A 121,896-nucleotide genomic window follows, 5' to 3' on the forward strand; every position below is an offset into this window, starting at 1 on the left:
TTAAACACTTTGTCCAACTTTATCTGCCGGGCTTCTTGAACCCAGACCAAGCCAGCCTCTGCCAGCCCCACGGGTGCCACGTCGGCCACCTGGGTGCCCCATCTGGTCTGCTGCAGTAAGTATCCCCTACTGCTGTTGGCTCCTGCTGATTCACCCACCCCAGCAAGTCACTGCCTTGCTTTGTCTCCTTCAAAAAAAAAAAAAAAAATTAACCCTTTCAGACCCAGCAGGTAATATGGTGAGAGGGGAAACTGAGTCACATCTGGTCAGTCATACAAAAAAAATGAGAATGAGATATTTCCCAGTTCAGCACAACCGCTGTTCAGAAAAACTGGGGGCTGACAAACATGGGCTCATGCCTTCCCCCCCCCCCCAACCAGGATCCACAGTGCCCACACCATCTCAGAGAGCCACTGTTGCTGAAGAGTCAATGACTGAACTTTTCCTGCTGGGGTTATACTGGACAGCTGAAAAATGCCACTCCTGTCTTCCCTCACCCTGCCCCCGGCCTCAGGGCAGCAGGACAGCCCCCCCCCCCCCCATGTTCGTAACCATCCTCCCAGCTCCTCCTCCCTTCTCACCCCCTTTCTTAAGCTCCTGCCAGCAGGTCTCCTGCTTCAGTCCTTGCACTGTTATTTCCTTGCGGGCTGCAGGAGCTGAGCCCCTGGGTGGCTGGGCAGCTGGAGCGGGAGGCAGAAAGTTAACTCTTCGCCCTTTACCAAGCCCGGTCCAACCAGCTGTTCTGCTACCTGGTGCCCTGTTAGTAGGCCCACAGCCACCAGGCCTGGCACCTGCTGAGACACTTTAGGAACCCGGCCTGCGGCCCAGGCCATCGCTCCCCAAGCAGCAACTAGGAAGCTGGGCTCAGTTAGGATGAAGCAGGCCCCGAGGCGGGTTTATTGGCAGCCCTGGCACAGACACACAGAACCCAGCCGGCATTGACAGCTTTCACCGCAGTGACCAGTGTCACTTTACAAATCAGACACCACAGGCAGCGCCGGGGCAGAGGCAGGGAAGGGACCACAGATCCCCAGTGAGCCTCCAGGAGCAAGCAGAGGTGCTGGCCAGGGCCTGCTGGGATGAGCTGGCGGCCAGGGGCTACCATCACGTCCAGGGGGTCCCAGCGGGTCCAATGGCTCTCGCCCCCCCTCCCCCGCCCATAACGCTGTTCCACAGCCTGAGACTGATTTCCAAAGCCAGGACTGCACGGCTCGGCCTGCTGCAGCGGGCAGGTCCATGCGCGGCGCCTCCACGCGGAGCTGCCCCCCGGGGCCAGGGAGCACAGCACGGCCTGGGCAGCAGCGTTTCCCTGCGGAGCTCTCGGGACCAGGCTCCCGTCCCCGTCAGTCTGCGCCCGTCCAGCCGCTCACGGCCATGGAGAGCTGGCAGGGCCCCGCACCCGCCTCCCGGACCCCGGGCCGCTGCTCGGCCCCCTCCGCCGCTTCCCGCCCGCCCCGTCCCCGCAGAGCAGGGGACCCGCCAGCAGCAGGGAGCGTCTCATCCCCTCCAGGGGCCACTGCACGTCCCCCGCCAGCCGGGCCAGGAGGCGGGGCGCGGGGCCGCAGTCCCGGGCCGGCCGCACTCGGAGCGGGAGCAACAAGGCAGCGGGCTCCCCAGCGGCAGGAGACACCCCGGGGCGCCCGCTGCTCCGGGCGGGGTGCGGTGCAGGGCCGGGCTCGGCAGCGCACACACGTGCGGGGAGATCAGCGAGTCCCGCCGACAGGCCCCGCCACAGCGCCGGGCTTTGTCCGTGCCCCCGGGCAACCAGTCCCTGGCCTGCCGTCCCGACCGCGTTCACACCAGCAGCCGCGCCGGAGTCACTCCGATCTCTGCCGTGAGTGCGGGGAGCAGGATCGGGCCCCTCCACACAGTGTCTCGTGCGGCGCTCAGAGCCCCCCCTTCCCCCCCCGTCTCTCCAAAACCCCAGCCCTGCAGCAGGCCGAGCCATCCCCATCCGCGTGCGCCAGGGGCCGGCGGCCCGAGAGGGGCCCGTGGGGCAGGAGCCGGGGTGCTGCGCGATGGAGCCGGAGGACGAGAGCGAGGGGCCCGGCCCCAGAGTGTCCTGACCCCGGCCACAGACTCCAGGACCGTGGGACTCGGCTCCCTCGATTCCCCTCCGCCCAGCTGGGGCAGCCCTTGCTCCGGGTGTGAAGGGGCCTGAGCGTGTTTCAGGGCTGTCAGCGCCACGGGGGGATGGTCCGCGAATCCGCCTCGCTCTTGTGCGGTCTTTGTACACGAGTGTCCGTGTTCCTGTGTGATGTGACCGTCTGGCACGAAACCTGCCTGAGGCCGCTGTGGCGGGTCAGCGCTGTCGTTTGCAGGGTGTGGGTGTGAGAGACCCTCGACCGACCCTTTGTGCGCTTGTGTTGGGGGGCGGGGGGCTGGGTGGAGCGCCAGGCTGGGCCAGGACCCAGAGTCCTACGGAAGCGCTGGGATCCGGGCGAATCCCTCTGCTCTGGTCTCTCGGCTGCTGCTCCTGTGCTGGGCTGATGGCTCGAGTCTGGCCCAGAACGATCCAAACCTTCTTTCTTCCTTAAGGGGCTGGGAGGGTGTTGGCGGGGGGGGGGGGGGCGTTGTAGGCTCTTACAAAGAGTTTGGTTGGAGGGGGGCTGGTTGCGGGGTGTGGGTGGAGGCTCGGGAAGGCACGTGAATGGGGGGGGGGGCTTTGAGAGAGTGCGGGACACGTTCCACCTCCTGGAGAAGTGGCTCCTATGTGCGTGGGATGAGGGAGCTGCACCCCCTGCACCTGATTGGCTCGTGCCCGGCTGCACCTGCCCCTGCCGCCCCGCATCCCGCGCGGGGACCCGGGCGCCTCGCGAACCTTCCCACGGGGCTGGGCTTGATCCTTCCCGAGCGCGCGGGGGATTTGGAGAGACGCGGGGGGGGGGGGGGGGAGGGCGCAGGGGCCGGGATTTGCTGTTCCGCGGGGCCGGGCCAGTCATGGGCGGCCCGCCCTGATCTCGCTGCTCCGTCTGCGGGGCCCGGGCTGCGGGTTCCTACAGCTCCTGGAGCCCCGCGTGGTCCGCTCCAGCCCCTGCTGCCAGCGCGTGTCCCGGGCCGAGCTGGGTGCGGGGTGGCGGCTGCTCACCCAGCGCAGGTGCGGAGCGGACACGGGTTAGACCGCCCCCCCCCCGCCAGCCCAGCCCGTGTCATTGTCCCTCGCCCTGACCTCGGCCGCTCCCCCCGGTGTCCGGGTAATGGGGGGGGGGGCTGAGTCCCAGGCGAACAGCCTGTGCCGCGGCTCGTCCCTTGCCCCCGCCTCGGGCCATTCCCAAGCCACAGCCCAGAGCTGGGCACCCGGGACACCCCCAGTGTCTCCAGGGGCCGAAAGTTGGCAACGCCTCGACCGCCAGCTCCGGGCGGGGTGCGGTGCAGGGCCGGGCTCGGCAGCGCACACACGTGCGGGGAGATCCGCGAGTCCCGCCGACAGGCCCCGCCACAGCGCGGTGCTTTGTCCGTGCCCCCGGGCCACCAGTCCCTGGCCTGCCGCCCCGACCGCGTTCACACTGGCCCGGCTGGCGGGGGACGTGCAGTGGCCCCTGGAGGGGATGGAGCGGATGAGACGCTCCCTGCTGCTGGCGGGTCCCCTGCTCTGCGGGGACGGGGCGGGAGGCGGCGGCGGCGGAGCGGGGCCGAGCAGCGGCCCGGGAGGCGGGTGCGGAGCCCAAGCAGTTGGGAGGGAATCCTCATGTGGATCCCTCCAGGGGTCATCAGGGTTGGTCTCCCCTCGGGGGGGGGGGGGTGGAGGCCTCCCCGGTCTCGGGGTTCCCAGGGTTGCGGTGGCGCAGGCTCTCCCCTGCCCACTCCTTTTGCCCCCCCTGCCTCTCTCTGAAGCAAAACTCCTGTCCCCCCCCCCCCTCAAGGAGCGGTAGCAGACCTAGGACATTTGACATTTTTACGGAAGGGACCAGGTGGTGTGGGGGGCTAGTTAAAAAGACCCCTCTCCTGGCTGAATGGGCAGAGTAAGCCTGTGTCCATGGCACGGGCCCCTGCCCCCTTTTCCCCTCTAACTCAGCACAAGGACAGGGTCAAAGGCGGGTGCAGGCACAGACCTCCCCTCAGGGCTGGTCAGTGGCATTGCCACTGCTGCTGGGGAATGAGCTGCTGCTGCACCTGGGGAATGCAGCCACTTTTCTGTAGGTCCTACAGAAAGAGAACTGTTGAATGGCACAGAAATAAACCCCTGCAAAGCCCGGTGTTTGAAATGCACAGGGCAGCCCGCCCAGGCAGGACCCTGTGGGGCAGACGGCCGGGCCCAGAGGACACTGAGCCCCATGGGCAGAGGATGCCAGGCACAAGGCCTACATCCGGAGGGCAGGGCTGGAGGGACTGGGCGGCTGGTTGGAGTTACAAGTGGAACCTTTCCGTTCTGACCCACTGCCCGCTCTAGTGGCAAGGGCTGCTTCCTGTGCCAGGCAGGATGTGGGCCCCGATTTCCATTCGGCACAAATCGTATCCGATGGTGCAGACTCTCTAGCTCAGCTCTGCCGTCTGGAGGAGCGCCTAGAAACGGGCGTCGCCATCCCAGAAACCAGGCTCCAATTCTCATTCTGAAGCTACAAAGGGAGATGGGTCCTGCCCGAGCTGTTCTGCCCATAACTCTGCTCACCGAGGGGTGTAATTTGTGCCAGCACTCTCAACCCCCCTGGGAGCTGCTATTCAAGAGGGAGGCCCATAGGCCAGTCTGCAGCGTTGGTCCCTCTCCATGGATCTGTTCGGTCATCCTCGGTGGAATGGGGGGTGTGACGTAGTGGGGGATACCTGGCTGGTTTCTATGCTGCTGGCTCTGGGGTAACCCCCACTGGCTGCCGTGGGTACCACGACCCAGCAAAACAGGATGAGTCACTATGCAAACCAGTGGCCAGACATCCCCCCATGGAGAGGAACAAAGGAAGGTGGAATGCTGCCCTGGCTTGGGGGGCAGGGCTGGAAGAGAGTTCGTTAGTTCCTGTCTGGAAAGCAGGGGAGAAGGAGCTGGGGAGGGGGGGGGGGTGTGACGTAGTGGGGGTACCTGGCTGGTTTCTATGCTGCTGGCTCTGGGGTAACCCCCACTGGCTGCCGTGGGTACCACGACCCAGCAAAACAGGATGAGTCACTATGCAAACCAGTGGCCAGACACCCCCCATGGAGAGGAACAAAGGAAGGTGGAATGCTGCCCTGGCTGGGGGGCAGGGCTGGAAGAGAGTTCGTTAGTTCCTGTCTGGAAAGCAGGGGAGAAGGAGCTGGGGAGGGGGGCTGGGACTCCCCTATCTCAAGGGGAGCACTGAGGCCTCTTAGCCCCACTTCCTGTAACCAGATTACATCTGTGCTGTGCTGTATCCTGGAGGAGCAATAAACCACCCTCAATTCCACTGGCTGGTGGAGTCTGTTTGTGCCATTTCGGGGTGCAGGAGACAGGGGACCCCCAACGTGCCGTCACAGGGGGGACTTGAACCCCATGGGGGGAACTTATAACAGTGGGCAATAAAGCAGTTCCGTTTACCCCATCCACTTCTGAGTCGCTGGATTCTTCTCTAACACAGAGGAGGAGCTAGGCTCGTATTGGGCCAATAGCCATGCCAAGATCCCTGTAGGGGATGGGCCTCATAGGCCCTGGTGGACCCAGCAGCAGGGCTGAAGACCCACCAAGACAGCTTCTGGAAGGGAGCTAGGGGAAAGCTGGAGGCAAGACAAGGGTTCCAGCAGGGGCTGTGTGAACGCTGTGGGTAGGGTGGCATGAAAGAGGCCCCAGAGGCTGCTGCAGCATGAGATCCAGGCTCAGACTGTAACGTATGAGAGAAGCAGCAACCAAGTCCAGTGCCATCCTAGCACTAACCACTGCTGGAGCCCACCTGCCTGGGATTGGACCGCCCTGCAGAGGGAGCGAGGGGTCTGAGAAGCAAAGGCACTACCCTCCCTGCAGAGCAGGAACCTGAACTATCAAGGGAATCTTCCTACCCCCAGAGACTCACCGGCCAGCGCTCTCCGGGCTGTTCAAGCACCAGGTGCATGACCGTGCATGTGGCTCTGCACATGGGGGGAGAGCTCAGCCTTTTGAGAACGGGTTCTCCACCCTGCCCCCTCAGTCTCCTGCCTGCTCACATTCTCATCTCTTACCCAGCCCATCAGTCTCCTACTCCCTCTCAGCCCTCCTGCCCTGCCCATCCATCTCCTGCTTCCCAATCCCTGACCCCGCCAAACCCTTAATGCAGCCGGCTCGCTAAAGGGTTATTCAGAGGCCAGGGTGGCCGTTAGCTGGGGGAGTCTGACACACGTGCTCCTGGCCTCAGCTGCATGCACTTAGTTTGAGTCTGATTTCCTGAATCCCCCAAATGCACTAGGAGGGGGTGAGGGACAAAGTTCCAAAGCTGTGCTCTCACCACTAGGGGAGAAAGCTGCCTTAGGAAAACAGCTCAATGACACAGACACCCCAGCCCTCAGGCCAACTGCTCTATTTGTAGACATACTCAAATTGAACCGGTATAACTCACTGCACTGCCTGAAGAATCAGACCAAGAATTCTCTTCCCCAAATCAATTTAAGGCAAAGCTGCAGAAACCAATACAACGAGACAAAGGCATCAATCATGAACAGCAACAAGCCTGTAAAACAGAGGTTCAAACAGGACAGAAAACATGACCCACACTACAATCTCCGGCACAGAATTCCTTACTGGCTCAGCAATCACTACTGAGTGACTGCTGTTAGCACCAGGTGAGGTCTGTCTGACCCAGGAGTCTGGCTGCATTTTCCATGTTATAAGCCAGCAGCACCTTTAGGCAAAAATGAATGGCTGGCACTTAATCTGGCTTTGAAACCTTTCCACCTTGAGATGTGAGGATACTGCACTGTAGTGCTGGGTGCTCTAATGCAAGATGGATGCAGGGACATCTGACTGGATTTGTGCACCCCACTTACTGTCCTGATCAGACCTTCCTTTCGAAAGTGCTGAAAGTTGCTTTGGTGTTTTTGCGGTGTGCATAACCAGCAGAAACTACAGAGCTGCAGGAGGCGGCCTGCACCGGCTTAGAAAGCATGGCTCGTTCTGTGTGCCGTGCAGAGCGAGGTCATGTCAATAAGGCACTTTTTAAACATTTTTTTCCTATGAGAAGTGTCTTGTGCTTAGAAATACAAAGAGAAACAAATCCTATACACATGGACAGTAAAAGCCATCAATGTGAGAGTCAATGTTTACATTGCAAAGCCCAGAAAAACTGACACACCCCTTCCGGAGCCCCAGGATGGGCCTTTGAGACACAGAACCCTGGCCCACGATGTACCTGAGAGGAGACCAGAGCTGTCAGGGGGCCTCTTATGGAGAAATCCAACTGAGGCCTGAACAGCCAAGACAACGGAGAAAGAGATTTCTACTGCCCTGTAGCTAACAGGGCATTAGTCAAGGCAAGAGCAGCAGGTCAGTTTCTATTAGAGAAGAACCCCGTTATTGCCAAGGGAGGCCTATGGCCCAAAGTTCTCCTGATTTCCCCAGGCAGAAGCCGTGATGGAGCGGGGGGTGGAAGAATGGAAGAATTTGGGGTTCAGACATGCCCAACGAAGAGGCAAGAGAAGCACAGGGCACCTGGAGAACAGGGACCTGATACGTTAACAGAAGCCAGCTCTAGGGGAGGTAGCTATTTTGGGCTGGTGTCTGCTGGAGGCTTTCAAACCTCCTGCCTTCCTGGCACCCACGGGCCATACACTGCTACTGTGTTACCTTAGAACCTGCAAAAGCTTCACGCCCAGGCCTGGTGCAGACACGGGCGCTAACATATATACAGCAGGGCGATGTCGAGAGGGGCAGTGTGTCCACAAGCCCCTGGGCGATGGGAGTTACCGGTGCTCAGCACCAGTCGGGATCAGTTCCTCAGGGCAAAACCTTCAAAATCCAGGGTGACATCTAAGAAGCGACATTCGCAGCCTGCGTTTCCTGCCTTCTCTCTGCCACCAGCACAGCTGTAACTTTGGTTTCTGTGCCTGTTAACAGTTTTGCTCTTGTCCTCAAGGCCTTTTGGCAAATCTGAAGTTCATTCTGGGGATAATTTGCCCAACAGCTGAAAGGGGCCCTCCTGTGGAAAGAGCGCAATGCATGTCAAACAGTAACAGGCTGTTATGAGCTAACACCGATGTTTAACACTGCACTGGTTAACACAGTGGCCAAACCCCGGGCCCCAAGCAACCAATGGTGCTATGAACCACGACTTCCTTCATCTCTGCTGCAAAGGGGCAGCCCATCACGACAACACAATGTTGTCCCCTGAGCGACAGATTAGTCACAGCAGCGCAGTGTTACATGCTGCGAGTCGCAGCTCCGCATTGCAGGTAAGAAAGAGAGCAGCTGTGATCAGCTACCGGCTCTACGCCCAGCCAGGGCACTGCCTTCAGCTTCTCGACAAGTTGTCCATGTGGACTTCGGTGGGGTGAAGTACGGGCAATCTGCTCCATACTACTGGTTCTCTTAGTGGGCTCCTACCAGCATGAGGAGACCACACACTATGCTGCAGGCTCAGCACTAAATTTGCAAGCATTAGCTTTGCTGTTTTAAAAAAAAGTTAAAAGCCAGTGACTCCCCCGAGATGGACCCTAACCTTTGGTCCAGTGCTGGACGGAAAAGCTGAACATGTTCAAGTTTAAAAAGCATCTTTTCTGGGAGGTTTGCTGGGTAACTGCTGTTCCACAATGTACCTCAGGAAATCAGAACAATGAGTTTTAAAATAACGAGCTACCGTTAAAAGCCGCATGCGCCGAGCAATCACGCAGCCTCTGGGAGAAGACATTCCTATGCTGGTTTCGACTGTTTCTTCCCTAGTTTTGTTCTTAACATTACATTTTTGTTCAAAGTGCAGCTTGAAGCTTTGTGTTGCTGTTTCAAGTCTCGAGCCAAATGTCATGGCTAACCAGAGGGGACTTCCAACAAAACGTGCTACTGAAGTTAAGCAGCGTGTCAGAGACACTGGTGCTGAACTGGGGAAGTAAAGGCACACGAGAGAGTTATAAATGAGGGCAGGTCTGCGTCCAGAGGACTGGGCTGCTCGGTATAGCCCCAGTTACTGAGACTTCAGGATCACAGCCCATACCACAGACTTCAGTGCAGATGTGAACAAAATTTCCTTCCTGAGATGTTTGGCTCCTGATCATCTATGAGGCACTTTTGCGTTTACAGGCAGGAAGCCCGTGAACTGAAATGTCACCCAGAGGGCTAGTGCAGATCGCTTGTGCTTTGTTGAAAACCTGAGCGTCACGGCCCACGCCTTGACTCGGGCTGCTTGATTCCTAACCTTTGGGGAAGCGTTCACTGGGAGAGCAGAAGGCTGGAGGGGTTCTGGTGGGCCTGTAACTGGGACAGGAAGGAAGGACAGAAATCCGGGGTGTGGGCAGAGGAATGAAGTTCCCTCACTCAACATACGTAAAAGTGCGAACAGCAGTTCAGAGTCTGGATTCGCACTGTTGCTCGGGTAAACCCAGCCACCGAAGGCTGCTCTTATCGACAGCCTGATAGCAGACTTTGGAAGAGGTTAGCAGAGGCAAAGCTGAAAGGTCATTTGACCCAGACTCTGGCTGGCTTTTCTCAATTAGCAACAGCTGGCAGCTACCGACTGGTCTGAGCCATGCTCCCATTTCCAGTGAGTCTCAGCTCTGCTTGCGGATAGCAAGGTCTCTCCCTGCCCAGGTTGGTGTCATTTGTAAAGTGACATTTTCTTGCTCTGGTACATGTACATGTAGGCGTCACAGAAGAGGCGTTTGGCCACGCCTTCCATGTCCCGGGGCTGCTCCATTGCCAGCGCTGCCCCTGGCAACTGCAGGTATTTGGCAACTTCAGGGCACAGCTTGACGATGGGAATGTTATAGCCATTCTCATCACCTGAATATGAGAGAGAGAGAGAAGCATGAGCCTAAATTTCAATTCCCAGGAGCCAAGTGTTGCTGGCTGTGACGTAGTGGGGGGTGCTGGCTGTGACGTAGTGGGGGGTGCTGGCTGTGACGTAGCGGGGGGTGCTATCTACTTTTGTAGTCCTGTGCTCACTCTGGTGTTGCACTCGCTATTTGTCTTGTGGGGTTATGTGTGATCCTACTGTCCTGTGCTGCTCTGTAGTGAGGCGCTCACTCTCTGTGTGTGCGCGTGCACCTCAGTCTCCCCAGGCCCTGCAGCACTGTCTGCATGAGGAGGGGGAGGCTGGGCGTGACTCCCTGGGGAAGTATGTTCAGTCTCTGACGCCCTGAGGACCAGGTGACAGCAGATAACACCTTGGGCCTGGAAGCAGGACCATGTAGGAGACGGGGCTGCCTGGGGCCAGTGCCCAGTGGCAGTGAGGGTGAGTCAGTCCCATCTGGGCTAGGATGAGTGCTGAGACTTAGAGCAGGAAAGCGGGGTGAAGGGCCCAGGAGCCCTTCCCCCGAGAGGAGTAACTGTCTGCTCTGGGTACCTGTGCTAACATCGATCCTATACTACGCAGTGTCCCTGTGAACCAATAAACCTTCTAGTCTACCTGCTGGCTGAGTCACACCTGGCTGCGGACAGAGGTGCAGGCTTGGGCCCCCCCAACACGCCATCACAATGGCACAAAAGAACACTAGAGTGAGTGGCATTAACTGGGCCCCGTGTTAGTGTCAGCAGAGAGATCAGGAACTAACCGGGCCCTGCCTGAGCTGGCCTTGCACCCAGAGAAGTCCTTTGAGTTGCGGTTTGAAGCACGCTGGTGGGCAGTGGTGGGGGGCAGCCTGGCTAGTATCTGTTCCCCAGAGCTGCCGAGCCAGCCCGGTTCCCCAGGGCTAAACTCCCTGTAAAACGGCAGGTGCATTTGCACTGCTGTGGAGGGAGCAGTTTTACACACTAACGGAGAGGCACCTTGGCCTGCTTCCCAGCACGCAGACCCAAAGGAGTCCAGACACACAGGCCCCCTGGTTCCAGATCTGTGGAGAATTTACTCCTGTCGGTTCTGCGCTGGGACTGCAATTCCTGCCTGGGGTTGTCTGGGTGGAAAGGGCCGGCCGGCCAGCCTCCCCCCGAGCAGCGCCCCCCCTCACCGTGCCTGTCAGCCATGCTGTCGAAGAACATCCAGTTCTCTTTCTCCGGCCCGTACTTCACGAAGGAGACATAGTGACTGGTCTCTATGCAGAGCACTGCAAAGAGCTCCATCCTCTCCCGCGGGATGCGTGGGCTGCCCATCTGGCTCCTGACCTGAAACGCCTCAGGGACGTGCAGCGTTGTCGGCCTGTGCATTTTGCGCCGGTAGTGAGAATGAACCTGGGGACAGACAACACGGCGTGACAACACAGGGGAAGCGGCAGTGTCTGGGGACAGGCGGGCAGCGAGGTCACCTGCTTTCCACTCAACTCCTCAGCTGGGGCTTTGCCACGGGCCAGGAGACTGCCACCCGGTGCTAGTCTTACCGCTCTCCGGACCCGCAGCAGGCCGTGTTCTCCGGCGGGGAGCAAACACCCCAGGCTTGCCGCTCCTGGGCTGCGCTTGGACGGGGGCCTCCAAGGAGAAGTGAGTGTGCAGCAGGGAGCAGGAGGGCTCTTCCCTCACAGCCTGCAGAGACTCAGTGGCCCAGCCTGGTGAAGCAGAGCGGCCCATATGCAAGAGGGGCCGCGTGTGTGCAAGCACATCACCACGCCGTAACTACCCTGAGCGCTGATCTGGTCTGGCCTCCCACCTGACCAGCTGCAGGGGAAGCTCAGAGGTTTCAGTCTGACAGCTGCTGTCGAGGAGCGGGGGGCGATCCGTCAGCTGGCTACCTGTCTGCAGCAGGAGTTGCAGTACTGCTTCATCCCCATGTCGGCAAACACCGCGTCTCTGAAGCACTCGGAGCACTCCTGGGTGGCGACGTCCCCGCACACAAAGCACTCCCGGGGGCCTGAAGGGGGAACACACGCTTTTATCCCAGGGCCTCAGTGCGCACTGGCCCCTGCGCCGGCCATGCCAGGGAGCAGCAATCACACCCCAGTCCCACCCCTACCACGCCACCGACAATCTAGCTAGGCCAGCCTTCCCCCCCGTGTCAGCGCTCCTGTGCAAGGCAGCCATGCGCTCACCACCGCCCAGGAACTTACTGTCGAGCAGCAGGTCCGTGATGTCCAGCTCCAAGGAGGGAATGATTTTGCTGAACATTTTATATTCCTTCCCGAACCGGGGCATTTGGATAATGAAACAGGAGGGGATCTGGGAGAAGAGAAGCAAGTCACCAAACAAGGGAGCAAACTCCTTGCCCTGCCCACACAATCTCCTCCCGCGGGAGGGCACGTTCTCCATAGCGTGCCCCGGGATCCGCAGTGTTCTGGGGGGCTCTGCCGCACCGGGAGCCTAGGCTCACATCCACTAGGCAGCCTTGGAGTGGAGAGGGGAGTAAACGGTTCTAACAAGTCGTGTGCACGCGGCCGAGGGGGGCAGGGAACCAAGGCAGGCCTGGACGACGGGCACTCACCTCCACTAGCTTGAGACTGGAAGACAGGAAGGAATGTTCCACTAACTGCTGCACGTTGGGCACCACCAGATCCTCTTGCTTGTCTATGAATATCTGGTAATAGTAACACTCCTGCTCCTTCTGGCCTCCAGACCTGGGAGCAACAGTCCAGAGTCAGGGCACTGGGGCTGCCTCTCTGCACTATCCATGAACCCCCTGGTGCCATGGTCATGGTGTGCTCACGGGACACAGTGCGCGTGTTCTAGGACAGCCTCCAACCTGGCACACAGGGGTCCCTGCTCTATCTTCCACGGAGAAATACCCAGCATGGACGGGTGACAGATACCGGCAGTTTCATTCCCAGTCGCATTCTGCTGCTCTGGGAGGAGTGGGCCAGACACGCTTTCCCCTTGATTTTAAAAATGAAGACACGCGGATCGTCTCTTCGGCCTGTCGTGTCGTAGCGTGACTGCAGAATCCCTGTCGCTGAGTTCTGAGCGCCTGTTCTGTGATCCAGCAACCCGGGACACTGCACAGCAAAGCTTGCTGCATTCACAAGGCAACTTATACGTGAAAGATCCTCTAGGGTCCTTGTGTTGCCCTGTGCTGTCCCAGCATGGCTGCTTCAGAAGGGCCTCCTAGCTGGAGGGTTGGAGTGGAGCGAGAGAGGTTTCTCTGTATCTCTGCTTTTCCAAGTTGCCCCATGATACAAGCCACTCCACATCCCTCCACGGGGTGCCCAGAAAGCCGGCGACCCCAGTCTATTCTCCTGAAAAGTGCAGCTAGTTCTGGTTTCCTTCAGAGTCCTCACACTAAGCGAGTCGCCTGTCCCCCCAAAACAGGGCTTCTGGGAGCAAACTCCATCGATTTCCTGCTTGGGAGCTGTAGGCCCTCAGCTAGCTTAGCTGTGTGGAAACAACAGACTCTTCAGATCTCTGAGATACCATTTCCCAGACCAACCTACTGCAGACTAGGATGACCAGGCCTGCATCTCCCGTGCCATCACTGTCCTATCCAGGGACGACACTATGCACTTCCCTACCCTCTGAAGACGGCACACCTGGGAGTGGGGTTATAAACATCTGCCAAGTACAATCCCTCCTGGGATAGGACCACAACATGGTGGGCAGGCTGGGATTCAGGAGCACAGCAGGGAATAGCTGGGCACAAAGCAGACACACGTCTCCATCTCCTTCACGCACAAGGGAAATTCACTGCTCCTCTCCAGCCAGGCGTCATCTAACGACCCAAGTCAGCTCCTTCCCGCCCCAATCTCAAGTGCAGGCAACACTGTCCCTGCGTTAGCAAGAACCCCCAGAGACAGCAACTCACTGCAGTTTCAGTAGTGGCTCTATTCCCAGGATGTGATGCATGATGAGGTTGAGAAACTCCTCAGGGTCTGTAAGTGCAAGGAAATCACACCTCAGATCCGGCCCCCCCATACCCAGCACACTTTGTCCCATCTCAGCCAGAAGGGGTAAAGCACTGTCAGCTACGGGCTGACACACCGAGCTTCTCCAGGCAGGGCACAGATCCAATTAGGAGCTGAACACATTTGGTTATTTCCATAGCTCAAAAGTCCTACGATCATTGGCCACTGAAACACGGACAACTTTTCACAGAGAGAGGGGAAAGGAGAAGCTTGGTACAAGGACAGGCTCTTAACCCCTACTGTGCTGAATGATTTTTTTAGCTATATGGAGAGGAAATCATATTTTTGCTTTTCAGGTATGTTTATTCCATTCATCTGGGCTCAAGCAGCCTGGAGAGGAAGATCTCCAGGGTGTTGATTACCAGCACCAAATGCATTAACCGACACTGAAATCAGGGACGAGGCTGGAAACGGCAGGAACAAAGCAAAAGTTTGGGCTCAAGATACAAGAACGTATCAGAAAGAGGAAACAAAAACACTGGTCAGTGAACAACAGGACACGAGGCCAGAAGATTTAGTGTCATTTCTACTTTTTCATATTTATGCAGCCATGATGCTAGCATCTGGGTGTTTCAATAACCCTGTGGCATGCTGCCGTCCCTTTTAGCTGCACTTCTCAAAGCACTTACAAATCTCGCTGTGGCAGGTCGCTGCTCTTCTGCCAACAAAGCACCGGTGCGGACAGTGTTGAGGTGGCTGGAACTCGCGACGCTTGGGGGGTGTGGCTTTTCCCCATCCCTGAGCCATGGCAGTGAGATCAACTTAAGTGGTAGCTGCCTCGTAAGGCAGGTGAAGTATCACTTCTCTAGCCCTGGATGGGAATGTCTCTCTATGTTCAAACGCACGTAACAATTAAGACGAATATATGCAGACTTCAGTATCCATGTGAATCTGCAGAGGAATTTCGGTGAACTAAATGTAATGAGGAGATTGTGGAGTCTGGCAGAGACAACATGGTTAACACCCCTTCTCAGACGAACAATGCTGAACTCGACAGCAAATACAAATGGATGGGTCAGACAGAAACCAGCCTTGGGCAAATTCTGCGTTGGTGGTGGTTTCTTCTGAGGCTGGCAGCCAGGGACCTAGCAATCGCAGTCTTTTTGCCTCATACCCAGGGAGCTGTCCTGCATGGCCAAATCTAAGGCGTGTGAGGAATTCTCCAGGCTGCAGAACGCGTGCTCTGGGGGCAGACAGTAGCGAGCCGGAGGGCTGCCTGGCTGGGGGAAGCAGAAGATAAGCAGACCATATGGAGGCAAGAGGCCAGCAGAGAACACATCACCTTTCTCAGACGTAGTAAAGCTTGAACACTGGCCCTTCTCCGTCAGCTGCTCCCGCAGGTGCATCACACTACTAGCGGCAACAAAGCCATTCCTGGGAATGAGGGGAAGGTGGTGATGAGCAATCTGTGCAGCGGCAGACTTACATCTCAGTGGCAGAAAATACAGCAGGTGATGCCTGGAGCCCACCTTCCAAAATCCTAATCAAAGATGCACCCCCCCGAAGGGCAAGAAGTGAGCACCCAACCACAAGCAGCGCTGAACGAACAACACTCCTCTCCCCAAAGCACTGGGGAGGGAAGGGGGTCGATAAATATCATTGATGAAGGCCAATGGATGCTCAATACCCACTGCAAGGCCCTGGCTCAGTCACCAGTCGTGCAGGCTGGCAGACCACGGGTGACCCGTTGGAGCCAGTATTTCTATGAGGCAGCTGATAAGCAACTTGGATTACTTGCTCCCTGGAGACTTTGCCCCCTTATCAGCAGCACTCCCAGCCTCAGGAGCAAGAAATCAGGGCCACAGATGAAAGCAGAGTCCTTCATGTGACACTGCAGGGCTTGTCCCTAGACCCAGCCTTTTATTATCAATTTCTTCCCCTCTCCTGCAACTTCTCCACTGAGACCTCTGAGCCCCTGGGATCCCTTCTGTAACCCTCTCACCTTCAGCCACGAGTCTTCTGGCCAGGGAGTAGGATCGGCTCGTTAACACTACTCCCAAGTCCTCTGGAAGGACCAACAAAGAACCATAAGCAGCCTTCTCCTGCCAGGGGCTTTGCGGCATTCCCGGGATTGAATTCTAGTGGGAGATTTAGAGCCACCTACTGAGGCCATGAGGCCAGCGGGCTAAAAAACCCATTGTAAAGGCCCGTTCCACCACGCTTCTGAAAGGGGACATTACCATCTCCACCGCTGGCTCCGTTCTGTACATCTGTCCCAGTGCATAGTTAGCAAAGGAAATCTACTCTCGGCGGTCACTGGGCTAATCCGAGTAGGAAGGAAGAGCAAGAAGAACTTTAGAGACGGCCAAGAGATGTGAATCTCCAGGGTACATCTGGTCTCAGTAGCATCTGAGCCGCAAGAGACCCAATTCCCACTGGAAGGAGGTGACAGCAGCATGGAGATTCCAGAAAAGAGACTTGCTGGCTTCCAGTGGTCTTTCCCACGGTACTCACCGTCGGAGGGGATTCACGATCTCATCCCGGAGGATCTTCTGGACGTGCCCACTGGGTGGGAGGGACGGCTTGAAGAGCATGGAGTCCAGCACAGAGGTGCAGGAGAAAAGGCTGTGAGGAGACAGCGCTTGGTAACTCAGCTGGATTTGCAGCAACAACTAACAGCAGACAGTGGAATCCGGTAATAATGCAGTTGGGGTTTGGTTTAAACGATACAAAGCATAATATGGACAGAGAAAGAGAGAGATTTATCAAGTCACAGATCCAAGACCAGAAGGCAACACCTAATCTGTCCTCCTCTATAGTGAAGCTTGGCAGAATTTGGTTTTCATTTTTTTATAATATTGACAAATAAAAATAAAAATTGCTAAATAGATTTTTTATCAACTTTACAGCTGCAGGAAGTAACTAATTACAGACAATTAAGTAGTGACAGTAGAAGTCAAGATTCAAGAAGTTAAAGCTAAAGTTAAAGTTCTAACCATTAAAACATAAATTATCAATATCACATGGCAAAATATACACAGTAAGTAAATCAAACTCCAGTCAATTCTCAAGTGCACTCTTTTCAATTATTAATGAAATGTTTTTTGTTGGGGTGTGCGGTGAAATGGATGTTTACCAACATTCACCGAAAATATCAAGTCCTTCCAAGCCTATCAATAACATAGGTCATAGAACTTCCCCAAAATAATTCCTACAACATATCTTTTGAAAAAAATCCAATTTTGATTTAAAAGCTGCCAGCGATAGAGAATCTGCCATGACCCTTGGAATATTGTTCCAATACAGCGGTTACTTACCCTCGCTGTTAAAAAGTCACACCTCTGATTTGTCTAGTGTCAACTTCCAGCCACTGGTTTCATGTTAAACCGTTTTCTGCTAGACTGAAGAGCCCATTACCAAGTATTTGTTCCTCAGGTATGTGCTTATAGACCGATCAAGTCACCCTCATCATGCTCTTAGTTAAGCTAAATAGATGGAGCTCCAGCCGTCATTCACTATAAGGCATATTTGCCTTTAATCAGTCTCTCGGCTCCTCTCTTTAAGCCATCTCCAATTTAGCAACGTCTTTCTTGAACTTGAACACCAGAACTGGATGCAATATTTCAGCAGCAGCTGCACCAGAGGCAAAATAAATTCCCTGCTCAGGCACCCAGGGATCACAGCCGGTTTGTCCATAGCATCGCACTGGGAGCTCATGTTTGGCTGATTATTTACCACAATCTCAAATCTCTTTCAGAGTCCTGCTCCCCAGGGTACAACCCTCCGTGCTCTGAGTCCAGCCTGCATACTTTGACGTATAGATTTACATCCAGCCTATCACAATGCCTATTGTCTGCTTATGCTCAGTTTACCAAACAATGCCATTCGCTAGCCGTGACCTGCTCTCTGTTATTTACCACTCCCTGCAATTTTTGTGCCATCGGCAAACTTTACCAGGGATGATTCTACATTTTCTTCCAGATTGATAATAATGTTCAATAGTGTAAGGCCAAGAACCGATCCCTCGGGAGCCCACATGAAACATCCACATAGGGATGACTCCCCATTTACAAATACAGTTTCAGACCTATCAGTCAGCTGGATTTTCAGATGTGTGCCACGTTCATTTTATTTTGTTCTAGTTTTTTAATGAAAATGCCTTGCAATACCAATTCAGTTGCCTTAGAGAAGTCTGCTACATCAACATTATTATCTTTATCAACTGAACTTGTTACCTCATCAAAAAAGATACCAAGTTAGTTTGACATCATCTACTTTCTATAAACCCATGTTGATTGACATTAATTATGTTACCCTCCTTTAATTCTTTGTGAATTGAGTCCTGTACGGGCTGCTCTGTTAGTCTGACACTGATCCCAGGCAGGATGAGAGGACTATAATTAACCGAACCATCCTTTACCCTTTTAAAACACCGGCACATTAGCTTTCTTTGTCTCCTGGAACTTCCTCAGTGTTCCAAGACTTATTGAAAATTAACATTAACAGTCCAGCAAGCTCCTCAGCTAGTTCTTTAAAACTCTTGGGTGCAAATTATCTGGACACTCTAATTTAAAAATGTCCAACTTCAGCAGCTGCTGTTTAACACCCTCCCAAAATAATCGTGGAATGGAAAGGGTGTCACATCATCAAGTGATGTGTTTGCATCATTTTTTTTTTACCCCCAAAACATACAGGCTCGTTCCTGTTTCCCGCTTTGTGAAATCTGCCTTTTTAAAGCACCACACAAACAAACACACATATATGTAACTGGCCTGAATATTATTCTGCTTGGACACTAGAAATGGGACCCAGTCGCGATCATTGGTACCTAAGCTACCATTCATTTTTAAAGCAAGGGACCGAGAGACAGAATGCATGAACGTAGGCAGCGTGAAATGAGAAAGTTTTCCATGAATTGTGGCTAAGTGAAATCCTGTGGCTTGACTAATTTAGGAACATTTGTAGCGAGGCAGGGTGTGAATCAAATCTGTCTACAGGGCTAAAACTGACTAGTCTTGGGGGTCACCAAAGGATCTTTTTCTCCCACACACAGCATTCCGCCCTCAGCTAGGTGCATTCCTGAAGGTTTCTCTGACATACCAGTTTCTGGCCGTTACGTGAGATGATATACTGGGCAAGAGACCAGCAATTTAGTCTAGTGGGACGACCTACGGTTGTTCATTGAACACATGGCGCGTGCTTACCATCGAAGAACTCTCTTGTTCAGATTATGCAGGAGGGACCTGTCAACTGTAAGCTGCATCTCTATATTAAAGAGCAATTGCATTCTACTCTCCTTTGTGCACATTACATGTAACCCCTACGCTCCTGGTGAGCTGCCTAGCTTGAGGCTCAATTAGGAACATCACCCCTGAATTATGGCCATCACTTAACAGAGGGAGATGGTGCCTGTGGGTAAAGAGGAGCGAAGTGCCTCCTACCTGAAAAGGGCAGCATCCATGTAGCAGGAGTTGCAGTGGCCTTGAATTCCTCTCATCCGCCCTTGTAAAACTTGCACAGCTGCGCCATTCTCGAGAGGAGAATTAGCCAGAACCTGAGGACCATCTATCTCACCTGCAACAGAAAGAACAGAAGCTGCTTCTAGCCTTCTCTTACACAGTTTTGCCCTCCTGGCCTTTCCTGTAGGCCTAACCCACCTATAAAGGTCACAATGCACTGTTCTATACTACACCCACCCATTCCTTTAGACAGGAACCTCTCTGGGATGGGGACTAGAGAGGATAGATATTGTGTAACTTAATAGTTGTGTAACCGCATGCAATCTTAGCGGTTACACGACTATTCAATAGTCCCCGGAGGTGGGGTGGGCATCCAGGGTGCTCCAACCCCACTCCCGGGGAGTCTCCTGCCACCCTGCACTGCTGCCACTCTATCAGAGGCAGCAGTGCAGGGTGGCAGGTGGAGCCAGTCCACGAGGGAAGCCAGCTTAAAAACCAGCTCCCCACGCAGACCAGCTCCGGCCTGTTGCCCCGCGCTTCTGCCTCTGACACAGAGGCAGCAGTGTGGGATGGCAGCAGCCCCTGTCTGTAGGGGATCTCAGCTTGAAAGCTGGCTCCACGTGCGCATCAGTGCCAGCCTGCCCCCATCACTCTCTGTGCTGCTGCCTCTCTATCAGAAGCAGAAGTGCAAGGGGAGGCAGATCCAGTGCTCATTGAGAGCCTGCTTTTAAGCCAGCTCCTTATGGGCACCGGGGCTCCCACTCCCCCTTGCTGCCTCTGATACAGAGGCAGCAAGGTGGGGGGTGGAATATGTGTAGTCGACAAGATTAACCAATAAGCCCAGGCTTATCGGCTAATTGTGTAGCCATCTACATGCTGACATTCCTAATGGGGACTGGACTGTTTGACATTCTTAACCACTATAATCTGTTGCAAGAGCACAGACCCATAACCTCTGCATGAGAGGGAACCTCTGTACTTCTCCTGATCACTCATTCAGCTGCTAGATTTTTTTAGCCACCACACATTCCCAGCCATCCTCACCCGCCACTGCTATCCTCATGTCAGCTGAAAGGGCTCACCGCGGAGAGCGCTAACTTCCTGACATGGTGTTGACTGTAAGCTTGAGACAATGGGATCTCTATGAAAAGCACTTCTAGAAAATGCGTCTGCATTGGAAGCGTCCAACAGCTTTAACCCATCAAAGAGGGATGGGCAGGGCTGCTCCAGCCAGGCCCTGGCACCCCGAGCTGTGGCAGGCCCAGCAGGGCCGGAGCAACCCCCTGCCTTTTGGTGAGCAGGGGACCGCTCCAGCCTCTGCTGGTTAACTGTAACCAGTAAGTATCACCCAGTAAAGGTGATGTTCACTGGTTAGCCATTCACATTGCTACCAGCCAGCTAGGGATGTATCATCCACTGAGGGATAGCTCAGTGGTTTGAGTATTGGCCTGCTAAACCCAGGGTTGTGAGTTCAATCCTTGCGGAGGCCATTTAGGGATTTGGGGCAAAAATTTGTCAGGGATGGTATTTGGTCCTGCTGTGAAGGCAGGGGACTGGACTCATGACCTTGCAAGGTCCCTTCCAGTTCTGGGGGAATAATCTCCATTATTTAAAAAAAAAAAAAAATCTCCATTATTAAAAAAAAAAAAAGTGTTTAGTTGGGGAAACATGTAACTGCTGAATTTTTCACCAAGGAGAGGTGGGGCTCCAGGAGCTGGTGGGTGTCCAGAGTGGGCTTTTAAGCTGGCTCCCCGCATGTACCGGCTCCCACAGAGCCACCTCCCCTCACTGCCTCTGTAACAGAGACAGCAGCAGAAGTGAGGGGAAGGGGACAGGTGGGAGCTGGCTTAAAAGCCGGATCCCCACAAGCACTGGCTTATACCTACTCCTGCGTGGCTGCCTCTGATACAGAGGCAGCTGCGTGGGGAGCAGGAGGGCCTGGGCACAACCGTGAAGGCTAACTGATGAGCCCAGGCTCATCGGCCAACCATTTACACTTTCACATCCCTACAACCAGCTACAGGGATTCCCAGGGCTGGTGCTGAAAGCCCAAGTTGGTATATGAATGTCCATTTGCCATATTGCTGCCAGCTTGGGCGTGCTATGGAGTAGCTGGTCTGACTACACCAGGGGAGGGAAGGAACAGTGCACTAGCTCAGAAAAGCAGCAAAAATGCCACTGTAGTGGGATCTGTACTTTCCTGCCCTGCCTCCACAGGTACAGGGAAGCTGCAGGAGGCTCAGGGGCAATTATTGTGAGGAGTCTACAGCTCTGTCCTGAAGCTCTACACCCTCTGCTCCATGCCACTGTGGACATCCTACCATTCCAGCTGGCCCGTAACTAGCCCACTATGGCACACGTAACGTCCTGAAGGGCAGAGCTAGCACGTAGTGCAAGTGGCAAGGCGACAATAAAGCTGCAGGATCTCAACTGCGTTAGCCTGAGGACATTCCCGTGTGGTTGGCAAGTAACACGCCCACAATGCAGAACTTTGCACAAGTTCGACAAGAGAGAGAGAGTTTAAGCAACTTGCCTAAAGTCACAGCAAGCCAGTGGCAAATATCAGAGTAGAAGCCAGGAGACCCAACCCTCTGTCCCCTGGCGCTACATGAATAGCTTGGAAATGGACAGTGAAAGGAAGAGGGAGAGATGAGAAACAAGGGGACAGAAAAAAATTAACCCCCGAGTCCGCTCCAATGGGGACAGGCTGGGGAATATAAAGTGCAGTAGATTTAATTATGTTCCAAAGAATTTTTCTTGGCGAAAAAGGGAGGGCAAAATGCTGGTCCACAACACACAGACTGGCCAAGATGACTCCTCACATGTGAACCTCCTGTCCTCGCTTTTTGGCAGCTTTTAAGGGAACTCACCGGAAGTGCTGGCGTCCAGGGGGGTGATGCTCACACTCTGGAAGCGCATGTCAGGCTGGCATGACTGCAGCTTCACAAAAAGGCCACGCTTAGGGGGGCAGTGAAAGTAGCGCATACCTTGCCATTCGCCATCTGTGATCCCCTTCTCTTGATCCTGTGAAAAGGGCAGAAATCCATCCACAAGCAGTTCCAAGTCAGGCCCTCTAGGAGTGGGTTAGATCAGTGGTTTTCAACCTGTGGTCCAGAGACCCTGGGGGTCTACAGACTAGGTCTAAGAGATCAGTGAAAGGTTTTCATTACCATAGACTCTCAACCTTTCCAGATTATTGTCCCCCTTCTGGAGTCTGATTTGTCTTGTGTACACCAACTACTGCTGACAAAATCAGTAACGCACGTCAGAGCACACTAGTACTGAAAGATGGCAGACTCTCTCATTTTTACCATAATTATAAATCAATTGGAATGTAAATATTGTACTTACACTTCAGTGTGTAGTATCTAGAACAGTAAAACAAGTCACTGTCAGTACAAAATTGTAGTTTGTACTGACTTTGCTAGCGCTATTTTATGTAGCTTGTTGTGAAAGTGGGCAAATCTCTAGATGAGTTGGTGTTCTCCGAAAAGATCTCGCACTCCTGGGGGATTCAATGTACTGTTGAGTGAGACCCACTGCCATACAACACTGGTTTTCAACCCACAGCCTGCAGACGCCTGGACAAACTGTATCTAGGATTTCTAAGGGATCTGCGGCTTCATTCAATTGTTTGTAAGGTTCTGCAAATAGATTCAGTTGTGAGCACAGCTGTGGAAAAAGGGTAACAGGAACAATCGCACCATAAGGAGGCACGATCAACTGAAATTCTACATGTGACCAGACACACTAGTGAATAAATCACAGTCAGAACTGCACTTCTGACAGCTGCACCAGGGTGGATGCCAGGATGGGATTTCATGACCTGACCACTACACAGAATTCTGTGCTTATTTTGACCCGCTTGTTCATGTACAGGTTGTACTCTCTGGTCCGGCAACATCTGTGGTCCAGCAGGACCATGGATGTTTCTGAACCACAGAGTCCAGGTATAAGGAGGTCAGGCTACAGGGCAGCAGAGAGGGGCATGACTCAGCCAGGAGCCCTGTGTTGAGGGGGGGCGGGCAGTGCAGCAGGGAGTTCTGGCCCCTGCTTCCGGCTGGTAGCAGGGGCCGGCAGCGGATGCAGAGCCCTGGCAGCCACAGAGCCCTGACAGCCACAGAGCCTCAGCCCTGGCAGCCACGGAGCCCTGGCAGCCACAGAGCCCCTGCTGCCCCAGCAGCTGTGGAGCCATGGAGCTCCAGCCTGGGGAGCCACAGCCAGGCAGGCAGCAGTGGGGCTCGGCTGGAGTCCTAGCCGGGGGAAGCATGGGCCACGTTGGGAAGGACCTCCCCTCGTGTGGCAAATCCCCTTGTTCAGGACCAGTCAGGTCTCAAGGGTGCTGGACAGGGGAGGTCCAACCCGTAGTTTAGTTAGGTTTTAGAACCATTAACCTCTTGCCAGCACTGAATGAACTTCATGAATCCAAATCCCAATAATAACGGCAGCTCCTGTCCAAGGATCCCAAAGCACTTTGCAAACAGGTAATGAAGCCTCATAACACTTCACAGACGGGTGAGAAGGAATCCATTTACCGATGGGGAAAAAGAGAGGAGAGAACACCATGCAGCCGCGGCAGATTACAACACCAATAGAAGGGCTAGGAACAGAACTCAGAAGTTCCATGCTCTCATCTATATACCACTCTCCCTCTGTTAAGGGAAGTTTGTGCACCAGTGTCTATAGAAACCCATCCACGATCCCAGAAAGAGAGGTTAGCTTAGTCAGCCCTAACTCTTATTAAGCAATATGAAGAGTTAGTGCTCCACCTACTGATGTGAGACAGACAGGCCCATGAACACCAAATGACACGCCAGTTCTGATCCTAGTGCCCTTAGAGAACACACACAATTATTTTGCTACTTACTAATTCAACCCCGGCCATTCTGTGCTTAATGTTGGGCAGGTATCCCAACCAGCGGATGATTCCAGTGACCGAATTCCCTTTGTCCAAGGTGATCTGTACCACGGAGTTCACATCCAGGGAATGTTTTCCACTTTCCAAATCCTCACCACTCTCGCTTCTCTCTCGCTTTATTTGTCTCAGAGATCCCGGAGCCATGTCTGGCTCGAATTCTGAAAATGCACACAACACGTAATAATGCGTGGGAAAGAGCTGGGGCAGAAATTCAATCTTTGTTCATTAGAGTAAGTGTTACCAAATATTTGGCAGCATTGTATTCCTAATAACCACACAACCTGACATCTCTGTGCTTCTCAGAGGTGGATTTAAGCTCACAGAATGAATATGATGAGGCTACGGCACATTGAAAGGATACAGTGGAACAGGAAGAGGTGCAGAGAAGGGTAATAAAGATGGTCAAAGCTACGGAATGGCTGCTCTGGGAGGAAATACTAAAGAGATTGGGGCTGCTCAGCTTAGAAAAGAGATGCCTAAGGTGTGTCCCTAGCCAGTTTGCCAGAAGCTGAGGAAGGGATCACTTCAGGATTCCTTTGTTCTCTCCCTCTGGGCCACCTGACATTGGTTACTGTCAGAAAACAGGATAATGGGCTGGAGAGACCTTTGGTCTGTCCCACTATGGCCGTTCCTGTGTACTTATCGGTCCATCAATGGCTGTTAGCTAAATGGACAGGGATGCAACCTCATGCTTAGGGCTACCCTACACCTCTCACTATCAGAAACAGAGAAGAGAAGACAGAGGTGGATCAGTCCAAAATTGTCCTGGTCTGTACACTCCCCTTCAAACTGTGGTACTGATCACCACTTGAGATAGGGTGCTGGCTAGACGCACCATTGGTCTGACCCCATACGGCCATTCTCAGAAGAGTCAGGAAACGTAGGGGACTGATTCTCAGTCAGACTAAAGCCTCTTTATACTGCTCGCTGGGGAATTCACTGCTTCTTTTAGGTGGTTTGTTCTAATGGTTAATCTCCTCACTGTTAATAATCAGTGTCTCATTTCTCATTTGAATTTGTCTGGCTTTAACTTCCAGACACTGGCTCCTGTTCTGCCTCCTTCTAATAGACAAAAAGAATTGCAGTACTCTGTATTTTCTCCCCAGGAAGATTTTTATACCCTGTAATCAGTTCACCTCTCAGACTGCTTTTCAATAAGCTAAATATACTAAGCTCTAAGTCTCTCACTGTAGGGCATTTTCTTTAGCCCTCTAATCCTTTTACAAATGGAACAAACTCTTCTGTTGCGTTTCAGACTTGTCAGCCACACTGCAGAGAACAAGGTGAAAGAAAAAGAAAAACCAAACATGAACATGTCCCAATCACTGGGTTCTAAGTGTGTAGGGTGGCTGTATTTATGTGCTGCTTTACCTGAGGAGAGCAGCCCTTCCTTCACAACAGAATCCATAGGGATTTCTCTGAAAACATCTGTTGTTCCTTCTTCTTCCTATAAGTGACGATGCAATAGAGGGTTATGCCAGCTAAAGGATCTGTAAGTGGTGGGGTGTGGTGGGATGGAATGAGGAACCAATGGTTTTGATTGCCCTAGACACGACATACAATCTTACACCACCACCACCTATGTGGGAACTGATTTTGCACATTGATAAGGCACCTACCACCAAGCAGGCTGCAAGGACAACAAGAAGAAATGAAGGGCAAGCTCCTCTTACCGGACAAACTTTAACAAACCACTGGGTTCCCTCCTTGTGCACATCCATAGCAACTCCTTGCCTGAAGACCTCATCCAGGTAGAAGCCAACTGTGTCCCCCACTTTTACAGGAACAATCTCATCCACATCTGGTTGCGGTTCCTCTTTCATTGAGTCACAGTCCAGCACTGGGATAAACTTGATTTTGTTAACCGGCAGAAAGAGCCCATGGTTCTGCTTACATTTGAAATACTCAGAGCCATTATAGGTGCCATCGCAGTGGCCTCTGCCTTCACCACCACCCTGCAAAACCAACAGAAAAGCACATTACATACTGGCTGCGTCTAGACTGGCATGATTTTGCGGAAATACTGTTAAGGGAAAAGTTTTTCCATTAAAAGTATTTCCGCAAAAGAGCGTCTAGATTGGCAAGGATGCTTTTGCACAAAAGCATCCATGCCAATCTAGATGCGCTTTTGCGCAAGAAAGCTCCGATGGCCATTTTAACCATCGGGCTTTCTTGCGCAAAAAATTAAGGTGCCTGTCTACACTGGTCCTCTTGCGCAAGTATTCTTGTGCAAGAGGGCTTATCCCTGAGCGGGAGCATGAAAGTATTTGCGCAAGAAGCACTGATTTTGTACATTACAAAGTCAGTGCTCTTGCTCAAATTCAAGCGGCCAGTGTAGACAGCTGGCAACTTTTTGCGCAAAAGCACCTGCTTTTGCGCAAAATCTTGCCAGTCTAGATGCACCCTCTGGGTAGGGACAAGTCAGAGGGATGCCACCTGACCCTTGGCACAATGACATGATCTCATGCCCAAAGTGTGGTACCCACCAAACCCAGTAGGAACACCAGAGCTGTTATATAATGGATCAGAACACAGACTGATCCCCATTTTACAATGAAGCTTCCAGGAAACAAGATTTGCCTTCCTCAAACAGAGGTTTGAGTATAAAATGTGAGCCAAGAGGCAATGCAAGTCCACTCCTTTCAACAAGTCCTCTTTCTGTTGGACTGAGATGCTGGGCCTAGTTAAAATTAATAGGGGGCGGCGGGCAGAGAGAGAAATGAGCCTTCCTTCCCTTGAATCACCTTACCTGCAATTCCACCCCGAAGTAGGATGGGCTGTGTGGGGAAGATGAAGAGTTCTTGCTGATCTTCCCAATGTAGCGAATGGTACCAGTGAACAGTTGCTGGTTGAGATCCACTGTCACTTGCTGGCCCACTGTAGCCTTCACTGCTTCTTCAAGGCTATGCCTGTCCAGGAAACAGTTCAAGCGCTCACTGAGGGTGTTAATGGCCAGAAGGAAAACAGCTTCCTCCTCAGGCAGGGGATGAAGAATTTCTGCTTTGATAGTGACTATGGAATTGTCATCCAGCATGGTGACCCTCAAGTACTGAGTGGAAGTCCCGACACAGGCAATGCTGTGCAGGTAAGTCTTCTCTTTGAGGAAGCACATGCTCCCAGCTTGAAAGAGCTTGCTGCCATAGGGAAAATCATCTGTCAAGATGTAATACATGTGTCTGTCCTCTAGTGAAGGCAGAGGGCTGCTTGGCACAACGGCTGTAGTCATCTTCGTTTCCACACTGCCCTGAGAAGTTAGAGAATCACAACAGTTAGCACTAGCACTACAAGTGACAGTTTTCTTTCCTTCCCCTCTCCCTTCTTTTGGTGAGGTTCCCCCTTTCTTCTCCACTCTCATCTGAGGAAGCGGGCTGTGCCCACGAAAGCACATGGTGCGATTTCTATTTCAGTTAGTCTCTAAGGGGCTACAGGCCCACGCGTTGTTTTCTGTACAAAGCAGGTGATTATTATTCATTATGTTTTATGGCAGCATTCACACAAGGAGAGGCCAGGCCTGCCAGGGAGAGATCGCAAACCCAGGGGAGACAGGCAACCGGAAAGGGGAACAACCACCTGGAGTGGGGGGGCACTTGGGGAAGGGGGGGCAGAAGATGACCCTGAGGGGGAAGTGTCTCTGAGGAAAGGGGCAGGGGCTCCCTGAGGGGAAGTGGGGGTCTCTTGTGGGGAGGCCCAGGTGTGAGGGGTCCCTGAGGGGAGGGGAGGGTCCCTTGCGGGGGGGGGCAGGAGGAGGGGGCCCAGGTGGGGGGGGGGTCCCTGAGGGGGAGAGGGGTCTCTTGGGGGGAGGGAGCCCAGGTGGGGGGGTCTCTGAGGGGGATGGGGGGGTCTGGGGGGGAGGGGACCCAGGTGGGGGGGTCCCTGAGGGGGAGGGGGGTCTCTGGGGGGAGGGGAGGTGGGGGGTCCCTGAGGGGGACGGGGGTCTCTTGGGGGGGAGGGGGCCCAGGGGGAGGGGTCCCTCTGAGGGGGCCCAGGTGGGGGGGGGGCCCAGGGGGGGGGCGGGAGGGAAAGGGGGGGGGGGGTCCCTGAGGGGAGCAGGGGGGGGGAGGGGGCCCAGGTGGGGGGGTCCCTGGGGATGGGGGGGTCCCTTGGGGGAGGGCGGGGGGAGGGGGTCCTGGGGGGAGGCGGGTCTCTTGGGGGGAGGGGGCCCAGGTGGGGGGGCCCGGGAGGGAAAGGGGGGTCTCTTGGGGGGGCCCAGGTGGGGGGGTCCCTGCGGGGGAGGGCGGGGGCGAGGGGGCCCGGGGGGGAGGCGGGTCTCTTGGGGGGAGGGGGCCCAGGTGGGGGGGTCCCTTGGGGGGGGGGCCCCGCGGGGGGGGAGCAGGGGCCCTTGGGGGCCAGGCCGGAGCCCCGCCCCCGCCCCTCTCACCTCCCGCCCGGGCGCGGGTCCTTGGCGGAGCGAGCCGGGGCCTCCCTCAGCGGAGGCGCTTCCGGGTCCGGGGGGGGGGGGGACCATAGAGTCCGGGAGCCGCCGGGCAGAGCGGCGGCCGCTCCCTCCCCGCGCAGCGCCCCCTGTGGTGCCGGGCGCACAGAGCGCCGGGCAGAACCGAGCGGCCCAATCGGGTTGAAGGGGCGGGGCGCTGCCAAGCGGCTGTCCTATGAGAAGCGGGCGGGAGGCGAAGGGACGAAGCAGGCGGAGCCGGGGAGCGGGACCTGCTGTGTGTCATAGTCCCTCCACTGCTGCTGCTGCTGAGGAGGAGTCTCCCACCTTCCTGGGAGGGACTAGGTGGGAGCACCCCTCCATGCCTGGCCCATGCTCCAGGGCCATGCAGCCTGGGGGCCCACACTCCAGCCATTCCCCAGCATCCAGGTGCCACAAGAGGATTCCTGCACCTGAGTGGCAGGTGCACACCTTCCCCAGGCCTGGTGGCTGTCCCGCTGCAAAGGGAATAGGTTGTGCGTGGCGCTTCCCTGCCTGGGGGATTCCCAGCTGGGACACTTGTCCTGGTGGAGGGAGGGGTTAGCTTCCGGGGGTGTAGGGCAGCTGGACTGGGTGGGGGGATGAAGAGTTCTGCTCCTTGCTCTCATATTGTCTTTTCTTTTCCCTCTGCCTCCGGCACCAGTTGTTTCTCCCTCTTTCCTCCTTCTTTCACTCTCAGCTTCTCTTTGGCATGTCTGTCCTCGCTCACATTCACTCACTCGTCCCTAGCCCACAGGCCTGCTGACAGCAATTCTAGACCCCAGGGCAGGACAGCCAATGGGCCACCACTCATGCACAAGCCGTACTCGCACAGACACAATCCGCCTGACATTCGGGCAGTGCTACATCTGAGCTGGCTGGTGCCTGGCAAGCTGCTGGCTGTGCTTTTGCAGTCCCTGTCTCACCCCTTCTCTGAGGCCTGTCCCCCCACTTCACCCTCTCTCCCTCTGTTGCTCGTTCTCCTCCACCCTCACTTTCACCAAACTGGGGTAGAGGGTTGGGGTGCAGGAGGGGGCATAGGATGCAGTATCTGGGAGGCAGTTTGAGTGTGGGAGTGGATGCAGGAGGAGATTAGGGGGTCTATGCTTACTTCAAGCAGCTCCTGAAAGCAACCAGCAACCATCCTTCTGGCAGTGGCTCCCAGGTGGTGGTGGTGGGGGGGGGGGGGCAGAGTGGTCTTGCATGCCGCTGCCCACTGGCATCACCCCTGCCGCTCCCAATGGCTGCAGTTCCCAGCCAATGGGAGCGGTGGTGTCAGTGCTCAGAGCCATGGCAGTGTGCAGAGACCCCTGTGGCTGCAGGCGCAGTTCCAGCCCCTTCCAGAAGCAGCATGGAGCAAGGGTGGGCAGGAAGCCTGCCTTAGCTCTGCTGTGCTGCTGGTGGCAGAGGCCAGGGCCCCCAGGCCCTTTTAATTCACCTGGGCCCCAGGCAATTGCCCTCTTTGCCCCCCAGCACTGCTCGCTGCTCAGGGCTGGCCCCAGGTGTGTGCATTCAGCCAGCCCCTTGCCCATGCCACTGGTTCCTTCAGTGGCAGCCCTGCAGCGGCTTATGAAACAAACGCGCAACCCGCCAGCATGGCCCTGCAAACAGAATCCGCCCACCCCAGGTTTGCAGTGTCACATCAGCAGCCTGAGCTTATGCCAGGCCAGGCCAGGGGCTGGCTGAGTGGAGCTGACCAGTGTTTCCTGGAGGGTCTTAGACAAGTGGGCTGGGTCACCCATGGACGATGTAAGTTCCGAGCGGTGAGAGCAGGGGATGGAGCCAGACGGGTGAATCTTTCTCACTGCAGCCCTTTCCTCTCTCCTTCACCTCTGTTCCTCTCCTGTTCCACTTCTCCGGGGCTTGGCCCTGGGGCTTGCTCATTATCGACTTGGAAGAGGAGCCTAAGCAGCTTGCTAATTAAAGCCCCAGAGGGGCCGAGGAACCTTTCAGTCTGCCGGCCTGGGATGAACCTGGAGCCCTGGCATGCGCGAGCTCCGGCAGCTGCCCCTTTTCCTTACAGAGGAGGGAAAGGGTGGGTGATGTCCTGCTTTGAATCCTGAGTGATGAGCTAGCGGACAGAGGCCTCGGGGGTGCCGGGACCAACAGAAAACACGACCTGCGCTTGTGTGTATAAATATTGGCTAAATAGATTTATTTTCATACAAAGATTTCACGGCTCTCCCTGTAGGACACTGGATCCCCCGCAGACGCCCTCTCCCCCTGCACGAGACGTACGAGACATCCTGCCGCCGTGCCTGCTGGAAGCTGCTGCAAGCCCTTTCTTCCGGCTCCCTTGTGCTTCTTTTACTAACCACTCCTGGAAATGCCAGTGCCTGCCCCGAGGCCAGCGTCTCCTGCCACTTTCTGGGGCTGGTGTACAACGGGGACCTCCTATAGAACAGGGATGGGGAACCAGGGCTTCGAACCAGTGCAGCTGCAACAGCCTCCAGCTTTCCCCCTTGGCCACATGGGGCACAGCAAATACCAAGGCAGATTCAATGCTGGTGTAGGTGAACACAACTCCATTGGCTTCAGTGCTTACACCAGGGCTGCTCGGCCCACGGAGACTCCTCCGGCACCCTCCCCCCACACCTCATGATGTTACATGCACAATCCCAGAGTCGGGGGCACACAGGAGCCCTTTGCGGACCCTTTTGGGCACGGTCAGAAGTTCCCTACTTGGATTGTTTGCCATGGGCGGCTGCGGTGCTCAGGTGGGACGCAGGTTTCTCCCCACATCCCACGGGGCCCTGCTTCTACTGGTTGGCCCACCCCAGCACTACAGATGGCCCAGGAGATGTGCACTCTTGGAGTCAAGAGGCTGGACAACCGCTCATACCCCAGCCATGAATCCACGATGGCTTCCTGCTCTCCCTTTATTCATCCCATTGGGCAGGGACGGGCAAGACAGCCTCTGCGGGCTGCATCCGGCCTGCCGAGCTGGTGGGTGTGGCCTACGGCTGCCTTGCCACTCCCCCACCCCCAGGCCAAACAAGACCGAGGGATGGGGAGTGCGCACGAAGCCTCTTCCTCCGCCAGGGGTGCGCGGCGGCTGGAGGGAACCGCCAGCTTTTTAAAAACAGCCGGTGGTTCCCTCTGGTGCCGCACGCCCCTGGCAGGGCGGGGGCGGGGGATGAGGGACTTAGTGTGCTCCCCAGCCCCCAATTGGCCTGGGGGCAGGGGAAACGTGTGAAGTCTCCTGCCGCTGCTGTGCCTAGAGGGAACCGCCAGCTCCTTTAAAACAGCTGGCGATTCGCTCTGGGCGCCGGGGGACAAGACTTCACACGCTCCCTCCGCCATGCTGATCCGGATCTGTGGGCAGGGAAGCATGAGAAGTCTTTTGGCCTCGCCCCTGCTGCCCGAGGCCCCGCCCCTGCTGCCTGAGGCCCCGCCCCTGCTGCCCGAGGCCCCGCCCCTTCCGGGGCAGCTCAGGGCCAATTCAGAAATGTACGAAGTGACCCCCCTTTAAAAATTCTTGCCCACCCCTGCCACTGGGGCTCTGTCAGGGAGGAAAGCTCTGGCTGGGATTCCTTGGAAGTGGTTTCACTGTCCCCACCACTGCTCTGCAATCCAAGGCACAGCTTTTAAAGAGCCGGGATTCAGGCAGGCTGGAATGGCAGGGATCTGTAGCAGCACAGGGATCTCAGCCGGGGGTTGGTCCTTCTCGGCTCCCTTCTGTAGCGTGTGGCAGCGTGGGCTGGACTCAGCAAACTGGCATCTAAGTCCCGCTCCGCCATGGACCTTCTGTGTGACCTTGGGCAAGTCACTTTGCCGCTTTGTGCCTCAGTGTCCCCTCCCACCTTCGGCCTTCTCTGTCTCTTTAGTAAGTTCTTAGAGGCACAGACTGCCCATATTTATGTTTATGCCGCTCCTAGTGCAGTGCAGCCCTGGTATTGGCTATCATCATACAAGTACAAATAAGAACAGTAATAATATAGCACATTTCATCCTGAAGGATCCCAAAGTGCTCTAGAGATGCCTCCCTGAAATGCAGCCCGCTCTGGGGTGGGATGTGGTAGCTGTTTAACAGCATACAGCAACACCACACAAGAGTGTTTAAAGAAGAGCAAAGATAAACTCTGACTAACTGCACGGGCATGTTAGCTTAGCAGAACGTAGTTACCTGAGCTGGAATTTAAGGCCTTCCCTTCTCCTGTCTCTGCCCACCTGTTTCCTTCTTTCTCCCATCCTGCGCCACGTGCCCTCCACAACCTCCCCACAATCATAGGCCGAGCTCCCTTTGCCTGCACCCTCCAGGGACGGGGTCCTGTTTATGGTCTGTCACCTGACTTTGGACTGTGAGCCCTGCGAGGCAGGAGACTGGTGTTGGGTCAACTCTATTTCTGGCACTCTAGCTGGGATTTATAATCACAACAAGGACACGTAGTGACCGGTGCGCTCAGGTCCTTGGTTTTACCTCTCTGAAAGGCAGCTGGGTGGGGCTCTGCCCGGGCCTCTCTCTGGCAGGAGCAGCTGGTTTTTCACAGGACACTGATGCTCTGATACCGAGGCTGGGAACAGGACCCTCTGCAGATTCTACACCCCCCTGCACAGTCCCTGGGCGTAACTCATCTCTGTGCAGCTGGCCGGCCTGGGAACTGCCGCGCTGGCTCAGGCAGCCAGTGGAAATCCCGTGTGTGTGCTGGGCATGGACTCAGGAGAGGCGCAGAGTGAGCCGGGCTCCTGTCTGGGGGCCTAACCCAAGCCGTTGTGCACGCGAGACTGCACCTGCCGACAGGCCTTTCTGGGGCCTCACCAACCCCTAACCCTAAGGGAGGCCGCACGACCTGCTGGACAGCTGAGTCTTCCCTTCTCTGTGCCTCGGTTTCTTCATTGGTCCGGTGAGGAGGACGATGCTGGCTCCCCTGCCTGCGGGGGTTGTGGAGCTGTCTTGCCTGGAGGAGATGGAAAGCCCCAGCTGTGTCCACTGAGTCCTCCGCCCTGTTCCCCGCCTCATTCTGCTCGAGGGGACGGGCAGTAACGCGCAGGCGCCAAGCCCGTCTGGCGGCCACGACGAGAACATCAAGGGGGCTTGGGCACATGCTGGGAAGCCCCCCTCACCCGCGTGGCTCCAGCTTTTGGCCATTCATCCTGAGGCTCCCCACGAAGCGTGTCTGTCCAACTGGGACTTGCCTTTGGCAGCCCTGGGGATGCTTGCAGGGAGCTGTTTCTTTCAGTGCCTGGCAGGAGCTGGGGGGTCACTCCCAGCAGCCCCCCAGGGCCTTGCAGTTCAGTGAGAGCCATCAGCAAGCGTCACCCCAATCCTGAAGGACCACGGAGGAGGGGATCGAGTGCCAGCCACCCAATAAATAAATAAATAGGGGCAGGGTTTCCTTCAACCTCCGTGGAAACCTGCCCTCCTGCTGTCTGGCCGAGGGTCTCCGCTCACAGTTTGGCTAATGCCCCTCCGTGATCACCTGCAGCCCCCGGACCACGCACAGCTCGGCCCATGCCCCTCCATCTGCTCTGCCGTCCCCCCTGACTCCGGGGACGGCCCGGGCCCCTGAGCGTGCGGTGGTTTCGTAAGGCAGAGACGTGTCCTCTCCGGACCCCACCACAAACACAGGAGCTCCGAAGGGTTTGAACCTGCAGCTCCCTCCCCCGGTGGCGAACACTGTTTGAAACACACGTTGAAACTGACGGGAGTGAATGGGGATAAAGCAGCCGGTGGGAGCCTCTGCCCCCGGGGGGCTGCTCAAGGCCTCTGGAGAGGCCCTGGCCCGGGGCGCCGTTTCTAGAGCACTGAGAAGCTTGGTGATTACAACAGGGAAGGGCGGACACAGCTCTGGGAGCCACCTCCAGCGCTCTGCGGGGCCTGCAAGTGCCGCGGGGCCGGCCTCCAGTGTCTCTCCTGCAGGGCAGGTGGCTGGGGCAGGGCAAAGGCAGCGAGCCAGATGGGAAACTGGGCCGTCGGGGGATGGCTGGTGTCAGTGGCCAGATCTCCTGTGGGCAGGACTCTCCGGGCTCGCCAGTACGGGGTGCCAGCTGGAGACCCCGCAGCAGGCTCAGTTGCGCTTGGTGGCCATCTGTCGATCTCGCTTCTTCTTCTCCATCAGCCTGGGGGAAAAGAATGTGGAACACGGCTTTGGACTCCCACGGCCCACGGGGAGGCTGCTAGACTGCCACGGCCCACGGGGAGGCGCTAGACTGCCACGGCCCACGGGGAGGCGGCTAGACTGCCACGGCCCACGGGGAGGCGTTAGACTGCCACGGCCCACGGGGAGGCTGCTAGACTGCCATGGCCCACGGGAGGTGCTAGACTGCTACGGCCCACGGGGAGGCGCTAGACTGCTACGGCCCACGGGGAGGCGCTAGACTGCTACGGCCCACAGGGAGGTGGCTAGACTGCTACGGCCCACGGGGAGGCGCTAGACTGCTACGGCCCACAGGGAGGTGGCTAGACTGCTACGGCCCACGGGGAGGCGCTAGACTGCTACGGCCCACGGAGAGGCGCTAGACTGCCATGGCCCACGGGAGGTGCTAGACTGCCATGGCCCACGGGGAGGTGGCTAGACTGGCATGGCCCACGGGGAGGTGCTAGACTGCCATGGCCTACGGGGAGGTGGCTAGACTGGCATGGCCCACGGGGAGGCGCTAGACTGCCATGGCCCACGGGGAGGTGGCTAGACTGGCATAGCCCACGGGGAGGCGCTAGACTGCTACGGCCCACGGGGAGGTGCTAGACTGCCATGGCCTACGGGGAGGCGGCTAGACTGCCACGGCCCACAGGGAGGCGGCTAGACTGGCACGGCCCACGGGGAGGTGGCTAGACTGGCATGGCCCACGGGGAGGCGCTAGACTGCTACGGCCCACGGGGAGGTGCTAGACTGCCATGGCCTACGGGGAGGCGGCTAGACTGCCACGGCCCACGGGGAGGCGGCTAGACTGCCACGGCCCACGGGGAGGCGGCTAGACTGCCATGGCCCATGGGGAGGTGGCTAGACTGGCATGGCCCACAGGGAGGCGCTAGACTGCCATGGCCCACGGGGAGGTGGCTAGACTGGCATGGCCCACGGGGAGGCGCTAGACTGCTACGGCCCACGGGGAGGTGCTAGACTGCCATGGCCTACGGGGAGGCGGCTAGACTGCCACGGCCCACGGGGAGGCGGCTAGACTGCCACGGCCCATGGGGAGGCGGCTAGACTGCCATGGCCCACGGGGAGGCGGCTAGACTGCCACGGCCCACGGGGAGGCGGCTAGACTGCCACGGCCCACGGGGAGGCGGCTAGACTGCCATGGCCCAGGGGAGGTGGCTAGACTGCCATGGCCCACGGGGAGGTGGCTAGACTGCCATGGCCCAGGGGAGGTGGCTAGACTGCCACGGCCCACGGGGAGGCGGCTAGACTGGCACGGCCCACGGGGAGGTGGCTAGACTGGCATGGCCCACGGGGAGGCTCTAGACTGCTACGGCCCACGGGGAGGTGCTAGACTGCCATGGCCTACGGGGAGGCGGCTAGACTGCCACGGCCCACGGGGAGGCGGCTAGACTGCCACGGCCCACGGGGAGGCGGCTAGACTGCCATGGCCCAGGGGAGGTGGCTAGACTGCCACGGCCCACGGGGAGGCGGCTAGACTGGCACGGCCCATGGGGAGGCTGCTAGACTGCCACGGCCCACGGGGAGGCGGCTAGAATGCCACGGCCCTCGGGATGTGGCTAGACTGGAACGGCCCATGGGGAGGCTGCTAGACTGGCATGGCCCACGGGGAGGCGGCTAGATTGGCACGGCCCACGGAGAGGCGGATAGACTGCCACAGCCCATGGGGAGGTGGCTAGACTGGCATGGCCCACAGGGAGGCGGCTAGACTGTCACAGCCCACGGAGAGGCGGCTAGACTGGCACGGCCCACAGGGAGGCTGCTAGACTGGCATGGCCCAAGGGGAGGCAGCTAGATTGGCACGGCCCACGGAGAGGCGGATAGACTGCCACAGCCCATGGGGAGGTGGCTAGACTGGCATGGCCCACGGGGAGGCGGCTAGACTGGCACAGCCCACGGAGAGGCGGCTAGACTGCCACAGCCCATGGGGAGGCGGCTAGACTGGCATGGCCCTCGGGAGGTGGCTAGATTGCCACGGCCTATGGGGAGTCGGCTAGACTGGCATGGCCCACGGAGAGGCGGCTAGACTGCCACAGCCCATGGGGAGGTGGCTAGACTGGCATGGCCCACGGGGAGGCGGCTAGACTGGCACGGCCCACAGGGAGGCGCTAGACTGGCACGGCCTACGGGGAGCAGACAGCTGATGTCTGACACTCTTTTTAGCTGCTCTCCAATGACAGATCTCGTGACAGCACAGCTGTGCTTGTCTTAGCTGAGGGAGGGTGCACAGGCGAGATCACGTTGTCTCTAGTGGCTGGCCTTGAGAGTGGCTAAAGCAGCGTTTCTTAAACTTTTTAAGACTGAGGAACACCAAGGATTTTTGGTCGAGAAAAAAAAAATTCGGGGGAAAAGGGTAGGCAGGGAGGGAAGTTACTGAAGGGAAAAAAGGATTGAGGCAAAAAAGGGTTGGGGGAAGTTATCGAAGGGAAAAAAAGCTCGCCTGCCTCTTTAAGGGCAGCCATTTTGAATTTTGTTGTTCTCCACGGCACACCAGTTGAAGAAACACTGGGCTAAAGGCCCTACTAAAGCAAAGGGCGCTCCCCGTTAGCAGCCTGTGTTTTTCAGGTGGAGGCAGCTGGCGGGTGGATGGGTTTATCCTCAGGCACATGCAGGCAAGACTCACTTCCTGTTGCGCACTTCGGTCAGCTCCATCAGCCGCTCCTGGGCCGCCCGCAGCTCGTCCAGCCGCTGCTGGTAGCGCAGGTCACAGTTGTTGCTGTGCTCGAAGCTGGATACCTGGTTGGAGAGCTCGCTGGCTCGGTCCCGCAGCTGCTGGATGGAGGAATACAGGTTCTCGTCGTCTTCTTCCTGCAACAAGGAGACCCCCAGGGCGGGGCATGATGGGGGCTGAACGACCAGCCTGCCCCGCCTTGAGAAACACTCTCTGGAGGCAGAGAGCCTATGCCTCTGGGTAGCCCTAGGCCAAAGTCCACATGCCCTCCAGTGCTAGGCAGCTGGCTTCCGAATCTCTTTCGATCACACGTGCCAGGAGCTGGCCAGTCTCAGTATCGTTTCAAACAGGATCTGTGGCCCAAACCGCCCCATCATTTGGTGACATGTGGTCAATTAACCTAATGCTTTAATGAATCCTCACGGGCCTCCCTGTGAGCCCGGCCAGCATGTGAACCATTCTCCCCATTTCACAGGTGGGGGAACTGAGGTGGGGGGAACGGGCTTATCCAAGACCGCAGAGCAGGGTCGGCCCACAACATTTTGGCACCTGAGGCGGGAAGCTCAAATGACGCCCCCGTGCCCATTTCTCCTGCCTGCCTGTTATGTCTCTTGTGCCCTCCTTCCTCCAGCACAGCACTCCCCCATCTCTGTGCACCTAGAATGGTAGTCATGTGCAGTGCACACCGAACACACAACTGCAAGGGTGCAGTCTCAGCCTGACAGCGGTGCAGCCTCTGAAGACTACAGATCCCAGCATGCAGAGCACCTGTGGGAGCGGCGCCTGAGGCTGCACTGCATGCTGGGACTTGTAGTCTCCATGGGCCGCCCCCGCTGCAGGAAATATGAGGCTTCCCTGCTGAAGGCTATAGGCTGTCCTTGCCCTGGCTGTTCCAGCTTCCCTTTCAGTCAGCTGGTGCGGGCCGCTCGGGTGCCCCCGCGCTGTCCTGAGCTCCCAAGGCCTGTCCGCAGGGGAGGGTCCCTGCTTACAGCCCTCCTAGCAGGGCCCCTCTTGCCAAGGCCACTCACCTTGGCGTTGACGATTTCGATGTGGATGAGCAGGGAGGAGAGCTCCAGGTCCTCCGTGTAGCTGTTCTTCAGGGGCACGGACCTGTAGCCTGCAGCAGCAGTGGAGTGTTAACAGACTGGTTAGCCTGGCTCCTTCCCTGCAGCCAGGCCGCGTGCATGCAGGCGTTCTCGCGCTGCTCTGCAAACCCTTGCAGGCGCGCTCCCCCATTGTCCCGTCTGCCGTCCCCCAGCGGCACACGCGTGTGGGACGGAGGCGGCGGGCGGGTTTGGGGCACCGGGGGTTGCCGGTGAGGATGGAGCGGGGAGGGGCGGGCACTGCCTGCTGACCAGGGAGACGCCTGCGGGGTCTGCGGGCGAGGAATTCGCCCTTCTCTGGGGCTCTCCGAAGGCTGGTTTCCAGCCTGGCGCGAGGAGGGGCCGGCAGCAGGCAGCCTGTACCTGTCTTGAGGCCCTTGACGGGGAAGGTGGCCTGGGCCAGGAAGTTGGGGTCGCTGAACATGTCCTCCTCATACACCACGAAGCGCAGGAAGGCAAACTCAGGGTTGTTGATGTCGAAGACGAACTGCTTGAGAAGCCACGTGGGGTTCAGGCCGTTATCAGCTGGGGAAGCAGGGGAGGGGTCAGTGCGCAAGAAACACCAGCCTCTGGGCAGGGAACAAGGGGGAGCGCTGGGTCTGCCCAGGCGAGGCAGCTGGCTGTCCAGGGACTGCGTGACTCACGTCGCTGGCCCCTGCTGGGGAGCTGCTCAGCAGCCTGTGTCTATATGGCCCCACCCTGCTCCCCCGTGGCAGGCGTCAGGCCCATGTTTGGATGCCTGAGTCTGGATGGATACGCCGCCGTGGCCTGCCGGAGCGCGGGGACCTGCCCAAGAGCCAGTCGGGGCCCCTACTGGCCGCTCCAGGGGAGCCCGAGGTTACTACCAGCCCCTGTTCTAGGATCCCTGTGGATCCAGCCACCCCCGCCCACAGGGAGCCGTTCTAGGGCAGGTGCGCTGAAGCCGCCCCGGCTCCTTTTACCGACACACTTTCTAGCTCTGAGGATCCACAGCCCCGAGGATTCCCCGCCCCTTACCAGGGCAATCGATACATGGCATGTCCGGGGTGCACCCAGCCCCCACAGAGGGAAACTGCCCCTCCCTGCCCCAACACAGAGGACTCCAATTCCCCGAGAGCAGCAGGCCGGGAGTTCTGGTCCTGCTGCCTCCTGTACTGAGGCTGCCAAGGGAGGGTCTGTGTACAGGAGCTCATGGCTTTCTGTGATAGAGCAAAGTTGGGCCACTTGTATTCACCCTGCCATTAACACAGCCCAGCCATGCAGGGAGCTGGCTGAATTTCTGCCTGGGCCAGATGGGGGTGAGCCCGTCAGGAGCATTCTGCTCCCGTAGCTGAAAGGGGCCGGTTCTCTGCAATGCCTCTTCCCACCCGCTCCTCACCTACAACGTCCGTCTTGTTCTTGCTGCTGTCAAACTCCGAGCCGCAGACCTCCACCTCCACGAAGGGGCACACGATGCTCCTGCCATTCTTGGGGAGATGCCGGGCCCCTACGATCTGGGCGAGGAGGCAGAGGTGTCAGGAAGAGACAAGCAGACCACAGTGTTAGAACTGCTGCAGACACAGGCCAGCAGCACCGGAATAGCAGGGACAGGCCCCGTCACTTTTTACTGGCCATACAGGGAGGACACAGAGAGGAGTGAGCAGAGGGCAGGGCTCTGGTGCGATGGGGCGGCTTGGGATGGAATCGGAACTTCTAGCTGTGTGTCATAGGCTCTATACTGCTAACACCCAGTGGAGAGTCTTTTCATGCTCAAGAGCTAGGGGCCTCCCATGCTTCTGGAGCAGGCTCTGAGATCCCCGCCTGTGAAGGTGGGAGAGGTCGCTGCACAGTGAAATGTGCATTTCTCATTTATCGCCTGTGTCGTCTCTGCCCTCCAGAGGGGTTCTGGCTGCAGAGGGGTTCTATGGGTGTGATTGGGACGAGGGTTTGGCCCACGGTATTAATCTATGAAAGAGGCAGATATTGAGTGATTGACGGGGCTGAGCTGACTGGTCCCAGGACTCCCCCGAATCCGAGGCTGGTCTTTCACTTGCCTGGAGCTGCACTGTGATGGGTTCCACAATCTTCAGGCTGCTCTTGTCAAAGGGGTCAAACAAGTCGTCCCGCATAATGTCTGGCTGCAGGACGTAGCCACTGCGGCCTCCCAGCATGAACAGCGCCTGGTTCAGCTGCATTGGTTTATCTGAAAGAAGCCCAAGGGCAGACACCAATCAGGACGTAGAGAGAGACAGTGGAACGTTCAAAGGGGCAAACACCAATCAGCACGCAGAGAGAGGCAACGGAACGTTCAAAGGGGCAAACACCAATCAGCACGCAGAGAGAGACAACGGAACGTTCAAAGGGGCAAACCCCATTCAGCACGCAGAGAGAGACAACGGAACGTTCAAAGGGGCAAACACCAATCAGCACGCAGAGAGAGACAACGGAACGTTCAAAGGGGCAAACACCAATCAGCACGCAGAGAGAGACAACGGAACGTTCAAAGGGGCAAACACCAATCAGCACGCAGAGAGAGACAACGGAACGTTCAAAGGGGCAAACACCAATCAGCACGCAGAGAGAGACAACGGAACGTTCAAAGGGGCAAACCCCATTCAGCATGCAGAGAGAGACATTCCTATCCCGCACTCGTGCCAGGGAGCGGGGTCGGGGGCTTACAAGGCCCGTGCACCAATGCTGCTGTCCAGCACATGCGCCGGGCAGGAGCGGGACAAATCCCCGACCAGGCTTCACGACTAAAGCACACTGGCAGGACAGAGCGGGACAAAGCCTGTGCCCCGACCCCAGACCTCGGCAGGAGTGCTGGGCGGGCAGAGCTGAGATGGGGGTGGGCGGGCCTGGATGCTAAGTGGGTGGGGGCTGTAGCTCTGCCCCTGGGCCGGAGGCAGCAGGGAGGCACCCACGAGGTCTCTGCACAGTGTGGAGGCACATGGCTGTGCAGGAGGCTCTGCCCATGGCAGTTCCATTGGCTGGGGGAGCTAAGCCCCCGCCTCTGCCCCACCGGGAGCTCTGCACAGGGGGCGCTGTGCTCTGCATGGGGTGGAGGCATTCGGAGCTGCTGGCAATTGCATCAGGCTGGCTCTTGGTCATGAGATGAAGCCGTGGGACTCTCTTCCCTGGGGCAGAGGGGCCCTGTTGCTCGGGACGTGCAAAGTGTGGCTGGGCAAAGCCCCCCATGTTCTGTGTCTGAAGGGCCCCCTGCCCACGGCTCCAGGGGGAGAGTTACCGGGGGTCTGGAAGTTGAGGGCCACCAGCTGGCTGCCGCAGATCCACATGGGCAGCGGGTCGTAGTTGGAGGAGTCCAGGCGCTGGCCCTTGGGGTAGACGCGGCTGAGCTGGCGCCGGTTGTACTGCAGGAACTTCTTGCCCTTGCTGCGGTTGGCGTACTTCTCAGCCTTGGTCTCGGGGAAGGAGGACATGTCCCGGTAGCAGGCCTTGTCCGTGCCGATCTCTGCAAGGACAACAGGCAAGGTCGGTGGGTGGTCACTGGAGGCCCCGGCTCGAGAGGCATCAGGCTGCTCTGGAGCCCAGCACATGAGCGAGGCCTACCGAGGATGGGAGCTCTCTATGCTGGCAGCCCCCACTGTGAACTTCCTCTGCCCGAACTGGAACCCACGGCCCACCCACCTATGGAGCTGGGCTGCTCTGACCCCGGAGCAGAGAGGGACGACTGCTGGAGGAGTGAGGGGCGGCTGCTGGAGGGGTGAGGGGCGGCTGCTGGAGGGGTGAGGGGCGGCTGCTGGAAAGGGAAGGGGGTGGCTGCTGGAAAGGGAAGGGGGTGGCTGCTGGAGGGGCTGGGCAGCTCCGGTGGGCACCAGAGCTGGCTGGGACGGCTGGAGCTGAGGCAGGGCCTGGATGGGGCGGGGGAGGATTTCCCAGGGTCTGTTTGGTTCCCACCCCGCTGGCCAGACCCCTCGCAGGGCCCAGGGGGTCAGCTGCGGCTGGGCCCTCACTCTCTTCATCGAACGGCACCGGGCGGCAGTAGACGACCAGCTCGGAGAGCTCCAGGGCGATCTTCTTCCTCCGCTCCATGATCTTCCCCTCTTGCATCTGCGCAAGGAAAGGCAGGCGCTGAGCTCGCCGCCGTGCACCGACCCCCCTGTGCAAACGGGCTGGCAGGCCGGGCATCCCTCCTCACCCCCGGCAGGGCCATTTCAGGGGAGCCGCTGAGCCCTAAATGGGCCAAGTCCGGGCATCACCCCTTAGCGCTAGTGCCCCTGCAAGCCCCGCCCCTGCAGGGAGTGGGCAGCGCTCTGCCTTCCTGGGCATGGCCCCCCCAACGTGAGCCCCACCCCCACCTGCGTGTCACTCTCACGGTGACGGCGAGCGCCACTGACACGCGCCGCGCCCGGCGCCGGCCACTCACCCTGGCGTCTGCGTTCTGCGTGGCCTCCCGGATCTTGGCCACCCAGTCGTTAAGCTCCTCCTGTGTGTCGGCAGCCACGTCCAGCGACTGGGCCGGGTGGGACATCTGCTGGGAATGGATGGTGAAGACAAATGGTTTGGAGCTCCTCCCGTCTTTGGAGATAACTACAAGGACATCAGAGGGGGCTTTACTTGGAGAGGTTCCCAACGGACAGGGACCCCGGCGGGGCCCTGCTCTCCAGCCTGCTGCGCACGGGGAGTGGGGGTGAGGGGTCGACTCCTTCCTCTGATGCAGCCTCACCTCCGGCAGCGCGTCAGGACCTGGTGGGAAACCTGCCCCTCTGCCCCCCTGCGCTACCTGGGCCCTGGGCCAGTGGTCGGGGCAGGCGGGGGATTTGCCTGTGATCCGCGTCAAGACAAGAGGGACCCAGGGAGCTCTGCACGCAGGAGGTCCTGAGTTCCCTGGGGCCGAGGGCGCTCAGCCCCCCAGGTCTGTGCCCTACAGCTCTGACAGTTCTCCCTGGAGGGCCACAGCTCAGGGGCACCTTGCCCATAGTTAGCACTTAGGAGAGGGAGGCAGTGATGGCAGCTGCCCAGGGAAGCACAATGCAGAGGTGGCAGCTACTGAGGAAGGCACAATACTGCGATGCAGCTGCCAGGGGAGGCGCAATGCAGTGTTGCATATGCTGGGGGGGCGCACGATGCAGCTACTGGGAAGGGAGGTGCGATGCAGTGATGTAGCTACAGGGAAGGGAGGTGTGATGCAGTGATGTAGCTACAGGGAAGGGAGGTGTGATGCAGTGATGTAGCTACAGGGAAGGGAGGTGTGATGCAGTGATGTAGCTACCGGGAAGGGAGGTGTGATGCAGCAATGCAGCTACCGGGAAGGGAGGTGTGATGCAATGATGCAGCTACAAGGAAGGGAGGTGCGATGCAGCGATGCAGCTACCGGGAAGGGAGGTGCGATGCAGTGATGTAGCTACCGGGAAGGGAGGTGCGATGCAGCGATGTAGCTACAGGGAAGGGAGGTGCGATGCAGCGATGCAGCTACCGGGAAGGGAGGTGTGATGCAATGATGCAGCTACAAGGAAGGGAGGTGCGATGCAGCGATGCAGCTACCGGGAAGGGAGGTGCGATGCAGCGATGTAGCTACAGGGAAGGGAGGTGCGATGCAGCGATGTAGCAACCAGGAAGGGAGGTGCGATGCAGCAATGCAGCTACCGGGAAGGGAGGTGTGATGCAGCAATGCAGCTACCGGGAAGGGAGGTGCGATGCAGCGATGCAGCTACCGGGAAGGGAGGTGCGATGCAGTGATGTAGCTACAGGGAAGGGAGGTGTGATGCAGCGATGCAGCTACTGGGAAGGGAGGTGTGATGCAATGATGCAGCTACAAGGAAGGGAGGTGCGATGCAGCAATGCAGCTACCGGGAAGGGAGGTGCGATGCAGCGATGTAGCTACAGGGAAGGGAGGTGTGATGCAGCGATGCAGCTACTGGGAAGGGAGGTGTGATGCAATGATGCAGCTACAAGGAAGGGAGGTGCGATGCAGCGATGCAGCTACCGGGAAGGGAGGTGCGATGCAGCGATGTAGCTACAGGGAAGGGAGGTGCGATGCAGCGATGTAGCAACCAGGAAGGGAGGTGCGATGCAGCAATGCAGCTACCGGGAAGGGAGGTGTGATGCAGCAATGCAGCTACCGGGAAGGGAGGTGTGATGCAGCGATGTAGCTACCGGGAAGGGAGGTGCGATGCAGCGATGCAGCTACCGGGAAGGGAGGTGTGATGCAGCAATGCAGCTACCGGGAAGGGAGGTGTGATGCAGCGATGTAGCTACCGGGAAGGGAGGTGCGATGCAGCGATGCAGCTACCGGGAAGGGAGGTGTGATGCAGCAATGCAGCTACCGGGAAGGGAGGTGTGATGCAGCGATGTAGCTACCGGGAAGGGAGGTGTGATGCAGCGATGTAGCTACCGGGAAGGGAGGTGCGATGCAGCGATGCAGCTACCGGGAAGGGAGGTGTGATGCAGCAATGCAGCTACCGGGAAGGGAGGTGCGATGCAGCGATGTAGCTACCGGGAAGGGAGGTGCGATGCAGCGATGCAGCTACAGGGAAGGGAGGTGCGATGCAGCGATGCAGCTACCGGGAAGGGAGGTGCGATGCAGCGATGTAGCTACAGGGAAGGGAGGTGCGATGCAGCTACAAGGAAGGGAGGTGCGATGCAGCGATGTAGCTACCGGGAAGGGAGATGCGATGCAGCGATGCAGCTACCGGGAAGCGAGGTGCGATGCAGTGATGTAGCTACAGGGAAGGGAGGTGTGATGCAGCAATGCAGCTGCCGGGAAGGGAGGTGTGATGCAGCAATGCAGCTGCTGTGGGCAGGATGCAGCAATGAGGTGCAATGAGGGTGAGGTGCTGGGTGAGGTGCGATGCAGCTGCCGGGGGAGGCGCTGAGCCAGCAGCTCAGGCTGTTCAGCTGTAGCAAAGGCAGGTGAGAAAATCTGCCAGTGGGGTGGACTCAGCTCCCCCCGGCCTGGCGGCGCTCAGCCCTGACTTTCCGCCTCCCCCTCTCTCTTCCCGCTAATTCCCGTTTTACGTGGGGCCCCTCAGCTTTCTGGGAGCAAGAGGGGCCGGGAGACTGATGCTCATGTGCGGGCCTATGGCAGGGCCAGGGCTTGGTGGGCCCAGTGCTGAGGGCTGGGCCGGCCTCCGCCAGCCGCACTGGAGCCTGGGGGCTTTCCCGGCGGTTCTGAACTCACCGCCGGCCTGGCCAGAGATGCCAGCTGGAAAGCTCTGGAGAGGCAGGGACAGCTGAGCCTGCTCTGTGGGGCGGCCTCCCTTTGGGTCACACAGTGCTCCAGCCCCGTTCACAGGGCACCCACTGCCCCCTACACATAGCGCCCCAAGGGAGGAATCGGGCATGGACCCAGCAGCCCTCCTGTCATGCTAATACCCAGCTCCTATTGAATATCCCCCCAACAGGCCTCTGTGCTTTTTACAAGGGAGGTCAGTATCCCCAGTGTACAGATGGGGAAACTGAGGTACAGAGCAGGTGAACTGCCTGGCCCAGGCCCAGAGCCCGGAATAGAACCCAGTCTGGTGCTCTATGCACTAGGCCACGCTGCCTCCAAACGGGCAGGCTCCGGACTCACCCAGCCAGGTGCTCCAGGCAGGGGCAGCGCCCACGCGCAAGGAAGACTCCGAACTTTCCTCCTGGCAGCCCCGCTCAGCGGAGACGTCTGTCTCCGTTACACGCGCCCCCCATGGCACGTGCCAGAGCCCGACTCCCGGCGGCAGATACAGACACTCACCTACATGGCAGGACGGGACGTCGATGAACCCTTTCAGGAAGTTGCCCAGGGGGCTGTTTTCTGCGGACTGGAAGAAAGGAAGGAAGGCAGAGAAAGGGGAGTTACCACAGACAGACAGACAGACAGACGGACGGACGGACAGACAACTCCTTTCTGCCTTCAGCCAGGGCCGTCCTGAGGGGAGCACAGGGCCTGGGGCAAGCTTCCCCGCAGGCCCCCATCGCATGCCCTGCCCCACCCCTGCCCAGCCCCATGGCTGCTCCACCCTCCCCCGACCAGGGGGTTACTGGGGGTATGGGGCAGGGTGGCAGCAAGGGTCCCCCCGCGCACTCACCATGGTGGTGGGAGCCGGAGTTGGCCAGCAGCCTGCTCCGCTGTGCCCCCCGCCCCCCCCGGACGCTGGATCTCGCTTCTCTGCGGCGCTGGGAAGCAGAGCACCCTGGGGCCGGGGCGCTCGGCTTCTTGCTCCCGCGGAGAAACTGAGTCTGGGCCAGGCGAGGCCAGTGAGGCGGGGCGGAGCAGGCTGCCGGGCCGCTCTGCTCGCTGCCCTGGTGAATGCCAGAGGGGGGCGACCCCTGCTGCTGCCCCACACCAGGCCCGTCCACAGGACAGTTCAGGCGGCTGCCGCAGGGATCCTCAAAGCGCAGGGCTGCGGTGGCCACCCAGAACTGGCCTATGGACAGGATGGCTCGAATCTCGGCCTCCCTCCTCTTGTATTTGTAGCATAAGAACGGCCAGATGGGGTCCGTCCAGCCCCGTGTCCTGCCTGCCCACAGAGGCCAGTGCCAGGTGCCCCAGAGGGAGTGAACAGAATGGAATCATCAAGGGATCCCTCTCCTGTCACTCATTCCCAGCCTCCGACAGACGCTAGGGACACCATTCCTACCCGTCCTGGCTAATAACCATTGCTGGACCTAACCCCCAGGAATTTATCTAGCTCTTTCTTGAACCCTGTTAAAGTCCTGGTCTTCACAGCATCCTCTGGCGAGGAGTTCCACAGGTTGACTGTGCGCTGAGTGAAGAAAAACTTCCTTTTGTTTGTTTAAAACCTGCTACCTATTCATTTCATTTGGTGACCCCTAGTTCTTGTGTTCTTGGAATGAGTAAATGACTTTTCCTTATTCACTTTCTCCACGCCAGTCATGATTTGATGGACCTCTGTCATTCTCCCTCCTTCGTCTCCTCTTTGCTAAAATGAAAAGTTCCAGTCTTTTTAATCTCTGTTCATCTGGGACCCGTTCCAAACCCCTCCTCATTTTTGTTGCCCTTTTCGGAACCTTTCCCAGTGCCAATAGCACTGAGCCGAGGGGATGGGAAGCAGCAGTCACTGGAATTACAGACCCAGGAGAGTTGTCAATCAAACTGTCTCGTCTAGTTGCTCCAAAGTTTCCGGACGGAGGTTTTCCAGGATCGAGCCCTGGCTAAGGTGGGCGTTTCTGCAAAGTCTGAGCAAAGCCTGAGGCTGGTTTGCGTGAGGCAAAGGCAGGCGTCACACTTCTTCCATTTATCAACCGGGTTTTAAACCCCGCCGGAGCGGGAGGGAGAGTGGCCAATCTTCTAATGGCACCAGACTGAACACCCTGCCCTACCCCGCCTTGCCCCTTCTTGTCCCTCCCTCCCTCCGTCACTCTCCCCCCCCACCCTCACTCATTTCACTGGGCTGGGACAGGGGTTTGAAGTGAGGATGTGGGCTCTGGGTGGAGCCAGGGTGCAGGAGAGTGCTCCAGGTTGGGGCAGGGTGCTGCGGTGTTGGGGGTGAGGGCTCTAGCTGCGGGTAGAGCCCTCTGGGGTGGAGCCTGGGATGAGGGGCTTGGGGTACAGGAAGGGGCTCCAGGCTGGGGCAGGGGACTGGGGTTCACAGGGGCTAAGGGCTTTGGCTGGGGGTGCAGATTCTGGGGTGGGGCTGAGGATGAGGGTCTGAGGTGCAGGAAGGGGATCCAGGCTGTGGCAGAGGGTTGGGGTGGGGTGCAGGGTCTGGGTGTGGGAGAGGACACCAGGCTGGGACAGAGGGTCCGTGGGGGTCCTGGCAGCACTTTCTGCGGCTCTCAGGAAGTGGTTGCCAGGTCTGGATGGCAGACAGGCTCTCCACGCTGTCCTCACACACTCAGGCACCGCCCCTGCAGCTCCCATTGGTCACAGCTCCCAGCCAATGGGCACTGTCTCTATAGTAGGGTGAGGGGTGCTGAGAGCCATTGGACCAAACTGTAAGACAAGCCCGTCAGGCCAGGGGCGCACCCCGGCACCCTTCATTCCAGCCCCTAGGTCTGGAGTAGTGAGCTGAACTTCCAAAGGAAAGAAGGCTGCTGGGATGGAGCACTGCATGCTGGGAGCTGTAGTTTCCTCGGGCCCCGCCCGACACTAAAGGTGAGGGTGGTCACGTGGCTGCTGGAGAAGCGGGCAACCTGGTCAGGCTTGGAGCCTGTTGGTTTGACTTGCTCTCCCGGCTCCGGTTAACCCCCGGGGTGTTCAGCCCAGCTGACAGGTCTCTCCAGACTGTGGCGGAAGGTGGGGAAGGGAGCCGAGGGGATGGGTTTGAAACTCACAGCCTCGTCCTGCTCCTGCACCAGCGTGTTCATGATCTCCTCCACGTAGTTGGCTGGGAACCACAGCTGCTTCTTGCCCCCGTAGTCTCCCCGCCACCTAGAAGAGGTGACAGGAACAAGGCAGCCGACTGACTCGGGGGTTCTAGGGAGGGAAGCACTGCAGGCAACGGCAGGGCAACAGCTGGCCCATGGAGACAGAAAAGGAGCCATTAGAACAGGCCTCAGCACCGCGCCCGGGGCAATGCACGACCTGTGATGCCAATGCCGAGGTGATGCTCTGCAGGACGCCAGGGGCTTGGCTCAGGGCACGGAGAACCACTGGTGGGTTTGGTTCCCTGGGAACTGGCAGGCACCTACAGTCCTCCCAAGAGAACAGGGAAGTGAGGCAGGATTCCTGGGATCCGTTGCGGGTCCCACAGGCGTGTCCTGGGCATATCACTTCCCTCAGTTCAGCCATGTGCCTGACTACCCAAGGCCCTGAGCCGTAACGAGCCGTCAGGAGGGGCTGGAGAGAGGCTGGAGAAGGGCAGGGATTTAATGGGAGCACAGGATCTCAGGGCTACCCTGTAGCAATATGGTTTTTCCATAACCATGAGGAAAGGCCTGAAGCCATATCGGCAGCCAAAGCCTTCTTCTGCAGCCAGACTGAAGAGCAGAAGACGGCCTAGACCCTAGGCTGCATCTAGACTGGCAGGATTTTGCGCAAAATCTTTTAACGGAAAAGTTTTTCCATTGAAAGTATTTGCACAAGAGAGCGTCTATACTGGCATGTGCTTTTGCGCCAAAGCATCCGTGCCAGTGTGGACGGTCTCTTGCACAAGAAAGCTCCAATGGGCATTTTAGCCATCGGGGCAGTAAGGGAAGGGGGAGGCACCTGGAGGGTGCAGGGCTAAGGGAAGGTGCAGGTGCCAGGGGATTCTGGGGTGAAGCAGAAGGGCAGACACCTGCAGGGGAGGGACCAGCACCAGAGGAGAGAGGCAGGGCAGGTGTACAGAGGGAGGTGTTAGAAGAGGGGTAGCTCACATGATCAGAGTGGGGCTACCGGAGGAGTGGGCACAGGGGGGAGAGAAGGGCTGGTGGAGGGGGGCAGGTCGCAGGAGGGCTGAGGGCAGTGAGTAGGGCAGGAGTCAGGACAACACAGGAGGGTGAGGACTTGGGGGGCAGCAGGCACCAGGGGAGATGATGGAATAAGGGGAGGAGACATGGCAGCAGAGAGAAAAGGTAACGGTTTAAAAATAATTATTAATAACTTGGTCTGCTGCCCATGGCCAGTTTGTTTGCACCCCGCGGTGCAGTTTGGGTTTATGTGGGGATCAACACGTGGCTGGCGAGTGGGAGCCAAAACAAAAAAGTAGCCAGTGTAATGATCTTCTGTTAGGCTGTGTCTACACTGGCATGCATTTCCGGGATTGCTTAAAATGGAATACTATTCCGTTTTCAGTTTTTCCGGAAAAGGAGCGTCTACATTGGCAGGCTGCTTTTCTGGAAAAGCCCTTTTTCCGGAAAAGCGTCTGTGGCGAATGTAGATGCGATTTTCTGGAAAAGAGCCCCGATCGCCATTTTCGCAATCGGGGCTTTTTTCCGGAAAAGACTACTGGGCTGTCTACACTGGCCCTTTTCCGGAACAGTGTTCCGGAATAAGGACTTATGCCCGAGCGGGAGCAGAATAGTTTTTCCGGAATAGCGGCTGATTTTGTACAGTAGAGTATTGTCGCTTTTCCGGAAATTCAAGGGCCAGTGTAGACAGCTCGCAGCTTATTCCGGAAAAGCAGCTGATTTTCCGGAATAAGTGGCCCAGTGTAGACACAGCCAGCATGTGTTTTAGTAGTTACATTCTTGGACTGTCATTGCTCATGGAAAATGCTGTCAAATGGGTAGAAATGGGGTAAATGTTGCATTTTAGTAATATCAGCAGAACTGACTTAAATGGGTCTGTGTGTTGTGTGTCTTGCCTTAATCTTTGTATTCGTGCCTGTCAGTGTGAGAGAAGCTATTTGTATCTATTTGCTTGCATATGCAACCAGACTTCAGTTGAGGCCCTCAGCATGTTCTGTAAGTATCAGTGTGGCCCCTGGGGCTTCCGAAGTTGAGTTGCCCTAGCTCATCCCTGACAGGCGTCTGTCTAACCTGGTCTTAAATATCTCCAGTGATGGAGATTCCGCAATCTCACTAGGCCAGCGTTTCCCAAACTATGGGCTGCAGCCTGGTACTGGGCCACAGGAAAAAACTACCGGGCCACAGAGTGGTTGCCGGGGTGTTCTGCGCTCCCGGAGTGCCCGTGTGGTGCCGGGTCCCGCAAGCCCTCTGCCGGCCGGGGTGGAGTCTGCAGCCGGATGTTCCGGCTCCTGGCAGAGTCCTAGCTAGGGGAGGTGGGAGGAGGAGGAGGGGAGAGCTGGCCACCGGAAGCAGCACTGGACTGGGGAATCGGGGCGGGCTGGGGAGATTGGGGGGCCGGTGGAAGCAGGGTGCGAGGTGGGGGCACGAGGTTGGGGACAGGGAGCTGGCCGGGGAAGATGGGGGTGGGGAGATGAAAGGAGGGCTGGACGGGGGCAGCGGGGCTGGCCAACGGAGATTGGGAGGAGAAGCGGGGGAGAACTGGCTGCCCGGGAGGGGGTTGGGGGAAGTGGGGCTGGACAGAGGCGCAGCGGGCGGAGCAGGGGGGAGGAACGAATCGGCCTGCGGGGAGTGGGACTGACCCGGCCATATGTAGATCTTGGGGCGCCGCCCCCCTTCCGTCCTCCCCCCCCACAAAGCACGAGTGAGTCCGGCCCGAGGATTCTATTGCCCCCCCCGCACACACCCCTCGCGTAGTTGCGAACTGTCTGGCTGGTAGACACACTCATGCAGCCTGAGCATATTGACCAGCCAGGCAGCTCGAAACTACAAACGGAGACAGCTAGTAATAATACAACTTACCTAATGAGAAAATACCAGACATCTTATATGTCTGGTATTTTCTCAGTTTGTTTTTTATGTGTTTATATTTTTGGGCTGCAAAAAAGAATACTAAAAAAAAAGGGTTCAAACTAAAATAAAAAGTTTGGGAAACCCTGGTTTAACCAGCTTTCTGTCTGTCTTACACTCCATGTATCCAATCCATATTCCTTAACTTGCTGGCAAGAATATTGTGGGTGACTGTATCAAAAGCTCTGCTAAAGCTGGCACTGGGGGTTTTGAGAGGACCAGAAACAACTTATTTGAATATTCATCATTTGATTAATGAATATGCAAACAAACATTCCCAGTCCTCCAAAAGTTCATGAATGGATTTACTGTTCCCCGTGTCAAAAAGTTTGGGAATCCCTGCTTTAGAGTATTTGCCAGTCTAGACGTAGCCAAATTGTTTAGCCTTGCAAAATAAATAACTGTTGATATGTAAATACAGCTCATGCTGAGCGAGAGAAGGAATCTGGGGTGTGGTTATGTAAATCCAATTCAGGCAGGGCTGATGGAGGATGGGTTGTTAGAATGGAATGTGATGTACTGTAACTAATTTGGGCTGTTGTGGAGTCACAAATCCTGCTACCCCTAAATGTAGGAACTGTAAAATATGACACCAGTGCTTTCAGGAGAGACATCATCACTGTAAGAGATCTCAGATGAAGCAAAATGCAGGACAATGTAGCACTTTAAAGACTAACAAGATGGTTTATTAGATGATGAGCTTTCGTGGGCCAGACCCACTTCCTCAGATCAAATAGTGGAAGAAAGTAGTCACAACCATATATACCAAAGGATACAATTTAAAAAAATGAACAAATATGAAAAGGACAAATCACATTGCAGAACAGAAGGGGGACGCGGGGGGGTGGGAAGGGGGAGGAAGGAAGGTAAGTGTCTGTGAATTGCTGATATTAAAGGTAGGGAGAGTGGGATGTTTGTGAGTTAATGGTATTACAGGTGATAATTGGCGAAACTGTCTTGGTAATGGGTGAGAAAGTTCAAAGACTTGTTAAGTCCTTGTTGGTAAGTGTCGAATTTTAACATGAATGACAGTTCAGAGGATTCCCTTTCAAGTGCAGATGTAAAAGGTCTCAGATGAACAAGCCTTCCCCTTCCAGAGTTGAGTGAGCTCAGTTGGAGGGAAAAGGCTTGAACCAGCCTGCTTCATGCTTGCCAGGCATGAACTGTAAGACTAGCTCAACCTGCCTTGTTCCCCCTTGTTTTAAGGATAGACCTGCAGCAGACTCCATCAGGGCTATGTCTACATTTGTGGCTTCTTGTGCAAGAATCTGCAGAGTGTCTACAGTGCCTGCCTGCTCTTGTGCAAGGAAATTGACAGGACGGTGTGGTAAGAGAGGGCTCCTGTGCAAGAGCTATGCTCTTTTTTAACAGGTGTAAGCTCTCTTGCACAAGAGGGCAGTGTGGACGCTCAGCAGGGATTTCTTGCGCAAGAAAGCCCCGTGGCTAAAATGGCCATCGGAGCTTTCTTGTGCAAGAAAGCGTCCACACTGCCATGGATGCTCTTGTGAAAAAGCACATCTCCCACATGGCAGTGTGGACGTTTTCTTGCGCAAGAGTTCTTGCACAAGAACCCTTGCGCAATATTTTCTTGCACAAGAAGCCGCCAGTGTAGACATAGCCAGGAATCTTTTTGTTAGTGTAGTAGCAGCTGGAATCTTTTGCCAGCCTAGATGGTGGCTAAAGAGTTGAAATCACTAAACCTATGTCTACACGCGCAGCTTCTTGTGCAAGAAATATGCAAATGAGGCTAAGCATAGAATATTGCTGAGCCTCATTTGCATACCTAATAAGCCACCATTTTTGCAGAAGAGGCTCTTGCACCACAAGGAGCTGTCTACACTGCCCCTTCTTGAGCAAGAAAACGCCTCTTGTGCAATGCTGTTATTCCTGAAAATAATCAGCGTAGTGGCATTGCACAAGAGGGTTTTTCTTGCGCAAGAAGGGGCAGTGTAAACAGCTCCTTTTGGTGCAAGAGCCTTTTCTGCAAAATGGTGGCTCACTGGGTATGCAAATGAGGCTCAGTGATATTCCACACTTAGCCTCATTTGCATATTTCTCGCGCAAGAAGCCGCAAGTGTAGACATAGCCTAAGAGCTGAAGTCACTGGTTTGGCCCGGAGCCAGACCCATTGCAGCCAGCAAGATTGCTGGCAGGAGCGACCGGCCGGTAGGAGTGGCGGCAGGCAGCTGGTGGGAGCAACCAGCGGGCGGTGCAAGAAGACCACAGGAGCAGCATAAAGGTGGCATAGCCTCAGGCTCAATGAGTGGAGACATCAGGGTGCTGTGTCAGGGGCCGCACCGAGGCTATGTCTACAATGGAAGGTTCTTGCGCAAGAACCCGCCCGCTGGCTGCATCTAGACCGGCATGATTTTGCGCAAAATCAAAATCTTGCCACCTGTTTACACTGGCCGTGAGTATTTGACTTTGTAATGTACAAAATCAGTGGTTCTTGCGCAAATACTCCGACGCTCTCGCTCAGGGATAAGCCAGTGTAGACAGGCAACATCAATTTCTAGCGCAAGAAAGCCCTATGGCTAAAATGGCCATCGGAGCTTTCTTGCGCAAGAGGGCATCTACACGGGCACAAATGCTTTTGTGCAAAAGCACATCTCTTGCGCAAAAGCACATGCCAGTGTAGACGCTCTCTTGTGCAAATGCTTTAATGCAAAAACTCTTGTGTTAAAAGTATTTGCGCAAAATCATGCCAGTGTAGACGTAGCCGCAGAGTGTCCACACGGCCCGTTCACCCTTGCGCAAGAAGATTTACAGTAAAGCGTGGGAGGAGAGGGCTTCTTGCGCAAGAGTTATACTCTTTTCTAACAAGTGTAAGCTCTCTTGCACAAGAAGGCAGTGTGGACGTGCAGCAGGGGTTTGTTGCACAAGAAAGCCCTATGACTAAAATGGCCATCAGTGCTTTCTTGTGCAAGAGAGAGTCCACACGGCCATGGGTGCTCTTGCACCAAAGCACATGGCCATGTGGACGTGTTCTTGCACAAGAGTTGTTGCACAAGATATTCCTGCGTAAGAACCCGCCAGTGTAGACATAGCGTGACTGGATAGAGCTGTAAGTGGGGCATTTGGAGTGGGGTATGGGGAAAGTTTGGGTAAATGTATGGAACCCTTACGTTGTTGGACTAGTGAGCTTGAGGGACAAAGGATGTTGCTCAATCCATTTGAGCTGGGACGGTTACTTGTGGGGGGTTAGGAACTCTGTTTGGGGTATTTTTCCGAGCTAATGCCATGTCATTTCTCTTCATCTTCCATTAAAAGTTTCTTTTCGACACTCAGACCCTGCGCTTGTGAGGGGGGAAGCATTGCCTTTCAGAGGCGCCCAGGGGTGCATGAATTTCCCAGGCTACTGGGTGGGAGCTTGAGCCGGTTCTGTGTGAGATGGGTGAAAAGGAACCCTTAGATATTGAACCCTGCCCTGGTTGCTGCTGGCACTACCTGGCAGAAGGGTTACATTAATAAATAGAGGATCAGGATATTACTGGGTGAGGCTCTTTCAGTGGCTAAAGATCCTGCAAAACCCGCAGGAAGTTGTGCCCTGAGCCCTAGGAATTGGGCGAGGGTGGGTGTGTAAATTGACAGGGTTGCACCTTGAGCCCTAGGAACTGGGTAAAGGTGTGTGTCCCTACAGTGTGGAAGGGAGAGAGACATGTGTGCGGGTGACAACCCCACGGCATGGGCGGGTTGGTTTACCGACCTCGGTCGGGGCTGTGAGAACGTCACGTCCTGGGCGGTGTAGTTAAGCCGACCTCAGTGCCAGTGCCGACCCCCACCCCCGCCTTGGAGGAATTCTTCTCTGGGCCTGGCTACGGCCTCTCAGAGAGGGAGCGGAAGAGCCCTCCCGGGGCGGCGCCGGAGCTGTGGGGCTGTAGCCCTCCCAGAGCAGAGGCAGTCTCCCGCGGAGTCAGCACCTGGCCTCTCACAGGGGACGGGCCCATAGAGCAGAAGCCCCAGACAGGCCCCCCAGACACCCTCCTCGTGGTGGCTCCGTGGGCTGCTGAGCCTGGAGGGCGGCCAGTTAGCGTTAGAGCCGGGGGGAGCCGGCAAGGGCAGTGGGGCTCTGCCCCAGCAGGCAGGCGGTACAGACAGGCCTGGCATCAGCCACCCCGCTGGATGTCTGGTACGGAGGCGGGCTCCACCCTGTTGCTACGGAGCATCTGAGGCTGCTCGTGGCGCGGGGGGTGTACGACTGGGTCCCTTCAGCTCTGGTGAAAGACCCCTCCTCGGGGCCTAACCCCACAGGCCAAGGAGGCAGCTGGCTCCCAGGAGAAAAAGGGGGTGCTGCCCAGGGTCGGTCATTTGGGCCGAGCCCCCAAGGCAACCCCCAGCGGCTCATGAGCAGGGCAAGGTCCTTGGGAGCGGAGCTTCTCCCCAGAGCCGTCAGACAAAGCGACCTCAGACGCCTCCTCGTATCCTGAGCTGTGACCTGGCTTCTAGACTCCAAGCCCCTCTTTTGCCCCAGCGCCATGTGACAAGGGACCCCTCCGTGGGGCAGCCAGGCTGTGTCAGGAGAGAGCCGACCCTGGGTGGCCATTTTGAAAGTGGGGGGGGGAGAACTCACCAGCCTCCATCCTGCTTGTCCACGTTGTGGATGATGGCCTGTTTGCAGAAGGAGAGCTCGTCTTCCCGCTGGGCTTTGTAATCGTAGAGGGCCTTCACCGTGCACTGGGGAGCAGAGCAGAGACATGCTCGCCTGAGCAGCTGCGAGGCCGGCATTCTGGGGTCCCCCCTCCGCTCTTGGCTCAGAGCTGCGGGGTACCCGCTCTGCCACCGGCAGAGCGAGAGGCTCCGCAGGGGCCGGGCTACAGTTCCCACAGCTGGCAGCCGGGCAGAACACGGAGCACGCAGCTCTCAGGCAGCACGTGAACCCCTCTCCCGCCCTCCCTGTGCCAGTCTGCCGGGGTCCCCCAGCCTTGGGGGGCGTCTCCGGCCTGTGCCCGCTCACCCTGGCCATCGGCATCTTGTTGGCTTCCACGTAGAGGTGAGGAGTCCGCACTTCGTACAGGGCTCCGTAGTCCAGCTCCTGCAAAGGACAAGCGCAGGGTTCCCATGGGAGGCGAGCCCACAGCTTCCCCCTTCCCCGGCTCCTGGGGGGCAGCTCGTGGGGACAGGGGAAGGGACTAGAGAAGAGCTGCCGGCTGGCCAGGAGCCCCTCCTCTGATGGGAAGCGGTGTTATGTCAGGCGACCGGGCGGTATAGAAAGGTCTCTGCTGTGTGCCCCAGGCTTCAAAGGGCAGCGTGGCCCTAGGATCAAGCCAGAGCACTGCATGCTGGGACATGTAGTCTGCACTTGCCACACCTCTGCCTAAAGATGAGCGCACCAGCAATCTGATTGGCCGGTCCCTGGGATTGCCCGCCCCTTGCCAATGCACCCCCTGCGCAAAGCTTCGGGACCCCGGGATGCAGCCGGGTTCGGCCTTTCCAAGATTCTGGGGGGTAGCCAGACAGTCCCCCCATATTCACCCCCGAGCCCAGCTGTAGGGCCCCTCTTCCCCTCTCCGGTGCCCTCTGTGGGGCTCCCCCCAGACTCACAGCCGTGCCCATCTTCTCCAGCGTCTCCTCGTTGATGGGGTAGCGGAGTTTCATCTTGCGGTACAGCGGGTGCTTCTCGTAGTAGCTCACCAGGTCCACCAGGCTCTCGAACTCGGCTGAGCTGCCCAGCATGAAGAGCCGGCCCTCTTGCTGGATGCGGCAATGCTTGATCTTGCCCTCTGCTCTGTGACAACACACCCCGAAGGGCACGTGAGGAGGGGCTGGGGGATGGCAGGTGGGACGTGCCTTGTGTTAGAGGGGAGGCATTTCGCCCACCTGGAAATGCAGCTGCCTCTGGGGTGGACGGCAGCTGCTGGGAAACAGCGCACAGCAACACTGCTCAAAGGAAGCTGGCTTCTGGTGGGAGGCCAGTGGATGGAGTTCCCCCAGCGGGAATGCAGCTGGGACGCTGGAGTAACACCTGACTCATGGTAAATCCAGTGACTACAGCAAGAGCTTATGGCGCAGGCAATGTACAACCCAGCAAGGCCGTCGAGCAGCTCGCCGTGGCATTGCCCAGTGCCGACTCAGAGTGACCAGCAGCCCTAGCATGACAGAGTTACCCCTGGCACAGCGGGTATATGGCAGCTAGACACCTGCAGCTGACCCGAGCCAGCTGACGGACTTGGGGGAGTGCCCTGCGTGGTGGGAGCACCCCAGGACTTGGGCTGTAGCCTGAGCCAGAATGTGTCCACCGCAATCAAACAGCGCTTAGCCTGCAATTCACAGCCCGGCTCGCACGAACCGGCCGTGGGTGTCTAACTGCAGTGCAGGCGTCACCCAAACCAGTCAGCCAGGCCTGAGGGAGGCCAAAAGCATCCCCCGGGGACTCGCAGTACAGATCCCTGCAACAGCCCTCGCTGGGGGTCCACCCTGGCCCCCGTCCACCCCCACTGCACTCAGCTGAGCTGACTGGAGAAACTCATGAGAAGCACAGGGCATGGGCTGCGGGGAGAGATGGCAGCAGCTGGGCGCTGTTACCACGGGCTCCGGCAGCCTGGGTTTGAGATCACAAAGGAAACAAGTCTGCAGCTTCTCAGCTCAGGGATGCAGGCAGGAGTGCTGGCCCCAGACCCACCCCTAGTCCCGCCCCTTCTACTGAGGCCCCGCCCCTACAGGAGCCAAGCCGCCTCCCCACTCCATGCCCCCCCCCACCGCCGGGAGGTGGGACGGTGTGCTGCAGCCTGCCCCGCCCTCAGCCTGGAGAGGGCAGGTGGGCGCGTGGCCCCAGCCTCCTTGGCCTTAGAGCACGGGTAGGGTGGGGGGCATGCGGCTGCAGTCTCCCCAGCTCCGGAGGATGGGGAGGGTGGGCACTCGGGGGCAGCAACGCTCTGCCCCAGTAGGCCTACAGCAGGCGCTCCGGGGGCGGAGTGTGGGCGGGGCCACGCTGGCGGTTTGGGAAGCCAGAGCCCTCCCCCGCCTAGCCTACTGCCGCCCATGGCTCTGGGGCAACTCGTGTAGGGGGGATGCTGAGAGACATTCAGCCAAACTGCAGCGGGTCACCCCTACACGCCAGGGGAGGCCGCAGCACCCCCGGCACCTCTAGCTCCGGCATCTCCGGCCCCGCCTGGCCAGCTCACACTCACCGGAAGGAGATCGCATAGGAGTTGGGCTCGCTGCGTTTGCGCACCAGGAAGGCTCCGTCCCGGGGCACCCTCATCAGCATATGCTCAGCCTGTAGGCGGGTCAGGTTGGCATGGTACCACCTGGGCCGGGAACGAGCACACACAGAGATCAGTTCAGCGCATCGTCCGGACCCCGGGCCACTGAGAGAGGCGCTAACTCCCTTCAAGCTCCTAGGCTGAGCCCATGTGCGGTAAGCGCAGGAATCCAGGTCTGGCTTTCCACCCTGCCGGGCCCTGGAGACGTGTCCGGGCTGTTGCCTGTACGACTGTTTGACTGAGTGTCTAGGTGTGACGCCCGCTCCCCGTGAGTAGCGACGGGGGACAGGTGTGCTCAGGCTGCGGAGGCATCCCCAGGGCGTGTGATTCAGACTGGACCGATGGCGTGGGGCTGTGCTGCCTTGTAGTGGCCACCAGCCGGGAAAGCGGGGGAAAGCGCCATTCTCACAGCCCCCGGCAAGGCCCCCTGGCTGGAGCAGCAGCCGTCTGCGTCCTGGGAGCCTCGTTCCAGTCCCCGTCCTGCACCTGTGCCGTTCTGCCCACAGCCACCGACTCTGGTTCTATCTGGCCTGGGATTATTTCCACATAAACCTCCCTCTGCCCTTTGGTAACCCAGGGAGTGAGCGGGCTGTGGGAACACCTGGATCCTTGGGGCATGCAAGGGTGGCTTCCTCTACAAAAAGAAAATCCATCGTTGTGGCTACAGCCAAGACCCAACCCAGCCAGGCTCCTGCCCCAGAGAGGGATGCGGGGTCTCACTGACACCCCCAGAACAGCTCCAAGGCACAGTCAGAGGAAATGACGGTATAAAACTATGGTACGCCCACATCTGGAATACTGTGTACAGATGTGGTCTCCGCACCTCAAAAAAGATATTTTGGCCTTGGAAAGGGTCCAGAAAAGGGCAACTAAAATGATTAGTTGTTTGGAACGGGTCCCATATGAAGAGAGGTTAAAGCGATTGGGGCTTTTCAGTTTAGAAAAGAGGAGACTGAGGGGGGATATGATAGAGGTCTATAAAATCATGAGTGGTGTGGAGAGGGTGAATAAAGAAAAGTTATTTATTAGTTCCCATAATAGAAGAACTAGAGGACACCAAATGAAATTAATGGGGAGCAGGTTTAAAACTAATAAAAGAAAGTTCTTCTTCACACAGCGTGTAGTCAACCTGTGGAACTCCTTGCCAGAGGAGGCTGTGAAGGCTAGGACGATAACAGAGTTTAAAGAGAAGCTAGATAATTTCATGGAGGTTAGGTCTATAAAAGGCTATTAGCCAGGGGATAAAATGGTGTCCTTGGCCTCTGTTTGTCAGAGGCTGTAGAGGGATGGCAGGAGACAAATCGCTTGATCATTGTCTTCGGTCCAGCCTCTCTGGGGCACCTGGTGCTGGCCACTGTCGGCAGACAGGATACTGGGCTAGATGGACCTTTGGTCTGACCCAGTCCGGCTGTTCTTATGTTCTAAATGACACCCCCAGAACAGTCAGAGGAAGTGGAGCCCTTGTGACACCCCATATCCTGTAGGGGGCGCCGAATCCCGGCCGCAGGGCCCAGCAGAGGGGAGGGCAGGAGGCAGACAGGATACTGGGCTAGATGGACCTTTGGTCTGACCCAGTCCGGCCGTTCTTATGTTCTAAATGACACCCCCAGAACAGTCAGAGGAAGTGGAGCCCTTGTGACACCCCATCTCCTGTAGGGGGCGCCGAATCCCGGCCGCAGGGCCCAGCAGCGGGGAGGGCAGGAGGCAGACAGGAGCGCAGGGCTGCGCGGGCGGACGGGCGGGGAGCTCTCACTCTTTGCTCTCGTGGGCGTTGGGCTGCGGCACGGGGTCCGTGAGCCTCATCTCGAACTCGTTGCAGCGCAGCGGCACCTCGCGGTAGTGGCAGATCAGGCTGTAGAGGCTGTCGAACACCAGGTTGTCCGTCAGGTAGAACTTGGTGGTGCCGGCTTCCTGCCGGGAGTGGATGCGGCAGTGCTGGACTCGGCTGGACCGCCTGCAGCGGGGACCAGAAAGGGTCGGCGGGGGCGGGAGCGACCCACGTCCCCCGGCTCTGCCCAAAGCGAGTGGGGTGTGGGGGGAGGTCAGCTCTCTGCAGCAGTCGAGGGGGGGGGCAGGAGAATAGCCCAAGTCACAAGGATAATCGAGGCCCCCCGCGTTCAGGGCTGGTTGGCTCTGGCCCGGTCCAGCCCTCAGCTGCCAGCTGTGAGCCATGCAGGGGTGCTGCGGCAATACACTGGCTGACAGTGCGACCGCCAGCAATGATCCCAGCCTGCCGCTCCCGGCTAGCGGGGGTGGGGGTGGTCTGGCCCTTTGCCGCTGGCACTTGAATGTGGGAGCTCTGGGTTCGGGTCAGGCCGCCTCCCCTTCCCTGGGGCTCTCCCATGTGGACTCCCCTGGCTCCTAGGACAGGCCTGGGAGCCACAGAGCTGGGTAGAGCCACGAACCTGGGCTAGCAGCCGGGCAAGCGACCCCTCCCCGAGCCGCACCCTGGGGAGCGTCTCTCCAGGAGCCGGTGGGTTCTGGGCCGGGCGGCTGAGGCTGCCAAGGCGGGAGAGGAGCGGCGCTCTAAGGGCCCCCAGGCCGGAGAGACAGAGGGTCCCGGCGGGAGGGGCTGGCGCAGGGGGTGGCCGCCGCGGGAGGCGCCTACCAGAAGGAGAGGGTGTAGTCTCCCACGAAGGTCTCGCTCTCCCGCACCAGGAAGGTGCCGTCCTTCCCGCCCGTCTCGGTGCAGTACTCGTGCAGCAGCTTCTCGGCGATCTGGCGCCCGTCGCGGCCCCCGCCCAGCTTCCCGTGAAACCACTTCTCGCTGAAGTGCAGCTCGTTGTTGTTAAACTCCTGCAGGCGCAGAGCCCCGGGCGAGACGGGCGGGTGGCAGGGAGGGGAGGCGGGAGACACCAGAGAAATCCAGGGGAGAGAGACAATGGGCTTCGTGCCGTGGCTCTCCCAGTGTGCTCCATGGACCACTGCTGGCCCGGGACCATCTTGCAGGTGGGCTGGGGGTTCGGGGCTCGCCCCCCCTGCAGTGGGGAGCCTGTGCTGTTGCTCCAGCCCCACGCCCCCCTCCCCGGGTTGGAGCGCCAGCGCCAGCTTCCCACTGTGGGGCTGGTGGGGGCAGGAAGAGGCTCCGCGCACTAGCTCACCCACTCCCACTAGCTGGGGGACCGGCAGGGCAGGAAACTGCTCGTCTGGAGGCTTCCCCTGCTGCTCCCATTGGCCAGAATCACAGCAAATGGGAGCAGTGGGGTCTGGGTAGGAGGGAGGGTGCAGGAGCAGGCTGGGGTTGGGGTGTCTGGCCGGGGGGGGGGGGGCAGTGCCTGGGAGTGGTGGGAGGCACAGAGCCAGATAAGTGCCTCTGATGCCCAAACCCACAGCCTTATCACTCTCACACAAGCACCCTTCTACAGAGACCCTGCACCCCCAGCCTGCTCCTGCACCTTCCCTCTGGCCAGACCCCGCACCCCCAGCCTGCTCCTGCACCCTCCCTCCTACCCAGACCCCACACCCCCAGCCTGCTCCTGCACCCTCCCTCCTGGCCAGACCCCACATCCCCAGCCTGCTCCTGCACCCTCCCTCCTACCCAGACCCCACACCCCCAGCCTGCTCGTGCACCCTCTCTCCTACCCAGACCCCACACCCGCAGCCTGCTCCTGCACCCTCCCTCCTGGCCAGACCCCGCGCCCCCAGTCTTCTCCTGCACCCTCCCTCCTGGCCAGACCCCGCGCCCCCAGTCTTCTCCTGCACCCTCCCTCCTACCCCGACCCTACACCCCCACCACCTCCTACACCCATTTGTCATTGTGGGTGGTCGGCTGGTGGTCTGCAGAAAGGTCTGCATGGGTCCGCGGGCCTAAAGTTTGAGAACCACTTGGTTTAGCATCACGTCCTTGTCACTTCGGCCACCTCTGGGGCGCAGCACAGCAGCCGTACACCAGCGCACAACCATGCTGCCCCATGGTTTAGGACACAGACTGGAGGTTCCCATGTGCCACTGAACCTTCCTGGAGATCTAGCCAGTAAAAGTTAATGGCCTGGCTGGAATCTGAGCAGGACACCGATTAATACCCCGCCTTGTGAAAAGTACCAAGGGATAGTTAATGGCCAGGACCAAAGAGGTGCTTGGGTAGCTCCGTAGGTGACCCCTGAAGGTCCCTGAGATGCTGCCCTCCCCCCGTCCAGACCTTTCCTCCCCACAGACACACCTCTTTTTGCTCCACCTCTTCCTCGTCCTCGTTGGACTGGTAGTGGGACGTCTCCTCGGAGTAGTAGATCTTGTTGCTTGTCAGAACAAAGTAATGGGGGCTCCAGGTCTGCCAAGGAGAAAGTGGGATCAGAACCAGGCAGCGAGGAAGCCAGGGAGCAGGCACAGGGACCAGGATGTCAGCGCCCGCTGGAGATCACAGCTGCCCTGGTAGCACGCTGGCAGGACATGTGTCATGTTCCCACTCCAGTGCGTCCACAAGTGGATACCAGCCTAGTACTGCTGCTGGAAAATGGAGTCACTCCTCTAGCTCAGGCGGTGGAGGTCTGTGATAAAGGTCCAGGGTTCAAGCCCTTCTGATGACCTCGCGTAGGGGGACGGGACGGCACCACCTCCTTCCCCGCTGCCGGAACCAAGCCGTTCCTGGTTCCACGGGTGGTCGCTAGACCCTCCCCGCTCCCCACGCTGTGCCTTACGTGGTCGATGGGGTCCTCGAGGTACAGGATGCCGTTCTTGATGGAGTTGCTGATGTCATTCTCCGAGTAACTGGCCATGGAGACTTCCTCGTACAGGTTCCCTTCCACCAGCTTCTTGTGCTAGGGAGCGGGAGAGCAAACCAGAGAGAGGCAAACGCCCACGGTTAGCCTGACCCTCGCCCACCCTGCAAGTGCCCCGGACTATGCTCTGTCTGCCACGGTGGAGGTATCCCATCGCTCAGCTGGGGCAGTGAAACAGCTGCTCAGTTTCACTCCGGCTACGTCTACACTGGCATGATTTTCCGGAAATGCACGTCTAGATTGGCAGGATGCTTTTCCGCAAAAAGCACTTATTGTGGAAAAGCGTCCGTGGCCAATCTAGACGCGCTTTGCCGCAAAAAAGCCCCGATGGCCATTTTCGCGATCGGGGCTTTTTGGCGGAAAACAAATCTCTGCTGACTACACTGGCCCTTTTGCGCAAAAGTTTTTCGGAAAAAGACTTTGGCCCGAACGGGAGCAGCATAGTATTTCCACAAAAGCACTGACAATCTTACATGAGATCGTCAGCGCTTTTGCAGAAATTCAAGCGGCCAGTGTAGACAGCTGGCAAGTTTTTCCGCAAAAGCAGATGATTTTGCGGAAAAACTTGCCAGTCTAGACACAGCCTCCCTGTTTGCCATTGGTTTCACTTCCTGGTTCTCCTGCTGTGTGGGCTCACGGGAGCTTGGGCAGAGGAGTCTGCCGTGGGAGCAAAATGACTTTAATGGCTGCGGGTGGCCGGGACTGGTTTCTTCTGGCAAAGAGATTCCCACGCACCTTTGTATCTTAGTACGTCTAGACTGCGTGGCTCCGTTGATGGAGCCATGTAGATTTGTTTGTTCGGCAAAGGGAAATGAAGCCACCATTTAAATAATCGCGGCTTCATTTAAATTTAAATGGCTGCCCCGCTCTGCCGATCAGCTGTTTGTCGGCAGATCGGGGCAGTCTGGACGCTCCCCTGCCAACATGAAAGCCCTTTATCGACCTCCCCGGTAAACCTCATCCTACGAGGCATAACGGGGAGGTCGATAAAGGGCTTTCAGGTCGGCGCGGGAGCGTCCAGATTAGCGCGCTGAGCCGACAAACAGCTGATCAGCTGTTTGTCGGCTCAGCGCAGCAGCCATTTAAATTGAAATGAAGCCGCGATTATTTAAATCGCGGCTTCATTTCCCTTTTCCGATCTGTCTAATCTACATGGCTCCATCGATGGAGCCATGTAGTTTAGACACATCCTTAATGTCGGAGGCAGAGAACATTCACTCCAGCACGTTCCTGTAACCCCGCGCTACAGGGCTCTCCCCCGTCCTAGCTACCCAGCCTTAGGCAGCCATGTGCTGTTCCTGTATCTCCCACTCTGGACTGACTTGGAGAAGGTTGGGGCGGGGGAGGGATGAGGGCACGCCCTAGGTTCCGCACCTTAATGAGGATTTTCTTCTTGAGCTGGGTGGGGGAAGGCAGCTCATCGGCGTTGATGTCCACCGGCTTGGTGAGCAGCATGTCCCCGAAGACCTTCTTGAAATGGGAGGCCATGTTCCTCTGCTGGACGATGCTGCAGTGGTCCTCGATGGAGAGGATGATGGGGAACCTGGGGTAGCCGGGAAGGAAAGGCCGGGTGACTCAGAACAGCCACCGAGAAGAGGTCCCAGGTCGCACGCCTGCTCCTCTGGTAGCCGGGGGCAAAGCTAACAAGGGCGGGACCCCACAGGAGCTAACAGGAACCACAGACCCAGGGGAGAAGCTGGTGGAGCCCATAGAGTGGGGGAAGCTGGAGGCAGAACCCTCGGACACTCACTAAACCAGGATCTGACACACACAACCTAGGAGTGTCGATGCCTTGGAATGGGACTTAGCAACTAGGTCTCAGCCCGGGATAACCAGGGAACATCTGGCCACCACACCTGGTTAAACAGGTGTCACTCTGGTTTCTAGTCATTACGGGCAGGCGTTTCAGACCCTTTCCCCAACCGCTGTTACTATTAAGCATGAGAACTCTGGATACTCTTGTTATCCACTGAAATGCCCAGTCCCCTTTTGAATGCGGCTAAGTTCTTGGCCTCGCGGGCTTCCTGCAGCCATGAGTTCCACTGTCCCTTAGCGAGCGGTCGCTAAGCCGCAAAGGGGTGACAAAGCCCAGGTGGTGCCGTGGGGTGGCCCTTACTCAGAGGTCACGAAGGCGTGCTCCTTGATGGTGTGCAGGACATCCAGGAATTTGATTTTGGAGGTGAGGGTGTGTCCGTGGTAGATGATTGGCAGGTCATCGGGACCATCCCAACAGTCCACTAAGGGCAGAGATGGTTGAGTGGTTAACACCCTCCCCCCACGCGTGGTCACTGATCCCCCTGCCCCACACGAGTGTCGCTGTGGCACTGTGCGCACGTCGTTGGCGTGCCAGGACACGGCACTTCACGGGTGGTCCCGGGGTAGATGCCACACTGGGGCTCATGGCTCAGATGCCAGGTAATATCACAGGCTGCCACCTAAGCAGGGCCACGTGGGACTGTGTGAGTGCGGGAGGCTTTGGGTGGTTTTGCTTGTCATGGATAGGAAGGGCAGGCAAGATCGGGTTCACCGGGGGGCTGAACCATCCAAATCTGAGGGCCCACTGAGTGGCAGATGCTGGAGCGACCGTCTAGGCTGATCTCCTGCACAGCCCAGGCCAGAGAATTCCTGCACTCGGTGGATGTGAAACGTTGGCCCAGCCGCCCCAGAGGACAACGATCCACTCATAACGTGAACGTCTCCTGTTTCCAGGGCACCGGAAGGAGCCTGATACGATTCGCCAACTAGGAATTGTGGCAGCCACCTCTGGGGTGAGACGGGGCGGCTGCCTGGCACCTCCCTGCAGCCCTACACCGACGGGTAAGACATCCCAAGCGGAGGCAATGGAAAGGGCCAACCCACCGCAGGGTGTGGCCAAGGCCCTGGGCTCAGGCCCCTACGTTTGTGCAACGTGGGAGTTGGGAACGTGGTTTTAGGGATCCTCCCAAGGATGCTGACTCCAGTGGTGACCGTGCACCCCTGCTGGCAACCCTAGGACAACTTCCTGCTGCCCCGCCCCACCCGCCATGGAGTGGCACCCGGGCTACTTGGCTCAGGCAGTCTGCGGCGCTCACAGCAGCCGCTCACTCACGCTCTATGCAGCGGCAGCCCATCCGGAGGCAGCGCGCGTAGGCTTCCAGCGAGGACTCGCTGGAGAACTGGTCCCCAGTCAGATACCTGCAACAAGAACAAGAGGGTCCCTGAATCACCAGCAGCGCCCAGAGGGCTCCAGCCTGCAGAACCGGGGGCAGGTCTGGGGAGCCTGGAGGAAGAGGAGCAGCTGCAAAGGCGGCTCCCAGACCATCTCAGGGAGCAACAACTGCAGATGCTGCCCGTCCAGGCAGCGCCCGGCCACAGACCACGTCCCTGGAGCTGCCTGGCAGGCCACGAGCTGCTGTGAGCAGTGGCTCCTTGCTGGGCTCGTGAGCTCTGGGGTCTTCGCTGTCCCGGGGCACCGCCGTCGGGATCCCATCTAATTTCCGTGTCTGCTCTGCCACGGCCGGCTGAGCTCAGGGGCCTCATCAGAGGTCGAAAGCCGCCAGGCCAGGCTAGAGAGAAGCCCTCCCCCCATGTTCGCTATTGCACTGCAGGCCAGAGCTCTGCTAGGGCTCTCAGACCAGACTGGCAGCTCCCCCAAGCTCTGCAGAACGGCTCCTAGGGCTGCCGCAGGAGGCTCCCGATTAGCTCCAACGGGTCGTGTCACTTCCTCTGCGCCCCACCGCCCGGCAGCTCTTACGTGTTGTGGGAGGAGGAGATCCAGTACTGGGAGAGCGGGTAGTTCATCTCCTCTGGGACCACCCGCTCGTACTTGGTATCCATGACCATGTTTTCCCTGGAGAACAGGTACGTCAGAAACTGAGGACAGAAGGGAAGCTGGTGAGAGTGAGGCTCCAGGACCCCGTGGGTCAGCCCAGGCAAAGGGGAGCAGCAGGCATGGGGCAAAGCCCTCGCAGGAATAGGGAAAGGGGGAGAAGTCGGTGGACAAGAGCAGAGGCCAAGCCAGGGCCTGTAACTCCTGCTGGGGCTGGGCTACAGAGGCAGCCTTTGGCACGCACGCTTCCCAACGTGTCGGGGAGCCGGAGGGGTTCGCTCAGGCCTCTCTTCCGTTACAACCGGCCCGTCTGCGTCCACGCAGTGCAATTCCCCGTGGGAGTCACTGCTGCAGCCTCCCACAAGCAGCTGCCAGAGGTGGATTTGGGGGCCAAAATCTGCAGCTGTGCCCGTTAGACGAGGATAATCAAACCCTCTTGCTTCAGGCCACAAGGAGAGCTACAAGTGCCAGGAAGGAATAGCAACCCCCAAGGTGCAGCACCGTACACTAGCCAGATGGGGAGCGTACGGCTTTCTGTGAAGCCTCGGCGCATGGTAACAGATGGAGGCTATGTCAGCGGCCTGTAGGTCCCTGGGTCTGATCTGACACGGCCCATCCTGATCTCCAGGCTGAGGGGCACACTGTCTGTTATAAAGGCACCTACAGCCGTGCACGCCACACGTCACAAGCCCTGTAACTACTCGAGAGACGTCACCTGCCCCAGCTGGGAGTCTGAGCTCAGCTGGCGGGCGCTGAGATGGCAAAGGGGTTGGCTGGGATCAGGGGGGATGGGGTACCGGTTCCTCTACCTCATCCAGCTGGAAGAAGGGCTCTGCCATGTCACTGAAGGGGTCCCTGAGGTAGCTGCACATGTACTCCCGCACCTTGCCGATGTCACTGGCCCAGGGCTCCTAGGGCGAGAGCACAGAGGGCAATGTTAGGGGAGGAGCTGCCCTGAGGGTTTGGATGTGAACCACCACAGGCGGGAACCCGAAGACTCCAGCCTCAGATCTGCAAGATGAAGAACCTCCTGACAGAGAGAACGTGGCTGGACTAAGGGCTCAAGAGACTCATGACCTTCAGCTCGCCACAGGGCAGGTATGGCACATAATCCCCACCACCACCACTGTGCCTCCACCCTGCTGTGCAGGGAACAGAGGGGAGTCCGGTGTTGAAGGCCAGCAGCACTGGCGTGTTGAGCTGGCGAGTCCTACCTTATTGTAATTATTCTCTTGACTAGATTTAAGATCCATGCAAGCCTTGGTAGGGATTTGCTCCTCGTTCTTAAAATGGTTTCATCTGAATTTTCTGTCAGAGATCGACAGGCCACGAGGCCAGGTCTGACCTTCCCTATCACGCAAGTCACAGAATCTCCTCCAGGCATGCACCAAGCCCATCACTTCTGACTGAGCAGGAGCAGGTCTTCTAGAACGACCTGCGATCGGGAGTGAGAGACCCCAAACCGCAGAGTCACCACATTTAAAGGCAGAAGGGACCACGCGATCACCCAGTCTGCCCGGGCCTATGATGGATTCTCCATTGCAGCCCTGCATGAGTTGTTCTGATGGGGAATCTCTAGAGCTATCAATGGATTCAAAAAATTAATCACACAATTAACCACACTGTTAAACAATAACAGAATACCATTTATTTTGATATTTTGGATGTTTTCCACATTTTCAGCTATATGATTTCAGTTACACAGTCTACAAAATGTAGTGCTTGTTTTCTATTTGTTTTTATTACAAGTATTTGCACTGTAAAAAACAAAATAGTATTTTTCACTTCACCTCATACGAGTACTACGGTGCAACCTCTTTATCATCAAAGTTGAACTTGCAAATGTAGATTTACATACAAAAAGAACTGCATTAGAAAACAAACGAATGTAAAACTTTAGCACTTCCAAGTCCACTCAGTCCTACTTCTTGTTCAGCCAATGGCTCAGACAAAATTGGGTTACAATTTGTAGGAGATAACTTTGCCTGCTTCTTGTTTAAAATGTCACCCGAAAGTCAGAACACACGTTTGTATGGCACTGTTGTAGCTAGCATCTTATTTTGGTACCTTCTTTGTGTTTTGTCAGATCTGCAGTGAAAATGTTGTCTGGGTTGATAGCTGAGAGTGCCTTAATACATGGCAGCATGTGAGTAAAACAGAGCAGAAGACGTACAATTCTGCCCCAAGAAGTTCCACCACAAATACAATTAACACAGGTTTTTAATGAGCATCATCAGAAGGGAAGCGTGTCCTCCGGAATGGTGGCCAGAACATGAAGGGGCATACGAATGACTATCACATCTGTCATTAAATACCTTGCAGTACTAGCTACAACAGTGACACGTGAACGCCGGTTCTCACTTTCAGGAGCCATTGTAAATAAGAAGGAGGCAGCATTATCACCCATAAATGTAAGCGAACTTGTGCGTCTGAGCGATTGGCTGCACAAGGAGCACAACTGAGGGGTCTTGTAGGCACTGAAGTTTGACACTGTTTTGTTTCTGAATGCAGTTGAGGCACCAAAAAAAAAATCTGCATTTGTAATTTGCACTTTCACGATAAAGGGATCGCGCTACAGTACTTGTCTGAGGTGAACTGAAATGCTGTCTTTTATCATGTTTACAGTGCAAATATTTGCAATAAAATACTGATATAAAGTGAGCACTGTACACTTTGTAGTCTGCTGTGTGAGTCTGTATGCAAAAAAACCCCTAGGAGCCCTGTGGCACCTTAATACTAACAAATGTATATGGGCATAAGCTTGTGGGGGTAAAAATCACGTCAGCAGATGCTGACGTGGATTTTACCCATGAAAGCTTATGCTCAAATAAATCTGTTAGTCTTTAAGGTGCCCCTGGCTCCTTTTCGATTTTGTATTCTGTGTTATAATTGAAATCAGCATCCTTGAAAATGTGGAGAAGCGTCCCAAAAGGTTGAACACATTTCAGTGGGTACTCAACAGTGGTTCAATTGGTTCAACAGTGTGATTAAAATGCAATTAATTTTTTAAATAACAATTACTTTTGGAGTTAATCACACAAGTTAACTGCAATTAATCGTCGGCCCTATTAATCCGCTGTTAAAAACATGCCTCTTCTTTCCAGTCTGAGTTTGTCTGGTTTTGGCTTCCCCCACCCATCATCACATTCTCTCTGTCCACGGCTGGAATATGGGCAGCGGCACACACGGCCCTTCCTGAGACAGCAGGGCCTCTCTGCTGATACTGCCCCCAGAGGATGCCCACTTGGAGGGCAGTGGGTCTCATGGTATAACAGGAAGTCCTTGGAGGATCATGACTTTAGGTTACCAGAGGCCGGGGCTGGCTTTGGGTAGCCAGAAGCAATCTGATTGCCGAACAGCGGCGCTATGCCGGGGAATGGGACGTGAGCCGTAGCCGATACCTTCTGGTCGTACTGCAGAAACTTCTGGAAGTCGTACAGTGTAATTTGGCACAGCTCTGCCCGGTCGACATTCCTGGGGAGGCGCAGGGAGCCAGTCAGCAGCAGTATGTGCAAGGCAGGGAGCCAGCCTCCCCCCACCAAAAGGAAATTGAGCTCTGCCACTGCCCCTCAGTTCTAACCCAGCCCCCCGGCTACCCCAGCCCTGGGCTCCTCCCCCCACAGCTCTGCCACTTCCCCTCACTTCTAACCCACAGCCCCCCGGCCACCCCAGCCCTGGGCTCCTCCCCCCACAGCTCTGCCACTGCCCCTCACTTCTAACCCACAGCCCCCCGGCCACCCCAGCCCTGGGCTCTGCCCCCCACAGCTCTGCCGCTGCCCCTCACTTCTAACCCACAGCCCCCCGGCTACCCCAGCCCTGGGCTCCGCCCCCCACAGCTCTGCCACTGCTCCTCACTTCTAACCCCCCGCCCCCTGGCTACCCCAGCCCTGGGCTCCTCCCCTGACAGCTCTGCCACTGCCCTTCAGTTCTAACCCACAGTCCCCTGGGTATCCCAGCCCTGGACTCCCCCCATGCTGTGGTGATGATTCAGCTGAGTCCTGACCCACAGCTCCTTCCCCAGTGTGGCTCCTTCTGGACTGAGCTGAGTGACACGTGTTAACCGGAGCAGCCGGCCAATGCCCTGGGGTTCCTCTGGGTTTACGTTCCTGTGTCTGGGGAGCGAACTGGGCGCTGCTGGGGGATGGGGGGGGGGGGGCAGACAGGGCTGGACTTGTGAAGAGACCCCTGGGCTCTGACCTGGCGCACACGCATGCCCACACACTGTGAGCCGGGCTCTGACCTGGCGCACACGCACGCACACACACTGTGAGCCGGGCTCTGACCTGGCGCACACGCACGCACACACACTGTGAGCCGGGCTCTGACCTGGTGCACACGCACGCACACACACTGTGAGCCGGGCTCTGACCTGGCGCACACGCACACACACACACTGTGAGCCGGGCTCTGACCTGGCGCACACGCACGCACACACACTGTGAGCTGGGCCCTGACCTGGCGCACACGCACGCACACACACTGTGAGCCGGGCTCTGACCTGGCGCACCCGCACGCACACACACTGTGAGCCGGGCTCTGACCTGGCGCACACGCACGCACACACACTGTGAGCTGGGCCCTGACCTGGCGCACACGCACGCACACACACTGTGAGCCGGGCTCTGACCTGGCGCACACGCATGCACACACACTGTGAGCCGGGCTCTGACCTGGTGCACACGCACGCACACACGCTGTGAGCTGGGCTCTGACCTGGCGCACACGCACGCACACACGCTGTGAGCCGGGCTCTGACCTGGTGCACACGCACGCACACACACTGTGAGCCGGGCTCTGACCTGGCGCACACGCATGCACACACACTGTGAGCCGGGCTCTGACCTGGTGCACACGCACGCACACACACTGTGAGCCGGGCTCTGACCTGGCGCACACGCACGCACACACACTGTGAGCCGGGCTCTGACCTGGCGCACACGCATGCACACACACTGTGAGCCGGGCTCTGACCTGGTGCACACGCACGCACACACACTGTGAGCCGGGCTCTGACCTGGCGCAAACGCACGCACACACACTGTGAGCCGGGCTCTGACCTGGCGCACACGCACGCACACACACTGTGAGCCGGGCTCTGACCTGGCGCACACGCACGCACACACACTGTGAGCCGGGCTCTGACCTGGCGCACACGCACGCACACACACTGTGAGCCGGGCTCTGACCTGGCGCACACGCACGCACACACGCTGTGAGCCGGGCTCTGACCTGGCGCACACGCACGCACACACGCTGTGAGCCGGGCTCTGACCTGGCGCACACGCACGCACACACGCTGTGAGCCGGGCTCTGACCTGGCGCACACGCACGCACACACGCTGTGAGCCGGGCTCTGACCTGGCGCACACGCACGCACACACGCTGTGAGCCGGGCTCTGACCTGGCGCACACGCACGCACACACGCTGTGAGCCGGGCTCTGACCTGGCGCACACGCACGCACACACGCTGTGAGCCGGGCTCTGACCTGGCGCACACGCACGCACACACGCTGTGAGCCGGGCTCTGACCTGGCGCACACGCACGCACACACGCTGTGAGCCGGGCTCTGACCTGGCGCACACGCACGCACACACGCTGTGAGCCGGGCTCTGACCTGGCGCACACGCATGCACACACGCTGTGAGCCGGGCTCTGACAAGGAGGGCTCCTTGGTACTCACCGCAAGGAGAAGGAGAGTTCCAGCTGTTCAATTATCTGCAATGCAAAGGGACACAAGGGGCGGGTTAGCTGGCCGAGAAGTGTCCCGTGCAAGCTGGATGGGGACTGGAGCAGGAGGCGGAGTTTGTCTAGAGTCTGGGACGGGCGGCTGAATGGCCCTGGGTCTCTGACTCCCTCTAGGGTCTTCCCCATCTCCCGTCCCTACCCCAAAGCCCCCACAAAGCCTGTTCTCTGGGGCTCTCTCTTCTTCATGCCACGGACATTCAAGGTGCTGCAGAAATGCCCATTACTAGTGACGGGCAGCAGCGTGACCTCTCTGGCCCTTCTTAGCCACCCCGGACTCTCCCCCCGCCACATGGTCACCCAGGGCCTGGCCACCCGAAGGCCCCGACTCCATACCGATTTCTGAGCTTCGAACATCAGGTTTTTGTAGAAGTGAGTGAAGTGGGTGAAGGCCATGTCGCTCCTGGCTTCCACTTCCTGTCGGGAGAGAGACAGAACCTTGTGAGGGGGGCTGGGGGGAGCAGAGACTCCCAGGGCTGGAGGATCTCGGGAGACATCAAGCACCTGGGGCAGAAGATGGGGGGAAAGGCCCCCTGGAGGCAGCGAGGCATCGGATTGCCTTGAGTCAAGCCCATAGGCCATGTGGAGCCTGGGGCGTCACAGTCCTGACAAGCAGGGCCCCATTCTGAGCCAATGTCCCAGATGGGCTGGCTGGGTTATTTCCAGGGGAAGTTGGGACCATGGGTGGCGGGAGAAGGCAGCGGAAGCCCCGCCCCTTCTGCCCAAAGCCACACCCCTCGTCCTGAGATCATACCTCTTGACAATCTTGCCCCGCCCACCAAGCCCCGCCCAACTCCTTACACCCTACACAGGGTGAGCGGCCCAGCGAGAAGCAGATCAGAGTGTTGGGCGGGGAAGGAGCAGCAAAGGCGATTGGCCACCTCTAGGAATGGACTAAGAGCCTATTCCCTTGAAAGTGTCCTTCGGAAGGGCAGGAGGAAGGCACAGAAAATCAAATCCCGGGCGGGAACAGAGTCTTCCACTCCTACTCCAGAGGCCTGGCCTCTAAAGGGAGGGGCAGAAAAGCAGAGGGGACGAGAGGGAGGAGACCGTGTTCTCACCACGAGCTTGTCCCGCAGGAACCTCATGTTGGGCACCCGATAGTTCACCTGGGGCAGCCAGGTCTTCAGATCCTTCACCGTGACGCTGCAAGACACACAGAGCAGGAGTCAGCGTCACATGCAGGCTCTGGGCCTCCAGGCAGCCCCATGGCCTCGGGCAATTTCACTCCCGCCCTTCTCACAGATGGGTCTTCTGGGAAGCAAAAAGGCCTGTCCCTGTGAGAAAGAAAAGGGACCAAGAGCGGCAGGAACTCCAGGGCTCCAGAGCTGCCGGGTGCTCGCGGGAACCCCGTACATGATTCACCCAACTTGTGTCTCCCCCAGGGACCTGAACTCTGGGTTCACTGAGCAGTGAGACATGGGGCTGGCCCCCAGGCTGAGGTTGCATGCAGGTGGCTCCTAAGTCGGAATCACTAGTGTGGACACACTAAGGTGTTTTGCAAGGCTGCAATCCATGTCGCTTAGCCTGGCTGCCATGGAACAGGGTTTGCTTCTGAGCTTCTGACCACGTGCAGAGCAAACACAGAATCATAAAACATAGGACTGGAAGGGACCTCAAGAGGTCATCTCACAGCAGGACCCAGGACCGTCTTGACCGTCCTTGACAGGTGTCTGTCTAACCTGCTCTTAAATATCTCCAGTGATAGAGATTCCACAACCGCCCTAGGCAAGGAAATCATCTGTAAACACTTGGGGTATGTCTACACTACCCTCCTAGTTCGAACTAGCGGGGTAATGTAGGCATACCGCACTTGCAAATGAAGCCCGGGATTTGAATTTCCCGGGCTTCATTTGCATAAGCGGGGAGCCGCCATTTTTAAAACCCCGCTGGTTCGAACCCCGTGCAGCGAGGCTACACGGGGCACGAACTAGGTAGTTCGAACTAGGCTTCCTAGTTCGAACTACCATTACTCCTCGTGAAATGGCAAATACAACTTAGATGGGGCTACTATAAGGCAGGTGCATAACTGGCTGGATAACTGTACTCAGAGAGTAGTTATTAATGGTTCACAATCCTGCTGGAAAAGTATAACAAGCAGGGTTCCACAGGGGTCTGTTTTAGGACCGGCTCTGTTCAGGATCTTCATCAACGATTTAGATATTGGCATAGAAAGTACGCTTATTAAATTTGCAGATGATACCAAGCTGGGAGGGGTTGCAAGTGCTTTGGAGGATAGGGTCATAATTCAAACTGGTCTGGACAAATTGGAGAAATGGTCTGAGGTAAACAGGATGAAGTTTAATAAAGACAAATGCAAAGTGCTCCACTTAGGACGGAACAATCCGTTTCACACACACAGAATGGGAAGCAGCTGTCTAGGAAGGAGTCCTGCAGAAAGGGATCTAGGGGTTATAGTGGACCACAAGCTGAATATGAGTCAGCAGTGTGATGCTGTTGCAAAAAAAGCAAACATGAGTCTGGGATGTATTAACAGGTGTGTTGTGAGCAAGACACGAGAAGTCATTCTTCCGCTCTACTCTGTGCTGGTTAGGCCTCAGTTGGAGTATTATGTCCAGTTCTGGGCACCACATTTCAAGAAAGATGTGGAGAAATTGGAGAGGGTCCAGAGAAGAGCATTGAGAATGATTAAAGGTCTAGAGAACATGAGCTATGAGGGAAGGCTGAAGGAATTGGGTTTGTGTTTTCAGGGATCTAAAAGGGTGTCATATGGAGGAGGGAGAAAACTTGTTCATCTTGTCCTCTGAGGCAAGAACAAGAAGCAATGGGCTTAAACTGCAGCAAGGGAGGTTTAGGTTGGACATTAGGAAAAAGTTCCTGTCAGGGTGGTGAAACACTGGAATAAATTGCCCAGGGAGGTTGTGGAATCCCTTTCTCTGGAGATATTTAAGAGCAGGTTAGATCAATGTCTATCAGGGATGGTCTAAACAGTATTTGATCCTGCCATGGGAGCAGGGGACTGGACTCGATGACCTCTCGAGGTCCCTTCCAGTCCTAGTATTCTATGATTCTATGAATTGATTCCAGTGTTTAACCACCCTGACAGTTTTTCCTAACGTCCAACCTAAGCCTCCCTTGCTGCAGTTTAAGCCCATTGCTTCTTGTCCTGTCCTCAGAGGCCAGGAGAACAATTTTTCTCCCTCCTCCTTGTGATACCCTTTTAGATACCTGAAAACTGCTACCATGTCTCCTCTCAGTCTTCTCCTTTCCAAAGTAAACAAGCCCCATTATTGCAGCCTTCCCTCACAGTTCATGTTCTCCTGACCTTTTATCATTTTTGTTGCTCTTCTCTGGACTTTCTCCAATCTCTCCACATCTTTCTTGAAATGTGGTGCCCAGAACTGGATACAATACTCCAACTGAGACCTTTAGTAACATGCCCCGATCCCAAACGAACAAAGGAGAGACACAGAAAGAGGTGAAGTTCCAACTGACAGACTGGTCTGAGAAAACTGGGGGATTTCAAGGGCTTCTTTAAAAATCTGAGTCACTTTGTCTCTTCTGCCTCTGGAGGGACTGCTCAGGGTAGAAAGACACTATCTACCAGGGACAGAAAGGAGGGCAGTTCGGAAACCTGAGAGCTGAGGCCTGGAAAGAAGGTCTGGCGGACAGGTCAGCTGAGAAGACATTCAATCTCTCAGTCTGATTTTGGGCCTCACACTTGTTTTGTATAGTCCTCTTAAAAATACCCACAGCCGAATGGGCCTTGCTGTGTATTTGCTGTGAGGGCTATAGCATCGTGAGGGCTCCTCTCAGAAAGATGAACATGGGTGTGGGATGTCGGCACAAGAACCCAGCCAGCGAACCCGTAGAGATGGCGGAACTGGAGCAGGTGCAAATGGTACCTCAGGGCATTAAACTGACTAAAATCATCATTAACCCTCTGACAGCCACCAAGCTATTTGGGACTCAAACGCACAGCCCTAGTGCTTGGCTTGAATCTGCAGTTACCCAAGTCAGACAGCAGGGGGCAGCATGCTCCATCCTCTCCTGCTCCCCCCTCCCCTGGCACCTCTCCCCTCCCCCATCCCCTTCTGCACTTGCTAACCCAGTCTACAGCTGCTCAGGGTGTTCTCTGGGCTTTGAGCCAAGGCCCCGGAGCAGTTTCGTGGCATGAGCTCTGAGCTGCAGCAGAAGGGCTTTGCTGGTGTCACTATGCCGGGAAACCCTCCTAGTGGAGACCCAGCAGATACGGGCAAAAGACCAGCGGAGATTATCTCAGATTCCCTTTTTGGGGGGTGGAGGGGTAACTGTGTCCACACCCGGGCTGTCGCTGGGGCAGCTCTGTCAGGCAGGGGAGTGAGTTTTCCACAAGGCTCCCCAACAGCGCTAGGCCAGCGAACCGTTGCCGAGGAGACTGGGCCTGAGATGTCAGGAACCACGTGGCTTGATGCTGGATGGACGAGCCGAGATGTCGTGACTTGGCGTAGCCCCGGGAGGGTGGGGACCGGCCCGTGACCCAAGCGAAGGGAAGGCCAGCAGGGAATGCTCAGCCGAGTTGTGGAGTTTGGGTGCTGACACCTGCCTGAGAAGTGCTGAGGGCCGTCCCCACGCAGGGACCCCCGATGGGAGGGGTGAGCGGCCCGAGACCAGTCACTGACAGGGCGAGGGGTGGTCAGCGCCGCTTAGGATCAGACCCCAGGCTTGGCTTTGGCTGGCCTCACTGAATTTAACACGATCAGCTCTGCGGCCAGGCCCTGCTGCTGCACCAGAGCGCGGTGCTCGGGAAAGCAACACCGAGCTGCCTGGGGCGGGCGAGCGCGGGGGGGTCTCCAGCTGCGTCTCAGAGACTCAGCAGCTCACCGTCCCCGCAGCCTCCCGGGATCCCCGCCGTGCTATTAATACTGTGACCTTGTGGTGCCTGGATCACGCTCTGCAACCCCCGGGCCTACAAATCCGACCAGGTGTAGCTGTGTACGCCCCTCACTGGCGCATCGCAGGGCATCCCAGGGGGTAACACAACATGCCAAATCAGCTCAGCTCAGTGGGATTATGCCGAGTGCCTGGTGCAAGGAGACGTCCCCGGAGACTCCAGCCAGGGGGCCGTCCTTGGGGGACAGGCCAGAAGGCCTTTTTCCCCTCACTAGGTTTGTCTCAGACTGGAGCATAACGCACAGACCCCCAGGGGACACACCCATGTTTTTGTAAAGCCGATTGCGCCTTCCACATGAGTCCCATTTCCTGTCCCATCTCCCATCATTTCCTGCCCAGGCCCCCTCCTCTTCCTGGATGGAACCCCTCGTTTCCTGCCCAATGTCCTGTTTACACAGAGCGGGTACGCGGCGGGGCCAAGAGGTCATCCCCGGCGGCTGCTCCTCCTCCCGCCCTGGTATCTGCGCCTCTTTAGCTAGCTGGGCAGGAAGGGACCTAGCTTAATGCTGATTAAACAAAACATTTGAAACCGTTTTCTTGCCTCCTCCCTGCCCCCCTTCTGTGCCCCTGGGCTTCTCAAAGAGGCGCTGACTCATCTCCACCTCCTCGTTCAGTCCGGTTTGGCTCCGGATTCCTGGACAACCTGTCACAGGATGTGAGCGTCCCACTGCGTCCTGGCCCGAGTTGCAGCTCTGACCATGGGCTCCAACTCCCCCCTCCTTAAAGCCACACGCGGAGCCTGGCCAGCAAGCACCGAGCACCCAGGCATGCCAGTGGGCGCTCTGAGTGCACAAGGACTGCAGGATCAGGGCTTCCGCTGCTGATCGGGAGGCCAGCTCCTGGCCACGGAGAACAGGACTCCTGCGGCTTTTTGGCTAGCCTGGGGAGGAGCAGAAGTGGCACGGCTGTGTGGTGGGCAGGGCGTGGCTGAGACCTGGAAGTCCGTGGGAGCTGCCTGAAAGCTCAGCCAGAACTCCTGGTAAGCTGAGAGCTTGGGCAGCCACCCAGGAGAGATTCCAATGCTGCCCAGCTGATTAGCAGAGCCCCCACAGCATGTGTTTTTATTGGTGGTGCACATGTGCACATGCCTAGTGCACATAAAATTTATTCTGCACATGGATGGAAAAGTTTAGAGCAGGGTTTCCCAACCTATGGGTCGGGATGCAAATATGGGTCACCAAGTGTTTCCCCAGGTGGCTCTGCCCTCCCTCCTCCCCCCGTTTTTGGATTGCCTTCGGTCACCAAGTCTTCCTGATTTGTCAAAATGGGTCCCCATCTGGATTGGGAATCGCTGGGTTAGAGGGAATGCTACCCTGACCCAGCGCCCCCATCCTGTGCATGTCGCCCTCTGGTGGCTGTCGCAGGAAGTGTGGACGCGCCGAGCGAGGGGCGTGACGACTTTGTCAGGATGAAAACCCCGAGGGATGTCCCCCTCCATCCGCCTCACTCACCTGCCCTCTCTGGTCCTGTCCATCAAGTCAAACTGTTTCCGCAGCCACCTGCAGGAGGAATGAGAAGACGCGGATCAGCTGGGAGCGCAGTGCAGTTAACGCACCCGCTGAGGTCTTGGCCTCTTCCGAAGGGGATTCCACCTCTGGGAGGTGTCTCCTCCCCTCCTCAGCACCCCGGCCAGCTCGGGGGCCCCCAGACGATCAGTGCTCTCCAGGAGTCCTGGGTGCCCCCAAACAGGGATGAAGGAAAACCAAACGAAAGGCCCTGCCTGCCGCTGGCTTCCCTGCCCCACCTCACTCTGCAGGGCCAGGGGAGGCCTGGGTCTCCTGCCCCACCCGGCCCCGCTCTGGAGTGACGAGGCAGAGGGACCCCAGCCTCCCAAGGGCCCCAGTACCTTTCGGTCTGCAGCGGCGTCTGGGCTTTCTGCGTGTCTGTCACCAGCCAGTTCAGGCCCGTCATCCACAGGTTGACGTCGTCCTCACAGAAGGCTGAGGAGAGGAGAGGGGCTACGGGAAACCGCCTTTCTGTGCGTACCTTAGCGAGGGGGCGGGGGTGCTCCAGGGCCGACCTCTCCCACAGCTCTGGGGTCTGGGAGGGAGGGGGTCTGGCTGCTCAGGGGCCGACCTCTCCCCACAGCTGTGGGGTCTGGGAGGGGGTCTGGCTCCGGGTGGCGCTTACCTCAGATGGCTCCTGGGAAGCGATGGGTATCCGGGCCAATGGGAGCTGCAGAGCTAGCGCTGGGGAAGGGCAGTTTCAGCGCCCGGGTGGCAGCCCCTATGCCTAAGAGCTGGAGGCGTATGCTGGCTGCTTCCCAGGAGCTGCGCGGAGCTGGGTAGAAAACCTGCCAGTTCCACCCCAACCAGACTTTTGTCAGCAGTGCTGACCGGAGTCACCAGGGACTCCGTATGCCGGTCGAAAACTGGACACCTGGAAACCCTACCTCTCCCTTAGGGCAGGAAATAGCTTTAGGGCAGGCGGGGCAGCTGGGGAGGCCGCCTCACGCCCCTGGGAAGAAATGGAGGATGGAAAACCCCCCAAATTAGACTTTCCCCACCCATTGCCACCCGGCACTGACCAGCCACGCTAACTGTCCGCAGCCTGAAGTCCGAGCCGTACAAGATGATGAAACACATGGCGGAGTCCAGTTTCCGAGCGTCTTCTGGGTAGCGTTCAAAATCCCGCGAATTCTTCCCTGGGCGGATCTCTTTTATCTCGCGAATGTCAACTAGAGAAGAAAGAGAAGGCCCCGTGACCCTTTCCCCAAAGTCTGTCTTCCACACCCTCAGCCCCAGCCGCTGTCTGGCAGTGTCGGGATTAAGCACGGCCTCGTCACGTAAAACTCGTATGTGGGTCCTGCAGTTGAGCAGGCCTGGGATGGAAGTTTCCATCCCTGCTGTACCCAGCTAAGCATAGCCAGGGACCCTGCAAGCCCAAACTGCAGCTGGGCTTTATCAGCTTTAAGCCATGCCTTGAGTTGGGAAACTACTGCGCGGTAAACAAGTGTGACCTCGGTCTCAGCTCTTTCTGAAAGTGATAAGAATGGCGTTGAGCCAGGTACGTGCACAGCCGGTAAACAACTTAGTAGAAGATCGCTGGGAGTCCCGCCCTTCTGGGAGTCTCTCCAGGCACCTAGACCTCGGAAGGTGCCCTGGGTCCCCCAGCTGGAGCCACGTCCACTGCTGCCGGGTGCGAGGTGGCCAGAACAGAGGCGGGCCGCTCACGTGCCAGGTGTCCGGGGGCGGGGCCACTCATATGCTGATGCCAACAGGCTGGCCTCAGTCTGAGAGGGAGGGTGTAGTAAAGACTGGGACCCAGGCAGAGAGGGAAACTGAGGCAAAGGAACCCCCAGGTAGAAGAGGGAACCGACCTGGGAGTTGAGAGGGCTACAACAGGGACCCAGCCGGAAAGGGAACTCACCTGGGAGCCGAGAGGGCCATAGAGGGAACTCATCCAGAAGCCAAGAGGGCTATGGTGGGGGCCCAAGCTTTTAAGGAGGGAAACCACACAGAAGCTGAGAGGGCTACCGTGGGAACACAGACTTTTAAAGAAGAGGTCAACCCGGGAGCCAAGAGGGCTACAGTGGGGACCCAGATGGAAAGGGGAGTCCACCCAGGAGCTGGAAGGGCCACAGCAGAGACCCAAACAGGGACTAGGGCTCAGCAGGAGATTGGAGGGATGTGACAGAATCCAGGTCCAGCCGACAGTGGGAACACAGGTGAAAGTAAACAGTGGGCCGATTAGCAAAGAAGCCCGGATGGATCCACCCCAGCAGGAGGAGGTGAAAGAGAAAGGCCAGGGTAGGAAACAGGACCCTAGGTCAAGGCCTTGTGAGCTCCCTCCAAACACAAGATGACTTGCTGAGGCAACTGTGGGCAGTGGAAGGGGACCTCGAGGACCTCAAGTTTGAGAACCATGAATGGCCATAGGAGCTTTCTTGCACAAGAGAGCGTCTACACTGGCACGGATACTTTTGCGCAAAGGCCCACGCCAGTGTAGACACTCTCTTACTCAAATACTCTAACGCAAAAACTCTTGCGTTTAGAGTATTTGCGCTAAATCTTGCCAATGTAGACACAGCCTAAGGGTATTTGCTTTGTCATGACACAGCCAGTTTGTGTGGCAACAATTATAAAACTTGAAATTTTTGAATCTCAGTGTTTACTCTGAACTAATTATTCTCTGACCCAGCCCCTTCTGTCTGACCCATCCTGATAATTTCCCTCATTGTGAAATATTCTATCGCTGCAAATTAAGCCAAAGCTTAAAACTTCATGGCTGTGTCTAGACTGGCCAGTTTTTCCGGGAAAATCAGCCGCTTTTCTGGAAAAACTTGCCAGCTGTCTACATTGGCCGCTTGAATTTCTGCAAAAGCACTGACTTCCTACTGTAAGAAATCAGTGCTTTTTGCGGAAATACTATGCTGCTCCCATTCGGGCAAAAGTCCCTTTTGCGCAAAACTTTTGCTCAAAAGGGCCTGTGTAGACAGCTGAAATTTGTTTTGCTCCCATCCAGAACACACCATACGATCCATCGTCTATAGCCAAGCCCTTCAATACAACCGCATCTGCTCTAATCCCGCTGACAGAGACCAGAAGCTTCAGGATCTCTACCAAGCATTTATAAACCTCAACTACCCACCCGGAGAAATAAAAAAGCAAATTGAAAGAGCCAGATGAATACCTAGAAACCATCTACTTCAAGACAGACCCAAGAAAACCAACAATAGAACACCACTTGTCATCACCTACAACCCCCAACTTAAACCTGTCCAACACATTATCAATAAACTACAGCCTATACTGGAACAGGATACCATACTCCAAGAGGCTCTGGGAGACAGACCCATAGTCTCCTATAGACAACCACCTAACCTCAAGATGATTCTTACCAACAACCACAGGACATACCACACTAATACCAACCCTGGTACCTTCCCTTGCAACAAACCCCGTTGCCAGCTTTGTCCACATATTCATTCTGCTGATACCATTATTGGACCTAACCAAGTGAGTTATAAGATCAAGAACACATATTCCTGCGCATCCAGAAATATAATCTATGCTATCATGTGCCGAAAGTGTCCGTCTGCTATGTACATTGGACAAACATCTCAGACACTTCGCCAAAGGATTAATGCCCACAAAACAGATATCAGACAAGATCACAAAGAAAAAACAGTTTCTTGCCATTTCAACCAGAAAGGACACTCTCTCAATGACTTAACCACCTGCATTCTGCTACAAAGACCTTTTACATCTGCACTTGAAAGGGAATCCTCTGAACTGTCATTCATGTTAAAATTCGACACTCTCCAGGAAGGAATGAACAAAGACTCAAACTATCTTACCCATTACCAAGATAGCTTCCCCAATTATCACCTCTAATACCATTAGCTCACAGACATCTAACTCTCCCCACCTCTAATATAATTAATTCACAGACACTTACCTTCCTTCCTCCCCCCCCCCCGCATCCCCCTCCTGTTCTGAAATGTGATTTGTCCTTTTCATATGTGTTCATTTTTTTAATTGTATCCTTTGGTATATATGGTTGTGACTATTTTCTTCCACTACTTGATCTGATGAAGTGGGTCTGGCCCACGAAAGCTCATCATCTAATAAACCATCTTGTTAGTCTTTAAAGTGCTACACAGTCCTGTATTTTGCTTCAGCTACACCAGACTAACACGGCTACATTTCTATCACTGTGCCAATCTAGACGCTCTTTTCTGCAAATGCTTTTAACGGAAAACATTTCCGGAAAATCATGCCAGTCTAGACACTGCCCATGATTGTGGGCTACTGTGAACATTTAAACTGATAAGCACTTTTAAAAAGGCTTCAGAATGAACATTATCCACCCAGACTTTATATTACAACCGAGCTTTGCTAAGCCCATGTATCATAAATCCCTAGGTAGCCAAAGAACAGAGCAGAGGCGCAGAAGCGCAGAAGCAAACCTCCCATAACAAGCCAGGAGGAGAATGGCTCGTGTTTGCAATGCGGCTGTAATTCAAAGACTAAGAGGTTCCTTGAAAGAGCGCTAGGCCAAGGCCAGTAACTCTACTGAGGCCGGGGGAGATTTGCCTGAGTAAAAGCTGAGGCGGGATTCACTCCTGGGCAGGAACCCAGAACAAAGCCTAGTTTAGTCTTGCCACAACCCTCCTCGGCACGTCGCAGACACAGGCTGTGATCACCTGGGCAGAGCGCCAGGCTGGCTTCTGGGAACCCAAGATACCTCTGCCACAGGTACAGTGACCTGCTAACCCCACCCCCGCCCTGCCAAACAGCCTGGGGGTGGGAAGACACCAGGCGAGGGGCAGGAGCCAGGGGGACAGGCTCATGGGGACACTGAGCAATGGGGGGGGGGGACACTGCACAGGGGACTGGTGGGGCAGGAGTCGCAGAGAGCTGATCCCTTCCTGCCCGGCACCTTGGCTCACCATTCGCACCTGGGCTGAGTGGGGGTCAAATGCTACTGATCCTACAGGCACACATGCTGCCTGGTGTCAATGACCCAGGGTGTGTGGGGCAGAGGGGACTGGAGCCCAGGACCAGGGTGGGGACACAGGAGGGAGGGAACTGGGTCTGGGGGCATTGGACAGCTCTGGTCATAGTTCTGTGTCTCTGATCCCTGATGAACCAAGTGCCCCGGGAGGCTGGTAAGGGGACCCCGTGCCAGGGGATAGGACGAAGGAGGCTGAAAGGAGAATCCCTCTGCCAGAGGAACTGGATGGAGGAGGTGCTCAGGGTGGGGGCACTGGGCCCCCGTGGCAGGGGGCGGGGGAAGAAGGCGGATGGGTGGGGCACTGGGCGCCCGTGCCAGGGGGCGGGGGAAGAAGGCGGATGGGTGGGGCACTGGGCCCCAGTGGCAGGGGGTGGGGGAAGAAGGCGGATGGGTGGGGCACTGGGCGCCCGTGCCAGGGGGCGAGGGAAGAAGGCGGATGGGTGGGGCACTGGGCCCCCGTGCCAGGGGGCGGGGGAAGAAGGCGGATGGGTGGGGCACTGGGCGCCCGTGCCAGGGGGCAGGGGAAGAAGGCGGATGGGTGGGGCACTGGGCGCCCGTGCCAGGGGGCGGGGGAAGAAGGCGGATGGGTGGGGCACTGGGCCCCCGTGCCAGGGGGCGGGGGAAGAAGGCGGATGGGTGGGGCACTGGGCCCCCGTGCCAGGGGGCGGGGGAAGAAGGCGGATGGGTGGGGCACTGGGCGCCCGTGCCAGGGGGCGGGGGAAGAAGGCGGATGGGTGGGGCACTGGGCGCCCGTGCCAGGGGGCGGGGGAAGAAGGCGGATGGGTGGGGCACTGGGCGCCCGTGCCAGGGGGCGGGGGAAGAAGGCGGATGGGTGGGGCTGGGTGCCCGTGCCAGGGGGCGGGGGAAGAAGGCGGATGGGTGGGGCACTGGGCCCCCGTGCCAGGGGGCGGGGGAAGAAGGCGGATGGGTGGGGCTGGGTGCCCGTGCCAGGGGGCGGGGGAAGAAGGCGGATGGGTGGGGCACTGGGCCCCCGTGCCAGGGGGCGGGGGACGAAGGCGGATGGGTGGGGCTGGGTGCCCGTGCCAGGGGGCGGGGGAAGAAGGCGGATGGGTGGGGCGCTGGGCGCCCGTGCCAGGGGGCGGGGGAAGAAGGCGGATGGGTGGGGCACTGGGCGCCCGTGCCAGGGGGCGGGGGAAGAAGGCGGATGGGTGGGGCACTGGGCGCCCGTGCCAGGGGGCGGGGGAAGAAGGCGGATGGGTGGGGCACTGGACCCCCGTGCCAGGGGGCGGGGGAAGAAGGCGGATGGGTGGGGCACTGGGCGCCCGTGCCAGGGGGCGGGGGACGAAGGCGGATGGGTGGGGCACTGGGCCCCCGTGCCAGGGGGCGGGGGAAGAAGGCGGATGGGTGGGTGCACGGGGCACCGTGCCGGGGAATGGGCTGGAGGAGGCGGACAGGGGCTGCGGGCATGGGGCACCCCTGCTGCAGGAAGGGAGACGCCAGGCTCCTCGCAGCTCCCTTGGCACCGGCGTCTCTCTCTCTGGCTGGTAAACAGCTCCCCAAGGTCCGGCCTCCGTCGCTAGCAGTCGGGTTACCCTGGTAACACCAGAATGCTGTCAGGAAACGGACAACGTCACCCGCGCCGGCTGCCAAGGCTGATGCTGACAGCCACGCCACGGCCAGGAGGGGCAGCGGGGTCTGCAGGGGCCAGATGCTGGGCTGGGCAGAGCAGCCCCCAGGCCCTGCCCCTGTGGGCAGTGCGAGGGGTCAGGTCAGCCAGACGCTGGCCGTGGGGTAGAGCCCTGCGTAGCCCTCCTGGAGACATGCCAGGGTGTGAGCAGGGCGGTTCCCTCGGATAAACGCCGCGTCCCCGTCTCTGCAGCCCCGTCTGCCTCCCGCTCCCAGACTGAATGGCTGAGCCGCCCATGAAGTAGCTCCTTCCTCCGGCGCCCACATCCTGCCAGCGAGACCTCGATCTGATGTCCCGCTGCCGTCAGGCTGGATGCCCGAGTGGGGAGAGCAGGAAGCCCGAGGCCCAGGCGGAGCGCAGGGGAAGAGGGAGGGAGAGGGGGCGCTGGCTGGAGTCAGTGCTCGCCATCTCTTGGGGCTCAGGGCCGGTTTGCCTCTCCCACAGGTATCGGTAACTCCCCAGCAAAGGGGGGGTGCTCCTCTGAGCTTCAGCCAATTTCCTGCCCTGCCAGCTCCCCTCCAAGATCTCCAGACGGGCCCCTTCCTACAGAATGCTCCTGGAGGAGGTGGGGGGGGGTGACAGCAGGGGAGCTCTGGGGGGGCTACCCTGGGGCACCCCCTTTCCCCGGATGCCCGAGTGGGGAGAGCAGGAAGCCCGAGGCCCAGGTGGAGCGCGGGGGAAGAGGGAGTGAGAGGGAGCGGTTGCGCTGCACTGCAGCTTTTGCGCTGGCTTAACCCCCAGGGCTCCCCTGAAGCCAAGGCCTGACGCTGATCAGCCCCGCAGAGGAGCCAGCTAGGCCTCTGCAAGGCAACAGGCAAGAAGCCTCTCAAAAGCAGAATGCGCAGCTCTCCAGCCTCCCTTTGCCGGGCTATGCTGAGCTTGTCCGAGCTGGCAGGCCCCCGCGCCCGGGGTCCCTGGCCCAGTTCTAACAACTCCTGGAACCGGGTTTGATCCATGGACTGATGGTTGTAGGCACCCGGTCCCAGCTTGGACTGATCTCTCGCCGGACTGCCCAGTCAAACTGAGCTGGGGGGACGTGGGAATGGGGTGTGATGCCTCCGCGTCTGCAGTTCAGGGAGCCCTGGTGTTAGCCACTTTAAATTGTGCCCCACACGTGCCTGGGAGCCCAGCTCTCCCCTGCCAGGCCCGAGGCCAACAGACCCTTTCTGTAGGTCAGAAGGCAAAACGGTCTTTGTGCCATGGAGACTCGGCAGCGACGGCTACGGATGGACTGCGGTAGCTCTTTAGTGCCCAGGGATCGCCTCACCCACTGCTGAAATGCAGCCAGCTCTGGTGAGGCGCCCACAATGCACGGGGCCGCAGCACGCGCGCAAGGAGAATTCCACACAATGGGACTTGCACCGGCGCCAGCGGACTGTTGATTCCTGAGCTGGCTTGTGCCCGGGACACCCAGGTTACCGCCGCCTGCCGCTTGCAGAAAGGATCTGTGATGGGCACCTCTGCTCTGACAGGCAGCACCTTGCACCAAGGAACTGGGGGCGTCACGGACGCCAAGAGGAGAGCGCCCCCTACTGCGTCACCCCAGGGCCGTGCTGGGTCGCTGGGGTCAGTATGACTCACAGGGAGGGAGCCCCCAATGCATTGCCCCTTCCTGCCACGCGGTGCCCTTGGACACAGCACCGTCTTCTCTGCTGAGAGCGTCACCCGCCCCCTTCCTGCCACACAGGGATTTCACAGAGCGTGGCCCTCCCCTCCCTTCCCTTCCCTCTGCCTCCAGCTGCCCCCTTATCTCCACACAGGCCACCTTTGGACAGGGAAGTCGCTGGCTCTCTGGCGAATCAGGGTCCCTGAAACCTGTGGGAGCAGAGAGCCCTGCGAGTCCGTCCTTGACATGCCCTGCCCGCGCGGAGGGGGTGAGGAGTCTCGTCCACTCGCCCAGCTTCCCCCCTGGCATGTGCTGTCCAGCTCCATAGCTCCAATTTCCTCCCTCTGTTTCCTCTCCTCTGCCTTGCCCAGCCTGGTCCCTCTGTCCCGGACACCCTGCTTCTCCCTCCTTTCCTCTCTCGGCATTTCTCCCTCGGTGCTCTGCCCAGGGCCGGGGGAAATTGCTGCGTTCACATCCGTGGGGCAGGAAGCCTCGTGTTCGTCTGCAGAGCGGGTACAGCACGGCCAGGGGCACAGCAGCTCCGCCCCGCTTCTCCTCCCTGCCTTGATGGACCCCTCCGGGGCTGAGGGGAGAGACCAGTCCCCACGCTCTGGTCAGGTCTTGCCTGTGGACGAGGCTGCTGCGAAAGGGGCCAAGGAGTGTCGGTGGGACAGGGGCTTTGCAGTGTGCTTCGACGGGACTGAGACCAGCCACCCCATTCACACAGGCCAAGGACCAGCCACCACTGCTGGTGACATCTTTCAATCCGAATGGGGTCCTAGCAATGAAAGGTCCTGTGCCCCTTTATCGATCCCCGGGACACCAGGTCCACCCTGGCTTTCCTCACTTGGTTACTCAGACCTGCTGTCCCATAGCCCTCTTCACACTGCTGTCCCACCCACAAGCCATCCCCTTCCACCTCCGGAGGAGTGGGAGGGCTTCCTGGACATCCATGTCGCTCCTGAATTGGCCAGAGGGGTCAACATCTTTCTGAGAGGCTCTGACTGGGCGCGGCCTCCCCACTCGGCCTCAGCCTTCCCCCATCATGGAGACATGGGCACTGGGGCTGTCATTTCCAGTGTGGCTAGACACAGAAATAGACACTTGGGTAGATACCAGAAATAGCAGCGGCACCACAGCTGCAGGGACAGGCTGGCTGTGGTGAGTACAGAGGGTTTCAGGCAGGATTGTACACGCGGGGGCTTGTCCTTCCTGCTGCCCATGCGGCTGCTCTGTTGGTATTTTGTCAGCAACGCTAATGCAGGCCTGTGGACCTGAGCTGGAAATGCCACCTCTACCAACGACGGAGACATATCCCAGGCCACTCCAGGCTCTAGGGGAGTTAGTGATGGAGCTGGGCTCGGAATTGCAGAGCTCGCGGCTGGGGGAATACCAAGCCAGCATGCAGAAATGCAAGGCAGCGTCCCGTCCTGTCCTGCTGGCCTCCAGAGCAGGAGCCAGCAGTGCAGTGAGAAATGAAGTCTGCAGCTTGCTGCCCTCGCTCTGTGCTTTTCCTCTCTGAGGAGACATTCAGACAGCCATTTCCCGGACTCTATTCTGGGACGGTTCAGGAAACGGCCGAACACAAAGAGCAGGGCTTAGGGGAAAGGACAGGCTTGGTGTACAGAGGGCACACGTGGAATACAGGCCGTTATGAAAAGGACTGAAATCAACCCTGCTTCCCCCGATTTCTCCTGGGGGCGGGGAGAGGGAGAGACAAAAGAATCCTGTGGGACAGAGGTTACTCATGTCGGGCAATGCATAGAAGGCCTTCACAGGTTGTGCGATGAAAGAACCAGAGCCGAGAAGGCTGGAAGAGAATAGGCTTGATCAGTGAAGTCGGGAGTGGGAAAAAGACCTTCGATGGGGAGGGGCGAAGACCCTCCACTGCGCTTTTAGCTGTAAGGAAGAGGAAAGGAACCCCTCCCCCAATAATCCTGGCCCAGAAAGAGCAGCAAAGAACATGCAGAAAACGTGCAGCCCGTGAGGAATGACCAGGTCTAACTAGCACACGGGCCAAAGTTAATCTCCGGTGGGTGGGTCAGTGGCTCTTCAAATCACCTCCCACCCCCTTAGTACACCATCCCGAGGCCTATAGGGCCCAGGCCTGTCCCCAAATCCCCTGGCCCTCCCCGTTCTGAGCTCTGTTAATCCTCGGTCCAGCCCGGCCAGAACAACCCCTGCCTGCGGCACACCAGGGCCCACCATGGGCAAGGGCCGAACCGGAGCGCCCCTGTCCGCAGCGGGCCCTGCGAGGCTGGAGCAACCCCCTGCCTGCGGCGAGCAGGGAGCTAATTGCTCCAGCCGCCACCGGTTAACCCGTTAACCTTTCACGTCCCCAGTCCCTGTGCAGGATGCGGCCTCCAACCCGCTTTCTCTGCGCTATGCTCCATGGGAACGGCATATCTCCCGGCTCCTCTCCCTTGCCTGCTCTCTACTGAGGAATGCGCCTATGGGCCAATCTGAGCTCCTCTGGGAATTGATGGCGTCTGTCCAAAGGTGGCAATTTAACCCCCCAAGACCTAACCACAGGGCTGTTCTCTCTCAGTGCCCTCTTATTATCCTCTCTCGCTCCAGGCCCAGCCCATGTGCCGGTAGGGTGGGGCTTCCCAGCTGGGATCTTTCTCAGCCAACGCGCAGGCGCTCACAGAGAGCAGGAATAATGGACGTGGGGTCGGATCTCAGCACTGTCCTCAGGGACTGGCAGCCTGACAGACCAGGTGGCCTTATGGGTGGGCGGCTGCCCCAGGCGCAGTGGTCAGGGGGTGTCAGTGGTTAATTTGTGCTGGGACTTGCCAAGGTTCAGCGTTGGCACCTCTAGGCTTGGCGGTTCAGAGCCCCAACCCCCACTCTCCGGGCTTGTCTAAACTACCGCCCTCTTTCGAAAGAGGGATGTAAATTAGACAGATCGAAATTGCAAATGAGGCCAGGATTTGAATGTCCTGTGCTTCATTTGCATAATGGCAGACGCACGTTCTTCCGGAAAAAAAAAAAACCTTTTTGAAAGATCCTATACTCCTGGGCTATAGATGAATATCGCCGCGCCTCGTTTGCATACCTAATGAACTGCCATTTTTGCGCAAGGGATTTTTGCACAAGAAGGAGCAATCTACACTGCTACTTCTTGCACAAAAACCCCTCTCTTGCGCAAGAGCTGATCTGCCAGAAAATAAGTGGCAGAATGGCTCTTGCAGAAGGAGGTTGTTTTGCGCAAAACGGCGGCTCTTTAGGTATGCAAATGAGATGGGGTGGTATTCATCACCACACCTCATTTGCATATCTTGTGCAAGAATGAGTAGTCTAGACGTACAGGAGTATAGGATCTTTCGAAAAGTGGTTTTTGTTTTTTCGAAAGAACCGCAACTACATGGCGGTTTCACTTTCAAAATACTCGTTTTCGAAAGAACGTACGGCCGCCATTATGCAAATGAAGCGCAGGAAATTGAAATCCTGGCTTCATTTGCAATTTCAATCTGTCTAATTCACATCCCTCTTTCGAAAGAGGGCTGTAGTCTAGACATAGCCTCCGGCCGCCCAGCTCTGAGGTCAGCACCGCCGCCGCCGCCAGCAGCAGTGCAGACATAAGGGCGTCATGGTGGGGTACTGGCACCCTTACTTCTGACCTGCTGCTGGCAGTGGTGCTGCCTTCAGAGCGGGGCACCCGACCAGCAGCCGCTGCTTTCCAGTTGGTCAGCTGGGGTGGGCCTGGGTGCAAGTGTGTGGAAGGGAGCTCAGGGAAATGGGTGGAGGCAGTGGGGCCATGCGGTGATGGGAAGCCCAGGATGGCAGAAGGAGACAGAGCAATGGCTCGGGAGGTAGCAGGGGCCAGGGGCCCCAAAATCCTAGTTTGCTCAGGGCACCATTTTCCCTAAGGCTGGCACTGTGACGTCCATTGACTCTGCCAGCATGGCAACATTCCTCATACCACAGCATATCGACACAGCTCCACCTGCGCTAACTCACCTTTCCGCCACCAACAGGAGATCAGGAGCTTGTTGGGGCTGAGGCCACATCAACCACGGACTTGTAGCACCCTGCTCACCCAGGTGGATAACTACAAGAGTGAGCAAAGAAGACGGGTGGGCTTTCGGTTCAGGCACTGGAACTCTGGCAGTCCAGGCTCAATTCCCTGCCCTGCCACAGAATTACGGTGTGACCATGGGTGTGTCACTTAATCTCTTTGTGCCTCAGTTCCCCGTCTGATGTTCCATAGACAGGAAAACAGTGTTGGGCCAGCAGTGTGATTGCATGTCGGTTTGGTCACTGGGCAGGGGGTTTATAAGGGAAGACTGAAAAATTAAATACACTTGGCTTGGCCAAAGGACCATGAAGGGGGACAGTGTTAATCACCCAGGAGAACAAGGTCATGGACATGAAGCAAGAGCAAGTGTTCAGGATGGACCAAGAACACGAGAAAAATTAACCACAGTATGATTTTATAATTTCACCTAGGTCGCAGAGAATGGTTTTTAACCATGAGATCTATTAACCATGGATCTGTGAACATAAGAACGGCCGTACTGGATCAGACCAAAGGTCCGTCTAGCCCAGTGTCCTGTCTGCTGACAGTGGCCAATGCCAGATGCCCCAGAGGGAGAACAGACCAGGAAATCATCACATGAACCCTCTCCTGTCACCCATTTCCAGACACACAGAGGCTGGGGACACCATTCCTACCCATCGTGGCTTACAGCTATTGATGGACCTAACCTCCATGAATCTATCTAGCTCTTTGTTAAAGTCCTAGTCTTCACAAATTCCTCTGGCAAGGAGTTCCACAGGTTGATTGTGTGCTGAGTGAAGAAACACTTCCTTTGTTTGTTTGTTAAAGTCCTGATCTTCGCAACATCTGTGAGAGTCAGAACATTTGCTGGTGGCCTGTAGAGAGCTGGTCACCTGATGCTGGTCCCTCCTGCTGGTTTCCAGCTGCTACGTTACAGAAAAGAACGCGAAAAATGTTCCTTTCTCATCAGCGTTGGCTGCAGTTGCCACAGGGATGCTGGGCAATTGAGAGTGGGAGGAGAGACGGCTTCCAGGACCATGAATGGTGAGTGAAGTGTCCTCATAATTGTGAACGGAAGGGGGGCTGCCCAGGAGGGAATCCCTCTGTTAAGATGCAGCCTGGGATGTTTGTGGGACAGTGGATTAGGCTGTCGAGGAAGGGGTGAAAGCCCTGTCTTTTGAGGCACCGTGGACTAGACTGGACCGGCCATCTACATACCCAAATGCGTCTCTGCTCTCTCTCTCTCGTCTCTGATTCTGGGCCTGTTGCTGGCATCGTGGGTCCTGTCTCTGCGGGGTATAGGCTGGTGTGGCTCACGGCTTGTAAATTCCACTCTGCCTCGCCCCTCTAGTCTCGTCGCATCCCGGCTCACAGCCTGGCCTTCTAGCAGGGCAGGCGGAGGCAGCCCCAGCGAGCAGGAAGAGAGGTCAGAGGCCATGGGGTGACACTGGGACAAGGGAGAGCAAGAAAGCCCGGGGCAGAAAGCCCCCCATCTCCTGGACCCTGAGCACGTGTCAGGCTGAGAAGGATCTGCCCAGAGGGGCCAGAGTCCCAGTATCACTTCAGAAGAGCCCTCGAGACGCGCAGTCGCTGCGGCTGAAGGAAAACGACGCGGGGGCCTTTGTCTGACAAAGCATGTGAGAAACAACCAGCGCTACGTGGCAAGAGGCAGCCCGCGCCGGGTAAGCAGGAAACGGGTCATTTCCCAGGGAATTTCCAGTCTGCTCCAGCTGGGCTTGTGACACAGCAGCAGGTAGGGGCCTGGCAGGGGTCAGGAATGGGCTTCTCTCCGTGCTGCTGTCTTAGAGCCACGGTCCCGACACACAACGTCCCCGCCTGACGCGGCTCTTGTGTCCTGGGGGGCTTGCACCAGTGTCCGCGCCTTTGTGTGTGTCTCCCTGACTGGGGACCCGCCCGTGTGCACCTGGGGCCTGGGTGTGTACGTGTCTGGAGGGAGGAGAGGAAGTCGGGAGCCTCGTCGTGCTCACTAGCCGTTCAGAGGTCCTGGCTCAGGGCCAGGGGAGGCGTGGCCAACTTCGGCTTGTGAGCCACGTGTAGTGCGGCTGAGGGGGCTAACGTGCTGCCTGGGCCGAAGTGAGGCTCGGGCTAATGTGCAGCGTGGCCTCAAGGGGGGCTATCAGACTGAGGAGGGGAGCTCCGGGCTTTTGCCCTGCAGTGGAGTGGAGGGGTGTGACGGCGCGTTGGGGTTTTCCCGTCTCCTGCATCCCCGGAGTGGCACGAACAGACTCCACCAGCCAGTAGAATAGAGGGAGTTGATTGCTTCTCCAGGATACAGCACAGCACAGATGGAATCTGGTTACAGGAACTGGGGCTAGGATGCCTCAGCCCCCCTTGAGATGGGGGAGACTGGCCCCCTAAATTCCAGCCCCTTCCCTAGGCTGTATCCTCCATGCTCCCAGACAGAAACTAAAACTCTCTTCCAGCCCTGCCCCCCAGCCAGGGCAGCATTCCACCTTCCTTTGTTTCTCTCCCTGCGGGGTAGCTGGTCGGACAGGTTGAGAGACCCTTGCCTAGTGACTCATCCCCTGTCCTGCTGGGCCGTGCTACAGACAGCAGCCAGTGGGGGTCACCCACAGCCCCAGCATAGCAATCAGCAAGATACCAAAACTACGTCACACGGGGCACACACACACACGCACGCCCGTGGGTGCACACACACAGACACCCCCACCCCTCTTACCCTCAGCAGGACCTCCCAAGCCAGCTGCTCCTCTGCATGGAGAGGCAGCGGCCAACAGCTGGGAGCACTGGGTTAGCCCAGGAGGGAGAGGCAACAGTATCCCTACAGTCTCCCTGCAGCTCCCAGCTGTTGGCTGCTGCCACTCCCCATGGCAGCTCCCAGCTTGCCGGCTCCAATGCTGCTGTGCAATGTAACCCCCACACCTAGCGTGGGTCGCTGTCCCATGGAGGGGCACTTAGACTGCCTACAGCAAGAGACGGGGCGGATATAGGGCAGGGCGAGTGGGGCGGCCGCCCCGGGCCCCGCGCTTCAAGAAGCCCCGCGCATGCGCCGTGTCAAAGGGGGGGCCCCGCAAAATCCTCATCTGCCCCGGCAAGAGATAAGAACAAGGGAGCTCGACAGCCTAAGATGGGAGCCAGCTGGCTTTTAGCGTAAGCAGTGGTGGCTCCTGCACTAAGCTCCAGAGCTCTCCGGTTCAAATCCGCCCCATGGTAGTTACACAAGGAGGGGACCTGGTGGCACCATGTAAAAGCACGGGACCAGCACACCCAGGCAAAAATCAGCGTGTATGATCCCTTATGCCCCACCCACATGTCATCCCCAGCTTGCTCCCAGGACGGGGAAGGCACGGCTGCTGGACCTGGGGGCGTCAGCAGGAGCGGGGCTGAAGCCCCACGCCCCAGCAGGCGGCTCCCACAGGCCTGGCTCTGACTTGCTCTATGAGGTTCAGATGGTCAGTATGTTGGCCACACCCGCTCTAGCCAGTGGGGCTGGGTCACTCTGGGCTGTCCCAGCCTGTCTGTTTCCTTGGGAAGGACAACGGCTTCAGCGGGTTCCACCGACATCTGGAGACCCGAGGTGGGAGGAGGAATTGGAGCTGCCCGGAAGGGCGGGAAGAGAGCGTCCCGTCCAGCAGTTTAGTCATCATGCGCCTGGCCTGGTGGGGAGAGGATCGGTGAATCACACGTGGCAGATGTGAGTCATGTTGCTTCACGCACGACTGGAAAGCATCGGATCTGAAGTGACCTCTGCAAACGCAGAAGGAGCTTCTCGGGGACCGTCTTCCCAGGGGGCGAATGGGCAGAGGAGAGGGGAAAGGGAAGCTAGAGAAGGGGGCAAGAGGAATACAAAGGACGAGCACCATGCTGGGCCCCAACCCGGGCTCGGCTGCTCACACCTCTCCCTCCACTGACGCAGAACTCCTCCGGAACGAGCCATTTCAAAGCCTCTTTTGTTCACTCTCAGGCTCCTGCTGAGCCTGGCTCCCGCGGGGTCACTGCTCACGCCGGAGCCCGCAGCAAACTCCCTGACACTAAACACAACCGGGAGTGCTCGAGCGAGACTGGCTGAAAACAAGACACGCTGCTCAGGATGTCGGAAACTCGATGGCCCCTGCCCTCAGCAGACAATGCGGCCCTTCATGCTGCAGGCGCCTCTCTTGTGATCCTATTCCGCACGCCTGCAAGCCCAACGGGCATCTCTTTTGAGCTGCCTCCTCCTAGCAGAGACCACCTGGGAAGTGGGACTCCTCCCACACGCAGGCCAGGCAAGGCGACTTCCCAGCACAGGGCAGCGACGTCCCACGTTCCCTTTCGGTGCCACGCAGCAAAGCTCCAAGCCAGAACTAACACGTGGGAGGGGGTCATGTTAAGGGACAAGCTGCAGAGGCATCTGCCGACGGTGAGGGTACCAGAGATGTGGAAGTCCCTCCCCACGAATGTACGGGCGGGGTTCTGGCAGACGCGCTCCCGACTTTAGAGAGGGGAAGAGGTGGGTGGAGATCGGCGAGAGAGGGAGTGAGCGAGGAGGGCAGGGAACGAGATGGTCTTTCAGCAGTTTAAACCAAACCCCATCTTCCCCGTGGGAAAGTCCTAGGGGATTTCATAGGCCTGGAACCATGGTGGCAGGTTGGTTCAGCTAGCTGTGCCTCCCCAGGCAGCCTGGCATAGCCCGATACACACCCCACCCCAGGGTCCTGTCTGCCTGCTTCATTTCCTCCTTCTTCTTCGGTGGTGAGGAGATTCCAGGGCCCAGGGCGGGGGGCTGCACCTCCTGCCCAGCACTGCCGTTGGGATGGTCCAGCCATGCTGCCCACCCAGGACTCCAGGGCTGGGCACTCTACAGCCACACCGCCTGCCTGGTGTGCTGGTCCTGGAGATGCTCTGGCCATGCTACCCACTGGGTACATTAGGGCTGGGAGCACGTATGTGTGTGTGTGGGGGGGGGGGTCTCTGGGCTCCAAGGGGGAAGGGGAGCATCAGGGCCTCAGGAAGAGGAGGAGAGGCCGGGGAGAGAGCTTCCCCCAATGGCTCAGTCACCCACCACCCATGCATGGAACCAAGCGGGTTCTAAAAATGTAACTGGATACCGTTGACATGAGTCTAAAATGCTACAGGACTGATGATTCTCACTTTTCGATGCATGTTTGGAGCCGTCCTATGACATTCAACTGGAGTAGTGTGTCCGTCCAGTTCTGGGCACCACATTTCAGGAAGGACGTGGAGAAATGGGAGAAGGTCCAGGGAAGAGCAACAAAAATGATGAAAGGTCTAGAGAACATGAGCTATGAGGGAAGGCTGAAAGAATTGGGTTTGTTTAGTTTAGAAAAGAGAAGTCTGGGAGGGGACACAAGAGCAGTTTTCAGGTATCTAAAAGGGTGTCACAAGGAGGAGGGAGAAAAACTGTTCTCCTTGGCCTCTGAGGACAGGACAAGAAGCAATGGGCTTAAACTGCAGCAAGGGAGGTTTAGGTTGGACATTAGGAAAAACTTCCTCGCTGTCAAGGTGGTGACACACTGGAATAAGTTGCCCAGGGAGGTTGTGGAATCCCCATCTCTGGAGATATTTAAGAGCAGGTTAGACAGACATCTGTCAGGGATGATCTAGATGGTGCTTGGTCCTGGGGACTGGACTCAAGGTCCCTTCCAGTTCTAGGATTCTATGGGTGCGTCTAGACTACATGTCTCCGTCGACGGAGCCATGTAGTTGAGTTTACTCAGCAAAGGGAAATGAAGCGGTGATTTAAATAATCGCCGCTTTATTTACATCAAAATGGCCGCCGCGCTGTGCCGATCAGCTGATTTTCGGCACAGTGCGGCAGTCTAGACGGGGATCTGCCGTCATCAGATCCTGTAAGCCTTGTCACAAGGTTTACCGGAGTGGTCGACAAAGGCTTCCCTTGTCGACCGCGCCGCATCTAGACTGCCGCTCTGTGCCGGATCAGCTGATTGTTGGCGCAGTGCGGCGGCCATTTTTATTTTAATGAAGCGGGGATTATTTAAATCCTCGCTTCATAGACTATGCCAAGCAAACTACTTTACATGGCTCTGTTGACGGAGCCATGTAGTCTAGTCGTACCCCTAGGGATGGTGATTTTACCACCTCCCTAGGGACCCATCCCAGTGCTTCCCCACCCTACTAGGGAAATAGTTTTTCCTAATATCCTACCTAGCCCTCCCCCACTGCAACTTCAGACTATTGCTCCTTGTTCTGCCATCTGCCACCACTGAGAACAGCCTCTCTCCATCCTCTTTGGAACCTCCCTTCCGGAAGCTGAAGGCTGCTCTCAAATCCCCCCTCACTTTTCGCTTCTGCAGACTAAATAAGCCCAAATCCTTTAGTCTCTCCTCATAGGTCATGTGCTCCAGCCCCCTCATCATTTTGGTTTCTCTCTGCTGGACCCTCTCCAATGTGTCCACATCCTTTCTGTAGTGGGGGGGCCCAGAACTGGACACAATACTCCAGATGTGGCCTCTCCAGTGCAGAATAAAGGGGAACAATCACTTCTCTAGATCTGTTGGCAATGCTCCTCCTAATGCACCCTAATATGCCATTAGCCTTCTTGGCTACAAGGGCGCCCTGTTGATTCACATCCAGCTTCTCATCCGCTGTAATCCCCAGGTCCTTTTTTGTTGAACTGCTACTTAGCCTGTTAGTCCCCAGCCTGTAACAACGCTTGAGATTCTTCCCATCCCAAGTGCAGGACTCTGCGCTTGTCTTTGTTGAATCCTTGGTTAATTAATAGTGAATGAAAAACAATGAGACTGGGAGAGGCAGGTGGGAAGGACACCACACACCTCAAAAATGTTTCAGTCCCAGTTCTGTGAGGAAGGCTTGGAGTGAGCACGTGTGATATTTTTGCTGCCTGTTCGCACTCCATAAGAGGGCTCTGTTTGAGCACATGGTTGATCAAACTTCTGTCCCGCCCAAGACACGCGCTGGACGTGACAACATGCGGCTAATGCCAGTGCTGAGGTTTACTATTCCAGTGCAGCTAGAATCCAGCCTTTGACTTTTCTACCTCTTGTCTGCTCGTTCTAATCTGTGTGCATGCACTTCCTGCTTTGCTGTGGCGTCTGCTCCTGCGCTTGTCCTTTCCCGCCGGAGTGAAGCACTGATGCAGTTATTTGTAATCTGCCCAAATCCTGCTTTTATTTCTGAATCCCAGATCGTTAGAAAAGAGCACCACGTGCATGAGGCCGAGAGAGGCTTAGAAACATAGAGCACTTGGAGTTGGACTGTTACCAAATGGTCTTGAAGATGTGGGCAAACAGCATGTTGAATTAGTCACATTCACTGATCGCTTCAAAGGCACCTGTGAGGATTAGTCAATGATAAACGGGGACATTCAAGCTTTGCCTTGACGTCAGGATCCAGCCCGTACAGAAGGTTTCTTGGTTTCTACCACTTAGGATTTTATGACTCAGACACCTGGGGACAGTCTACGATTTTTCCTTTAAAATTTGTTGAGTTTTTGTGCCCCGGATACCTGATCCCAGCTCCTTTGGCCTGGGGCTTCCTCTGACACCCAGCCCCACCACTACTAGAGCTTAATTGAAGAGGTCCTTCAAAACGCTAGGAACTGAGTCATCCGGGGTCACCGGCCCTCCACGCTCACAACACATGGTTGCTGAGAGTTTATTTGTTTAGCCCCATCTGAAGATCTTTGTGCTGCTCACACTGAGTCACCGAGTTGCCACGCTATGGAGTCAATGCAGAGGGAGAACGGAGAGGGCATGAAACGGTGGCTTGTTTGCCTTCTGGCTCGGATGAGCTGTCGGTGCGTGGCGTGTGTCCGAGGGAGACAGCCTAACCAATACCCTACGTGAGCTCTCAGTTACACTCAAGGAAACAGGGAGACGTACAAGATGATTTTTCCCGCACGAGACCCTCCAGAGGACTCTGGTGGTTTTGTGCAGCGTTTGTGGCTCAAGCTGTATCTGAAGTCAGACACGACAATCGCTTTAGCGTGAATCAAATGAGCATTTTGTTAATTCGTAACAAGCCCTCAGGGAACACTGGGTTTGCTCTCCCTTTTACTTTCTTTACCTTTAGCTTTTATTGTTGGGAATCCCAAATCTACCAGCTTGGTGCTACTGTCATTGCCCATTGCGTGCTGTACACAAGGGGAGGGCGAAGGGGGCTGTTCCCCAGGGTCCCCAGCACTTCAAAGGGGCAGTGGCTGGAGCCTTAGGCCCTTTCGGTCACCCCTGTGGCGTGCTGCAGAGCCCTGGGCAACACACTCTGGATGGCACTGGATGTGGGGTGGCCCAGGTGGCACTGAGGGACGGCTGCTCTGGCCCTGCCCCTACAGCCTGAGGCCCCTCCCCTACCATGGAGCTGCCCCTTCTACTTTACTCAGGGGGCCGACAAGTCTGTGGGCTTGCCTGGTTGTATATCTCCCACAGTGTCTGATCCAGGGAGGTTATAATTTTGCTACAATCCCTAGGGGTATGTCTACACTACCCTCCTAATTTGAACTAGGAGGGTAATGTAGGCATACCGCACTTGCAAATGAAGCCCGGGATTTGAATTTCCCGGGCTTCATTTGCATAAGCCGGGCGCCGCCATTTTTAAATCCCGGCTCGTTCGAATCTCGTGCCGCGCGGCTACACGCGGCTCGGACTAGGTAGTTCGAACTAGGCTTCCTAGTCCGAACTACCGTTACTCCTCGTGGAATGAGGGTCCCATGGGAATTCTGTGGCAAAGCAGGGGCTCAAATTCAGGCCTCAGAAGTATCAGGCTAACGTCTTAACTGCTGGACCATCCTTGTTCATGGCAGAGCCACCTGCAGATCACAGATCCGAATCACAGGACTGCAAGGGACCTTGAGAGCTCATCTAGTCCAGTGCCCGGCACTCAAGGCAGGACTAAGTATTATTCTAGACCAATGTTTCTCAACCTAGTTACCATTGTGGGCTGTATTATGTGGGCAGCATCCAGTACTGCCTGTAAGGTCCTGAGGATGTTACATGGGCCACAGCTGTGTGCTGATTGGAACTACGAAGCTGGACCACCCCGACAGGTGTTTGTCTAACCTGCTCTTAAAAATCTTCAGGGATGGGGATTCCACAACCTCCCTAGGCAATTTATTCCAGTGTTTAATCACTCTTACAGTGAGGAAGTTTTTCCTAATATCCAACCTAAACCTCCCTTGCTGCAGTTTAAGCTCATTGCTTTTTGTCCTATCCTCAGAGGTTAACAAGAACCATTTTTCTCCCTCTTCTTATGTTCCTGAAAACTCCTAAACAAACCCATTTTTTCAATCTTCCCTCATAGTGAATGTTTTCTAGACCTTTCAACATTTTTGTTGCTCTTCTCTGGCCTTTTTTTTTTTTTTTTCCCCAGTTTGGTCAACTTTTTCCTAAAATGTGGTGCTCAGAACTGGACACAATACTTCAGCAGAGGCCAAATCAGCATGGAGTTGAGTGGAAGAGTTACTTCTTGTAGCTTGCTTTCAACACTCCTGCTAATACATTCCATAATGACGCTTGCTTTTTTGCAAACTGTTACACTGTTGATGTTGTCTAATACGTTTCACAGAAATGATCAAGGAGTGACGTGTTGGCTTATGAAGAAACAGTAAGAGAAACAACATGATAACTGAAGAGGAGGTAATTCAGTCCAGAAACATATGAGAAGTGTAAACTCTAAGGAGAGGAAATATTCAGCATAATTAAAGGGGTGTATCTAGGAGCAACGAGATGGAATTTAGAAAGGGAAATTGAGCTTGAAAGGCTGTACTACTTCAGATCAAAGGTCCATCTAGCCCAGTGTCCTGTCTTCCAACAGCGGATAATGCCAGATGCCCCAGAGGGAGTGAACAAAACAGGGATCAAGTGATCCCTCCCGTCACCTACTCTCAGCCCAGGCACACGGAGGCTGGGGACACCCATTGATGGACCTAACCTCCGTGCCTTCACAACATCCTATGGCAAGGAATTCCACAGGTTAGCTGGGTGGTGTTACTTCCCTTTGTTTGTTTTAACCTGCCGCCTATTCATTTTATTTGGCGGCCCTTAGTTGTCATGTTAGGAGAAAGAGTAAATAACACTTCTTTATCTACCTTCTCCACACCAATCAAGATTTTATAGGCCTCTATCATATCTCCCCCGAGTTATCTCTTTTCCAAGCTGATAAGTTCCAGTTTTATTAATCTCTCATGCGGAAGCTATTCTGGGACTGGGACATATTGTTTGCACTGTTGCCAACTCTCATGATGTTCTCACAAGTCTCACAATATTTGGTGGCTTTCTTAAAGCTCCTGTAGGCATATGCTGATGTGAGACTCCCAGCTTTTATTTTTAAAAATAAGCAAGTTTCTAGCCCTCTTGGCTGTGGAGAAAGGCTTGAAATTCTGATCCATGTATCCCCTGATGGGTCAAACCCCAGAAAACAAAGCAAAAGAACAATCCTTTTCTAAAATGTCATGATTTTGAAGCCAATCTCGTGATTTTTTGGAGCTTGACTCATAAGTTTTGAACTTAGCTGGGGTTGAAAACACTGGGTTTGTGTCGCAGAATTAAGAAAACTCCTTAAATACCAGATCAAACCTCCTCCCAGGGCCAGTGTTTGGCTGTGGAACAGATTCTCCAGCTCCAGCCCTTGTGTCCTTTAAAACTAGACAAAATTCTGTCTGGACCTGCCTAAGAGCAAGGGAAACAGACTAGCACTGCAGTGTGGATCAGTTAAGGCTGATGTGCACACAACACCCCTACCACAGACCCACCAAGACAAGGATATGGAAAGCTTAGCCACCTAGCAGTACACATGTATCCTCTTCTCATCCACCCAGACACACAAATGGCTCAACCATCGTACGCTTCTGATCACAAACTGGAAATTTAACTCTGCCCCTTCGTGGCAGTGGGAGGAGGGAAGTTTGGGAAAGGAAGTGCTAGAAATCCCAATGGGGCACAGTTAAGGATATTATGTTTCTTATTAAATGTATGTACAATGCCCAGCATGATTATGCTTCAATATCAGATCGGGTCTCTAGATCCTCTTAATAATAATTATAATTATAATCTTTATAAGACTAAATAATTAGACACGCAAGGCGTGAATAAACAGAGCCAGATGCATTTCTTTTTTTGTGCCCAGAGCGCTGTATGCACACAGTATGATACCATTCACAATTTCCTGGAAACCAACATCTGCACTGGATTTTCAGAGATCATGTCAGAAATATGTCTCCGACTCCCCCCTATGTTGTCTCAAGGGTCCTAGCTATTCAAACATCTAGGAATCCAACTCCAGCTGTAAACATCCCTTTCTCTTCTAATGGGATCTAGTCCATTACACGAGTGCTTTGAATATGTGCATTATATGGCTTACAAATGGGGGTACTGCTGGAGCAGCCATTGTAAAAGGCCTGGCCTGCTGCTTTTATCAACACTAAAAGAACCAGAGAGCTTCCTTTATCCATTAGGAGGAAACCTCAATGCAAAGCAGACAGAAGTAATTGCTCTGACCAGAATTCTCTTCTCCCTGGGCTCCGCGGATGATAAGAAAAATCTTGCCGCCCCAGCCTGGGAGCTCCACACTTGCAGACTTTGGGTAAAAATGAGGATGCTGGTGGTGAGTTAGGCTGCACCTCCCCTCTGCACGGGAAGGGGGGGTGACCCGCATCCTCTCCATGCGGAGGGAGTTCTCACTGAAAAAAAAATGATACATTTCCTCCCAGTTCAGTGAAGTTAAAACACATCTTTATTTTCCCTCCCCAGGTGTCCCTATTTGTAGATGTCAAAAGTCTGCAGGCATGTAAGGGCTAGTACTAATTAGCAATCCACTCCTCACTGCTAACAGGAAAAATGGTTACAAAATGCTTCCTGAAAATGTAAGTCCACAAAACCCACTGACTCCCTTCTCTAGCCTAGCTGTGACCTTCTCCGCACATTCCGCAGGCCCGTTCCACGTAACCTTCTGTGCCTCGACTGAAACCGCCTGCTCTTAAAGAGACTGTCAGCTGGTTTAGGCCCAGCCAGGGCTGCTGATGGAGGGAGGGGTGTGTGTAGAAGAGGCAGTTTTTCTGGGGCCCATTGATTTAAAAGGGTCCCAAGCAGAAGCAGCAGCTGGGAGTCCTGGGCCCTTTAAATGTCCATGTTGAGGGCTGGGGTGGAGGGGGGCGCTAACCCCCCAGCCCCGCTCCTTCTGCCCAAGGCACTGCTCCTTCAGGGAGACCCGGAATCGAGTCCCCCCCTTGCCCAGGGGCGGGTGAAATCTGTCACTAGCCCTGGGCCCTGCTTTCTGGGTTTGTATAAAAAAAGTGCTCACAACACCACGTGGCTAGGAACGCGATTGTGAATTCACTGAAAAGCAGATTTTGGTGTGTTTTTTAGACTATATAAGCATCGCACTCGTAATCCAAAGCACAATAGCACTGGGCTATTGCGAGGCCCACCAAGTGAAACTGACTAGAAACACAAGTGAAATGGACTAGCCGAGTTTCGCTGCTCCAACCTACTGAAACAGACAACCTAGATGTGAAAAACTCTTCCTGGTTGAGCAGGCTACCCTGGTGGTTCTGCAGCTTCTTAATTCGGCGGGCTGTTGGATAAGACAAGCTGAATGGGAAAGTTTCTAAATCAGTCAGCGTCCTGCCGAACAACCCAACCCTTCACGCTTGATTCTCAACAGCTGCCTCCTGTGACCTGCTGGGCTGGGTCCCACAGACCACATTTTGAGAACAACTACTCTACAATGTGACTAGCTCTGTGTGTGTGTGTGTGTTAATTTACATGCATGATTTTAATCTGCCCAGTGTCCTGTTAACCAAACCAGCCTTTTGGAGACATTCTCCCACCACATCCTGCGAGACTGTTTCCAAGCAGAGATTCTAACCTGCCCTATTTTTAGCCAGGGTTTCACTCTCCCCCTCCTCCACCCCCATGCTACCTCATCAGGAAAAAAAAAAGAAAGAAAGAAGAAAACCCTCTTGCTCCAGTGTACTTCAGAAGAGTTAAAAGCTGCTTCAGAGCCTTTGAGGGTTTGGTCACGAAGCCTCGCTGGGGTTAACTCTTGGCTCTGTAGTCCCCTGGCCGGGCTGTCGTGACCCGTTCTTTCTTTAGCACAGCGGGTTGGTTTTGCCATTTCCCAACCCTCAGGAATGTTCTTTCAAATCTGTGAAAAATGCCGGCGTGGCCGGATGGGCTGCAAGCCCCAGCTCCAACCTGCGCCTGGGTCCGGAGAGCGAGGGACATGTGACTGCCCCCGCTCTGAAAAGGGGCTCCCCCGCCATTCCTCTCCCTTGGCTTGGGAAAGGTCGGGATCTAATGCTCCGCAGAGGGGAGCGGAAGGACAGCTGCCCGGGGGCGAGGGGCTGGAATGCACCTAGCGGAGCTCCGTGTGCAGACGAAGCTGCGGCAAAAGGGGTGCAGTGGAGCCAGAGCAGAATGACGCCTTGCTGGACACAAGCCGAGGGTCGCGGGCTGGGCTGGGCTCAGGTGGAGCTAACCAGTAGCATGTGTCATGAAGAAGGTGGTAGGCTCAAGCAGGCCGGGCTCCAGCAACTTTTCTATGTTTATGAAGCCCAGCTCTGCTGGGGCTGTGAGTGGCCAGGCCCAGAAGTGCCAGGGCTCACACCCGGCACAAGTTAAGCACTGGGGATAGGGAAGGAGCCTGTGAACCCAACAAGTTGGGTAGGACGCAGTCCTGGGCTGGAGTTAGGGTGGCCAACTTTCCACTTGCACAAAACCAAACACCCCGCCCCACCCATCTGCCGAGGCCCCGCCGGTGCCCCCCCCTTCTCAGAGACCCTGCCCCGGTCACTCCCTCCCCCTCCCTCCATTGCTCGCTCACTCAGTGGGCTGGGGTGTGAGAGGGCGGGAGGGCTCCGACAGCGGGGGGGCTGGGGAGGAGCTCAGAGTGCGGGAAGGGATTGCAGGCTGAGGCAGTGGGTTGGGATGCAAAAGTGGGGGAGGGCTCTGGTTGAGGGTGCAGACTTGGGTGGGGACGAGGGGCTTGGCATGCAGAAGGGTGCTTTGGACTGGGACCGAGGGGTTTGGAGAGGGGACGGGGGCGGGGGCATGAGGCTGGGGCATGGGAGGTGAGGCTCCGGCTGTGGGTGCAGGATGGTGCTCTGGGCTGGGATTGAGTGGGATTGGCAGGAGGGAGATCAGGGCTAGGGCAGGAGGTCGGGGTGCAGGGGCTCAAGGGTGCAGGGTCCAGGCAGCACTCACCTCAAGCCGCTCCCGGAAGCAGCCAGCATGTCCCCCCACAGGCTCCTTTGCGAAGGCGCAGCTACGTGGCTTTGCATACTGCCCCATCTGCAGAGGCCATGCCCACAGCTCCCATTGGCTGCAGTTCCCGGCCAATGGGAGCTGTGGGGCGGCACTTGGGCAGGGGCAGCATGCTGAGTCCCCGGATGCCTCTACATGTAGAAGCCGGAGGGGGGACATGCTGGCTGCTTCCCAGAAGCCATGCACTGCGGCAACTATCGGGGAGCCTGCCTGCCCCGAGGCACAGCACTGCCAACCGGACAGCCACCGGCCCATCAGTGGTGCTGCCTGGAGCTGCCAGGATCCCTTTTCGACTGGATGTTCCAGTCCAAATCCAGACACCCAGTCACCCTGGCTGGAGAGGGGTTTAGGGCTAGAACAGACGGCTGCTCCTCCGTGCGCAGGTCAGGGCAGAGGGTGGGACTGGGCGCAGCATGTTAATTAATGTTTAAAATGTGAACCGGTTCATCACGAGGTTTAACCGGTTAACTCTGGAGCGGCGTCTACCCCACCCGTGGTGCAGCGGGTCAGGGGCCAGCCAGCTAGGCTGGTTAACCAGTTACTTGCTAAGCAGGCGGATAAGCTGCCTGCTTCCCAGTTAACCACTTACATCCCTAGGCTGAGCTCCCCTCCAGTGTCACTGCGGGTGGTGGAGATAAACCCCAGTGACCAAGGGGAGACTGCGGCTGAGCACCGAAAGAGTGCTGAGAGGATTGCTGAAGGGGACAACAGAAAAGGGCAGCCGAGCCCTGAAGCAGGGATGGGCTCTTGGATCAGTAACCTCCCTCCTGGTGGGATCAATTCAGTGACTAAGAATCAGGCCCCTAACTCTGTGCACTAGATAATTCATTGTTTGTATACAACAGCCAGTGCTCTGTGGTATAATAACTGAACCCCTGTATTCCTGGCAGCGATGGAGGGTGCTTATCCGACTCCATGCTCGGGTTCCCAACAGCACCTTGTGCCGCACGCTGGGCTTGTTTAGGTCTCTCGTCTGAGTGACCGAGTCTTGCGTAATTTGTGGAAGCGGGGGAACCGCAGGACCCGGGGGCGACCCCATGACTCTCCCTGAGCTTCGTATTCTCCGCGTTTCCTCATGGTTGATGGCTGGCTGGCTGCAGGGGGACAGCTCAGGCACAATGGTGGCTGGTAGCCCTAGACATGTGGAAGCCCATGGACATGTTCATACGATAAGAAACAGCATGAGTTCCGGCTGGGCTAACAGACTGTGTAATCAGTCTCCAACAGCAAAGGGTCTTCTGCCTTAAAGCCTTCCTTTATTTCCATACACAGCAGCACTGCGTGGCCTGCTTATCCAGTTAATACATTCATCAGGGGGCCTACAAGATGCCTCATTAATTCCTTTACAAATTGATCACCATATTGATGGTACATTTCAAAGTGCCAGGACAGGGCTAAAAGGAGGGAATGCTATCTTGGCAATGTCCCTAAGAGTGAAAACTATTCAAACAGCCCCGGCTGTGCAAGCAGGAAGCCATCTGGCAACTAGAGAATTGAACTTTCCAATGATTAAATATACTCTGCCCCCAGCAGCGCGTCAGGGTAACCATAATGGGATAAGCGTGAGGGGGAGATCTGGAGCCCTAGTCCCCTTCTCGGTAGCCGAGGGCTGAGGAGAGTCCTGCGATTGCACCCTTGGCTCCAAGGCATGGAGCTGGGACTGAACACACAGGGGAGCCAGCAACTCTCCCCAGTTCTTCCAGTTCCCTTTTTATAAACAAAAAACCATCAGGCTTCCGCAGAGTCACTCGGCTGAAGATTTACAACAGCTCCACCTGCTTTGGAAGGGGAGCCTGAGGCACACAGATCAGTGGCCTGACAAGGTGTGTGCTTAGATAAATCGAGTTGGATCCCGGAGCTCTGCTGCCCAGCCTCGATTCTGTAACATCCTGAAAATACGGCGAGGAGTCCTGTGGCACCTTATAGACTAACTGAAGTGTTGGAGCATAAGCTTTCGTGGGCAAAGACCCACTTTGTCAGATGCATGTAGTGGAAATTTCCAGAGGCAAGTGACGAAGTGGGTCTTTGCCCACGAAAGCTTATGCTCCAACACTTCGGTTAGTCTATAAGGTGCCACAGGACTCCTCGCCGCTTTTGCAGATTCAGACTAACACGGCGACCCCTCTGATACTTGACATCCTCAAAATAGCAGACACTCCCTATGTCACTCAGCAGCAGGGCGGGACTACCTTTGCAGTGGTTACGGTGATGAAAGACTACCAGGGTCTTAAAAGACGGTACCAAAGCAGGAACGGCACGGCCTCTCAGCGCTTCGGGCCACCACCAAGTCGTGAAACTTCCTCAGCAGCCTTCTCCTGGCCACGCTAGCCCCCCATCATACCAGGAGGGGGAAGCCAGATTGGGGGAGGGGCACTTGATGACTGTGTAGCCTATTTCTGGTCCCTCGTAGCCACACTGAGCAGAGTTCCTCTGGGCGGCATCCACTGACTCCCTAGATGCTTTTGACGGGCAGCGAGCACAGTTTGGGGTCCCCCTCTGGATCACTCATTATTACCCTTTGGCCCCCATTCCAGCCCATTTTTCCATCTGTTCTTCCCCTGGCTAAGGGGAAGGGTTAAGGGCAGGGCTGCTAGCGATAGTTGGGCTTGTTATAAATCACCACTTCAGTGCTAGGACAAAGTCATAAGAACGGCCAGTCTGGGTCAGACCAAAGGTCCATCTAGCCCAGTGTCCTGTCTGCCGACAGTGGCCAATGCCAGATGCCCCAGAGGGAAGGAACACAACAGGGAAACCTCACGTGATCCCCCCCGTCACCCATTTCCAGACAAACAGAGGCTAGAGACACCATCCCAACCCATCCTGGCTAACAGCCATTGATGGACCTAACCTCCATGAATCTCTACCAACACCAGCCAAGAAGATGCAAGAGTCTCTCTTGGGTACCTCATTCCTGATGTCCCACCACATGATGATTGAAAGAAGGTTTTTCAGAAGCCTGCAGACTGTGTGATCAACAGAGCCCTGCAAAATCCACGGATATCCGCGCGGGTGGATGTGGATAGCTGTGGCTCATTTTTGCCTGTATAGATGTGGGTGTGGAAACAATATTTTGTATCCATGCAGGGCTGTAGGGATCAAGAGACTAGGGTGGCCGACTGGGCTTCTGGAGGTGCTGGGTTTGAGTCTTGACTCTGCCACCGACACGTTGTGTGAGCTTGGCCAAGTCTCTCATGCTCTGTCTGCAGAGGGGTTAATGACAGTGACTTACCTCCCAAGAGAGCCACAAGGATCAGCTGCCAAAGTGCTTTGAGATCCTCAAAGGGAAGACACTCTTAAGCAACGTCTATACTCCTGTGACATGCAGAGTACCTAGACTGCGTGGTACAGATACCAACGGCGGGCAGACAGCAAGGCATGAGCAAAGCCACACAGAACCTTAGCAGGCATACTCTACACGGCTCTCTCTATCCACTACCAGTGCGTCCATGGTCTATGCTGATATGGTTAGCAATCCAGTGTCTGGTTGCCTTTCCCTGCTGCAGCAAAAGGCTCTGGCAGGAGAAGACAGCGGGGAAAGGCTCAGCATACCTTACACGCTACTGCATGTGTAGGCCAAGCCTTAACGACAAGCAGAGAATTGTTATTCGGGAAATCAGATCAGGTGGGGGTTCTTCTGTGGCCCATCTCACCCTCTTGCTCCCCACTTCAAAAGTCAGGAACTCACTGGTTCTAGTGATGGCAAGTCCTTCCACATTCCTAGCTGGAGGGGGAGAGGGGCGATCAATTTATATCAGACACCCAGGGTGCCTTTCTATTGGACAAAGCCCATGCACAAAGAGGGGTTCTCAGACTGACTGGAAACTGGAAAGGGCAGATTCCAAAAGCAAGACTGGGGTTTAGAAAAAAGCCAAGACCTGGGGGAATCTGAAAGCTAAGGAGGAGTCAGCAGGATCACGACTTAATATTTGTAAAGTGCTCTCAAGATATAAAATGCTGCGTTAGTGCTAAGCTCGTGTTAGGCTATGTCTACACTGCAGCGCTAATTCAGGATACCTCCAGTATGCCGAAATAACTTTTGAGCACACCTGTTCTTTGGAAATGTAACGGGCTCGCTCTTCCGACGTCCTGTAAGAGTGAGGGGTGTTTCAGAATAGCTATTTATTTCAAATAAGTGCTGTGTAGACAGCACCGCATTTCGAAATAAGCTATTTCGAAATTGACTCGAAATAAGATATGCAATGTGCATAGCTCAAACTGTGTAGTTTATTTCGAGCGACAGGTGCAGTGTAGATGCACCCTCAGAGTCCTAACGTAATAGACATGCAACTGTACATCACACTCCCCTGAAAATAGAGATTCATAAAGTTTAAGGCCAGAAGGGCCCATTAAATAATTTAACCTGACTTTTTGTAGCTCACATACATGCCCGTACATATACAAATCACACATCTACATCATCTATTCAAACACTCACAATCATAGACTCCCAGTGCCAGTATTACCAACCTCAAAATGTTTAAAAATCATGGGTTAAGCCCCCAAAATCATGAGACTGTCTTTAAAAAATCATGAGATTTTAAAAACAGACGCTGGATTCTTTTTAATTGCCTTCTGGATTTCGGAGGTCGTATTTTCAAGTTTTTGTTTGCAACCAGACAGACTAGAAATATACCTTAAAAAAAAAGAAAAGAAAAAGACAGCCAAGATTCCCATGTAATCCCATTACTGCATTGTCTGGAGCCCTACTAACAAATATCAAATATCATGATACAATCACGAGAGCAGGCTACAGTGCAGTACACACTTACATCACTACACTCTCATCCCGTATATAATCATAGTCATTCATTTAAGTCTCACAAACATCAATTTACACCTACACCAAAAATACGCTGCCAGCCTATATATAACCCAGAGCAATTACACCCAAACACACATGCAAACACCCAGGCTGTACATAAGTATACTTCCATATAACCACACATATCCTATGTATACCTTCCTCCCACACACAACATATGATCTCAGGAAGGGTTAGAAAATTAGGTGACATGGGGAGCAAGCTAATGAACACTGAACTAAATCATCTTGTTAGTCTTTAAAGTGCTACATAGTCCTGTATTTTGTTTCAGCTACACCAGACTAACATGGCTACATTTCTATCACTGAACTAAAGTAGAGCCTCTATAGAAACACAGCATGGAATCTATTTTGGCACGAACACTTAGGAGTTTTCTGTATAAATTCTACAGGTACCGACAAGTGCAGAGGCCTTTATCTCTGCACTAGTGCTAATAGTCTTATTCCACCACCCTCTATTCAGAAGGATTCTAATGATCTTTAGAAACTTTATATTTTGGAATTAGTTCACCCCACAGAGGAAGGGAGCCACCTCTGGGATGTAACAGCTATTTGCCAGCTTTCAGAGCGACCTCAATGGTCTGGGACAAGAAGCAGAGACCACCACCCCACTGAGACAAGAGCAACCTGGCCCGCACATTGGGGTGTGATACAGATTAATCCACCGAGATTAATGTTGGTAAAATAAATCCCAGAAGAGACAGTCTCTAAGGCCTTTGGGCACCACGATGAAGGTAATGAGGATTACAGCCTTACCCCGATTATTACAGAATAGAGAGCTCTACAGACACACCGGATACCAGATCTTTAGGAGAGGCAAACTAGAATACATAGAGTTCCTCAAGTGGGGAGATAAAATGGTGGGCTGAAATAAAATGCATAATAAGCGTTTTCATTTTCCAAGAGTTTATGAACTACTGTCATTCCCACCTGATTCTTATCAACATCCAAAATCCAGTGAAACCTTATGGTAACAATCAACTTCCAAGATTTTTAGGGACGCTGAGAAGTCTAGTGGTCTGAGCAAAGCTCTGGTTTCCAGGCACTTCTGGGTTTTGTTCCAAGCTCTGCTAGAGGCTTTCTGGGTAGGGTTGCCAGGTGTCTGGTATTCAACCGGACAGTCAGTTTTTTGTGCCCTCTGTCCAGTAAAAAATTCAGAAAATACCGGACATGTGCAATGTCCGGTATTTCGACGGAAGCCTGGCAAGAGCGGGGGGGAGTGGCTGGGGAGGCGGGGCTGTGATTGGCGCAGGGAGCCCTCAGCTCAGCCGGTTGCGTGTGGAAACCTGGTGGGGGTAGAGGCGGGGGCAGTGGCTGGGGAGGCGGGGCCGTGATTGGCACTGGGAGGTTCATGTAGTCAAAATATATGATATAAACTGTTGATTGTTTATAATAAAGTTCCCATTCAGTGTTAAGCATAGTTGTGGTGGTTTTTTTTTTTTTTTGCTTGACACATTTTTAGCACATGTGTTCGGTATTTTTTGGGAAACCATCTGGCAACCCTTCTGGGTGACTTTGGCTCATATTTTCAAAGTTATCCACTCATTTTGAAAAAGCGACGAGGAGTCCTGTGGCACCTTATAGACTAACCGAAGTGTTGGAACATAAGCTTTCGTGGGCAAAGCATCTGATGAAGTGGGTCTTTGCCCACGAAAGCTTATGCTCCAACACTTCGGTTAGTCTATAAGGTGCCACAGGACTCCTTACCACTTTTGCAGATTCAGGCTAGCACGGCTACTGCTCTGATACTTGACACTAATTTTGAGACACGTTAGGCGTGGTTTATGGAGGAGTAGCCTACATGCAGTTAATATAACAGAAAAATACAAGAACGGCCAGACTGGTCCACCAAAGGCCCATCTAGCCCAGTGTCCTGTCTTCTGACAGTGGCCTATTCCGAACTACCGGTACACCTCGTTTCACGAGGAGCAACGGTAGTTCGGAATAGGAACCCTAATCCGAACTACCTAGTTCGAGCCCCGTGTAGCCTCGCTGCACGGGGTTCGAAGCAGCGGGGATTTAAAAATGGCGGCTCCCCGCTTATGCTAATGAAGCCCGGGAAATTCAAATCCCGGGCTTCATTAGCAAGTGCGGTATGCATACATTACCCCGCTAGTTCGAACTAGCGGGGTAGTGTAGACATACCCTGGCTCCTTTGAAGTCAAGAGCAAACGTTAACTTCCATGAGCCACAACTTTGTACCACAAGTCTCAAGTTGGGAATGCAAAATTACTGGACACTTTGGGAAGTTGAGGCCTACGTCTTTCCGTACTGCTTCACCATTAATAAACTTGGGTGTGACTTACAGATCTCCTATGGCTGGCTTATGGATGGATTAATTAGTGTGTGCACAGCACTTTGAAACACAGCACTGTTGATCTGTTAAGTGCAGCATCATTTTGCAAACTGACAATTGACCAACTCTCTGCACTGAAAAATCACCATTAAAAGGCATCCCTAGGACAAATTCTATCCATTTCCAAGCAGAAAGATGTTTTTCTGTGTACTGTCCTGGGATCTGAGGCTATGTCTAGACCGCAAGCCTCTTTTGGAACCGGTGTTTTCAAAAAATATTTTTGAAAAAGCTTCTTTTGAAAAAGAGCATCTAGAGTAGACTACAACCAGTACTTTCGAAAAAGCAAGCCGCTTTTATGAAAGAGAGCACCCAGGCAGTCTGGATGCTCTCTTTCGAAAATGCACAGTTTGAATTACATAGTGCCTTTTTTCGAAAGATCACTTTTGCAAAAAGGCGTTTTTCCTCGTAAAACGAGGTTTTCTGCGGTCAAAAAAACTGCCACGTTCTTTCAATTTACTTTCGAAAGAACATAGCAGCAGTCTAGACGCAGGGGACGTTTTTTCAAAAAAATCCTGTAGTCTGGACACACCCTGAGAGTCAAGCTGGGATCTTTTTGGCAGTGATAATGACTCTCCCGGTTAAGTTTTGTCCTGACACCTGTGCAATTCCATTGTTTTCAAATTAGGGATGTGAATGGTTAACTGGTGAGGGCTGGAGTAGCTCATGGGTAGGGGGCTGCTCCAGCCCCACGGAGCCCACTGCAAGCAGGGATGCTCCAGCCAGGCCAGAGCAGCCTTTGTCCACGGCAGGCCTGACCTGGGCATTCTTTAGGCAGGGGCACTCCAGCCAGCTGTCTGTGGCACGGGGGCGGTGGGGGGGGGGGGGGGGAGGGACAATGCCCTGCAGCCCAGCTGGGCTGGAATGGCTCCCCACCATGCCTCCCTTTAATTGGTTAACCAGTTAAACATAATGCTGAACGGTTAACCAATTAAACGGGATTTTACATCCCTATTTCAAATTATGTCTTCGGTTCTATCCATGCAACCTCACTGAGAGCAACACGGTCATAAAGGCCTAATTAAAGGCAGGAAACAAAAGCAGTGAAGATACACAGGTGACCCTGCAACTGGAACTTAACCGATGCTGCGGCTGGTGCGCCCTCTCCCAGAGCTGTGTTGTACCTGCCGGGGCGATACACGTAACAGCAGTAAACACTTATTGTTGTCACTGACGTGTCTGGCTCTGACTCTGAAATGTCCAGGAGGAGCAGGGATCAGTCTTCCACAGCCACTCCACAGAGGATAACTGTACTTTAAGGAGACTCCGTACCCAGTGGGGCCTTCCGTGTGGAGTGTCAGTGTTATCGCCATGACCATGGGAAGTGACTGTCTAGGAAGGAGTCCTGCAGAAAGGGATCTAGGGGTCAGAGTGGACCACAAGCTAAATATGAGGCAATAGTGGGACACTGTTGCAAAAAAAGCAAACATGATTCAGGGACTTCAGGGGTAGCCGAGTTAGTCTGTTACAGAAAAAAACAACAAATGGTCTGGTAGCACTTTATAGACTAGCAAAACATGTAGTTATCTGTTCAGAAGTCATCTGAAGAAGTGGGCTATGCCCACGAAAGCTCATGATACAATCTACATGTTTTGTTAGTCTGTAAAGTTCTACCAGACCACTTGTTGTATGATTCAGGGAGGCATTCACAGGAGTGTTACAAGCAAGACAGAAGAAGTCATTCTTCCGCTTTACACTGATTAGGCCTTAATTGGAGTATTGTGTCCAGTTCTGGGCACCACATATCAAGAAAGATGTGGAGAAATTGGAGAAGGTCCCGAGAAGAGCAACCAAGACCTATGAGGGAAGACTGAAAGAACTGGGCTTTAGTTTAGAAAAGAGAAGACTGAGAGGGAACATTATAGCAGTTTTTAAGTATCTAAAAGGGTGTCACAAGGAGGATGGAGAAAAATTATTCTCCTTGGCCTCTGAGGACAGGACAAGAAGCAATGGGCTTAAACGGCAGCAAGGGAGGCTTAGGTTAGACATTAGGAAAAACTTTCTGCCTGTCACGGTGGTTAAACACTGGAATAAGTTGCCTGGGGAGGTTGTGGAATCTCCATCTCTGGAGATATTTAAAAGCAGGTTGGATAGACACCTGTCAGGGATGATCTACACAGTGCCTGGTCCTGCCGTGAGGGTACAGGACTGGACTCGAAGACCTTTCGAGATCCCTTCCAGTTCTAGGATTCTATGATTCTACCATGTGTGAATTTCCTGTGTGAAATCATGGCTGCAACCATGTCTCAAAAATAAGGGATGGGATCGGCCATTTCCAGCAGCACAAAGAGAAAATCCCTGCCTGTGATGAATTAGACCCTGAGTAGGCCGTACTCAGGAGGCAGATGAACAAATATTTACTGAATTCTGCACGAGGTCTGAGCCACAGAGTCCCCCTTCGTAGCAACACACACTCTGAGCGTGAATCCCCCCGTGCTGAGCCGAGAGCATGGCCCCCATGGGATAAGACGAGAGGGAAGCAGAGTGGAAGGGACTAGAAAGCAGAAGAAAAGGAGGGGGGTTAAAGCACAGGGAAGGGCATCCGTGGAGCGAGGCAGGAAAACCCCACCAATTCCTCCGTCAACTCCATTATCTCCAGTGGAATTACAGCAGGAAGGGCTGTGACGCTAAGGGCAATCAGAGAGGAAGAGATAACAGCGAGGCAGGCGGGGAGAGTACGGAGCTGCCAGGGAAAGGATGGGGATTGGGGTGGCTGAGCGTGAGGAGAGAGACAACAGAGGGATAGTTGCTGGGAACATACTGAAAAATAACAGAGAGGCAGGTGAGAAGAGGAGCTCACCCCCTTCCCTCTGCCGTCTGCTCAGCCACAGTGTGTTAGCCAGGGCGGGCTGGGTCACTGCGTGAGTGGACCTCCGCCAAGGAGAAAGCGCAGGCCGCTGCGTAGGTGGCGCTCTGCCCCAGCACAGCCCGCATGCCCCAGGGCGATGCTGCTGGCGGTGCCCTCGCCAGGGTGCCGTGCAAACAAAGGTCACCATCGTTTGCGATGACTGAAGATCTCCTGGTGCTTTGTGTCAGGGAAAGAGGGTGAGTGGAGGCGTCCCGGCCACCTCACCACTCAAGTACCTGCATGCTCCTGACCCACTCCCCTGCACTCACAGGCTGTGCTCTTCCTCCCTGACTGATGCAGCAAGCCATGAGACAGATGCCACATTGGGCTCCAGGGTTCTCAGTGGCGAGACAGGATCGCTGCGGGCACCATCCATACGGGTGCTCTATCCAATCAGTGACCTGCCACCCTCCCAGAAATGAATGAAATAGAACCCGTAAACTGCACTTCTCAAAGCTTAGCAACCCGCACAACGGCTATGCAGCACTTTAAAGACTAACAAGATGGTTTATTAGGTGATGAGCTTTCGTGGGCCAGACCCACTTCCGCAGATCAAATTCTGGAAGAGAATTGGCACGACCATATACACCATAAACCATCTGGTTCGTCTTTAAAGTGCTGCATCGTCCTGTCTTTTGTTTCAGCAAGACCAGACTAACACGGCTGCATCTCGATTACTACTCACAACGGTTGGCATCCCCATTTTACAGCCTCAGAGGGAGAGACGTGCCCAGCTCCATGCAGCAAATCACTGGCACAGCCCAGCCAAGATTCGAATAGGGGAGTTCCTAGGTGCTCAATCCACTAGGCCATGCTGCCTCCCTACACAGATTTACAACCCAGTGCATTCAGCTCGGATTTTCCTGGTGTCTTGGACTGAGCTGCACCCAGCCAAGCTCCCCGTCTGGTAACCTCTCTTCAGAGACAGACATTTTCTTGGTTCACGCCATGCGGAATTTACTCACTGTCTCCTTCCACTTTCTCAGGCGTCCGGCTCCAGATGATCTGTCTGGTCTCCAGCTTCACCTGAAACGTCCTCCTCTCTGGCCTCTGGGACTTTTTTTGGTAGAATAGGGTCAGTACGGTCCCAATTTCCAAACCCCTGAGGATCCTCCCCATGTCCCCAATCTCCATCCTGGAGTCCTCCAAAAAGCCATTGACACCATTCAGCCTGGACACTGACATCTTTATTGCCTGGCCATCGCCTGACGGAATCACAGAGCGGGATCCGTGTCATGCAGGAAAGGAAGGAGTCTCTGGGAAATGAAGTCAAGACCCTTGGAAACAAAATCTACCCTCTTATGTTCAATTGCTCTCCCCCAAACCTCCGGAGACAAGGGCTTCCTTTGCTGCAGTAGCTACCAGTGCTGGCTTCCACTCTGATGCACCACAGATGCTGCAAAGATCCAGGACTCTCCTCAGAGCTGGGGAAAGAGGAAGGGGGTGGGATCGAAGGATCCTGCAACCTTCCCTTTCTGCAACCCAGGAAGAGGGTTAAATCCAGCACAATACGGCTTCCCTGCTCTACTACAGCAGCTGCCGCAAGCAGTGAACGCTCAGGCAGGCAGGTTTAGAGGCTGCTTTTCAAAACAAAAGCTATAAAAAAAATCATCCAAGCAGGCAGGTCCAGGAGGCTGAATGTACAGCAGCACCTTTACACACACAAGATCCATACAATCCAGCTGGTGCTGATGGTGCTGCGGGGGGGCATGGCGGAGGAGCCCCGGGTAGAGTGCTGCCAGGCTGCGGATCACTGTCAGCTGTGGAAGAGAGGGAGGAAAGAAGCGCAGATGGTGCCAAGTAAAAAAGCTGTGCAGCCAGCGCCAGAGAATGCCCCTTCAGCCAGCAAAAAGCAGCCTCCTCCTAACTGGGGGTGGAAAGGGCTGTGTGTGTGTGAGGGGGAGGGGGGGGACAGGCAATCTCCCAGTGGCTTTTCCTGCAGCTCCTGGGGAGGAATGAAGAGGGGTTGGTTCAGTAGGTTTCTGGCAGGGAATCTGGAGGATGTGGGGTTTCCCCTGTTCAAGTTCTCCCCTCCTGCTGCAGATCCGGGCGAGGGAGTAGTGGTGTGACTTCCCGGGGGCTGCTGCTCCTGCTTCTGCCTGAGGATCCAGCTGACAAGGGGGGGGGCTCTCCTCCCCCTTTTCTCTCTCTCCTTCTCTCTGCTGATTAATTTCAGGCTGGTGAAATGGACGCCCAGAGGAAACTGCAATCACACATGGCCGGAAAGAGATCAGAAAGGAATTTAAAAAAAAATTGCAGGATCTTGGAGAAAGAAAAATAGGAGGAGAGGAAGAAAAGATGGTGGAGGGTGACATCTAGAGGAGAGAGGCCTGCTTGCCTCTGGAGGGACGAGGGAAGGGCAGGCTGAGAAGCAGCTGGGACATGCTGCTGTCCGCATGGTTCTTACATCTGGAGGGGATGGAGCACAGACAGTGACTTTTGGTTTTGCCAGTGGGTACACTGAAGAGGTGTAGGGGTGTGTGGGGGGGGGGGGGGGCGGGGAGGGCTTTGCTACTTTGCGGGGGAGGCAATTTTCAGCATATTTATACACTTCTTTCATATTCTAGTTATCAAATATGTGACTATCATGGGGGGCTTAATTTAATCAAGACTAAATCAGTCATGCGCGATAGAATTACATTAGCATGAATTACAGGATTGGAATCACTGGACTCACCTACAAGCCGCCTTCACTAACGTCACAGCTTACCTCTCACTGGAGCGGTCTGGAGGAATCTGTCCGCAATTTTATTTCCATCCAGCTCCCTGGTATGGGACAGCTCCATTGGTCAGTCCTGTCTGTCCCACTGGGTTAAGGTTTCTGATGCTGGAGAATGAGCACTCCATGAGCAGCCTAGTAGGTAGAAGACAGGGAGGGCTGGGGGACTTGCACAGGGACTTATTGGTGGGTCCTTCTGGGCTCACGTGCAGAGGAGAAGGGGGCTGGCCTTTCAGGTAAAAGGCAGGGAGGGCTGGGTGGACTTGCATAGGGAAGGTAGGTGGCCTCCTCAGGCTGGCCCCATGCACTGGTCCTGTTTCCCCTTTGGGAAAAGATGATCACGCTAATACTAGTCTAATCATTCTGCCTTGTGGTTTCATGGTGCCCCGTATGTGTGGTCCTGCTGCCGCCTGGTGCCATTGCAAAATGTCGGTTTAAGGCAAAGTTACTTCCAGGGGACATCTTAAATAATCCTCCTTCCAACCTCCTCATGAAGCCTGAGCACACCCCATTGGTTTTCCATCAGTGCTGAGCCCCGGAGCAGACAGGGAGTCGGCCCCTATGGGATGGAGGAGGAAGTCCGGGGGCGTCATAGTGGGAACCTGGTGGACTTCAACTACAAGGCCGCAATGGACAGCAACACGGTTTGCACTGGTGGTTGCGTGGAAAACACAGGCTGTGTCTTCCAGCGCAGTGGGCTGTGTTACGCATGGTGGAGTGAGATTCGTTCAGGGCCAGCCTGCGTAGAAGCATCTTCTGATTTCAATCTAAGGGAAGCAATACAGGCAGTCCCCGACTTACGCGGATCCGATTTATGTCGGATCCGCACTTACGAACGGGGCTTTTCTCGCCCCGGAGCTCACGGGCGGCGGGTCGCCACCCGTGTCCTCCAGGGTGAGAAAAGCTTCTCCCGGTCTCCCTGGTCTGCTGGGGGGGTCCAGCAAAGCCGCTGGACCCCCCCAGCAGACCAGGGACACCCGAGCAAAGCCGCCGCCTGGGCGGCTTTGCTCCCGGGCAAACGAGCAAAGCCGCCCAGGCGGCGGCTTTGCTCTGGTGTCCCTGGTCTGCTGGGGGGGGTCCAGCGGCTTTGCTGGACCCCCCCAGCAGACCAGGGGGACAGGAGCAAAGCCGCGGAGCACGCCCGCAGCGGGACAGCCCGGGCGCGTCTGGGTTGTCCTGCTGCGGGCGTGCTCCAAGGCTTTGCTCCCCGTCTCCCTGCAGACCAGGGAGATGGAGAGCAAAGCCTTGGAGGACGCCCGCAGGGGGACAGCCCAAGCGCGCCCAGGCTGTCCCTTTGCGGGCGTGCTCAGCGGCTTTGCTCCTGTCCCCCTGGTCTGCTGGGGGGGGGTGCAGCTAGTGCCCCCCCCTCCCCCAGGCAGACCAGGCTTTTCTTGCCTACCCCTGGGGTAGAGCAGCTGGGGGCTGCCGGGTTGGTCCCGCAGCACCGCTCCGGACCAACCTGGCAGCACCCCAGCTGCTCTGCCCCAGACGTCCTGATTCAGCCGCTGCTGGTCAGTTTCAGCAGCAGCTGAATCAGGACGCCTGGGGCAGAGCAGCTGGGGTGCTGCTGGGTTGCTCCAGTAGCGCCAAGGAGCGGCGCTACTGGAGCAACCCAGCAGCACCCCAGCTGCTCTGCCCCAGGCGTCCCCAAGTCAGCCGCTGCTGAAACTGACCAGCGCTGACTACAGGAAGCCCGAGGCAGAGTTGCTCTGCCCCAGGCTTCCTGGAATCAGTGCTGACCAGTTTTAGCAGCAGCTGACTTGGGGACGCCTGGGTTTCTTAAGTTGAATCTGTATGTAAGTCAGAACTGGCATCCAGATTCAGCCGCGGTTGAAACTGATCAGTTTCAGCAGCGGCTGACGCCAGTTCCGACTTACATACAGATTCAACTTAAGAACAAACCTACAGTCCCTATCTTGTACGTAACCCGGGGACTGCCTGTAGTAGAACGGAGGCTACATGGAGCAGCATGGCTGTGGGAGGGGGTGAGAGCCTGGGACGGACTGGCCTCCAGTGAGGAGGAGTCCTGGGACCAGACTTATCATCCTGGAAGAGGCTGCCAGGTGTTGCCCTTGCAGGTAACTTTTCCCACCAATGAGACAAGCCCTGACTCCCCTCAGCTGCCCACACCGAGAGCAGCCGTGGTGGGAAGGTGCAGCAGGAGATTCTCCCCCACAACCTCTCAGAGCAGGAAGGGGCCAGAGGAAGGTTGGGGGGGGGGGGCTGAGGTGGAAGGAGATGAATGGGACACAGAGGAGAACAAGGTGTTGGCTGGCGTGGGGGGGGGGGGGAGTTGGGGGAAGAGAGAGTCTGAGAAAGCTGGTGGGAGTGACTCTGGAAGATAGTGCTGGAAAGTGACACAGCCCTGAGAAATCTCCGCCATTTTCTCTCTCTCTCTCTCTCTCTCTCTCTCTCTCTCTCACACACACACACACACACAGAGGTAGTGAGGAGGAGAGGCACCATTGGCAGCATGCACCACTGCCTGATTCTCCATGGGAAATCCTGCAGCCCCAGATACAATACACATCAGGGCTTGCCAAGATAAAATGGTAGAACTCCGGGCTTTAACGATTATTGGTTCTTTAATGACCTGAACGATCAGAGTCACAATTTTACATTGCAGCAAAAAGATGGCGATTCCTGGAGCAAAACATTCCCTGGGAGATGTTCGTGCGATATCGATTCACCACAAGGATTTCCATCTACTTCACTTCTCTTCACAGCACCTTGTGTTTTCTGGAGTGATCCCTCCTCTATGTTAAATGCTGACCAGATTTTTCCTGATTAATGGTGCCTGGCCACACGGGGACGTGAGGGAGAAAGCAGAAAGACGCTGATTTAAGTGATAGTTACATACCACAGTCAATGTTCCCTCTAATCATTCTTTTTTCATCCATGTGTAGAATGGTCAAAATATAGTTCAGATTCACACGGGTAGTCAATCCTTAAGTATAGAAAACAAAAGGTTTATGAATATAAAAAACTGAAAGAGTTTGTAGATCAGGATGATATTAGTGTGCCTGTCGGTAATAAATATCTCTGGTTCATCCAAAAGATTGGAATCCAAACTCTAGCTTAGTTGTGGAGTCTGTTGGAGTCGTTCCATGAATTTTTCAGTTATTACTTGGGGATTTCTGTCCAATGGCTCACACTTCCCCTGTTAAAGGTTAGCAGGTCCCAGATGGCAGAATCATGCCCGCTGTTTTTCTTTTATAGCTGAAACAGGATGTCAAGTGTTGTGAGCACAGCATGTGTCGAAAGATTTCTCATTGTTGAGCCCACAATGAT

At 56.1% G+C, this 121,896-nt stretch overlaps 2 protein-coding genes across 5 annotated transcripts; both read right to left on the minus strand.

The window, feature by feature from the left end:
- Positions 1 to 6,498: 6,498 nt before the first annotated feature.
- LOC102458553 (ubiquitin carboxyl-terminal hydrolase CYLD-like) lies at positions 6,499 to 28,653 on the minus strand. 3 transcript variants are annotated; one of them, XM_089776137.1, is made up of 15 exons: positions 28,508 to 28,653; positions 26,879 to 27,373; positions 25,803 to 26,084; positions 25,501 to 25,576; positions 24,079 to 24,287; positions 22,199 to 22,235; positions 19,194 to 19,326; positions 16,267 to 16,377; positions 15,095 to 15,186; positions 13,713 to 13,779; positions 12,402 to 12,534; positions 12,031 to 12,139; positions 11,716 to 11,834; positions 11,002 to 11,221; positions 6,499 to 9,838 (listed from the first exon to the last, which is right to left on the minus strand). In XM_089776137.1, exons 1-15 carry the CDS (start codon positions 28,592 to 28,594, stop codon positions 9,654 to 9,656), a joined length of 2,355 nt encoding a protein of 784 aa, XP_089632263.1. In that variant the 5' UTR covers positions 28,595 to 28,653; the 3' UTR covers positions 6,499 to 9,653. The 3 variants fall into 3 exon arrangements, with proteins under 3 accessions (XP_089632263.1, XP_075776104.2, XP_089632264.1); XM_075919989.2 differs by having other exon boundaries at positions 22,082 to 22,235; XM_089776138.1 differs by having other exon boundaries at positions 9,702 to 9,838; positions 11,007 to 11,221; positions 22,082 to 22,235.
- Positions 28,654 to 30,675: 2,022 nt separating this feature from the next.
- Positions 30,676 to 118,716, minus strand: LOC102461099 (1-phosphatidylinositol 4,5-bisphosphate phosphodiesterase gamma-1-like). 2 transcript variants are annotated; one of them, XM_075919990.2, is made up of 33 exons: positions 118,597 to 118,716; positions 116,852 to 118,089; positions 80,457 to 80,606; positions 79,776 to 79,869; positions 79,381 to 79,428; positions 74,098 to 74,182; positions 73,373 to 73,453; positions 72,975 to 73,009; positions 70,694 to 70,766; positions 68,102 to 68,203; positions 67,218 to 67,336; positions 66,573 to 66,658; positions 65,601 to 65,721; positions 64,859 to 65,027; positions 63,404 to 63,523; positions 62,929 to 63,036; positions 61,378 to 61,565; positions 60,523 to 60,723; positions 58,695 to 58,814; positions 57,109 to 57,292; positions 56,522 to 56,599; positions 56,138 to 56,241; positions 48,604 to 48,784; positions 46,061 to 46,127; positions 42,755 to 42,918; positions 42,342 to 42,438; positions 41,615 to 41,839; positions 40,422 to 40,570; positions 39,767 to 39,881; positions 38,773 to 38,934; positions 38,335 to 38,423; positions 37,259 to 37,443; positions 30,676 to 34,597 (listed from the first exon to the last, which is right to left on the minus strand). In XM_075919990.2, the coding sequence occupies exons 2-33, from the start codon at positions 117,069 to 117,071 to the stop codon at positions 34,546 to 34,548; spliced, it is 3,972 nt and encodes a 1,323-aa protein (XP_075776105.2). In that variant the 5' UTR covers positions 117,072 to 118,089; positions 118,597 to 118,716; the 3' UTR covers positions 30,676 to 34,545. The 2 variants fall into 2 exon arrangements, with proteins under 2 accessions (XP_075776105.2, XP_075776106.2); XM_075919991.2 differs by having other exon boundaries at positions 48,604 to 48,700; positions 118,597 to 118,714.
- Between the last annotated feature and the right edge of the window lie 3,180 nt (positions 118,717 to 121,896).

This window comes from Pelodiscus sinensis, chromosome 2 (assembly GCF_052426305.1).
Source record: "Pelodiscus sinensis isolate ZL-2025 chromosome 2, ASM5242630v1, whole genome shotgun sequence".
Classification (NCBI taxonomy): domain Eukaryota; kingdom Metazoa; phylum Chordata; order Testudines; family Trionychidae; genus Pelodiscus; species Pelodiscus sinensis.

Excerpts from the sequence above, each read along its gene's own strand:
- LOC102458553 (XM_075919989.2), bottom strand. The coding sequence starts at position 28,594 with ATGGTCCCCCCCCCCCCCGGACCCGGAAGCGCCTCCGCTGAGGGAGGC. Across the intron at positions 24,288-25,500 it reads GGAAGGGCTGCTCTCCTCAG|AATTCGAGCCAGACATGGCT; the intron begins GTAAAGCAGCAC and ends GTGCATTTTCAG. Across the intron at positions 11,222-11,715 it reads GCAACTCCTGCTGCAGACAG|GTTCATTCTCACTACCGGCG; the intron begins GTAGCCAGCTGA and ends GTCTGTCCCCAG.
- LOC102461099 (XM_075919990.2), bottom strand. The coding sequence starts at position 117,071 with ATGTCAGTGTCCAGGCTGAATGGTGTCAATGGCTTTTTGGAGGACTCC. Across the intron at positions 58,815-60,522 it reads AACGCCCACGAGAGCAAAGA|GTGGTACCATGCCAACCTGA; the intron begins GTGAGAGCTCCC and ends TTCCCGGCCCAG. Across the intron at positions 46,128-48,603 it reads TGCAGGAGCAGGACGAGGCT|TCCGCAGAAAACAGCCCCCT; the intron begins GTGAGTTTCAAA and ends CCTTTCTTCCAG.